This window comes from Ochlerotatus camptorhynchus, unplaced genomic scaffold, assembly GCF_037179485.1.
Source record: "Ochlerotatus camptorhynchus isolate MF236.1 unplaced genomic scaffold, CSIRO-AGI_Acam_v1.1 ptg000150l, whole genome shotgun sequence".
NCBI lineage: Eukaryota > Metazoa > Arthropoda > Insecta > Diptera > Culicidae > Ochlerotatus > Ochlerotatus camptorhynchus.
The window spans coordinates 1227713-1371891 of NW_027040640.1; the positions used below are offsets into that span (position 1 = coordinate 1227713).

The 144179-nt window shown below is 40.5% G+C and overlaps 5 protein-coding genes across 8 annotated transcripts in view; 4 read left to right on the forward strand and 1 right to left on the reverse strand.

Annotated features, from left to right (window-relative positions):
• Positions 1-4952: 4952 nt before the first annotated feature.
• Positions 4953-43426, forward strand: Pop2. Of its 2 annotated transcripts, XM_065221946.1 has the most exons (5): positions 4954-5249; positions 5318-5394; positions 26814-27266; positions 37095-37877; positions 42071-43426. In XM_065221946.1, exons 4-5 carry the CDS (start codon positions 37098-37100, stop codon positions 42407-42409), a joined length of 1119 nt encoding a protein of 372 aa, XP_065078018.1. In that variant the 5' UTR covers positions 4954-5249; positions 5318-5394; positions 26814-27266; positions 37095-37097; the 3' UTR covers positions 42410-43426. The 2 variants fall into 2 exon arrangements, with proteins under 2 accessions (XP_065078019.1, XP_065078018.1); XM_065221947.1 differs by lacking the exon at positions 26814-27266 and having other exon boundaries at positions 4953-5249.
• Positions 43427-57081: 13655 nt separating this feature from the next.
• On the reverse strand, positions 57082-109808 carry MESR4 (misexpression suppressor of ras 4). Its single transcript, XM_065221867.1, has 4 exons — positions 109002-109808; positions 66791-68013; positions 63956-66720; positions 57082-62322 (listed from the first exon to the last, which is right to left on the reverse strand). The coding sequence occupies exons 2-4, from the start codon at positions 68001-68003 to the stop codon at positions 58372-58374; spliced, it is 7929 nt and encodes a 2642-aa protein (XP_065077939.1). The 5' UTR covers positions 68004-68013; positions 109002-109808; the 3' UTR covers positions 57082-58371.
• A 3085-nt stretch (positions 109809-112893) lies between these two features.
• LOC135701122 (zinc finger protein 277) lies at positions 112894-114456 on the forward strand. The gene has a single exon (XM_065221824.1). The coding sequence runs from the start codon at positions 112990-112992 to the stop codon at positions 114343-114345; it is 1356 nt and encodes a 451-aa protein (XP_065077896.1). The 5' UTR covers positions 112894-112989; the 3' UTR covers positions 114346-114456.
• An 11657-nt stretch (positions 114457-126113) lies between these two features.
• LOC135701169 (uncharacterized) lies at positions 126114-140456 on the forward strand. 3 transcript variants are annotated; one of them, XM_065221917.1, is made up of 5 exons: positions 126114-126424; positions 126483-127011; positions 127239-128724; positions 139802-139994; positions 140083-140456. In XM_065221917.1, coding segments are annotated over exons 1-5 (2277 nt in total). In that variant the 5' UTR covers positions 126114-126423; the 3' UTR covers positions 140151-140456. The 3 variants fall into 3 exon arrangements, with proteins under 3 accessions (XP_065077989.1, XP_065077988.1, XP_065077990.1); XM_065221916.1 differs by having other exon boundaries at positions 126114-126420; XM_065221918.1 differs by having other exon boundaries at positions 126114-126420; positions 139802-139991.
• Positions 140457-143936: 3480 nt separating this feature from the next.
• The window catches only part of LOC135701173 (uncharacterized), a 2279-nt gene continuing 2036 nt past the window's right edge, over positions 143937-144179 (forward strand). Inside the window, exons 1-2 of the mRNA XM_065221922.1 lie at positions 143937-144074; positions 144132-144179. The exon at positions 144132-144179 is cut by the window's right edge and continues 289 nt beyond it. Of these exons, the coding sequence (XP_065077994.1) occupies positions 144044-144074; positions 144132-144179 (79 nt within the window). The 5' untranslated portion in view covers positions 143937-144043. The remainder of the gene's footprint in view (positions 144075-144131) is intronic.

Below are 144179 nucleotides of genomic sequence, written 5' to 3' on the forward strand. Positions count from 1 at the left end.
TTTTTAAGCGGGACTCGAAACGAGACAAAGGCACTCGACAAGGCACACCAAGTATGTCAGCAAACTTACGGTACACCAAAGATATTTTTCACCCAATAAAGTGGATTCAAAACAAATTGTCTTGGAAACCTATGCCTATATGATTTCTAGCAACACTACCAATGCAATCAAGATACTAGATAGATGCGCTGCTCGTTAGGCTCTGGCTTTGAAAGTTCGTTTGGCTCAAAATTAACCAGTCCGCTCCTCTCTAGTTCAGACTATAGCTGATATTATGTAATATAGGCTATCTATTGATATAAATATGCATACAAATGATTTCCAGTGAAAATTTCACGTATGAGTGCTCATTGTAAGACAGCTTACGAGCTTTTCTGAAGCTACTCGGCGCCTGGGTAGATCGCACTCATTTTTGCATGCTGTATGGAGTTGTCAAAAAATGAGTGAACTGGGTTTGCTCCGAAGAGTGGAATCCACCCAGATTCTGGGTAAATGGTTCTGATATAAATTTTTCCTTAGTTCAAAATGGCGATGTAGTGGTAAGCATGATTACCTCTCACCCCAGCAGGCCTTGGTTCAATCACAGTCCGTGCCGCCGGGATGTTGTGTGGCATAACATCTCTGATCACGCCTTCCTTCGGAACGAGCTACGGAAGGGAAGTAAAGCCCCGGTTCATGAGTTGATAGGTCGATAGGTAGGGTCCAGATGTGGGAGCTGGCGGCGGTGGAAAAAAATATCGACTAGTTGGTGAGGTATACAACTCTAACAAATAGTTCGTTGGTATCAATAAATACTTTATTATCATTTCATAATGTTTTTTTTTTTAATATTCTTCCTGGACGAAATAATTTATATATAAAGCTATACCTCGATATAACGTAAGTGCAGGGGGTAAGTCACTCTGCCACATTGTGCTAACACCCACAGAAACACACTTCGACACACTTCAAGCACCCTTTCGCCGCATGACAAGCAATTTTTTAATCAATTCTGGCACCACTGCAAATAATGTTTACATTCGATTGATATTTTGTTCTGAAAAAAAAAACCTGAAAAAACGTCGAACCGTTCTGCCTTGAAAGGAAGAATTTCTTGATTTGGATTGAAAACCTCCAATCCAAAGGAAAGGAAATACTAAACCGGTTACGATCCACGAAAGCAGCGGCATCAGGATGCTAAAAAATGTAAAGTTGTCTTGCAAGAAAACCACTACAACCGCAACGAAAAAGTTTCTGATTGTAAATCCTAGGTTCTCACCAGCGGCATCCCAATCACGGCTCCTCCAATTAATTGCAAATGTACCCTTTGCTTGATCTTTCTTCTCGGGTGGCACGTACCCATTCGTCTTCCTCCTGCAGCGAGAGGACCAATGCCCGTGTCAAGAACTAATTTGTGGACAAGTAACCCTGAACGGTAGTGGCTGCTGATTAAAATTGGATCTCTACAGTTGCGAAACGCTTATGGAACTCTATTACTGATTCTGACGCAGCAAGTCAGTGGTATAGCTGACGGTCTTTTCCATGTCTTACTCTGATATCCGGTGCTCGGGGCTGAGGTCATTTTAGCTCCAAATAATCCTCCCGCCAGTTGTTCTATTTCTTTAAACAAACAACAGCAAAGGAATCGCAGGGAGTCTGTCATTTTCAGCGTTATGTTATGATCGAGGATATGGTTGCCAGTAAATTTATTTTTTCTGTTGAAGTTTTGACAAATCCGTAAATACGATGAAGCACCCAGAAACACCTTCCGACACCCAAAAACACACATGAAACACAATAAGCACAAACACAAGGTGGCAGAGTGACTTACCCCCTGGCACAAACACAAGGTGGCAGAGTGACTTACCCCCTGCGTAAGTGTCACTTTTGCCTTCCATCGCTGATTTTTCAAACAAGCAAAGTAATAACACCATCGGACCGATGGGATAATCCCCCATTTACTGGTAATATTAATTTGTATGATTCAATTGTTATTAGCGAGATATTGACGATGGAACTCAAAAGTGACAGTTACGTTATATCGAGGTATACCTGTAAAGCATTCATGGGACATTCCTCGGGCATTCATTCGTTTCTATCGAAATTTGTAATGTTCACTCAGTTGACAAATGTCATCTTCTGAGTAACCGTTACCCAATTTCTTTCATAGGCACGTTTACTCAAATTTGAGTAAAAGCATGTTTACTCATTTTTGCGAAAAATGTTTTCAACAATAAAAAAAAACTTCATAGCGGAAAAATTTCCGGCAATCACACTTTATACCCCGTTTACATTACAGCGTATATCACGTGATATACGGTGTCTTGCAATGAGCACTCATTCATCTAATTTTCACTGGAAATCCTATGTATGAGTGCTCATTGCAAGACAGCCTATATTACATGATAGGCAAATCTACAAAATTATTAAAAGCCTCTCGGACTGCTGGGATCTCCAGAATATGTTAGGTATTTTTGCTGACTGGTGCTCAAGAAATTTGATGAGTCTAAGCATAGAAAAATGTAACATTATTTCCTATCAACGAAAAATCGAACCAATCATGTTTGACTACGGACGCTGTCTTGCTCGTGTAGAGCACATAAAGGAATCGGCAATTGGGCTATGCCTCAGGTCACTTTACTGCTCGCTTGTGCGATCCTTATTGGAGTCAAGTTCAGTTGTTTGGTGCCCTTTTCATGCTAGCTGGATCACTAGAATTGAATCCGTTCAACGCAAGTTTGTGAGATATGCTCTTCGTTTCCTCAACTGACGTGACCCAACGAACTTGCCACCGTACGAGGAGCGTTGTCGTCTCCTGGGAATCGAGTCATTAGAGGTGAGACGGACGGTCGCTCAAGCTATGTTCGCTGGAAAGCTGCTTACAGGTGACATTGACTGTCCAACACTGCTGTCACGGCTAAACTGCCGGTAATCGGAAGTCAGTCCCATCTGCATTTTTATCAATTTTGAGTTAGCATCATTATTCAGTTTATCTTTCTATGTTTTTTGAGATGTGCTATTGAAAAAAGGTGGTTTGTTCAAGAAAAATGAAAAACAATACCAAGCTAGATACCAAGTCAAATTGTCCCACAGCGAAAAGTAATCGCAAGTCAGTCACATTAGAAAAAATATGTTAGAAATGCTAGACAACACATCGCATTATGAGATTTGTGTCAAGACAGATTTTGCCCACTTCCCCTATGGTATCTGGAACACGTCCGGATGTGGCCAATATAGTTGTTACGATACTCAGTTTGACCGTCATTCGATATGGCTTTGAATTATCATGTGATTTGATGTATCGCTTGATGGATTTTGATTTAAAACGGATTTCCCTAATAAAAAATAACCATAAACGAACGATAACGCAAATCATTGAACTATTCCACAAATGGTTTGGATGATACCCAGAACACGTCGTTAAGCAAATTAACCATACAATTTTTATTAGGGTTACCACTCCCCCTAGGATACCCGGAACATGTCCGGGTGTGGACAACATGGTGCTGGTCACTCATCATTACGCTTATTGATCTTATTTTTGAATTCTCATGTAAATTGATTTATCGCATGGTGGGTTTGGCACGTTTCTGAAAAGCTCTGGTCTGATGAAGACCCATACTCACCGGAGTATGTTTCGGCCATTGCTCTGGAACCAGCGCAACAAATCCAGAAACATTCAATAACGTTCTATGGGACCATGGTATCTTGCTACTGTTCAATACTGTGCTAAACTAATGCAGCATCGTCATGGAATTGTGACTGACTTGTGGTTATTTTTCTCATTCACGTTAAATGTAATCGCAAGTCAGTCCCACTCAGATTTTGGCCATAAAATAAAAATTTTACGATATTTTTCCAATATTTTTGGGTAAACATAGATGCATTCTATCACAATGTACGTGTATTTTAAAATTTATCCCTCCAACATAATTGTCAAATCAAAAAACTTGAAAAATCTTTGAACGCCGTTTTCTCATTTCCAGGTTTTTTACAGATGGGACTGACTTGCGATTATGGGCAGTTAAATATGTATTCCCCTGAGAGGTCTCTTCGTCAACGCGACTTTCTGTTTTTGGAACCACGGAGCCGGAATTGTCAAGCAGTTTTGGCGTGACTTTCTATCAGCGATTCCACAAAACTGGACCAACTATTTAATTTCTATTATTTTATGAAACGCACAAACAATGGTTACTTTTCTCGTGGTTCTAGAAGAAAAAATCTCAAAGTTCGAGTGGTAGTGAACGTCATTTTAACTGCTCGAATGAAGTGGTTAATTATACACAACACGAGCCAATTCGAGCAATCTGCCGGCAATTCAACAACTGTTTTTATATGTTCGACTTCAATGTATCTGCTGACGTGTTTCGTTATCGGCTACTTGGCCTTTTCCGTACCGTTGACCGTAACTATTTAGTTTAAGTTTTATTCATTTAGACAATAATTGTCAGTTGAATTTTTCAATAGACAATAAACAACAATATACCCCGTACAGACTATGGTATTAGCAATCTCTATAACATGGAAGTCGTCACACCAAAACTGCTTGACAAAGTGGTCCATTTCAGTGCTAACATTTGAAAACGGCGCAAAAGCCATTTGTAAACAAATGGTTTGTGGGCCCTTTACTCGCTACCCGAAGAACGCCCACGCAAACCAACAGCATCGTCAGGAAGGGGAAAATTTCCCCTACCCGATGTTGCTGTTGTGTCGCGTGGGTGTACTTCAAGTAGTGAGTAAAGGGCCCACAAACCATTTGTTTACAAATGGCTTTTGTGCCGTTTTCAAATATTAGCACTGATTTGATCATTCTGCTCGACAACATATTTGTATTCCTACGATTCCTATCCCTTGCTCTGGTTGCACCTTTCTATAGCAAACTTTGTTCCCGTTTTGACAGCCAGAGTTTCTGCTTCTCTTTTGCCCGCTGGTTCACACAGATTTCACACACACTGTAGCAAAACGCGCATCAATCAGTCTCCAAGAAAGACACAAACGAGACGGACGAACGCAAACGCGAATCATTTTTCTCGCAGTACTGGTGGCTGCAGCCGAAGCAGGAGAGAAAAAAGCAACGAAGAAAAAATATCTTGCGGAAAAACAGCCCCCGCGGTAGCAGCATTCCTTGGAACCTATTGGCGCTGGCAAAAATTAACCTTGGGAGAAGGCAGTGCGCTTCCGGAGAGGACCATCAGTGCGTTTTTTGTGTGTGTCGTAACCCGTTGTAAATACGCTTGCAGACGGGAGTATTGTGAAGCGGATTCCACACGGTAAATTTTTTCTTCTGATTTATGACGGCCTTCCCCCGCCCTAATCCATCACTTACTTTCGGTTCAAGGTAACAAAAAGGAAAGCACACAACTGGCGCCTGTGTCGAAATACTACTACAGCCCCTCGCTCCGCTTCCGCGATTGGGTAAGTTCCTTTTTCATCTTTTTTTTTTTTTGTCTCCTTGGAGGGTTAGGGCTGCTCACCAACTCCACCATCATTGTTTTCATTTTGGAGCCCGTCCAATATCCATCATTAATCTATTCGTATCGTACTTACCTATCGTGTCTCATCTCATCATCGTCACAATTTCGTCAGCTATTGTTCTGTGTTCAATACCTCTATCAATCCAAGCACAGTAGTTACAGTATAGTAGTTCGCAATGGAGTCAAGTGGCTTCGGTGGTGCATATTACAACATAATCTCTACGGAGCATTTCGCAACATATCTGGCGAGTGCAATGATGGTAAACATACGGCTGTAGATTAGTGTTTTGTGATTTATCACTCGGTTTGAAGGATGCTTTTGAAACCTATTCTGGTGGAACAAGTTGACGCTGGTCTGTATACTTACCTACTGCACAGCTGCCAAGAACCCAAATGGGCAATTCTATTATTTTGTAACATAAGCCATAGTCACTATCCAAGATCCACTAGTTTCCCACTGGATTTAACGCAAAAGACATTTCCAGATTGGCATTAACCCGAATATGGTATATTGGAAATCTTTTGGGTTAATTCCAGAGGAATATCTAGCGTTCAGTATCATAAGGGCTACTGCAATGATCGATTCTCTGCATCGATTTTCTCTTTCTGTTAGTAAATCGGTTGGGTTTGATTTCCGTTCCGTTCTAGGATTTTTTTCGGGTTGGAAAATATCTCGTCTTCCCTGGGCATAGAGAATGATTGTACTTACCACACAATTATACTAATGCAAAAATGGTACAGGCATCGAAAGCTCTCAATTAATAACTGTGGAAGTGCATCTAGAACACTAAGTTGAGGGCACGGAATATGCGATATTATCAATAAGCTTGAAATGCGAAGAGGAAGAAGAATAAGAAAAAAGAACTAGCCCGTATGGTTCTGAACGCTCTAGATATGATAATAATATTATAATTGGAATGAAAACCATGGAGCCGAATATGTAACATTAACCTAGATAACAAACCTTCTGCTGAAACTAGATGAATAAGGTGTTGGGAGAATTGGTTTCCCATTTTACCCCAATCATCTCTCGCAAAGTCTGCACCTTTATGTAGAAGTTTCTTGAACTTTTTTAAAGTCCCGTGAATATAGCACTAGCTCCTTTCCAGTAAATACTTTACTTTATTATCTACCATTCTTTTCAACATAAGCTGGATACAGAGAGTGTCCAAATAACACCAAGAACTAGCCCACACAGTATGATAAGCAAGTCTAGTGGAACATGTGAGCAAACCCGATAGAGACCCCCAAAGAACAAGTCCGGAATATGCACAAAATAAACTTGAACCCAAGTACAAAGGGCCAGTTCAAAATACCAGTAAGGCACATACGTAGGAATGTTAGGCCAGATGATTCTAAGGCCTAGTCAAACCAATTGAATGTTCAGATAATCAGTGTCTACTCCACATTATTTCTCTGAACTTGCTCAACAACAAAATTTGGGCATGCCTCTGAAGACCCTTTTCATACTTTCACTCAGACGTGGACATACTCATTATAGCTAAAATACTACTTTTAAATTATGAAACTATTAGATATAATAATAATAATTTTTACATGTAAGATGCATCAAGAGGAGGTAACGTTTGTGTAAGATACATAAAACCAGTAAATTTTTCTTTCAGAGGATCACAATTAGCTATTTTAGCTGTTATGAGTAATCGTCATGAGTGAGTGCTATTCGTTATAGCTAATCGCTAATTGTGACACTCTGAAAGCGAAATTGACAGTTTTTATGTGTCATACACAAACTTTACCTCCTCTATTTGCATCTTATATGTACAAATTATTATTATAATATCTCATAGTTTCATAATTTCGAAAAGTAGTATTTTAGTTGTAATGAGTATGTTCAGGCCTGTTTTACTGGACATGCTTCGAAGATAGTTAGTTATCTTTATTAAGGAGACTTTCAGCCGAACGCTGGTTCGTCTCCGGGGCTTCGAAGATCTGCGAAATTGCCACATCGGTTAATCCACTCCCAAATATCCCATTATAGTCCTCTAGGTTCGCATAATAAATTCCCAGAACCCGCACTTCAATCAGTGCCGGCATGTCATTTAACTATCCGCACTGACTTCTGGATTGGATTTGTAATCGGTATACCTACTATGCATTGACTCTTTCTGTTCTCTAAACATACCATTAATCCTCTCCTTCCCAGCACAGGTGATCTACAACTTTTAGGTCTGTCTCATGTGTGTCAATCTACATTAAATAATCAGTACTCATTTAAGCATCTCCGTGTGTTCATTAGTCTTGTCCATATGAAAGGGTGACCAGTGAACCAGGAAATCAGGAAAACCGGGAAAAAAGCCGTAAATTCGAAGTGATCGGGAAAAACCCTTGAATTTCGATGAAACATCGGGAAAAAGTATACGTCGTTCTCTATTCGAAAAAAAAATAGTCCTTGACAACATTTCAAACCCCACGGACAGGACTATATTTTCAGGATAAAGTCACTAGAAGAAGCAATTTTTAGGAGATTTTAGAATGAACACCAAACTATTTCCGAGAAAATTTCCATTTCAATTTTAGAGTTTTTGAAAGAATACTACGAAAGATCTGACTAGAACTTCAAGTCGATTGTCAGGGTTCAGAGTAAAATTTTTAAGAAGCACTGTGGACAATTCAATGTTTATTGTGCAGAGAATTCCAGGATTCGTGAAAAATTCCAAGGAAATCTAATTTTTAGTGTAAACAGTTTTAAGGCAATTGTATGGAATCGATGAGAGTTTCTACAGAATTTTAAGAAGAATTTAGAGGAGAACTCTATGATTATGTTGAACAAAATTTCAATTCTGAGGTGAATCGCTTGGAAATTCTAAGGAGAATTCAAGTGAATTTAAAAAAAAATGGAAAGAAGCTTCAGTGAATTTTCTTAAATAAAACAGAGAGATTGTGGAGTGTTCTGTACTGTTATATTAGTTTTTTCCCCCAAGGGATTCCCAGATTGCCCCGTAACGTTGGTAGATCACCTTTTCGTGGTACGTTACGGGATGTAAGATCTACCACCGATTCCTAATCTTGACTACTTCAGGATTGTTCAATAATCAAAGGAACACATCTTAGTCCTTGTTACTTTTTATGCCTTGTTGATAGTGATAAGTCCTCGGGTTGCCTGGACCCAGGATGATCTTGGAAGAAGGAAAAGATGAGTTAGTTAATCTTCATCTATGTGATTCCTAATCTTCTATTCGTTGTTCCCTAGTTTGAAGTGGTTAAGACTAGGGTTCTGATGCATGGTCACTATCGGTGTCATTCTTTAATTTTGTTGCTAAGGAATCCAATTTTAACTGACAAAGGGGCGTGCCTTTGGAGGGTGTTCCAACACTCCGAAGGGTACAAATAGCGGAACCTTTCAATTAGAATCGATTCCTTACGATGAAGGCAAGAATGACAACTGTATCAAAACCGAATACTTCATCATTTCTCAATAGTGATGAAGTAATACGACATGCACTACACTAAGGACACGGGATATACTACAATAGATCAAATTACTGGTCGTAGTAGTTTTATGTCCAGAACAGAGGAGAAAAAAAGGGATTCCCAGATAGAATCTCAAATTTATGTTATTCTGAATTCTGAAGAGAAGAACTCTGTGACGGGTAATGATTCTAAAGGAAATGCTTGAGAACAATTCAATAAAATCATGTACAGAGTTTTGAGTTAATTTTCATGGTAGTTAAAACATTGACAAATTTTGAAGACCCTACAACGCAATAACAAATTCAAGATCGAGGAAGAATAGTAATGACCCATTTAAACTAGTGATCTATTCAGTTCAATCGCATTTGGTTTATACTACATTTAAGTCACCATGATATGAGTACTTGAGAATTAGTCAAATTGTTGAGCAGTTTTCAGACAACCTTCTACCAACGATTTTAAGAAAATGAAGAAATAATTTCCAGATTTTTAATTTTATTTGGCAAATCATAGGGTTTTTGATCTAATTTCCGTCGTACTAAGCACAACCCGCGTTTTACCTATCGTTTTTGACCGGGTTTGAACAAAAAATGGAATATTTCTTTCAGAGAGGACTTCTAAATTTATTCACCTTTCCATACATACCGTTGGATTTGATAAAGAGTCACAAATTGTTGAGATATTGTTTAAAATCTAATACTGCTTCTTGATTCTAAATCCGTCCTACGAGTTTCAATTCCGTCCAAACGCATTGAAACGCCATTAGATTTCCTTCGTCCTACGGATAAAAGTAGAAAAAGGGGATTCGCTAGGAACGCTTCTTTTGTTTTGAGAACAATGAGCGTAAATATTCATACAATGCGCTCTAACAGGATTTATGTTGTAGCTAATAAACTAACGCATCTGAACAAATCTATTATTGATTTGTGCACGGTGAAATCATTGATATTATTGATCTTTTCTGATCGATAGGACGGAAATGGGCGATTACGACGAAGTAGCGCTCTACCCTATTTGTATTTGTATTTCAAATGATATTTTACTCTCGTTTAATCAACATATTTAATCATAGCCAAGACTTCTAACTTTTCCTCGAACATGACCCATTAGCTTCTGCACAGTGGTACTTCCCACCATTTTGACCACTTTTGGCCAATCTTTTTTGAATTTTTGGATGTCGTCCGCTGGTTTTATTAATTTTCGAAGCTTTGCTTTGGTTAAAGCCCAAAAAGTCTCGATTGGCCGTGCTTCCGGGCAGTTCGGCGGATTCATGTCTTTCGGCACGAAACATACATTTTGACTTTTGTACCATTCTAAAGTGTCCTTTGCGTAATGACATGACGCCAAATCAGGCCAAAATACTACTTGACCTTCGTGCTGCCTGATCATCGGCAACAATCGCTTCTGGAGACATTCCTTAACGTATTTCTGAGTGTTCATCGTCTCTGTTGTGATGTACGGACTAGATGTTTTACCACACTCGCATATTGCCTGCCAAACTATAACCTTCTTACCGAATTTTTCGGTAAAAATTGCCCTCTCCGTTTCGGGGATGTCCTTGTCTTCGCTTACAGTATAGAATTGTGGTCCGGGAAGCGTTTTGTAATCTAGTTTCACGTACGTTTCGTCGTCCATTATTATACACCCAGAATTTCGACACAATAACGAATCGTAGAGTTTGTGGGCCCGTGGTTTCACGGACGCGGTCTGTTTTTGGTTCCTTTTGGGTTTTTTCTGCTTCCGGTAGCCCAAGTCTTTCTTTGGCACGCATGACGTTCCTCGACGAGGTCCCTAGTTTTTTCGCAACATCCCGAACGGAAGTCGCTGGTTTTCGTTTGTAGGCATCCCTGATCTTTTTATCGATATCCGGACTTACAGGACCGGATTACCGGCCACTCTTCGGCGCATCTTCAAACGTACACTGTTCTCTATATTTTTAATCGCAGTTCGTACCGCTCCGACGCTTACTCCCTCTTCCTTGGCCAATTTTCTCAAGGAGAGTCCGCTCACAGTGCACCATTTGTGCACGATACTTTTTCGTTGTTCCGGAGTAAGACCACGCATTTTGACAGGAAACACAAAACTGAGCACTTTTTTGATACTATGTCATTCAGAAATGAGCAAACAAAAGGACGCAGCCAAAACATGTTGAAATATTTTATTATATTCAAAGTGACCGTTAAAATAAGGTGTTCCTCTACTGTCTGGAACAGTCTATAGCATAAATAAGACCCTATTTTGTCGAGATTATAGAAGACTTGTTTTTTTTTTAAATATTGGTCCACGTAAAAGTTCGTGTGGCAGAAATTGTCATTTTAAACTGCTGGAATGATGTGATCCATTCAACTGAGCACCTATTGATAAACAATTAAAATGCTATTGATTTAAAAAAAGCTTTTTTACGAGTTCGATAATTTTTGGCTGTTTGGAACATCTTTCGTTCTAACTTTTTCTCAAAAATATATATTTGCATACACAATAACGAAAAACCTTCTGGGTTAAAGGGTTAAAGAAAACATACGAAGCGATCCACAAAGTACGTTACGTTGTTTATGGGATATTGGAGATTGTTCATATACTACGTAGATAATCTAACAGTGGGTGAGGTCAGCGAATATATACGATAACAAAGCAACACATAAATTGTATAACAGTTTATAAAACCTTATAGCGATTTTTTTTATTATTAAATTCCAACCTGGATCGGGTATCAAGATTGGGTCTGCTTGTTTTCTGACCTAGCTCAGGTTGAGGTTCGCACTGTTCCAACCCCGATAATAAACGAAATCGCTATTAGTATGACTGGTTTTGGTTATATAGACGTTTACTAAACATAATTCCATGAATATGTGTTTCTTAGGTCATTCCATCTCAAGTGACCGAACAAATTGCTTCGACCATCTACGATTTATAATGTTCTACACAACTACTACAGAGAAGAACTCGACAGTGAGCATGCATAAGGGCCTATACGCGATGATCGATTCTCTTCGTCGATTTTCTCTTTTGTTAATAACTCGCTAGATTTAACGTTTCTCGGTGCCTTTGCTGTTGCTTTTGATAGCCAATACAACCTTTTACTACTCTGCATTGAACAAATTCTAGAAAATTATTTCGCTTAGCTGTAGCAATGCAAAGAGAAAATCGATGAAGAGAATCGATTATCGCGTATTCGCCCTTATGCATGCTCACTGTCGAACTGTTCATTTGAAGCAACTTTGCTGAATATTTCAATTTTCTATCTCTAAAGGTTCATGTTTTATCCGAGGGGGACGAAAGTAATCTGTTCTACATTTCTTTTTGAAAATTTGCTTAATTTTCTCGAATTTGTTTTGGATGAATTCGATTCGTTATGAATTAACGCGCATCTTTCGATATTATCCGATTTCATCCACTATTCATCGCTAATCTTGAATGTGTTAGAATTATCGAGCATTATGCTGATATTATTTTTAGTGTGTAGCGTGATGTGAACTGTCACTTCCTGAGTACCTGCTTTTGTGATTGTTTCAAACCCTTCAAGTCTTCAAGCTTCAAGTTCCAACTCTGGAAGCAACGACAATATCTGCACGGAGGGTTGGTGACGTAATTGACTACCGGCATTGATGGCCAAACGTGACCAAACCATAGATGCCGTCGATGCCGGATGCCAGGGTTGTCCAAATCGTAGTCCGTGATCTCGAAGCGACTATACCCAAGGCAAAGATGAATGCAGTTTCTCTTTTTTTTATATTTATAGAATACTTCCTTTACATGATGGTTATGTTGGTTTGTGTGGGCGTGATTTGATTTATTAGTAATCATCGAGAGAAGTCATTGTTTACAAAACCTGTTACGCACTTTTTTTTTTTTTTCCTCTGTTCGGGACCTAACACTACTGCGACCAGTAAATTGATCTATTGTAGTATATCCCGTGTCTTTAGTTTAGTGCATGTCGTATTACTCCATCACTATTGAGAAATGATGAAGTATTCGATTTTTTTTACAGTTGTCACTCTTGCATTTATCGCAAGGATCCGACTCTAATTGAAAGGTCCCGCTATTTATACCCTTCGGAGTGTTGAAACACCCTCCAAAGGCGCGCCCCTTTGTCAATCAAAATTGGATTCCTTAGCAACAAAATTAAGGTATGACACCGATAATGACCATGCATCAGAACTCTAGTCTTAACCACTTCAAACTAGGGAACAACGAATAGAAGATTAGGAATCACATAGATGAAGACAACTAACTCATTTTTTTTCCTTCTTTCAAGATCATCCTCGGTAGACAAAGCCGAGTCTTGTCACTATCAACAAGGCATAAAAAGTAACAAGGACTAAGATGTGTTCCTTGGATTAAAGGGTGATACGGTCAAAATTTGGTCAATATCAACTTGACGTATTTCTTTCAATTTTGCATTTAAAAAACCTGAACACCCCTCATTTTGAAGGTGTGTGTGTGTAGAATGTTGCTCCTATTTTGATTTTGGAATTCACTCTTCAGTTGTCAAAATGCCGTCCAAGCAAGAAGAGCAGCGTATCAAAATTTTGCTCGCGCATCGTGAAAATCCGAGCTACTCGCACGCAAAGTTGGCAAAATCGCTAAAAGTTGCCAAATCAACCGTTACAAATGTAATTAAAGTGTTTGGGGAACGTTTGTCGACAGCCAGGAAGTCTGGATCGGGGAGAAATCGAAAACCGGAAGCCGCTGAGACGACAAAGAGAGTTGCCGGTAGTTTCAAGCGAAACCCTAACCTCTCTCTCCGAGATGCCGCAAATAAGCTGGGTGTATCGTCTACAACCGTGCATCGAGCCAAAAAACGAGCCGGACTATCGACTTACAAGAAGGTAGTGACTCCAAATCGCGATGATAAACAAAATACGACGGCCAAAGCGCGATCCCGGAGGCTGTACACGACGATGCTGACGAAGTTTGACTGCGTGGTAATGGACGACGAAACCTACGTCAAAGCCGACTACAAGCAGCTTCCGGGACAGGAGTTTTATACGGCAAAAGGAAGGGGAAAGGTAGCAGATGTTTTCAAGCACATGAAACTGTCAAAGTTCGCAAAGAAATATCTGGTTTGGCAAGCCATCTGTACCTGTGGCTTGAAAAGCAGCATTTTCATAGCTTCCGGGACTGTCAACCAAGAAATTTACGTGAAAGAGTGTTTGAATAAACGTCTGCTGCCTTTCCTGAAGAAACACGGTTGTTCCGTACTGTTTTGGCCGGATTTGGCATCTTGCCATTACGGTAAAAAGGCCATGGAGTGGTACGCCGCCAACAACGTGCAGGTGGTTCCCAAGGACAAGAACCCTCCCAACACGCCAGAGCTCCGCCCAATTGAGAAATACTGGGCTATTGTCAAGCGGAACCTAAAGAAGACCAAAAAAACTGCTAAGGGCGAGCAGCAGTTCAAGGCAAACTGGCTTTCTGCGGCGAAGAAGGTGGACAAGGTGGCTGTACAAAATCTGATGGCAGGGGTCAAGCGTAAGGCCTGGCAATTCGGATTTGGAAAAGCGGAAGCCTAACTGAATATTTTTCCTGAATTTTATACTAATTGAACTTGAAAAAGAAATTTAATTTGATTTTTTAAATAAACGATTTCACCGATTTACACGCGTTTTCCCTTGACCAAATTTTGACCGTATCACCCTTTACTGAAAAATCCTGTTCCCCTAGTCAGGAACTAGGGAACAACGAATAGAAGATTAGGAATCACATAGATGAAGACAACTAACTCATTTTTTTCCTTGTTTAAAGATCATCCTCGGTAGACAAAGCCGAGTCTTGTCACTATCAACTAGGCATAAAGGTAACAAGGACTAAGATGTGTTCCTTGGATTACTGAAAAATCCTATTCCTCTAGTTTGAAGTAGTCAGGACTAGGAATCGGTGGTAGATCTTACATCCCGTAACGTACCACGAAAAGGTGATCTACCCACATTACGGGGCTGTTACGCACTACTTCCAGCTCTATCTATAGATTTGTTTTAGAATAAAGATTTTCGAGCTCGACAATACAGAAGGGTGGATCAAACAAATTGTTATGCCCTTATCTCGCAAACCGAAGCTCACCTATCCAATCGAACACCACTACCGAATAGCAGATGATTTTCCCTACCTGATGGTGTTGTTGGTATGGCAAGGCAAGCTTAGGTTCACGAGGAAAGAGCATTAAACGTTTGATTACAAAAGCTAATTCGCCTTATTGTATTGTTGGTCGCGATTTACGCGATGTTCCTTTCTTATAAACAAACGGCTGTCACCGTTACTTGTCATGATAATTATAGAGATGTGATCGGATAACAGAGATGTGAACGATACAAACAGATATTATCCGTTTTTAGATATTTAAGCTCGATTATATCGGATATAATCGATAGAATGGATTTGCCCGACTATGAATTGATTCATTGAACTTTAGAGTTAGTTTTGACAACATTTAAATAAATCTGGAACTATCGTTCCCCCTCGGTTTTATCTTATTTCTTATTCGTATGTCACGCTAGTAGGGTATTTGATTCTGGTTGGACCTATCCAAAAACTGATGATGGTTGGACCTATTTTTTCAATCGCTAGTTTAGTCAATCCTCGCTAATTTTTTATTTTCAAAGATCACTTTACTTTCATAAAAAACTCTTTTTCTTCAATTTGCATGGGTGTTTTATTGAAAAAACTTCGAAACAATTGAGTTTCAATGTGTTATCAAAACAGTTCACTTTCCACGCATTAGCTCGTCATCATGCCTTACTTTCAAACATACAAAAAAGAAATATTTTTAACATTTATTATTATTTTTATGCAGTAAAATACTGCTTTAAGGTGTAAACAACACGTTAGTAAGCCATTTATCCATTGGTTTCACTAAAATGTTTGAATAATTGACGAAATTCGAATAGCTAAATATGATCATGGTTGGACCTACGCATGATGATGGTTGGACCTATATGTTTCCTAAGACGGCCGCTAGGTGCGCTTCAGTTTGTTTATATCCTTCATGCGCAGCTGATTTGAAACTCGATTTCGTTTTGGCCGAGTGATCAGTTTCTTCGATTGAAAAATGGCTAAAGAAAAGAGTTATACTATCGAAAATCTCCAAAAGGCTGTTCTTTTAGTAAGAAATAAATCTAAATAAAGACAAAATAAAGACACTTCACGCAATAATTAGGGGAAGCCACGGCAAGAAATATGGAAGGGAAATAGTGTTGAGTGTTGATTTGGAGAACCAGCTAGGGGATTGGGTTTGTATGTGCGCTGCTTCTGGCAGCCCCAAGACGCCCAAAAAGATCTTGGAAGCTGCTAAAGACCTTGCGTCACTAGTTGGGCGTAAATTTAAAGGAGGAATTCCATCGTCAGGTTGGCTGAAAGGGTAACCACCGATTTCCGAACTACCACAAAAGCGCCGAAAGAATCTGTTACTATGAATTTACATTAAGCACTTCTCATACACTTTCTGTGTGTGAATTAACTTGAAATAAGAAGTTAACAAACTAAAAATTGCTAACTGAAACTTATTTCCGAAAAAAAAACTCCGAAGAGAAAAAAAAATATAAAACCGGAATTAAGTTCTGATATTCTGTCATTTTAAGCCCTTAAATTCCCGGGGGCACCCAGAACATGCGCGGAAGTGGCCAATGTCATCCAAGGCACTCAATTTTGTTATACCCTTAATGTTATCGAATTTGGAAGTAATGTGAAGTGTCGCATGATAGGTTTTAGTCCTTACATGTCAAAATTAGCTCCATGTTCCATATACCCTGGAACTTGTTCCGGCCATATCTCCGGAACCAGTTGACCGATTCCAAAAATATTCAATGACTTTCAATGGGACCACAATACCTATAGTTTGACGTTAAATTTTTTCCAAATCTGGTCAATGATTTCCGAGAAAATGAGCCATGATGAATAGCTAATGCGTGGAAAGTGAACTATTTTAAAAACGAAGTTAAACTCAAATTTATTGATTTTTTTAAATAGCAAATTTATAAAAATTGTATGTTTTTTCATGATACCAATAAGCTCTAAACAAAGTTTTTGAACATATATGGGCTAAATTAGCATTTGCAAAAATAGGTCCAACCATCATGATATTTTAGGTCCAACCAAGATCAGTATAGGTCCAATCAACATCATAATTCTTTGCTGAATAAAAACGTTTTATAAAATCATTTGTTCATAATATTTAACTTTTCATGTTATTATTAGAAACAAGAAAGGTAGATCTTTCCCCTAAGCACGCATTTTTCATGATTTTACGTTGAATTCATAAAAAAAAATACGACATGAATGTTGACGTCGTGTGAAACCGGCCTAAATAGGTCCAACCATCATCAGTTACCCTACTAAGAGTTTTCTGAGGAATGGACCAAAAAGCAACCTTATACTTGTACTTCGGTTCACCGGACAATATTGGAACATATTTTCGGAACGGAAACGACTGGTAGAAGCCGGAAATCGTTGATTCATGCCATTTGGAATCCCAGATGGTGGCTTTCTGTTTGTGAAAAACTGTCAAAATACTCTACAATATGAATATTTTCGAAACGAGGATGACGTGTAGAGGACGGAAATCCATGATGGACACCATTTTAGAATCAACTTCCAGTTTGGGAAAAATTATCAAATAACTTACAATATATGTATTTTAGATACGGGGACAACGTGTAGACGCCGAAAGTAGATTATTGCCGCCATTTTGGAATCCAATATGGCGATTTCCGGTTTTGAAAGTGTTAAATCAATGTTATGCAACAAGTTTGAAAATACCGTTTATTTTCGATAATCTTTCTAATCAAGTCTAAATCATGAGGGCAGTGGCGTCGCGTTCACATGTGCAACCTGTGCACGACACAGGTGTAAATAATTTAAAAAAATGTGTATATTTTTATAGATTTTATGGCCACATTATAGCTGTACTTCTTTACTCCAGACCACAAGTGACCATAAATACACTTTTTTTTAGTGTGGCTCAATTGAATCTTCGAACTTGGTTTGCTTCAAAAAGGATTAAATTCAGTTCGGATGCTCTGCTTAATCCCTAATAAAATAATTTCTAAGCATGTCGATATCGCTACCATGACAAAACTCGTTAAATAGTGCAGCTAAAGCGAGCTTTTTTGGGTGGCGGGTGGCAAGTTTGTGAATGGTCAAATGCCTGATGTATGTCAAGCAAACCTTCTATCACCTCTTGAAACATACCACAAATTTTCCACAATACATGGCGGTTTGCACCACTAGTTGTAATTGAAACTTTCAGCAGTCACGCGACAAACGGAAACAACACGGAAACTGCAGTCTGGTACGCTTTGGACGTGTATCATACTAGCAGACCGGTATGAATGTGTGAGTTTAAATTAGAAGATCATTTATGATGTATGGGTGCCTAAAGCGTGCATTTCTCGCTGTGCACTTGGATATCTGATTGCAGGCAAAGAGAGTAATTGAGGAAGAGAGCGGAAAAGCTCGTTCTCACTCTCTTGTCAGTTGTAAATCTCTCAATCAGATCTCTCCCATGGTTGCGCCGGTGCGCCTGTCAAAACTTATGACCTTCCCTGGTTCATTCTGATAGTGTTGTTCGGATGAATAAAGAGTTGATTAATTCAAGTTTGCTACCCAGGGGACTTCATGAATTTTCTCTCGATTTTGAAATTGTTTTGTATCAAAAAATGTTTTTGGAAGTGTTTGACGGATATTCTTCATTACGCTTCAGTCGAAAGGAAACTCTTCGACTTCCTTGTGATAAAAAGTAGAAGGGTCTGTGCCTAGGGGCACGAACGGAAGCTTGACGTAGGACCGCTAGTAGACGGAATAAATGTGAAGAGCATTAAGTTCAGAGCTTTTTCAAAGAGATAGTTGATTACGAGAATCAATCAAAATCACTTGCACCCCTGCTTCCAAGTTTGTGTGGTCGTTGGGGGCTTGTGGTTCTGAATATGGACAAAAAAGCATAGATAAATTCTATTCCAACTCTTTACTGATGTAAGCTTGATGGCCCTGAAAAGGGCCGTTTTATTGAAGAGGACATCCATGGCCACTTACGCTTGGCGTGTTTAGTGTAGGTGACAGCATCACGGACCTCATTTTCCACGAACACCTTCAGCACACCTCGTAGATCAGACCGGAGATACGTCAGACACTGCCACGGCGAGCCAGACGACGTGGTTATCTCAAAGAATTTGCGATGACGATTGGCACCTCCTTTGTCACGACCAGTCAATTGTTGCTTGTTGGTTATAGAAAAGTGGACTAGCCACTTTCCTACTGCTGCTATTGCTGACCACGCCGTCCGAAGCGAAAATGAGCTGATACCAGACAGCAGCGCTGCTTTATATCTTTTTAGGTTAAAGCAGAATGATGTGCAACCAAGTGGTATAAAAGCTACAAAGACTCCTCCCATTATGAGTAGTTTGCTATCAAGTAGCGACAATGGCTATTTTATTTTTGCGTACACGGCGAATGAGAACGACCCAAATTTGAGTTTAGTTCACTCATAATCGCCAAAAGTGTAGGAACTCAACGATGAGTAAATTTGTCTCATGATTTCCTGTGGAAATCCTTAAATAGTCTGCCAGAAAATAAGGAAATTGACGAAAATTTTATTCAGTCTCGGAGTAGTACCAATAGACTGAGTGAATCCAACCTTTACTTTTCTCAAATTCGGGAATTTTTCCCTGGAAAATCCTGGAAAAACCTGGGAAAACATGAGGCAAATTTATTCATCGCTGAGCTCCTGCACTTTATTTCTTATTTCTGAGATAACTAAACTCAAATTTGGGTCCTTCTCATTCGCCGTGATAGATATCGGCGCCGGTGGTTAGCATGATTACCTCTCACCCCAGCAGGCCTGGGTCCAATCTCAGTCGGCGCCACCGGCATGTTCTAAGGCATAACATCTCTGGGAGCTGCCTCCCTGGCGTCGGTAGCATTGGAGCTCAGTACGGAAAACAAATCTCGCGTCACTTTTCAATAGGTCCTATCTACATTGATCGATTCTCTTCATCGACACTCGTAAATAACTCGGCTTCACAAATCTGGATCAACAATAGAAAAGAGCCCATGAGCATTTGTAAACAAACCGTTCCAAAGCCCTTTACTCACAAAGCGAAGGCCACCCACACAAACCAACACCATCATTGGATAGGGGAAACTTCTACCTACAAGATGTTGGTGTTGGTTTGTGTGAGCGGCCTTCGATTTGTGAGACTTTGGAACGGTTTGTTTACAAATGCTGATGGGCCCTATTCTATTGTTGATCCAGAAATGTTTCCTGCCGTCTTCGTCGAATTAGATGCTAGATTGTTGCTCCTTCCATCTAAAATATCCGGCCGTGGCGATTCAAAGTTGATCAAGGTTGATCAAAATAATTTGTATCCCTGCTTCCAGTTTGATTACATGAGCATTTTGTGTGGTCAGTGATTCTGAATATAAACAAACAGGCAGATAAATTCTATTCCTACTCTTTACTGTAATAAGCTTGGTGGCCCTGAAAAGAACCGTTTTGTTTCCAATGTTGGTGATGATTTAACCTCCGAAACCAAACAGAGTGCGTCTCTGTCACTTCAAAAACGTAGATGACATCCATGGCCGCTTACGCTTGGCGTGTTTAGTGTAGGTGACAGCATCACGGATCTCATTTTTCAGGAACACCTTCAGCACACCTCGTAAATCAAACCGGAGATACGTCAGATACCGCCACGGCGAGCCAGACAACGGATGGTGGTTATCTTGAAGAATTTTCGTTTGGTTCTGAATATGGCGATGAGTGGGCAAAATATTACGCAATTCCATCCTCCCTATTCGCACGCGCCCGAGGATCTAAGGCGAATGCCACTTCGACTTGTTTCGTCTACTTACTTCTCTCTGACGACTGTGCTGGGGAAGCAGCATATGCATGTAGGTAATTGGTGGATTTGTTAGTTAATTCGACGCTTTTGGACAATGCTGAACATTTACCAGTTTTCCAATAGTTTCTTGTTGAAAATCAACATTCGAAAGCTTTGTTATCGATGCGTAGCCATATTTCTGATCGATTGGTGATAAAATTATTGAAATTGAACCACGGGCAGCTGAGTTATTAACGTTCAAAATCTTTCTTAATTTGTTACATGTTCCATTTTCGGTTTTCACAAAGTGTACCCCCATATAGAAATCAAAGACGTAGTCCTACGTCAAAATGAGAATTAGTTAAGTTTTTCAATTCCTCCTACTTCGGTTAACGCGAAAAGGGCCATACAAGTTTTGTTTACACAAGATGATAGGCCCTTCAAATGTTACGTTAGGTAGTGATTAATATAGCAATAGAGAATATGTCCCTCGAATTCATGGAGCATTGAAAAATAAAACAAAGACTAATATGTAGTGGTCAACTATAACGAACAAAGTTTAGTGCACAGGTAAACAAATGAGGCACGCGATGCCTCATGATGAGGGGTATTCACGCGCATCATATACGATGCACCCTCGTAAATGCGTAAACTTCCATTACACTCCAATAGACCCTGGTATTTGTACGACAGTGTATGTATATGTTTACGATTACTTACTTATCCTGGTCCGACATCCCTCAGGATTGCACCTACATCACAATGTTACGCCAATTCAATCGGACCGTGGCTGCTTGTCTCCACTTTCTTGACCGTCCCACACTTCAAATCGGTAAGAATGCGGGTACTTCCCAAGAAATTGAGAGACTTGCAGTTCCATGTTCCGAGTTTCCAATCGTTAGTCCGTTTCCGTTGCTTGGGTCTAGGCCGATTGTTCCGGTCCGTATTTACCTTGCTTGCCTGTACCTTTGTTTTTTTACGGCTGGCTTGTAGGGTCTGCACCAACCCCCATTGTCTCGCCGGGGGACCATCGTGCACAGCACTGTTTAGAGTCCCACGCTGGCACCAGGACGTTGATCAGCCGTTCCTAACATGGAGAACAGACGCCGTTTGAGCCGCACCTCCATGGTGAACAGACGCTCGAAGACTGCAGACTCCGCAGATACGCGAAGAATCAATGGTACGCATTGTCCAGCCGTTTACCAACCAATATATTTACGATGCACATAGTGAATACCCCTATGGTGTACAGAAACCTCATAAAACCCAAATTGTTACTTTGGGTATCACAGAAAAGGGTGTCCCAGAAAGTATAAGCACAGTCTATTATTGGAATAAAGCAACGTTATGTTAATGAACTCAAATTTTTATTTCATATATATGTTCTCTATAGTATTCTCTTTCAATTGGATGGAAATAATCCGCAGTTCCTTTAATCGTATGTCAAGGAGCAAACTTTTTATCTGACACTGCCCATGAGCTTCAGCGCAGATTCCTTTGCGATAATTTTGGCTACTTATGTCTAGTCTTTTTCAAATTCTTCGATTAAATTCGCTGCCTGGGCCTGTGTTTCCCTTGGAAAGGGCTTAAAAAGTTTCGATTTACCGGGCCTCCGTATAATTCGGAAGATTCATCTCTTTTGGGCACGTATTGTCCATTGTTTGCTTTGTACCAAGCTACCGTGTTTTTCGAGTAGTGCTGTCGCGGCCAAAAGCTACTTTCTTCTCCGGTTAGGGAGAGTCTTTCGCTTACTAGGTCAGACACTGTTTTTTGATAGGAGTTACTTTTTTCTCCGGTTAAGGAGAGAAGTTTTCACTTCTAGGTCGAAAGTTCTTTCGGATTAAAAAAAAGAGAAGAATCTGGAGTAACCTACGAACTTAATTTTATTCCAAGATTTTGTACAAAGTGATCTTACGTCTACGTGTTGCATTAGCAACTTATAATTATGTAAAACTTTTACTTGGTTCATCCAAATTTGCCTATTCTATTAGCTAGGATTCCAATCGCCCTTGAAAGGGCAAATTTGCGTTGTTTAGATCTTATATACTATGCCAACTCAGATCGGGGATATCTCGGTTATCTTGTAAATTTCTTTCGTATTGTAACTCAGATCTGATTCTTATTGTAACTAACTGATATCACTGATGAGGATCAACAGAGAGAGAAAGCTCAATTTATCCTAGATGCGCAAACATGCCGTGCGTGGGCGTGTTTATCCTACTTGAACGCATAAACATTCCTACACGCAGAGAAATGATTTTTAAATTCAAATGGATATACTTTTGACTCAGGGCCTAATATGTTTTTGGTATTGATTCAAATACATTATTCGATTAATTCAACGAAAAATACGTTTGAATCAACAAACCGGTTGTAGAGTCGATAATCCGTTTGTTGATTCTAAAAACCATTTTGTTGATTCAAAAATGTGTTTTGTTGGAATAGTGATACAATATTTTTGAATCAATAACAAAATACATTAGGCCCTGAACAGTGTTCGGAAAAACTCAAAAACTCAAATCTCATCCATGAGTTTATGGGCCTATGAGTTTATGACTTGCAAAATTCAACGTCACAAAAATCACCGATGAGTTTTCGGGTTCAAAAATTCATTGCTTGAGTGGTTTTTATGAGCTTAAAACTGGAATGATTTTTCGGCGTTGTGAGTGTGAGTGCGTGAATATGCATGAGAATCTCAAGCGTGAATTTTGTTTTCCGCATTCGCACGCGAGTTTATTCTCGTAGGGAGACTTAATGAATGAGATTTGAGAATGATTTTCCGAACACTGGCCCTGAAACAAAGATTATGTAAAACGAGCTCTCGTTCCTTTTGCCCTACTTTTCATTTCATTTTCTTGGCCTTGGTTCGACGTTAGCTAGGGCTATGCAAACGAGATGCAACTATGTGGTTATCTGTTTTAAATTAATTGCCTCGCGGTAACAAGTACATTGGCATCAAATCGTACCAAAATAGTAGTGAGCCATCATGTTGACAGATCATGGGCCGCTGACGCCGATTCAAACACTCCCGAACGTAAATTTCAGTATTCATCGTCTCCTTTGTCACAAATGGCTTTGACAGCTTGCCACACTCACATATCGCTTTGCCAAACCATGGCCCTCCTACCAAATTTTTCGGTAAAAAAAATGACCTATCGGTGTCGTCAACTTCCTGACCATCACGGACTGTGTAGTATTGGTCTCCCGGAAGCGTCTTGTAGTTAAATTTGACGTATGTTACACGTTAATTTTCCACACATCAGGCTATCGTATAGCTTCCGAGCACTCGGTTTGACGGATGCGGCTTGTTTCTGACTCAATTTCAGCTTCTTCTGCTTCTTGAACATTCTTAGCCCGTTTCTTGCCTTGGCACGTTGGACGTTACTCTTCGATGTTCTCAGTTTTTTGGCCAAATCTCGAACATAGGTACTTTTCTTATTGACGAAAGCTTCTGGTCCATCGGTCCTGGTTTGCCCCCGGATGGCGGTTTAGACCACGGGGGCAACAATCACGAATTTCGGCGGAGCTCACATCAATGTGATGAATATAGTGGGTGTGGATGACTGCAACAGACTACTCTTTCTAGCATTCAACACTGCGATGCAAGTGTGAAAGAGTAAGCTTTCTTGTTCTGTCTTACCAGTGAGGTACAGAGAGAGGTGAAACAGATCGTGAAATATTGTATTAGTAAACCAAAAAATCAACGTAAACGCAAGTAGTGACGTCACTAATTGCTTGTATCGTACAGGAGTTTTACTCACACAACTTAACCGATTGCTTCACCTCGGTAATCCAGCTCATTGCTGTCGTACCTCCGTCAGTTTTACCGTTGTCAGTATGTCCAAAAGTGTCAGATTGTTCAAAAATGTCAAAATCGTGTGAGCTATGGTGCATCCATATGTGGTTGACAGAGATAGGGTCCCCCTGGTTTGGACTGCTCAGATACCTACTTCCTTCATTTTCGCCAACTTCCTTACTGATAGGTTGGAAATAGTGCACCATTTGTGCACGATCTGTTTGCGCTTTTCCGGGGAAATGCCTCGCCTTTTTTTATTTCGTAAAAAAAAAAACACACAATTTGCGCACATAAACTTTTTTTTTAATTATAATCACTTTAACGCTCTTAGGTCATTCGTGACTTGTCCGGGGTGAGATTTGAACTCGTGACTTTGGCGTGAGTGGTATGGATGCTAACCACTACGCCGGGGACACACACACACAAACTTGTTGAGCAATAAGTAAACAACAACACAGATCGATGAACAGCTGATAAACTTCATCGGGGTAGAAATGGTGGCGAGTTGAAAGTGTGCTTATACTTTCTGGGACACCCTATATGTATATTCGTTAATGGCATCCTGGCAGTATTTTGACCCGGGATATGCGGCGTACTGCCTAAACTCTGTCGTTAGTTTAGGGCCTAGGTGTAATCAGGGCTTAGAAGTACAGACAACATTTTCATGCACACTGCTGAGTTGTTTATAACGACAAATTTAGAAATGGCGCGGTTTTTCACTCGTTTTTTGGTCTGGAGTTTTTGGTCCACAACTTGCACTGCCACTTCGAGTTTTCTATGGAGTTAATCTCGGGAACTATTGTGATTTCAGGCATTAAATTTGCATCACCATATGGTGATGCAAATTTAATGCCTGAAATCACAATAGTTCCCGAGATTAACTCCATAGAAAACTCGAAGTGGCAGTGCAAGTTGTGGACCAAAAACTCCAGACCAAAAAACGAGTGAAAAACCGCGCCATTTCTAAATTTGTCGTTATAAACAACTCAGCAGTGTGCATGAAAATGTTGTCTGTACTTCTAAGCCCTGATTACACCTAGGCCCTAAACTAACGACAGAGTTTAGGCTGTGTCGCAGCAAACATGGGGAAGCAGTTTTGTTATTGTATGTTTTCCGGTAGCAGATAATTGACCCCTGGATAATTCAAGCGTATCTATTCAAATCGACGTATCTGATTTTGTAAACAATCACTTCAATCGACGATTTGTGGCAACTGCTAGCTCACTCACAGAAACTAACACCAGCTAGAAGGGGAAAGATTCCCCTACCTGAAGATGGCGTTTGTTTGCGTGAGTGAGTTAGCAGTTAAGACAAATCGTCGGTTGAAGCGATTGTTTACAAAAGCAGATACGTCGATTTGAATAGTTACGCTTGAATGGGTTGAGTAATTTCATTTTTATTCCGCTATAAAATTGCCTATCTTTTTACAGACTTCCTCCTGACACTGCTCAAGCACAACTTCTTAGATTCTAAGTCTGAAGGCCCAAGCGCAATGACAGCGGAAAAGCCCGATCTGAGTAAGCCTACTTGTCGGATTGAAAACAAGTTTGATCCAAATCGACTTCGGTTAGGCATCTTGATGTCATTTTTGACAACTGTCAAACTTGCCGTTTCCGTTCCACTTCCGCCCATATTGCGTTTGGGCTGTTAGTTAGAGGTTCGATTTAATAATGTTTTTTGGCTGTTTTAATAATTGTGTCTTCCAATTTTTCTGTGGGTACCTAATACGCAATCATACATGTATTTTTGTTCGTATCTCGAGCTTAGCGAAATATTTTCAAAAAGTTTGTTGAACTGTTTTCCAAAGAAGCACGGGAAATGATGTTTGTAGTAGCTACATTTAAAAAATATTGATGGGAAAATTCGAAAGTGATTGGGGGCACATAATTAGGCGTGGTCACGGTATTATTAAGTTGTACATTTATGTCGTGGATTTTGCGGATTCAAAATTGGGATTTCTGTAACAACCCTGTATTCATTTCAAAATGCCCTATCTGATCCCAGCTTAAATTCGCTGTAATCATCGTTCATATTTCATCTGCTTTCGATAAACACGGCGGAATAGTGAGCATCTCTATGGAGTACATATAAAACTGTCCAACGCTAGTTCCTATTTTCGATCCCAAAACTAACAGAACGAATGGCAACCAAATTGCTTGTCTTAAATTGTCGGTAGGAAAAATACTTCAAAACACTTTCATTTTTGTCTCTCTTCTTCTACCTATCTATATGTGTTTTGTACCCGTCCTGTGTACGTCTCGTGGAATTCGGTGCAACTGGTTAACGGTGGTGGTTTTGATATGCGAATGCGACGCGCTTCTACAGAATTAGAAAGAAACACGGTCATCTCTCTCTTGGACGCCAGCAGTCCCGCAGTGTGAACGTTTTGTGGCTCCAACCGGGCGCACAACCGTCATCTGCTAGCCCTGCAGACCCTTTCGTGGCTGTGTGAAAATTGTGGCTGACGACACGGCGGCCGCCGAAGCAGATCATCATCAGCCGAACGCTGGAGCAGAAGACATCGAAGAGGACAACGACAACGACGACAACCAGGAGCGACAATCGCAGACGGATGAAAACCAGAAAGAACCTGGTGGTAGTCCAACGTTAAGTGGCAGCGAGAAGCAAGATCCGAAAGAGGACTTTCAGGAAGAAGGAAGGGAAGAGCAACGAGAAGGACAGGAGCAGGAGCAGGCAGAACAAGAGAAACTACTACAACAACAACAACAACAACCGGAACAACTGCAAAGAAAGCAAACGCTCCAAACTGAGGCACAGGTAAATTAGATAGTGATTATGCCTTGCTATCGAAAACGGCAAATTACTAGATAATCTGGTTGTATGCCGTCTTCGTTATACCCTCTACCAAACACACGTGTGGAAGAAGGTGATGCATGAATGAATGAATGAATGAGCGACTGTGCGACGCATCAAGTACGTACTCCGTTCTGCATTCGAATTAGCTGTGGCATTGATTTTTCCTTCATTCAATGTGCCACAATAACGACGACGATGACGACGTATCTGTGTATGGAGTACTACAAACACTGTATGGATTGGGATGCACTATCTATTGTACCTACTATCCTCTGCTTAGTTCGTTCCTTTCCTACTATATTATGCGCCTTACTGAGATCTGGCTTGGTTTCGGTTAACATGCTATGATGGAGCCTGCCAGAGGTTGCATTTCGCACTAACAACAATACTTTTTACATATATACTTGTAGAATAAAAATCGATTTATATTTCTTTCTTGCATTAGAATTCCCGAGTGAACGTTGTCATTGATAAAAAATGATCTGATGAAATTAGTACGAGTTTTAATTGTATTGAATTGCTAAACTTATGTTTTCATGCTTTTACCACGATTCATTACAAAATCTGGTCGTTAATTTTTTTATTATTATAGGGAGAAAAGAGGCATAGTGAGCATCCCGCAGTTTGGCCCTGGATCTCTAACTGCATGAAACAAATCAACTGGTAGTAGGTTCAATATCATTATGATATTTGATCCTACCACCAACCAATTTGTTCCTAACGGCCAAAAGTCCAAGCTGATGCACGGGATGCTCACTATGTCCCACCTGTTCACTATGCACCTCTTACCCCTAGTCTCTTTGACGCTCTTGGGTCATTCGTGACTTGTCCGGGGGTGAGATTTGAACTCGTGACTTTGGCGTGAGAGGTTAATTAATTAATTAATCCAGTTGATGAACATTTACAAAGTTCCTATCTGATTTGATCGATTCTCTTTATCGACTTTCTTTTTCGTCGATAACATAGCTACAAAAACGTGCCCTGCTGTATTTGACGTGCTGAGCGCGAAACTAAAATAGCACGAAATGTGTTTGCATAGCCGTGGTTATCAAAAGAACGATGAAGAGAATCGATCAAAGTAGATAGATAAAACAAGATAACCAGGAAAACGGGATTTCATAGGCATCGAGAAAAAAAAACTCCGTGAATTTTGATGAAAAATCGGGAAAAATTACCTATTATTTTTTTTTTTAATAATAAGATTCTGGACCTTGAAAAAATTAGGATTCTTGGACTGGACTAAATTAAAAAAGAATCTGAAAACTTATATAGATTTTGGCTGAAACACGGCCATTTTAGATACTGTAGTAATTTCAAAATGTTGTCTTTGAATTTTTTAAAAAAATTGCAAAATTGTAGGACGGAAATTACATTTCTAATTGAAATGACATGTGACAAATGAACTTTTTTTTTTCAAGTAAAAATTCAAAAACAAAAAAAATGCACTTTTTTATTTTTAAGTAAAACAAAACAAAAACAATAGTTGGAGATGCTTAACATCAAATATCAGACTTAAAGTGGTAATTTTATACGATAGATGAGGAGTTGAAAGTATAGCGTTGATACATTCAAAGTGTTTTTATGTTACTTCTTACGCGAAGTTTGCGATTTTCAGAGTTGGTTGGAAATGCTATCTAACATGAAGCTTTAGTATGATAATTTATTAGCCAGAGAATGATCTTAGAAGAGGGTAGGTAGATAGTTGCGTTAGAGTACGGCAGTATGAAAATTGAATAGAAGTTGAAAATTAGCGAAGGACCATTAATGCGACAGTGCAATTCAGTATGAAGTAACATAAAAACACTTTGAATGTAACAACTCAAGGTGGGAGTAGCCGCCATCAATGCTGATGATGGTACAGCACGCACAACCACCCTACTTCTTTCTCTACTGAGATGACAACGCTGATACAAAATCCATCCGCAAAAAAAAACTATATTGCTGGTTTAAATTAAGTACCCTCACCAATAGATCAGCAGCAAGCATAGTAGTTTTGCCAGAGTCATAGTAAACTTTACTGAAATCAAAGTAGATTGAACGGTAATAAGCGTGGTTATATTGAAAATCAGTATTTTCTTCATTCAAAGTGTTTTTATGTTACTTCATACGCGAAGTTAGCGATTTTCAGAGTTGGTTGGAAATGCTAACATGAAGCTTTAGTGTGATGATTTATTAGCTAGAGAATGATCTTTAGAAGAGGGTAGGTGGATAGTTCCGTTAGAGCACGGCAGTATGAAAATTGAATAGAAGTTGAAAATGAGCGAAGGGCCATTAATGCGACAGTTTTTTAAAGATAGACGCACATCTTTTGCCTAACCCGTACGATGTACGCGGAGACTTGAAGTATGTCTCCAAGTCTACAGGCAAAAAATGTGCGTCCCTCTTTTGCTCATAAACTGACTGCGCCTGTGGAATAGTTCTAGCGACGTTTTCATCACTACCTAAAGCCCCACGTTGCCAAAAGCATTTCCAGTCGATGGTGTGTTATAATGCAATTCTTCTTTACCCAACTATTGTGTCGCTCCTCTCGTCAGTATTTTCTGCAAAATAGTATTCTTAACTATGGTCCTTGTTTCAGTTTACGTTGGTCATGACGAGAGGAGCAACACAATAGTTGGGTAAAGAAGAATTGCATTATAACACACCATCGACTGGAAATGCTTTTGGCAACGTGGGGCTTTAGGTAGTGATGAAACGTCACTAGAACTATTCCACAGCCACACGCAGTATTTGAGCATAGGCAGACGCACACTTTTCGCCTGCATATTTGAAGACATAGGTACTTCAAATCTCCGCGTACATCGTACGGGTTAAGGCTGGCGCACAATGTATTTGTTTCCGGGCTTTTTGACAGATAATGCATGGGCTAACTGTCAAAAAACCTGAAAACTTATCCTTTGTGCACCGGCGCTTAGGCAAAGAGTGTGCGTTTGACTTGCACTGTCTTAATGGCCCTCCGCTCATTTTCAACTTCTATTCAATTTTCATACTGCCGTACTCTAACGGAACTCTCTACCTACCCTCTCCTAAAGACCATCCAAATCTAGATAGAGCTCGAATTAGGGCGTAACAGCTTTTGTAAACAATGACTTCTTTCGATGATTTCTAGAAAGTTAAGACTCGCCAACGCAAATCAATAAGACCATCGGGTAGAGGAAGACTTCCCCTATCCGACAGTTATATTGGTTTGCGTGAGCGTGTCTAGAGTTCCTAGAAATCGTCGATAGAAGTCATTGTTTACCAAAGCTGTTACGCCCTAATTCCAGCTCTATCTAGAAATTATCACACTAAAGCTTCATGTTAGATAGCATTTCCAACCAACTCTGATAGTGTTGATTGTTCCGTTGAGTACGGCAGTGTGAAAATAGTATAGAGAGAATAAAGGCTGACTAAAAAAAATTGGCACGCACAAAAAGACCCGTAACTCGTGATTCAATAAGTTTAAAAAGTCCATTAATGGTTGCTTTACAGTACTTTTATTAAAACTTCAAAGTTACAGCATTAGATGGTTACTCTTGATGGAGCCCATCAGCACCCACACAGTGGAAACGGACACGGAATCAGCGCATTTCTTCCATTTTGCCCGCATTTGCTGGATGTCCTTGACTGCCCCGTCGCTTCGTCGAAGTCGCTGCTTTGAAACTGCCCAGTATTTTTCGATTAATCGAAACTCCATTTCGAAGTGGAAGTGCATGTATAGACACTTAGAAATTATCGCCGACTTCGGTAATGCTGCTGGAACTGTTCGGTAAAATTTATGCAATTCAATTCAATTGCTTTTCAGTTACTTTGAAACTAAATCTTCACTAAAATGACAAGATTTGATCAGTTAAACAAGGTTGAACATGTTTAAAAAAAAAAATAATTCAATGGACTTAAAAATGAAGGTCAAAGTTTTACCGAAGGTTCAGCTGTTCTGAGTTTGGTAAAATTTACCGAACACGAAAACAAAATCTTAGTGTGTACCCTAAGTGGCGGCTATTTGTGGACTCTACAAGGAATCATTTTATTACACTCGGTCTTGCGTGCTTCCCAAGCGTACACATGCACATACACTTTATATAATAGGTCCAACCATGATTCAAATTCATTTCTGAATAAAAACGTTCAATTACTTCCTATTATGAAAAAAAAAATTTTTTTTAGTATTATTAGAAACTAGAAAGGTAGACTTTTTCACGTCCATATGTTGTATTCATAAAAACAAAAACACGAGGCATTCTTCTTTATATATTTGGCCGTTGATGGTGCCGGTCGTTATGTACGGCTTACTGAATTTGCCACACCCGCAGATCGCCTGCCACACAAAGTACTTCTTGGCAAATTTGTCGACCTTCTTCTTGCGGAACATTCAGGCGGGACTTGCCGACGAAAAACTCCAGGCCGGGGATCTGTACGTCTCGTCGTCCATTAAGATGCATTTCGACTGCACCAACCACTCGCGGTAAAGCTTCCTGGAGCGGGATTTGGCAACCGTATTCTGTTTATCGGTTCGGTTAGGCGCCTTCCTTACCTTGAAGACATGAAGTCCGGCCCCCTTCATTGTCTGCTGGCCGAACTAGACCATAATTTTTGTCGAAGCATATTTGCATGGCTCGACAGATTCTACAAAAAAACGTTATACACAAAAGAAAGTGTTGCATTTTTTTCGAGTACAATCTTGAGTATCTGCTTAGTATCTTATTTGTTTAAAAAATCGAGGTAGACAAAAGAGTGCAGAGTGAGAAAATGGAAGTTAGAATATGCGAATCCAATTAACCACTTCATTCGAGCAGTTAAAATGACGTTTACTACCACTCGAACTTTGAAATAAAACATTATTTTGAGATTTTTTCTTCTAGAACCACGAGAAAAGTAGCCAACATTTGTGCGTTTCATAAGAAAATTAGAAATTAGTTGGTCCATTTTTGTGAAATCGCTGGTAGAAAGTCACACCAAAACTGCTTGACAAAGTGGTCAATTGGCAAATCAAAGTTGGCACTCGTGGAGAATAGAAGAACTATGAGTGTGAAGATGTTTTCAAAATTTTCCACGGGAGGTAAACGAGTGCAATCTTTAAATGCTTTTATTTTGCGAATGAAGCATTTTATTTAAATCTGGTTAATGCTACGCTAGTAGAAAACTTAAAGACTACTCAACAGACATATAATATTGAAAAAAATAATTTCTTTTCAGATTTTATTGTGTATACATAGATTTCAGCTTTTCTATCACTGTAGCAGCAACCAGATTTAAATAAAATGCTCCATTTGCAAAATAAAAGCATTTGAAGATTACATTCGTATACCTCCCGTGGAAAATTTTGATACCATCATTACTTTCATAGTTCTTCTATTCTCCACGAGTGCCAATTTTGATCTGCCAATAGAAACCAAGCGATTGTTTCAGCCTCTGGCGGTAAATAGGGGAACCCTCAAAAGAGTGATGAGGGTGGAAATTTTCACCGTGAAGCATAGGAAGAGGAAAATATTTTCACCTTTCCTGATTAATTTATCCGCCGCAGGTGCTTGAAATCATCATCCACGTGGAATATTTTGTTTGCTGTATCGGGTTTGCAGTGATCCGGCTGGTGCTTCCATATATTTTTGATGAGAAAAATTTACTCAATTTAGATTTATAAAATTGTCCCAGCGGTTATGATCTTTCGGATTTTTAATGTGTGTTTACTTCAGCTGTAAATCAGTTCAGATCTGTAGATAAACGAAAAATAAGATGTGAATTGCTTATTCTGCAAGGTAAACATCGAAAACAAGAGTTGTGACTTCATCCTTATCAACCAGCCTCATATATCGAACGAAGACGACGGCAGCAGCACATCCCAACAATCCAGGACCAAATCCCAAATCAGACCCATTAAAAAAGGCATGTTTATGCTCTGCCCTCTGGTAGCTTTGATTATATATTTGTCGAATCAATTTTGGAATCGGTAAAGTAGAAGTTAATAAAGTAGAATATTGTAGAACATCGAACCACCGACTAACCGACATGAAACTTAAACATAACTCTTGATCGAGAATCCATAACGACCGATTCAAATGTGCAGCGATCCCATCTGTCAAAACCATAGGAATGTTTTATGTAGATAAAAATAATTTGTCCGAAATAGATTAGACACGAACCAACTCATAAATTTTGTACGCGAACGCCGTGGCAGATGTCAGTTTTGTTCTTTGATCAGAAATTTCTTTGTAATTTGTATGATAATTCATGTCGGTTTGTGGGTGATTGGACTATGATGTGCAAAGCTATTGATATCATCATGTGAGACACATGGACTCCAACCCGAGCAAAGTCCAGCATCAAAATGACAGCAAATTGAAATCAAGTTTTGATATCAACATCAAACTGAAATCATAATTTGATTTCAGTTTCGCAATTGACAAATTTGATGTCAAATTTTGTTTTCATTTTGATGTACATTTGCTCTTCAAAAATATGTTGTTGCGGGTTTGTTTTCATTGCCTTAGCATAACATCAAAGTGAATACTTGTTTTGTTATCAACAGGAAAAATTGATATCAAATTGAGTTTTCAGTTTGCTCTCACTGATAGCAGAAATAGTTTTCAATGTGATGTCACAGGAAGATATCTTTGCTCTCAATTTTGATATTTTAACCGTTAAAACGACCAAAACGACAGCAACCTGAGCAATCATTATCAGCGAAATCACAACATCAAATTCAGATTTCAATTTGATCTCAGACTTTGCTCGGGAAGTGTGTCACAATTCGAACCAATACTGTAGCATAAGCATAAGATTCACACCTGAAATGGATGTGTTTCACAATAAGTGCTCAATTAAGCGTGAGACACATGATGATGTCGTGTGGAATCGCATGATTGGCCTGGCCTCTCAGTTCTGAATACACTCACCATGCAGCACTAGTGTCAGTTGATTCAAAAGGCTTGCTGCACTGTACCAAAACATCATCATCTGTTTGAATGAAACCTCAGACCATTAAAACCGAAACATCGAAATCGCTTCTTCAAATGATAGCTGCAATCGGATGACGGTTGTTTTGTTATCAGATGATGCTCCTCTCCAGGATGAACATTGATACGAGAAGCGAACGGACCTCAGTTGAAATACATAGTCCTCTCTGTAGAATGATTGTCATCCTAAATTGAAATGCATATGGTATTGGTTCAGCCCCATAACGCAAATCATCCAAAACGATGATGTAAATAATTCAATCGAAAGTCATGTGCTGATCTGAGCGTCGCAATCAGAGGTGGTACGAATATTGGTAAAGCGTGGAAACCGAAGATTCTCTGCAAGGTGGAGGAAGTTTCCTCTACCAACAAACGATGTTTGTAGCCATGATGGCTATTTAATACGGAAATGTAAACAATTGAATTATAAATCTAATCCAAAGCCATGCTATGGATGCTCATCAGTTGATGACGAATTCAACGATAAGGCAATCATCCGAAAATCGAAAGTATATTATTAAAGGGCTGGAGTATTGCAATAATCATTCAAAGCATCGCTGATGTTTTTTGTTCAGTGTTAAGCAGTCTACATTCACCGAAAACGAATCTTATTAAGAGAGCAAGTCAGTTTTACTCATTTGTATGGATACATTTCTAAAAGCGTTTGTTACTTATGCGCTGAGACTAGATAGGAGGTTGCTGTCTTTAGTAAAGTTATTCAGATGGATAAGACCTGCTGGCGCCGGTGGTGTAGTGGTAAGCGTGACTGCTTTCTAACACCCCGATGGGTCTGGGTTCAATCCCAGCCGAGGTCGGTGGGATTTTTCTGAGGCATAAAAATCTCTGGTCACGTCTTCCTTCGGAAGGGAAGTAAAGCTGTTGGTCCCGGCCCATGTGTGTTGAGTGGGCGCGATATCCTACGCAGGTGTGGAAGCTGCCTTCCTGCACATTCGATTGCCGTCAATGGATGGCAATCGATGTCCGTCGGTGATTGGCACTAGATTGCGGAACAGAGACCGACGTTAAATAAAGGAAAGAAGAAGATAAGACCTATATTGTATACTGGACAGCTCATATCAGAATTCTCATGTCTGTCGGCGCTTATGATACCACTTGACTTGTGATTGCTTGCTATAACTTGACTGCTCTGTTATATACAAAGTGGCTGTCTTTGGAATAGTTGTTCAGATGAATACAATAAATTCCGAATTTTATTATTACGTTCTTAGTGGAATTATACGTCTGTCTTCAACTTTCATTTTATTTTTCGTTTCTTGACAAATAATTTTGTTGTTTTGTCAATCATCCATATTCTTGTCTTCGTTCAAACCATACCTTTTTCTCTATTGTTCAAACGGTTCGAACGAAAACAATATTATGGGTGAATATCTCACGATATATGCAATTTTTCTCGAAAGAAAAGAGGACAAAGAATAATGAAAGTTATGAAAACTATGACTATAAATTGAATTATATGGTGTTATATATGTATGGGGTTCAGTCCATTCTATTGGGATCAAGGAATCAAAAATATCTCCAAATGACAAAATGACAAGCGATCAACGAACCGAATGATTACGCTATGTCAGAAGTAGAAAGCAATAATGATATAATCTTCTTCCTTTTTTTCATGGTAAGCAGACCGAGCGACACAGCTCACTCGGGGCGGTAGAAGGAAGCGAGCAAATTGTTGGCAAGCTGCTTCACGAAGTTAAGCCGAAGATGATACACATGTGTTAATGGGATTTTTTTTGCTAAGCGAACCCCACACGTATCGATATATTGACGCGAAGGGGAATTATTTTCAAATGTCTTTTCTCGATTCAGATCAAGCTATGTCCTCATCAGTGTATATTGCAACAAAGCAGGCAAGCAATTTATCATTATCCTTCTACCACTCCAACCGAGCTTGTTACAGAGCGAGTTTGTCATGGTAGTCGTAGCAACCGTTTTGTCTGTATCGTTGGTTGCTTTATGTGTTTGGATTCGCTAATTGGGAGTTTAATATGCTACGATGAAATAATCAATTTGACATTCCATTTATTTAATTACGTTTGCTTTTTTATAGATTTTTAATTAGTTAGTTAAGTTAACTTAAATAAGTTTTAGTTGAAAGCCACTTCTCTGTCATAATTTTGCAACATAAAGATTTGTTATGTCAGGTGCACTTAGATTTCTAAACTTGTTTTGCCATGACTAACATTAGTAAGTTTCCAAAAGTTGGGCGAACTTGTTTGGAATCTAGTTATGAATAATAAATTTACTGATTTTCTAATTTGAAAAAAAAAAAATAATAATTAATTTAATGAGTTAATTTTTCTGAACCATTTATTGTGTTATCAATAAATTATTGAATGAAGCATCAACAATAATGCGCACAAGCCTTAAAAAAATGGTTCAATTACCAGGCCGTCACCAAACGGGGTGCATTCCGGCTGCATCAATGCCTTCATCTGTTGTCAGAGGTGTGAATGAAACTTGATGTAAACAATCACCGAACATGGACTTCCCTAATAAATATAACCATAAGAAAGAGCTTAACGACGTGTTCGGTGTATCATCCAAATCATTTGTGGGATGGTTCTACCATCCGGGTTACCGTTCCTTTATGGTTTTTTGTTTATTAGGGTTCCTGTATCCTCCTGACGATATGCAAGCATTCGCAGATTTCTCGCAAATAAAAGCTCACTTCTACAAACTAATTATACCAATTGGTAGAGGAAACATCCCGCTACCAGCTGATGTTGTTAGTTTGCATGTGCGAGCATTAATTTGCGATAAATCGATGATAAATGTTGAAGAATTTATTCTAGTTCGAAACTAACCGGCTTCCGTTTTGTGTACCCCCTCATTCCAGGCAATGCCATCGGCAGTTAGCGGTGGCGGCGGAGGCGGAGGCAACCATGCCGGCGGTGGTGGCAATCAATCGAACGAGGAATGTGGCATTCGGGACGTTTGGCGGCACAATCTGGACGAGGAATTTCGCACCATCCGACACATCGTGCAGAAGTACCATTACGTGGCGATGGACACGGAGTTCCCCGGAGTGGTAGCTCGGCCAGTCGGTGAATTCCGCTCCTCGGCCGACTACCAGTATCAGTTTCTGCGGTGTAACGTCGACTTGCTACGGATCATTCAGCTTGGATTGACCTTCATGGACGAGGAAGGCCACACTCCGCCGGGCTTTTCCACGTGGCAGTTCAACTTCAAGTTCAATCTAAATGAAGACATGTACGCGCAGGACTCGATCGATTTACTGCAGAACTCGGGCATTCAGTTCAAGAAACACGAAGAAGACGGTATTGACCCGCTGGATTTCGCCGAATTGTTGATGACATCCGGAATAGTGCTGATGGACAACATCAAATGGCTCAGCTTTCACTCCGGCTACGATTTTGGCTATCTGCTGAAGCTTCTGACAGATCAGAACCTGCCAGCGGAGGAAAGCGATTTTTTCGAGCTGCTGCGGATCTACTTTCCCACGATCTACGACGTTAAATATTTGATGAAGAGCTGCAAGAATCTGAAGGGTGGCCTGCAAGAGGTGGCAGATCAGTTGGAACTGCGTCGTGTCGGCCCGCAGCATCAGGCCGGCTCAGATTCACTGTTGACCGGAATGGCATTCTTCAAGATGCGCGAGGTACATGGTTTTGGTTTTCTTAACACTAGCAGTAGCAGTAGGAACGAGGAGGGTAACGAGACTGATTGTTACATTGACAGTGGTGTTGGTAATAATACGGGTGAGATTATTGGTGGCGGCGGTGCTGGATGTGGTGGCAAATGTGCTAACCAAAGCAGCGGCGATTTCATGAGCTTTGAGTGCAATTGCGGCGACAGTTTCGAAAGCGTACTAAACCAGTCGCTCAATCATATTGATACGAAGTTGAAGGTGCACACTGTTAGGAAGGTTTCCACCGACTAGAGTTTTCCTTTATTTGATACATTTGCTATGATGCTTAAAATTGTTGATCCTACTGGCGTAAGTCTGAGGCAGGGAATTTGTTGAATTATCATTAATGGCTAAGGATAGAATACAGCAAATGAATTCGTTCCGGGTAGTGTAAAACGGGATTGTTACCTATTGTTATAATCTATTGAATTGTGAATTCACCTCGAAAAATAAATAAATATTTGAAATCGGCAAACGAGGAAAATTGGAAGTCGTTGTTAATTGTTCTGATAAAACGAAAGAGAATTGCGACTGAGGATCGAACGCATCCGATGCCAGGAATCTTCTTCATTTGCTGTATGCTATCGGCAACGGTTGTTCAACTAAGTTTTAGAAACAATTTGGCATGGGGAGAGTTTGTACCATTCAACCATATGCTGGTTTACTAAAAACATAGAAATTCGCGCCATTTGAACGTTTCCGTCTGATGCGTTGAAAACAATGCACAGTGGGCCAGGAATTAAATATAGCAGGAATAAAATAATAACAGTATGGGGTTGCATCCAATTGAATTGACGTCTGCAGTGAAGTTTCTTGAATTAATTACACTCATATAATCAACTTTCTTGTGATCCCATAATTGGAAATTGCACCACTAAATCACATGAACATTATGTGTTCAATTAAATTTATATGATTACTCACATATAATTTCTTATGTTATGTGATATTCAGATAAAAATCATTATTTTTGTTATTGAAAAAATCTGTGCGTTCCTAATAGAAACTAAGTGAACACTTTTGTTAGTGTATGACTACACTGCCTATAATCGCACATCCGTTCCATATGAATTTTCGTAAACTTTGAGCTAACAACGCTATCCAATATCAATTGGCATCTACTTTCATACTTGTGATAAAACAACATGTGGAAACAACACCAAGTTAGTTTGGACCATCAAGCAAAGTAATCGCATATCAGTCCCACTCTGAAATTCAATCGTAAAGAGGTCAACTTACAGCACCGACTCAGAGCTGGTAAATATCACGGCCGTCATGAGACAATGAGAAAACAGGTCCTCTCACTATCATGAGACGATTCGACTGATCATTAGCTTTCTTGTCATTTTTCAATGATCAAGTACTCATGAGAATAATTCTTATGCGGTTTTGACATCAACATTTCTAGCTGATGAATTTTAGCAAGTAACCGTATGTAATCGGTAAAGCGAATATATTTTTAAGATTTCCTCGGTACAATACAGGACCAATCACGATGATCACAATACTGTCACGTTCTGTCATGACAACAATATCGATGAGATTTTGAAGAAAATCTCTGTCATCGTTTTCTCATCCGATGATAGCAACAGAAGTATCTCTGTAAATATCGCGTGAGATCTTTCATAGAAAATAACATTTGCCAGCCCACCGACACTTAACTCTTGACCGAAAATCCATAACGCCCGATTCAAATGTGCAGTGATCCCATCTGTCAAAACCATAGAAATGTTTCATCTAGAAAAAAATAATTTGTTCGAAATAGATTGAACACGAACCAACTCCTAAATTGTGTGCGCGTGTTCGTGGCTAAACATAAATGTTTTCCGCGAACACGGCGGCAGATGTCAGTTTTGTGCTTTGATCAGAAATTTCTTTGTAATTTGTATGATCAATCATGTCGGTTTGTCGGTGGTTACAGTTCTGCTTTTTGAATTGCCATATTTTCACATTTATAACAAAACATATCAGCTTCATTGCACTCATTTTAACTTGAAAAAAATATCAATAAATTAACTATGATTTTTTAAATATTTGCACGGCAATTGCAGTTCATAACTTCGACTGTCATTTTCTCAAGGCCTACTTTTTCCAATGGGACTGATAGCGATTATAGGCAGTACAGTTTAGTGGATAAAAATAGTTCAAGTTTTGGACACAAAGATGGCGCAGCGATACAAACTTTTTTTTATTTCACGAGATGGAGGTTTGCTGTCTTTGACAAAGTTGTATAGCATACAATTTTATGGAAAAAAATCCGAAGACATAAAACCTTTACATCTTCAAATAACTGAGATATACCAAGTTTTATAAAATTTGTCTGAATATCACTTTTTGGTAGTATATTTTTGAACGATTGGTTAAGATTACTTTTATCATTTTTCCTCGATCGGTATTTACTGATCAATACAATCTTTTCCATATCGATGTTATTATTTTTAGAGTACTGTCACATGAAATTTGAAAAAATGCACGATTTTCTGAATGAATTTTCTAAAAACTGTTCAAGCGAACGCAAAATGTTATCAACTTTTCAAAATATACATCAAATGGATTTTAATTCCTCAAAACATCTCAGAGGTATATTGAGATATATTCGAGATAGCTAGATTTGAGTGAAAGCCATGCAAAGTTTCATGGAATAAGGAGAGAGTAATACTAGAGTAATACTACCGACAAACCGACATTACACTTAATTCTGACTTATACCCGAGCATCGTAAACGGCCGATTTAAATGTGCAGTGATCTGAACTGTCAAAATCATAGGATTTTTTTTTTATCTAGATAAAAATAATTTGTCCAGAATAGATCAGACACGAACCAATTCATAACTTTTGCATGCGGGTTCATGGCTTAGCTAAATATTTCCCGCGAACACGGAGCCAGATGTCAGTAGTGTGCTTTTATCGAAAATTTTATTGTTTCTGCTATGGTCATTCATGTCGGTTTGTCGGTGGTTATACTGCCGCTCTTCGCATGTCCGTCCCAAAGCGAAAATCGGCAAGCCGAATAAATCCCGAAAGACTGTCTTTCCAAACTTTTTCGGAACAATGTGATGAGTTCATCCAGTATTATGAAAATATGGGTAGTTAGCTATCATTTGCATTGAAAAAATCAGTTTTGACAAAAACAACTATGGGACCGACATGCGAAGAGCGGCACACAGATAAACAGGCATAACACATTGAATATTTCTCACTGTAAAACATCGTCGTTAAAACATAACCGCCATCTGTTGAGTACACTGTGGTGGGTAGTACGCTGAACAGATGGCGGTAGTGTGTAAACGTCAAACTCAAGGGAAATGCCTTTGTGCGCCACCGCATCGCGGTACTACCAACTACGATACTTTTAAATTGACCGTTAAATGCTTGTTCGATGAACAACTTGCGAGGGATATGTTTGTTTGTCTGTGGTTTAGAGTGAGATGCCCCTAGGCGGAAATTTTTAAAATTATTTAAGTAAGATAATTATATCTATCACAGGGGCTCGCGCACGCCAAGTGAACCGTAGCGACCAGGCATGGAAAATCATTTGCATTCATTTCGTGCATTCATTTACATTCATTTGCCTCTAACTTTTTTCTTCAACAGCATTCCGCAAAATGATGTATAGAGCTTTTGTAGGTTTTGTTATTAGCTTGTTGTCAACAAGACAAATCCGTATCTCTTATGCATGACGAATCAGAGCGAACAGAAGCTACTACTGTTTTTCAGTGAATGTATTTTACATTCACTGAAAAACAGTAACAAGTTCTGCCCGCTCTAGTTCGTGATGCATAAGAGATACAGATTTGAGTTATGAGCCAAGCTTGTAGCTTATAATAAAACCTACAAAAGCTCTATACATCATTTTGCGGAATGATGTTGAAGAAAAAAGTTAGAGGCAAATGTATGAAATTAATGCAAATGATTTTCCATGCCTGGTAGCGACTGAAGGTACATTTGACCCACGCGTGCCCTTTAAGGCTTTTTCGGAATTTGGCCGTTCTTCTGCCTTTTTATGTTCCGCCTTCTGATTTTTGAAATTCGGACTTTCTATAGTTCTGCCTTTCGACGCAAGATCACAGACCTAGACTCAATATGGTGACTGGGAAGGAATAGGACATATTCAATGTTTTTTTTTTAAATTATTACATAACTAACTTTTGCTCGTTACGCAGATGTTCTTCGAGGACAACATTGACAACGCCAAGTACTGTGGCCACCTGTACGGACTCGGAACGTCGTTCATCGTGAACGGTAGCAGCAACACGATCAGCAGCAGCACCAACAACAGCTCGAACGCTACGATCGGTGGATCCAACGCAAACTCAAACACCGGCGGTGGAACCGGTTCCGGCGGCAGTGGCAACAGTGGTACCACGGGCTCTTCATCCAACAACAACAACAATAACAACAACAACAACAATAATAACAACAACAACAACAACAATAACAACACAAACAGCAGTAGTGGAAACAACTATCACGACAACGGTGAGACGAATGCGACATCATGATTTCGTCTGTTGATTCGCTAGAAAATCGACGCACCTTTAAACTCTGAATGCACACGACACCCTTGGCAAGCAAAGGCAAAACTTTTCAGCTAACTCATCCGGCATAATAACACAGCAAGTAATATTCTCTTTAAAGGACACACAGCCAATATTTATTACAGCTTTATCACTATCCTTATCTATCGTAATTAGAAAGCATTTGGATATGTAGATGAAGAACTCGAACGAAGACATTCATTTTATTTTAAGCGAAGTGAGGAATAAAACCGATCCAATCGATTTGTGTCCTCGCTTTCGAATTTGTGAATGCCTCATTTTTTATCATCTTTGACGATTGATACGAGCCACTACTGAATACCTTTTTTTTTTAATGACGAACGACATGAGAAACGATTGAGTAATTTATAATTTTCGCATTTGCTCTAAAGTAAAGCAGCGACAAAAGCGTAGGTAGAAGACACTTTGAACAGGTAGAACAGTTGTCACGTAGGGTGAGAAAATGTAGATGTATTTATGTTCATTACTAGTTCTCCTCTCTTCTTTTTTATTTTTTTTTTGACTACCAACTGGAACCTATAGAAGGAACTTTAGAGGACGAATGCAAAAGAAAACAAGTTGAAATGTCATGTATTTAAACGGATCTTAAAAGGTTATCAAGCATCTTTTCATATTCAAGCATTAAAAGTTATGAAAAATGCACTCTGTAAACACTGTTATTTAAAACAAATCAAATAAAGGCAAACGGGACAGTTTTCTCAGAAATAAATTAAAAGCAAATAACAAAAAAAAAACATCTTTCTGTTGCAACATAAGATTAAGATCAAGGACGCAGAAAAACAGGATCACACAATTTACAGTCTAGTTCAGGTACTTTGTATGAGCCACAAACAAAAATAGGAATGAATAATGGATAGTTTTTTTTTTGAAAAGTTAATATTCAACCAACATTACGAAGCATAGTGAAACAACTGATAAAACACTTATATATGGAAATACAAATGTTTTATTGATTCAAAACTTATATAAAATGGTATTTTATTTGTTTACTTATAAGCGTAACTGCGAATTTCATTATTCCGAAAATCTCAAATTTTACTGGAGCTTCTTGTTCCTTTTGACTACTACGTCCCAGCTGAGGATCTTTTTTCCACTGTTCGGGACCTAACACCATTGCAACCAGTAATTTGATCTATTGTAGGATATCCCGGGTCCTTAGTTTACTACATGTCGTATTAGTCCATCAGTATTGAGAAATGATGAACCCTGCGCTTTGGTCAGATAGCGTATAGGGCATCGTTGTGCCAATTTGGTCGTGGCACATTTCGAGTATGAGAGAGTGATTGCAGTTTGCTCAAAAGTGCCCGAGTAAAATGCAAGTACTTTCGATGATTACCCGTAGTTGTTACAGTGAAGATATACACCCATATTCTCGTTTATGTCTGGACGTGTTTGCCATACAGAATTTTTTTATTTGATTTTGTGTGGTGTATGGGTTTTGGGCGTGGACGGGCATATGGGTTAGAATATTAAGTTTTCGTTAGGATAACGTTGAAAAATTGAGAAATGTTTCGCTTCAGTTTGAGAAGCTCTTCACTTCGCAACCGATGAACCATTCTGACGGCCCACATTACTGTGCAGGCGCCGTGTGTTGGCAGGGACAGTTTTATGTTTATAAAGTACCATCAGTTAAAACTGTATTTTTCAGCTTTATCTCTATACCTTCTTAGGTGTTTCTTAGAAGATTATCATGTTGATGTACGCTGATTCAAAGAGTAAATGGTATTAACATTGAGCTGTCCATAGTTGGGCGTTGTTGAACTTGTGGTACTTGCACAACATTTCGTGTGAGTACCAAAGTAACCATATAATCACAAAATAACTTTTAATGTAGGTTCAGAGTGAGACAATGAGATATGGTTAGCTGGGTATTCAGATGACTATTAGTTTAAAAAACTAATCCTGGTTGTATCTCTTTTTCGTTTGCATGAAACACTGTTTGATATTACTAACCGCGCCGAGCCTTCGTTCCGGGTGGTGAGCGAACCTGAAGAAGAAGAGGATTACCATGCACACTAAGATTTTGTTTTCGTGTTCGGTAAATTTTACCGAAATCAGAACAGCTGAACGTTCGGTAAAACTTTGGCCTTCATTTCAAAGGCTATTAAACATTAAAATAAAGCAAGTGAATTGAATTGCGGTGTGAGCCCCTTCTCGGAACGGGTGTGTTGTTGATGGACCTGGTCTACGATTAAAGGTTGGATTATGTGGTGATGAGTATCACAAAAAAGGTAAAATAAGTAGCACGATCTTCATCGAATATTCAACCAACATGACAATAATCATAACAATCAACTCGTATATACATTGAAATACATATATAAAAGGGAAGGGACGGTCCAACAGGGCACCCGATTGAAGCGATTTGGACGGAGATAGAGGGAATGCCAACTCCCTGTTGATAACATTTCGTGCATAAAGGGCGGCTCTTCTCTCCACTCATTGGGGCGGGCATCTTCCTGTTTGGGGGCTTGTCTTTTTGGCCAAGTTGCTGGAAGGAGATTCTTTATTGTTCCGTAGATGCGTATAGGCGACTTTGCCTTTCGATCTACCCAATCCGTTTTTGACCCTTCATACAGCGACATGTTGAGGACAATCAGAGGTTATTAAGCTTGATCAAGACAAACAGAGAAGAGAGCCCACTGCTGTTGGACTTAATTTCCGAGCTACAATGGGTGGTAAACCACCTATTGAGAAGTATTCGATTTTACAGTTGTCATTCTTGCATTTATCGCAAGAATCCGACTCTGAATGAAAGGTTCCGCTATGTATACTCTTCGGAGTGTTGAAACACCCTCTAAAGGCGCGCCCCTTTGTCAGACAAAATTGGATTGCTTAGCAATAAAATTAAGAAATGACACCGATAATGATGTTGCGGTACTCTGGTTAGAGATTGAATTAATGTAGCATGAAGCATAGAATCAAAGTTGCCATTCGAAACGACACGCATTATCCCAGTTCACTAGTATGCAACTGGTGAACTCATATCGATGTAGGAAATTATTCCTACATGAAAGTTCACTCTTTGAAATGTTCACTCGCTCACTGGACGCGTAAGTTGTCTGATTTTGCGAGGCATGTTATTTGATCCGTTGGATTGAGTATAATCTCCCAGCAGGATTACTTGCCGTTATCAATTTTAATACTAAGAAAAATACTTGAACTAAAAGATTGAAAATTTCAGGGTGCCAATCCAGGGAAATGCAACGAAAATTGGTCAGACTTTAAATGCTAATAACTTGGCCAATAATCAATGGATTTTGATAATTTATGTGTCGATCGATTCGGCAGTTTTATAAAATTTGTATGTGGTATGTCGCATGTTAAACATTTAAAAAGCTGAAAATTAAGAAATATGGAAACATTCAAATTTCTCATACATTTTCTTCGACCGCAAGGTGCTCACCCCTAACACAGCCATCAGAAAATTGGTCCCTAACAACACAAGCCGCAGCCGCATAATAATCTTTCAACGTTGCACGCTGGACGACCTCAAACTTGTTCGCTGTAGACATCGTAGCATTTTTTTTCTATTAATTCAGCTACATCAGCTAATTACAGAAAGAAGGGAGGGGCATAGAATGATAATACACATGCTTAAGTAAGTGAAACGTAGAAAGTTTGAATGCAGTCAGCGTTTGGCCTTGTGATAAACAGGGGTGATCGTTGTATTGCACACTGAAAACGAAACTAACTCAGAGAGTGAATAACTTTTACTCAGTTGTGAGTCACTTTTACCCATTCGTATGATTTTTTTTTAATTCGCATGAGTAACATGCGATTTAAAAAAATCTCTTTACGAATCAGTAAAGGTGGTGTAGTGGTAAGCGTGATTACCTCTCACCCCAGCAGGCCTGGGTTCAATCCCAGTCGGCGCCGCCGGGATGTTCTGAGGCATAACATCTCTGATCACGCCTTCCTTCGGATGGGAAGTAAAGCCGTTGGTCCCCGGTTCATGAGTTGATGATGGGTCGATAGGTAGGGTGCAGGTGTGGGAGCTGCCTTCCTGGCACGTCGGTAGCATTGGTGCTCAGCACGGAAAACAAGATCGACGGAAAAAAAACAAACCAAAGGAATCAGTAAAAGAGACTCATTCTCTGAGTAATATTCGTTTTCAATGTATTTAGCTTGCCATCTCGGCTAGAAATTGGATATTGGATAGTCAAGCTCAGTGTGCAATTTGCATCGAATTCCATGTTTTGACTTGACAGCACGGCCAGAAAGCAGGTTTCTGTATTCAGTGAAGTTATTCGGATGGACGAGTGAGATACTTTTACGTAGGTTACTCATGCGCTGAGTGACCAACGCTTTTAGAAATGCATCCTTAAGCCTGGTACGCAGCTGAAAAGTAATAACGTTTTTACGTGCTACGGGATAGGACACGGAATGCTAAAGAAATTTCTTTTAATTAGCATTTCTTGACCCAGTACGCAGTTCAAAAGAAATCGGTAAAGGAAAGATCGATTACATTAGTATCGTGATCGATATGAAGGTGGCGCATTCTGAATGCAATTTCATTTTCCTTGCGGAATAATGGTCTGACCAATTATTCCGTTAGGTAAGCTTAACGTTTGTTGTAAAAATGATGTTTTGGATGCATTGTAACAACATAAAAACTGATAATTGTTGATTTTAAAATTTGACGACAACTACCTATGAACTCAAAATTTAGCAAAAGACACCTCCCTATAGCTGTCAAATTTACTTTTGGGAATATTCCTCAAAAATTACTTTTCCGTTTTCTTTTCAGCTGCGTACCAGGCTTTACGAATGAGCAAAAGTTACTCACTCTCTGAGTTAGTTTCGGTTTCTGTGTTTCGACTAGATAGGAGATTGTTATCTCTTGTAATGTTATTCAGATGGATAAGACCTATTGTATACTGGACACAGGGTGATTAGTGAACCGGGAAATCGGGAAAAATCCGGAAATTCTAAATCGTCGAGAGAAGTCCGTGAATTTCAATGATGAACCGGGAAAAAATATAATTCGTCCTCTTTTTGAAAAATAATAATCTTCTCAACTACTAGATTTTCCGGATACAATCACTCTGAAGAACTTATTCGATAATTTTGAAGAAAATTCCAAAGGAATTCATATGGAATTTTAAACTGAATTCTTGAGATAATAAGGAATGCAAGATACAAATTGCAATGGAGTTTTTGGAAGTATTTTCAAAGAGTTTTGACTACAACGCCAAGTCAATTGTTTAAGTTCAAAGTAGAATTATTATGTGGTTTTATGTGAAATTACAAGACAATTGTAAAGAGGATTACAGGTTAATTTCTAATGAATATTCTAAATAAATTCCGAGAAGAATGTAAAGAGAGTTTTTATGAGAACTTCAAAGAAATCCTGAGAGTATTGAATTCGGAGGGAATTAGAAAGATAATTTCAAGTGAATTCTAATGAAAGTTCCAAGGAAAATCCGTGAAAATATCAAGGGTTTTGAATTTTCAATTAAATTTCTAAACCATTTATTTTGTCATATATATATTATTGAATGGAACAGCAAAATAATCCCGTAGTTCTACGTCAGCAATTCGGTCGTGCTTTGGACGCAACCCTCATCTTCTTTTTTAATCGTGGGTAAATTTTAATATTTTTTATTATAAGCTCACGTAGAACATCAATATCAAAAACTCTAGGATGATTTGGTGATCTCGATATATTTTATCACTTTAACAATATACAGTGCTATCCCGATTTTGGCAGCCTGAAGATTTTGCTGAACTTTTTGGTTTTTAGGTACAACGCGCCTCCTCGTATTGTTACTAGGGCGACGTGACGAGGGTGAGGAGTAGCCGTCGGTAAAACAGATTCCGTGAGTACAAAACCGATCAAATGTCCGCATGCATACGTTAGGATTTATGGGTGAAGCGCAAACTAAAAATAGCCAGAAACCACTACAAAATCCGCACAGATAGGTAGGAAAGTAGATAATGAGGGTACCCTAATAAAAGGTTTGTCAAATAAAAAATCTCATTCCGTTAGTTTCCGTAATAAATGTTTTGAATTCTTCAAAATAATTGTGTTGATTGGTAGGTAGATCGATGAGTGCACTGGTCTAAAGAGGTTTCTCACGTTTCGTTCTTTTGTTGTATGGTTGTATACTCCAATTCGGACTGTTTGGGAATCTCAGTCCTCCATTTCTGTCCTGAAGCGTGTAAATTCTTGTGTTTGGGAAGAGTTGACCGTTGATGAGAACAGGTCGCGACCCTCTTTCTACCGGATTGAATGCACTGTAGCCGGCTACAGTGCATTCAGTACGGTAGAAAGAGGGTTTCTGATTAGTTTTCATTCGGTTGGATTTAGTCTTTCTTTGGAATTTCAAGCACTTAATGTCTACTAACTAGTTCTAATCATTTGTGGTAGACTGAACTCATCCTGGGGTTTAAGTTTGCTGGGCATCCAAAACGACAAGTGGTCCTCTGTTGAGGTGGCGTTTAAGCCATTTGTTTAAAAGCCAAGCTACGGAAAGCCCTTGTAGCGTAGAGATAAATCTAAGACCAATAGGTCCCGAAGAAACCTGCTCAACTTTTTGGCACAGCTCTGGTACTATCTTCGGTCCCAAGCTAATCGATGCACCCCTCGAAACATAGGAAAATCCACGAATCCCTCATTTTATCTGTCAAACTTTCATAGCGAATCAAAACAAACATAATGTAGTACTGAAATTCCGTCCATTAATTATGTCACACATTTAGGGGGGAGGGGGGGTTTTGAAAACTGTAACGAGCCACACAAAAAAAATTAAGGTCCATACAAAAAATGTGACAAAGGGGGGATGGGGGGGGGGGGTTGAAAATGGGCCAAATTTGCGTGACATAATTAATCGACCATCCCTATTTAACGTCGGTCTCTGTTCCGCAATCTAGTGCCAATCACCGACGGACATCGATTGCCATCCATTGACGGCAATCGAATGTGCAGGAAGGCAGCTTCCACACCTGCGTAGGATATCGCGCCCATTCAACACACATGGGCCGGGACCAACGGCTTTACTGTCCTTCCGAAGGAAGACGTGACCAGAGATTTTTATGCCTCAGAAAAATCCCACTGGGATTAAACCCAGACCCATTGGGGTGTTAGAAAGCGGTCACGCTTACCACGACACCACCGGCGCCGGCAGTTAGAGGTATTATGGAAAGGTTCATTTTTTTTCTTTATTAAAGAGACTTTCAGCCATGGCCTGGTTCATCTCTCGGAATCCCAGATGGGGATTCCCCTATTTGAGGGGGGTGGGAATTCCAGAGGGGAAATTACCCTAACAACATAGTTTGGATCTCAGATGGGATACCCGAAAAGGGCGTGGGCCCCAGAAATAGTTTATAGCTACGGAGTTTTTAATTTGGTGGCCCTGGAAGGGAACCTCCGAAAAGCGGGTGGGGCTACAAAAGGGGGTCCCTTAGTTGCTTAGTGACTGTCTTAATACTGTCATTTTGTTGGAGCATTCCGTTTTCGTTGCGTTGGTCTGTATATTTGCTGATGTGGGTGGTTAGTTGTGAGATTCAGGTTCCGAGTGTGATCTGGTATGGTGGTGATGGTGAGTTAGGTGATCAGATTAGATCGAACAGCCCAGCTTCATGCAGGAAAGCTAGAAAGGCTGTAATTCTAGAAGGATCGTTACCGAGAGCATCGCGGATGCTTCCCGGAATGTCGTAGCGGGTTCTAGGTGCTTCGTATTTCGGACAGTGGCAGATAATGTGATTCACCGTTTGTGGAATTCGGCATAGATCACAGATCCTATGGTCTAGTCCGTCTCCCTTGTAGTTGTGGGAGATGTTTGTATGATGTGTCCAAAGTCGGGATACTATGACCTGCTCTCGATGTAACGGTGGGTCCGCCCACCTGGAAATGTCTCTTTTAATTTTTCTGATGGCAGGGGTTTTACTGGCCGCCCAATTGTGAGTCGTTGGTAATTTTTGAAACCCATTTTTTGAGGTCCTGACCAAGTACAATTCGCGTGTACTTGGCCATGCAACGACCTGAGTTGGCTAGTTGGTCCGCTTTTACGTTACCATGAACCCCGTAGTGTCCAGGTATCCACACAAAGACTGTGTTGTTTGGCGTTCCTGTATCGCATGGATCCAAGGGTGTTTGCTCGTATCGGATTCGTATCGCTACCACACTAGCGGAGTCGGTGAAGATGGCTATTGGTCGGTCGTCGGGAATGGTGGCTGCAATGAAGGCGGCAATGGCTTCCGCAGAGAAAATGGAGCACTGATCCGGGAGCCTATGGCATTCCGCAAGGTTTGGGTCGAAAATCCCGATTCCTACCTTTCCCTGGGCTACCAAACCGTCCGAGTACCGAATGGTTTATCCTCCGTATTTCCGGTTCTTGAGTTCGAGTGCTTGTGCCACCGCTGAAGGATTGGCACTAGCTCTGAATTGGTGTTTGATTGTGTGGTCGGTCAGAATCTTCGGCTTGTTCCAACCCCTCGCTCCGACCCAGTAAACCTTGGATATTGGGGGGAGAGTCGGGTTGGATACTTCCCTGAGTGAATTGTTCGCCTTCGTGAGGAGGATATCTTCCTTGTCGTCTCCTGATGTCTGCTGGTATAGTCCGATGGCTCGTTGGCAGATAGCTTTGGAGATGAAACGATCAAAGGGGAGCAGTCCTCCTTCGATGCAAGCAGCTATTCCGGGGGTACCTGACATGAAAGGCTCACTAATATTGATCATCTGAACAATATTGCACAGGTAAATGAACATTCGATCAATATGATCGCAAAAAGGAACGACTGGGCGTTTTTTGGTACAGGAAAATGATTTGCTGCCTATCGCATGGCAACGCCAATGCAGAGAGAGGTTGTTCGGTAAATGTAGAATATCTTTTTGAAAACATAAGGAAAGAATCAGTCGTAGCGCAAAGTCAGATCTACGATGGTGTTACTCATGCAGACGTGTTGGAAAACTTACAAATTTTGAATGAACTTATTCAGCGATTTCGAAATTCGCATTTGCTTTCCATCCCAAGTAACATTGTAAGTTTTATCGAGGTTTTAAAGCATGCTACAAGTCTAAATCATGGTCTCCAGAACCCTCATAAAACCAAAATTGTTACTTGGGATGTATACAAGGATCGTCGTATGAAAGAAGCTCTCGATTTTGAAATTGTTGAAACGCCAGAGAGAAGCAGAAGCGAAACATCTCGAGAATAAGCGAAGAAATTTATTGGAAGATGCTCAAAAAGAAGCCGAGAGTTTGCAGGAGAAAATTGTTCTGTTCAAATTATAAACATTTTTAAAAGTAATCCGAACATAAACACATATTCAACTTGTAATTTCTCGTTGTAATGTGAACTCATTGAAAGAATGAAATTTTAATGATTATTAAACTTAAATTATTTTGCCATGTCTGCGGTTGTCATATGGAGGTCCAGAGAGTACGAAAACTTACTGACTTTTGCATGAGCAGCGCATCATCAGGTTCGGTGTTCAGAGCAAGAATAATCACTGCTCTGTAATTTTACAATAATTTATATGTAAAGAGTCTACGGGTTGATTTTTATTTGGCTGTGAAATTATGAACACAAATTGAGAGCTTGGTGACATTGATTAAATATTCCTATTACAGTGGTGACCCGATTTTGTCAGCCCCCGATTTTGTCTACCCCCGATTTTGTCAGCTTTTTGACCCGATTTTGTCAGCCTATATGATTCAATTAGTTTTGGTTGAGGTACAGTCGTATTCGTATTTTATTGATTGTCGAGCTCAATAATGACATTTTTCGAGAATTAAATGTGCGGTGGTGATAAGATCGAAGCAGGGGGAAGGAGGGTTGAGGGGCTAGTTGAAAATTATGTATGTGTGTCTGTGTGTGTGTGTGTGTGTGTGGTGTGTGTGTTTTTTTATAGTAAGGAAAGCTTCAAAAGCCCGGCCTGTCACTGTGTTGCGTGTTTGTTCTCCTTCTGGCACAGTGTGGGACTCTTAACCACTAAAACCTTACTCGCCTCTAGCCACTATCCCCCCGGAACTCCCCTAGAGTATTTCGTCGGGGGGGCTGTGCTTAAGCACTTCTCTTTAGCTTAGCTAGCCGTCTAGCTCCGACAAAGTTTGCGTCACTGCCCTGCTGACGACGCTCCACGTCCTCTCATCCCGGCACATTTCACTGACGACATTTCTCGCGCTAAGGGCCGGCATTTCCACTCGCACTACCTCAAATCTTGGGCAGTCGAAAACCACGTGCTCTGGCCACTCCGGACAGAGGGGCGACGTTGTGTGTCCAAAGCGATGCAGGTACTTCCTGAAGCAACCATGACCAGACAGGAACTGCGTCAAGTGGAAGTTGACTTCGTCGTTATTGAAGCTTAGCTTGTCATCGAGTATCACTCCAAGATACTTCAGCACGCGCTTTGATGCTATGGCGTTCTCCCCGACGGTAATGTCTGCTCGCTGAACAGCTTTACAGTTATTGACCAATAGCACTTCCGTTTTGTGGTGGGCTATCTGCAGCTTCGCTCCTTGCATCCAGTTGGAAACCGTGTCGATCGCCTCGGTTGCCAGCATTTCTACCTCTTCCAACGTCTCGCCTACTACCGCCAACACGACGTCGTCCGCAAATCCTACGATCTCGACTCCTTTGGGCAGCTTCAGCAGTTAGCACGCCGTTGTACATCGCGTTCCAGAGCGTTGGGCCAAGGATGGGGCCTTGTGGCACACCCGCCGTGGTCCAGATTGATTTCTCTCCCATGTTCGTCTCGTAGACTAGAACCCGGTTCTGGAAGTAACTCCTCATAATGCTACACAGGTAATCAGGAACCCTCATTCCATGCAGTGCTTCGGCGATGGCCTCCCAGCTGGCGCTGTTGAATGCGTTCTTCACGTCGATCGTTATCACGGCGCAATATCGATCTCCTCTCCGCTTCTGTTTAGACGCTTTCTCGGCACTCTCGACCACTGTCCGAATTGCATCAACCGTTGATCTCCCTTTACGGAATCCGAACTGCCTCACCGACAATCCATGCTCACTCTCCGTGCATTTCGTTAGCCTGTTTGGGATGATCTTCTCCAATAGCTCTCCGACTGTATCCAGCAAGCATATAGGCCTATACGATGCTGGATCCCCCGGTGGTTTTCCGGGTTTCGGCAGCAGCACTAGCTTCTGTATCTTCCATCGGTCCGGGAAGTGACCTTCATCCAGACACTTCTGCAGCACTATCCTGAACATGTCCGGGAACGCCTGGATCGCCGCCTTCAACGCTACGTTGGGGATTCCATCCGGACCGGGAGCTTTCTTCGTCTTTAGCCCTTTCACCACTGCTACGAGTTCCTCGTTGAAGACTTGTCTACCTCGGCATGGTTGTGTCGCATGCCCTCGCTAACGATTCGGTCAACTCGTCCGCGCTTTGGTCTGGGACGCTGCTGTCTACCCGGAGAGCTTCTACAAAGAGATCCTTGTCGAATGCCTTCGTCTTCCACCTCCGCTTGCATACTTTCGTTTTCCACATTGCCGTAGGTATCCGTTGGCCAAATCGCCTGATGGTCACTATGAGTGTACCACACACTCTCCAGTTCATACTTGCCACTAACGACGGACTGCAGAAAGTGACGTCGATAATAGATTCCCTACCATCTTTGCGGAAGGTGCTGATGGTTCCTTCGTTGGCCAGACTGACGTCCAACTTTACCAGAGCTTCCAGCAGGCTATACCCTCTTGCGTTGGTACATCTGCTTCCCCAGTCCACTGCCCAAGAATTGAAATCTTCTTCAATGACGATTGGTCTCCGTCCGGTGAGCTCCCCGATGAGTCGATCTAGCATCTGGTGAAAACTGCTCCATTGTCCATCTCGGGGATGCATAGCAACTACATACGAAGGTTCCATTAATTTTGGCGATCACAAAACCTTCGTAAGACCTCGTCACCACTTCTTGTATGGGATACCTGCCCATAACTTGTATTGCCGCCATCCCTGCTCTATCGGCCACCCAGTTATCGTTATCGGGAGGGACTCGATACGGCTCCGCAATCATTGCAACGTCGCACTTTGTTTCCGTTGTCGACTGCCACAACAGTTGCTGTGCTGTGTCACAATGATTGAGATTTATTTGGGTTATCTCCATTACTATTGGCCCGCTATCGCCTTTTTGTAAGCTATGCACTATGCACTATGCACTATGTATTAGTATTGTTGTTCTTGTTCTTACAGAAAATGCTTAACCACATATGCATTGAGTGGCCATTAAATTCTTACCTAAGTCCATTTAGCCCCCCCCCCCCCCTCTACACCATCAATGTAAGAATGTCTTTCCTTATATGACACTTACAAAAAGTTTGAAATTCCAGCTCCCCCCGCCTCCTTGAATGGCCTCGTATATATTGAATGATTCCTAAAACATAAATCTTGCATTATCAAACAGCATTTAAAGATATTATGTTAAAAAAATTAAGCGAAAAAAAAATGTCCCGATTTTGTCAGTGTCCCGTTTTTGTCAGCCCTAAATTCATCAGGGGGCTGACAAAAACGGGGCATTACTGTATTACTTAGTTGAATAGTGAGCCTAATTGTGAGCAGAACACGAAACGAAAATCAATTATTTTATTCATGTGTTTCACTTATACATTTTTGCCAAACATCAGTCTTATACATTCCATAAGACAAACCACCAAGGTCCTATAAGAATGCATAAAAGGTATGTGTGACCGCTGATACATTTCATTTGACACATGATCTTCATTAAATTTTTGCAAGGCGTCTGCTTATTAGTTGACTTATACATTTTATGAATAATCTGTAATAGAAATTTGCCAAAAGGTATAAGGAGATTTCTATACGTGTAGTTATTCATTATTATATTATAATATGAAATTATAGCCCTACGCCTATTCACATCCTTCGTAGGTAATCGGTCATATGTTCTGTAAAAATTGTATTAGTATCAAGTTAAGTTGTGCGTGCCATGAGTAAAGGGTGTCCACGATGAAATTGCCACACACAAAATTGATTCGCAAAATTCGAGTTTTCATCCGATTGCCATCAAATTTTCAGGGATTGAGAAATAACTATTAAACTTCATTTTACCATTTTACTCGTATTTTATTTACAGTCCATACGCAAATGCCCGCACCTTGGCCTTAACCCCGGCCATAAGATTCTGCACAACCTGTGAATCAACCGTTTTTTGCATGTAAACCCATACTTTCTTCAGTTCCTCGACTGTCTTCACTACCTTAGGTCGTTTAAGAAGGTGCTGCTTCATAATCGCCCAGTACTTCTCGATGGGGCGGAGCTCCGGAGTGTTGGGAGGGTTGAACATTTTCGGCACGAAATTGACCTTATTGTCCGCATACCAGTTCAGCACGTCCTTGGAGTAGTGGCATGAGGCCAAATCCGGCCAGAATATTGTTGGGACGTTGTGGGCCTTCAGGAGAGGAAGCAGCCGCTTCTGGAGGCACTCTTTTATGTACACCTGTCCGTTCATCGTGTCCTGGGTCACGAAAGGTGCACTCCGCTTCCCGCACGTGCAGATGGCTTGCCAAACCAGGAATTTCTTCGCAAATTTTGACATCTTCTGAGTGCGGACATGCTCCGGAACGCTGAACTTATCCTTGGCCGTGAAAAACAGGTTGCCGGGGATCTGTTTGAAGTCGGCCTTCACATATGTTTCGTTGTCCATGATGCAGCATTCAACTTTCGTCAGCATGTTGAGGTACAACTTCCTGGCACGGGTTTTGGCGGACTTGTTCTGCTTCTCGTCGCGATTAGGGGCCTTTTGTACCTTGAACGTTCGAAGCCCAGCCTTAGTTTTGGCCTTCTGGACAAAACTTCGGCTTAGGTGCAGCTTCTTAGCCACATCCCTAACGGAGGCGTTCGGATTTCGGTTGAAGGCCCCAACTACGCGGTTGTGATTTTTGGTGTTGTACGGAATACTTTTTCCTTCACTTCTGGGCTTCCAATCGGTGGTCAACCGTTCCTCGAACCGCTTAATCACTCGCGACACCGTGGAATTCGCGATTCCCAACGTTTTAGCGATGGAACGATGCGAGAGATCCTTGTTCTTGTGATGAATGCGCAAGATTTTATCACACACGAGCTGTTCTTTCGACTCCAATTCCGCGAGTTTTGATCACAGGACTTTAAAACTTGCAGGATGTAAATAATGCACTATGAACTAAATCCACCCAAATTTTCATTAAATTCTACCCAACGGTTAAAAAGTTAGAGCAATTTCATAGTGTGGCAATTTCATCGTGGACACCCTTTATGCTATTCTTGATATTTTCGAAAGTGCTGCTCATTTTAAACTAACCATAATTTGCACTACGGTATAATAAAGCACATCACGTTGTAGCTTCTTACGTTAAAATAACGGAGTTTTGTGGACTGGAAACTGTGCTAAAACCATAGCAGTGAAGTTGTTTTGTAGTTTATTTGATGAAATCATGACTTGCGGTTACTTTTCGCTGTGGGATAATTTGACTTGGTATTGTTTTTCCCTTTTCCTTAACAAACCACCTGTTTTGAATAACACATTTATGTTTTTTAAAAAGTAAAACTGAATAATGATCAAAATTGATAAAAATGTAGATTGGACTGACTTTCGGTTACCGGCAGTGAGAGCGAACGCAGAGAGGGTTTTTTTTTCTCAATACAACAAAAAAACAGTGCCGAGCTTACTTTTCCATTAGCGTCAACATTAGTCTGACTATGTGTTGTTGGTAGGTATATTTTTGCAGAAATTTTTCGTTAAACGTTACACTTTACCAGTAAATTCTGTTGTTCCACAGTCATCTTTCGGTGAAGGGTTTATTTACGTTTTATTCAATATGCCATATTTTACCACATTATTTAATATTTCCGTTAAATTTTCACACATCACCTGCCTCCAATAATGCTTGATAGATTAGTTTAGGAAAACTTTAAATCATAAGGTCAGATTTGTTTCTTCTCTCACTACTACAATATGATGACCGTGGCGCGGCTCTTCCGGGGCTCGACTCCAACCATCATCACACATACGAACGATGCTGAAAGCCGTAAATCTACTGTTTACCTTTTTTTGTATTCTTAACAACACTTTGCGCATGCAGGATTTCCTAAACACAACTGTACTATTTGTGTGTATGTGTGAACGTCGATAAATGTTTAAATGTTGCATAGATGCAAAAGATGGAGACAAGTTTTTCAAACTGTATTTCTCAAGCGTGTTCGTTTTAAGGTATATGTGTGTGTGTATGTGTGGTTTATACTCATTGGTTTGCGTAAATGTAATGTGGGTAGTTAAAAAAACAAAACACTACACGCGTGTCGCTTTTCTTCAAACAAACACATCCATCAAAGAGGAAATCATAAAAAAAATAATCGTACTCGCGATACAAAAAAAAAATAGAAAAACCTATACAAAAATACAACTCTACTGGCACACACTACTACTATTGTTCTGTACTCCGGGTAAGTCCTACGATTTTTTATGTTTGTGTTTGCTTACTGCGCAGCTAAATCTATTATTTTACATAACTAGTTGTATAGCGTAAAACTAAGGATGAAATAACTATCTAAACAAATGATTCTCTCCTTTCTATGTGTGTTTGATGTATTTTTCACAAAAATAAGCGTTTCAAAATTAGATTATTCCATTATGTTTCTACATCTAGATATTTCTCTTTCTGGAGAATTCTGAATCATAATCGTTAGACTACTGTAAATGTTCTTGTGTGTTTAATTTTCATAAGTTTACAGTATTTTTGTATGTATCTATATTTACTTGCAAGTAGCACTAGGAAACTATTCTATGCTATACAGATACGCCATTATTTCTCTCAAACTAAACCATACGAGCTCGGAACTAACATTATTTCTGCCGGTCACCATCGCTTGTCGCCATTTAAGTAACTTGTGTACTATTTGCAACACCCATCGGTTGAACTGTTTTGCCAAACATGAATAAGTCAACAAACGCCAATCTAGTTCGAATCCAGCAAATCGTCCTGTAGTTCCACATTAGTAGCGATCGGTGCTCCACCGCCCGCCGACGACTGCTGTTTCAACTTGCACTCCGGACAGAACCATTTGCCCTTGGGTGGCATGATGATGCCCACGCACTCAAAGTGGAACCACTCGATCCGACAGTTGTCTCCGTCGCAAGCAATCATTTCCGATACCTCGTCGTACGGGCAGCGGCAGTAGCAGTAAACGGATTCGCCCTCGCGCGGTGGGCGCCATCCGGCCGGAATGCGGATCTGGTTGGCGGGGAAGAACTCCGACTGTATGCTGGGGAAGGAACCGAGTGGCGGAACTTTCGGGATTGCTGGAGCGACGATGGGCGGCTGGAACGGAGCAGCGGAAGCTGGAGCTGGAGGGAAGTTGGGGGGGATTTGAGCACGAACTGCGGTAGACGGAATCGGAGGAGCGGACTTTGGAGTTTTGGGCTTGGGGGGTGCTCGTTTTCGGGAACCGGGAGTTTTCGGTGTACCCCGAGAACCGCCAGGGGTCTTTTTCGGTACGGAAAGCTTGAGCTTCGGGAGCGGTGGTAGTGGACGATGAGGAGTTGTTTTGGTGGGTTTTTGACTGATTTGAAGGGTGCCTTCCTGGCTTGAATCGCTGTCGGCGTCGTTGTGCAGCGGGGTGCTCAGAGGGCTAGGAATTAGATGGTGCACTGGAACGGTAGGGATCCGCGATGGATCCACTCGTGGCGGATGGTGCGGTGATGGTTGCTGCTGGAGTAGAGCGATCGCTGGAGGTCCTCGCGAGGTAACTGGTGTACTGGGATCGGGTTGTTTCACTTTAGAGGATTTTATTTTTAAACTTGGAGGCGAAGGTAGATCCTCTTTGCTCCACACTAAATTGGGCGGTGGAGTAGGTTTCATGACGGAGAGAATCGATTTCTCCGGGTTCTTCGACACCAGCGGGGTCATCATAGGGGGTCCTTCGTCGTCGCTAGTGTAACCGTAGAATTTGTTCGGTTTTCGGCTGCGCTGAGAACGCTTGAGTGGCGCATCAGATTCGGAACTGTTCCCGGTGCTGAGCCGTGGCGTGAGAGCTTTGGAAGCTGACCCTGGAGTTGGTGAATGATCGGGGACACCGGAAGTTAGTGGGCTTTCTACTGAATGCAATATTGGTGGCGCCGTCAGCGGAGTTGCCAGAGGAACTAGGGCAGGTGAGAACTGATCCACATGGTTCAGATTCAATGCAGGAGGAATGTTGTAAATTGGTTCCAAAGGTGGAGGAGGAGTTTTCTTAGTCAGCTTACGCTCTCGTTTCCTCTTCTTCAACTTGACTTTCTTTTTGGCGACCATTTCTTCCGGCAAGGAAGGAGTTGACGGACGACTATTCTCGACAATACCAAAGCTATTCATCGGACTCATACAGGTTTGCTGCATAAGCTGACGCCGTTTCTCCGCCAGCATCTGATTGGCCAACTTTTGAGGATGTTCGTCATAAAACTCCTCGTCCGTTTCCGATTCGTCCGTTTCCAGGTCTGATTCGTGAATTATAGTGTCCGGGTCGATGGGCTCCGGTGGCTCCACAAGTATTTCCTCTTCCACAGGTACCACCGGTTCCTCTGCCATCGTTTGCTTCAGATGACTATCTTTCTCCTTCTTCTCCGCTGCCTTTTTCTTCTTCTTTGTAGTATTCTCATCCGAGCTATCCGAATCGTCCGAACTGGAACTGCTGCTTCCGGAACTGCTAGAGCTACAACTACAGTTTGATCCACATTCGCAGCTCGAGTCCGAATCGCTTCCACTGCCGCTGGATGATGAGTCCGATCCACTCTTGGAAGCTTTCCGCTTCCTCGGAGATTTCTGTTTCTTCGAAGGGCTTCCCACTCGAGCACCAGACTTCAGCAACGATGCTTGCTGCTTACCTTTCTCCAGATTGCCATCATCATCGATTACAATCGTCTCCCCGATTTCGCTGGCCTTCACCTCCGGATAGATCTTCTTGTACATCAGGCAGTAGTCATGATCCGATTGGGACACATGTAGTATCTTACTTTTCAGCATCTTCTCCACAAACTGTTCCTCGGTCATCACTTCGTCCGACAGCGAAGGTCGTCGACTGTTTGTTCGGCTGGCCTGATAGTTTTTGAAGTTGTTCCAAATATTCACAATCTCCTCAGATCCAACCTTCTCCGCTTCACCGTCCTCTTCCTCCAATTTGACTTCCTCCTTCTTCAGGTCGGACAGCGCTTCGTCACCGGAGTTTTCATCTTTGCATGTCCCTGGAGCAGATGGGAATTTACGACTGCTGGCATTCGAATGATCTGCATCCGAATCGTCACTGCTATCGCTCTCGGACAAATTCAACGCCGGCAAATTCATCAGATCTACCAAGGACTTCTCCTGGTCCTCCTTTGAACGCTTCTTCTTCTTCTTTCTAGGAGTTTCCGTACTTCCCTTAGCCTCCTCGGCGTTCTCCACTTTCACCTCTGCCTTAATTTTACTTTCCTCTCCTTCGTCCTTCACCTCCTCTTTGATCTTTTCACTTTCTTCCTCCTTCGGTTTGGCCGCAGGTAGTACCGGCTCTGGCGTAGGTTCCTTCGGTTTTGGGGGAGACGGTGGTGGTGGTGGAGGCTCATAGTGCCTTTGCACGTGCTTCAGCAGCAACTTTTTCGATATGAACTTCTTCTCGCAACCATCCTCAGTGCAAGGATACTTATCCTCTCCGTTGTGCAACCGCTGGTGAACCTTCAATGCCAACGACTTCCGGAAGCCCGTTTGACAAACCTCGCAAATAAACTGCGCAGGAGGAACGCAGAAATGATACACATGTGGCCACTTCTTCTGCAGACATCGTTTGCAAACCACCCCCTCAGTACCGTGTTTCCAGAACAGATGCTTCAAAATATCCGCCTTGTTTCGGTACGCAATTCCACACCGATAGCACAGATGGTGCAGTTTGTGCTTCCACACGTGATTCGACAGCGCACCCTGTTCGACGCACTGCTCCAAGCACACGTCGCAAGCAAAGTGACGCTTCCTCAAGTGAACCATCAATCGGAACGCCGACGGGATCCCATCAATGTTGCACGAACAACACCGGAAACTATAATCCAAGATACTCTGTCGATTCGGTGCCCCCGGGCACATGTGGCAAAGCAGTTCGCTGTAGCTGAAAAAGTTTGTCCGACACATCAAACATATCAGCACCGACTTTTGATGCATCTTGCGGTTATGCAGGTACAGTTCCTTATGTATCTTCGTTATGAACCTACACTGGAAGCACTCAAACTGCTTCGGATAGGTAACGGCCTTCTCCTCCAGTGTCCAACTCGAATCGAACGTCTCCAGATTGAAGTGCAGCGGTTCCAGTTCGTCCAAGTTGGACTTAAACCTCTGGACGATCGTGGCCGGTAGAAGTTCCTCCGCCGTGATGCTGTTAACCGTCGCCTGGAAGCGATGCGTCGCAACCAAATGTAGTGCCAAGTATTTCCCATTCACCGCGATTCGCCTCGCGTGGTTACAGTACAAACAGAACGGAACCGTCGCTCGCAGACAAATTTTGATAAACTCGCGTATGTGGATCTTATCCAGCGGTTCATCCAGTGTCAGTTCAAAGAGCTGGGCATCCTCGTCCGCTATCACGATGCCATCCGATGGCGGAGGCGTTGGTGGCGACGGTGATGGCGCCAGTTGCTGTTGTTGTGCTGCTTCTGGGGGTGAGATTTCAGATTCTGGCGAAAGTGTGGCTGCTTGTGGCGGCGGTTCATCATCCACCGCCATCGCCTCCGGTGGTTGCCGATGATGTTCCGGCATCGGAGCGGGACCCATTTCCGGCGGCAAACTGACCGGCTGACGATCGCCTTCCTCTTCGATGTCCATTTCGACCGGATCGAGCTTGACGTCATCTTCGATTCGTGCGGTTGGGAAGGGGGCGGCTTCCTGCTGCTGGGTTTCCGAAACTGGGGGATGCACCTGGAAAAAAACATAGAATTAGTTTGTGTTTATGATTGCAGTGGGACTATGTGGCTTAAGGGTGGTGCTGACTTCGGAGCTAAAAAATACAAACTCATTCAAATAGGAGCTTACATTACGATTACATTAAAAAATAACAATTCATTCTCACGTTAGCGCTATGTGAACTTTCAATCACCAGCAGGGCGTCACAATATCAGCTTCAATCGACCAAATCGATGCGACGAAGAGACTGCTGGCTTTCTTTTTCTGTTAAAGTCGAACAGCTTCGCAGCATTCTAGAACCTCAGTCGGCGTGCACAAACAAATGTTCAATCGCTTGTCTCTCTTTCTCCCGTCGCTCCATTGGTCTTCCTTTCAAGCTTCGTCGAAATGGATGAGCGAAAGAGCGCTCGACTTTGATAGTTTTCTCTTTCATGAAACACATCAACAGAGGTTTCATGACGTATATGACGGAAAATGAAATAACACATTTAAAGCATTTCTCACGTCAAAACACTTGAAGATTACACGTCATATTTCTAATTTATCTTCCATCCATATATTTATCTAAAAAAAATGATCGAAAACGGGACATAACGCATTTTAAACAAATTGAAAGAGCGGCGATAGAGTGTTCGTGAAAGGGGATTGAAAGCCATAATGAAGTTCGTTTAACTAGAAAATCGACGTTATTTACATTGAAAGCGATGAGCAAAGCAACGACGAGAAGTTCCACAGCCAGCCTTTCCTTCCAAGCGTCCTTCTTTTTTATTTTCGTTTCTTGCTGATAGTCTAGCTAGGCGTTATAGAAATGAAGCGTCGAACACGTATGTATGAGAGAAACAAAACACGAGTTCATTTTAGAGCTTCGAAATTGTAGAGCCCTGATCACCAGTTTGCAGTCTGTCAAAGTGAAAAGTTAGATTTGGGCGCCACCTATGGCGATGATTTGAAAACTACTTATTTTGTGTGTCAGTAGATTGTTCCATTTATAACGGGATCAAACACAAAGTGTTTCTTGTGCAAGATGGTAGTCTGTCCCAAGCGCAAGTCCTAGAAACAACCATAAAGGCAACGACAAGACGAATAACATAGCGGTAGCAGTAGATACACTTGAAAGGGGAATATATTCTATGGCGGGATTAAAAACGAGTGCTTCTTATGCAAGAATGGCATCATTGTCATGCGTAGCTCCTTGGACTCTTGTACTATAACTCCTATCTCTACCTCCCTGTGGTACCGGCTAGGACGAATAACTAACCCCGGTGGAACTTTGATCGTATCCTTCCCTCTTTGGAGAAAATCAATTAATATAACCTGAACTTCTGTTATCCCTGCGTATTTTCCGTGTTAGGAGCAGCTGATCACCGTCCTCGCGCTGGGATTCTGAACAGAGCTGTGCAATCTACTGAAAACTTCGTTATTTTTTAAGTGTTGGTACCATATTACATCCATTGATGTAGGTAGATCGCACAACAGAATATTGCACAACCGATGGAATCTCCCATGTGGATCTGTTCGATGTAATATTCAACAGCTTTTTTATGCTGTGTAACCACCCACAATTTGAATAAACTTTTCATACGGAAGTCAACACACTGCCACGTTTAATCATCTTTAAGTAGCAAAAAACAAACACAAACCAACTCACCTGTACCTCATTGGTCTTCAATTTGTCATCTTTCCCGTGTTGTTGCTGTTCCTCTTCTTCCTCGTCATCATCCTCCTCCTCCTCTTCCTCAGCTTCCTCGTCTTCGTAGTCACTTTCCGTGGAGGATTCTTCGCTCTCAATCGGTGTGCAGTACTGTTTCGGAATCTTCACCTTCAATTTTGGCACCAGCGGCGGCCGATGCTGCTGCTCGTCTGCTTTCTGTTCTTGTTGCTGTTGCTGTTGCTGCTGCTGCTGCTGCTGTGCTAGCATCACCGACGGGGGCAACTCTGTTGGCACCGGCGGAAGCTCCGTGGGAGGTTCCTGGACGTTTAGCAAACTGGCCGGTATGGTCGACAGAGTAGTGGTGGTGTTTTGATTGAAGTTGAGTTGAGAAGGTGGGTGCTGCAGCACGTAGCTTGGTTGCTGATGCTGCAGTACCTCGGCTGGATAGGAAACTGGAGCGGGTAGCTGCACGGGAGCTTCCAGCGGCTTCATGAGCTGGGATTGTAGGATTGGACTGTTGAAACGTTGGAACTGCTCTTGCTGTTGCGGTTGGGACAGTTTCAACTTTTTGTTCTGCGACTTTCGATTCTGAGGGGCCGGCGGACCTGCTCCAGCCAGACTATTCGCTTGATACAGTTTGTCGAGAGTACCATTTCCGTTAGTCGTAGGATTATCATAATTAAACATCACAGCCGTTGAATTACTACTAGCACTACTGCCGTCGTAGTTGTGGTTAAGATTAAATTTAACGCTACTATGTATATTGTTACCTGAACTAAAACTGTTGTTGCTGAATAGTCTGGCTGGGTCGAGCGGGATCTCCGCTTTCTTCTCGCATTTATGCTTGGACTGTTTAAGGTCGCCACAATTTCCGCATCGCTCCAGGTAATCAGCACAGTCGTGCTGTACGATTGCATCCCCATTGTTGGAAGGCGACTTTTCGAAAATATGCTCACAGCGAGCACACATTAGGTACAGCGGTTTGCTGATGTCCATGTTTTGCTGCTGCTGTTGTTGTTGATACTCGTCAATGCTGGCCACGTGCTTTTTTCGCACCTGATGTTTGGCTTCCAGATGATTCACCAACTTATCGGCACTCTGGAAGATGCCCAAGCAATACAAGCAAATGTACTTCTTGTGCACTTCTCGCATATGCTTGAAGAGATTCCAGTTCTCGTAGTGGGTTCCACAAGGAGAACAGAGGAACACCTTCTTTTTGTCCTTTTTCTTCTCTGCTTGCTGTGGAGGAAATTGCTGTTGGGGCAGTTGCTGAGAAGGCAACTGGGGCTGTAGCTGTGGCTGATGATGCAATAGCAACGACTGCTGAGCTGATTGAGGAGGTATTTGAGGTGGGATTGGGGGAGGGACAGGAAGATGCATTTGAGGTAGCTTACTGCTGGCCAACATCGACTTCATAAGCGACTGCTGCAACCGTTGCTGCTGTTGAGGTCGTTTGGCATTCGATTTAGGTGCCATCACATTGCGATTTGGAATTCCCAGTTGATGGGGTCCTCCGTACAGAGCATGTTGTTGCTGCCAAGTTTGCTGTAGGTGCAGCTGCTGTTGTTTCACTGGGGAACTGTCCTTCTTTCTACCTCTTCGCTGTTTTTCTGCTATCACTAACCGATTTTCTTCATCCAATGTGTCGGATGATTCGTCCATTAGAAAATCTGTTGAATCAACTCCCACGTAGTTAGTCTTCAATTGATTGTTTAGTAAACTGAAGCCTCCTGTTGGTATAGGTTTTGCTGGAAGCGAACTGCTTTCCATTTCTTGCTGCACCTGATCGCTGATGTTGTGCACTTCCGGCTTGCTGTTGTAGTCGATCTTAATCAGTTCCGGTCGATCGACTAAAAGCTTTTCTTGGTTAAAGAAGTTACTAAAATCTACAGGCTGCGGTTGGGCCTGAGGAATTACCGGTTGAATTACCGGAGGAAGCTGTTCTTCCTGTTCCTCTCTAGGCTTTTCATCAGCGGGTGGTCGCTTCAGAGAGATGGACAACTTCAGTCCTTCACTTCTGGTAATTTTGGCCTCTTCCTCATCCTCTTCCTCTTCGTCATCTTCCTCTTCTTCCGAAGGTGAATCGATTTCCAGCCGAGGTGGGCTATCGTTTTCCTCCTGCTCAACGGCCTTCTTCTCGTCGGGTTGCTTCGCCTGTTCTACATCTAGCTGATCCTGTTGCTCAGATTCTCGCTTATTGTTCTCATCCTCTTTGGGATCATCTTCCTGCTCATCATCCGAACTGTCCGAATCGGAACTAGAGCTCGACGAACTGGACGAACTTGAGCTACTCGATTTGTCGTCATCCACATCGTCGTCTTCTACGTTGTCTGCTCCAACTGACTGTGGATCTGCTTGAACTGTTTCCTCCGGTGGTATCAGTCCAGCAGCGATTACGGCAGCATCCTCTTCCGGTTCGTTACTATCACCCAGGGAGGATTTTCCCGAATCGATTGATTGATCCAGTTTGCCACTTTCCAGAAGCAATTCAGTTTCGTAACCACCTTTGTGAGTGACGACATTTACTGCTGTAGAAACCGGAGCCGAATGCTCTTTCTCCGGATCCGGCGGTTTTGCCTCTTCCTGACAACTTTCGCTTAACCTCAACTGTTTACTGAAGGGTTCTTGTACTTCTCCGTTGCTCACCGCTGGACTCACCGATCGTGGCCGCTTAAGACCGGACGATTCTGGCTCTTCAAAGTCTTCTATCTCGTGGCCCTCTTCGTCTTCGTCGTGAGATACGTTGCCGTTAACTCGGGGCTCTGTGAATATGGAAAAAATGGTTTGTTCTAAAATTCCTAACACTACATTGATGCGTTTCATAATACTCACCTAACGAACTACTTTCATCATCTTGGGTATGACTGTCCAAAGGCGTTTCGGTTACTACTCCTTTACTCTCCACTTGTTCTTCTTCTTCATCGGTTCCTAACAGTTGTTGATCTTCGCTATCTTCAGGACTTGACACATCGTCTCTCTGGTATTCTAGTTGACGTTCCTCTTCGCCTTCCTCTAATCGTCGTTCCAACGGCTGTGGTGATTGAACTTCTCTTTCTCCTTGACTTGACTCATCGTTACATTCTGTTTGATCACTTTTCATGTTCACTGGTGAATTGTCATCATCTACTGCCTCATCGCATTCCATGTCCTCTCCCTGCTCATCGTCAATATCGGTACTGTCTTTCGCAATTTCACGTTCTACATTTTCTTCTCGAGCTTCCTCATCGCTTGTTGCTTCATCCATTCTCTGTTCGGTCGCTTCGTCACGCAAACTCTCTTGACTCTCGTCGATTTCTTCACTCTGTACTTTAGTCGTTCCTCCACCGTCTTCCTTTTGTTCATCGTTAGGAGCCAGCGTCAACGATTCATTCGTCAAAATTCCATTCACTTTATGTTTTATAAAGCTTGTTGTGGCAACCTCTTCTGGCTCTTTGTTGCACTCCTTCTCTTTAGTTTGTTCGTCGTCTTCGTCGATCAGAGTTCCTGTGTCCTGCACTGGTGTCTCCTGTTTCTCCTCATTCTCCTCCTCTTCTTCCATAAGTTCAGGTTCGTCTGTGTACGATTCCTGTTCGTTGGGTTGATCCTCTTCAGATTGAGATGGCAGTTGTTCTCGTTTTTCTTCGTCCTCCTGTTCTTGCTCCACGGTGCCGTTTTCCTCGATAGAGGCAGCCTCATCTTGCACTGTCGTCGCTTCAAATGCGTTAGAATCAAGTGATTCTGCTGATGGACTGCCAACAGCGGATTCCTCGCCCAACTGTTTTGGACTTTCTTCTGGTTCGTTATCGCTTTCAGCGGCACTCGTTTCCGCGCGTGGTTCACGTGATTCTTCTGGTTCGTCTTTCTCTTCTTGAGTAACTGGGATACTGGATGGTTCAGATGATGGTGGATCACTGTCGGTTGCCTCCGCAGAGGCTTCCACTGTTTGTGGGGTGGCTGCATCCTTCGAGGGTGCATCAGCATTATTCACTTCATCTTCCTGGGACTGGTTGGCAGCTTTGTGGGTGTCGTCTACTGGAGCCACTGCGGTTTCATCTTCATCGTCCATAATTAAGGGTCTGGAAAAGGGGGAGAAGGAAGGGAAATACGTTATAAAATGAGCTGGCATATAATTACGGCAAAGGCGATGAGCTGGAATTGGTGTTCAATGAGAAAGTTAATATTACATTAATTGCGTACAAATCTGTAAAACTAGAAGACCCTATGCGTTTTGGGACCGATGTAAAGTTTGAAACCCCTCAAACCTGGAGGTTTTAAAATACTCTTGTCATGCGAGTTTAGGCAGTCCTCGCCGTGAGTGAATGGCGGCAGGAATATGGAAGAAGTAAACACAAACTTTGGATGAATTTTTTTGTTCAAGGCAAGAAGCTCACCAGTTCACCCAGGGTGAGAGTAAGAGCGTGTGAAAGAGAACATGAAAATGAGTAGCAGCAAACCTCACTTTCGTTTTATTCCCCTTCGTGTACAAGCTGTGAGGCTCGGTGTGAGTAGGAATTCTACTCCTCAGAAAAATAGTACTCTCGGTTCATTTCAGACTCGTTAGTGAGGCTCCATCAAGTCTGATTTTAAGGATAGTTCCAAGAAAATTTAACGAGAATTATAAAAAAGAATTCAAAGGGTGTTCTGATTATAATTTCAAAATAAATAGACTCAGGAGGATTTATTCGGAGAGTGTTAAGTCTATTCTACATATACTAGGATTCCTGAATAGGAGAGTTTTGATTAAAATTTTGAGAATATTTCCAAAGGAATTGATTTCTTAGGATAATATTAAAGGAACTCCATGGAAGATTCCAAGAAATTCTCAGGAGAGTTTCAAGGGAAATCTGAAGAGAATGCCGGTTCAGGATATTCCGAATTGTTCTTCCATATGGTCAAATTTGATATTTATCATAACAATATCAAGCGGCATATTAAATCATATCTACTCGTTGAAATATGACCATTTATACTCAAAAGAACAACCACGGAGCCTTATGGTCACCGTCGAATCAGTTCTAGATATCCCGGATCATGGTTGCACATGGTCAAATTTGATATCTCTCATAACCATATCAAGCGACATATCAAATCACATCTACTCGACGAAATAAGATAAATGGAATGCAAAGCGACAAGCATATGGTCATAGTAGAACCGATTCTGGATGTTCCGAATTATGGCTTCATATAGTCAAATTTGATAGTTCTGATAACCGTATCAAGCGACATATCAAATCACATATATTCGACGAAATATGACCAACGGCTCTGAAAATGAAAAGGATAGACCCACCGAAACCAAGGACACCGTAGAAGGGGTTTTGGATATTCCGGATGGTAAATTTTGTTATCTTTAGTAATCATATCAAGTGACATATCAAATCACATCAACTCGACATAGAGCCATATGACCACCGTAGAACAGGTTCCAGATATTCAGGATTATGATTCTAAAAGGGTAAATTTGTTATTTATCTTAACCATATCAAGGACATATCAAATCACACCTACTCGACAAAATATGACTAATAGCTCTAATAATTAGTAAAAGAGCTTTATGGCCACCGTAGAACCGGCTCAGGATATTCCGAATTATGGCTTCACATGGTCAAATTCGTTATCTATTATCTATCATGTCAAGTCAAATCACATTTACTCGACGAAAATGGCCAATGGAACTCAAAACAACAATGACACAGCCACCTAACATTCGATTTAAGATGTACCGAATATATATGGCATAATATAGCTGAACTAAATCAGACAGATCCGAAATCGATATCAAAAGAATTTCAGAAACATAAGTGAAGGTGAATCGACGATACACTATGGAGGGGCGGAAACGAAAGCAAGTACTGGATTAGAACCAGGCAGCAATAATTCATGGTAGTGGAGCTGAGAGAAAAGCCTCAACAAGAACATCAAGCTAGTCGATAGGAATTGAACCATCAAAGGCCGTGAAGTCCAACTTAATTACTAATTCTTAAAAAATTATCACGGAATCTCTGACGCAGCGTCTCGCGTGCAAATAAGGAAGCAACACGCTTGAAAACCCTTTGTAGCCCATTGATAGCACCATACGAGCTATAGTTTGTACGACGAAAAGGTATCCTCAGCATTGCATTGTTACGGAGTGCTCGTGGTTGAACGTTAACGTCGATTTGTTGTAGAATATAGAAGGACAATCGATTCTGCCCTGTAGAATGTCTGCCACAAACAGGGCCCTTGTCGTATCTCTTCGAATCCACAAAGGATCCAGGTGAATTAACTGGCACCGACTTTCGTAGCTTGGAAGGCGATGAATCGTCGTTGAATAGACTCTACTTTTTGTACACTGTTTTGGTAATTTGGATTCCATGTATGGGCAGCAGTATTCTAACACCGACCGGACGAGGGAGCAGTAAACCGACTTCAAACAGTAGATGTCAGTGAAACTTTTAGCTATCCTGAACATGAAGCCGACCGTTCTGGATGCCTTGTTGATCACGTACGAGATATGCTGGCTGTATGTGAGTTGACAATCTAAGATGACTCCCACATCCTTTATGTGATTCATAAGATGTACGTCAACGCCTTCTAGGATATAACTGAATGTAATTGGATGTTTATTCCGTGAGAACGTGATTACTGAACATTTTGTTGGATTTACAACCATGCGGTTCAGTTGGCACCAATTAGCAAAAGCGTTGAGTTGGAGTTGGAGAAGGTGGCAGCCAGCGGTGGCTCGGATTCGGAGATAGATTTTCATGTCGTCTGCGAACGACAGTCGTGGACCGTCGAGGACGAAATTGACGTCGTTGAAATACACAAAAAATATCAACGGGCCGAGGTGGCTACCTTGCGGAATACCCGAAGTGGCAGGGAACGAAGGAAATCGGCAGTCGTCGATTGCAACTACACAGATAAAAAATTTGAATTTTAGTTCAGATGTAAACATTCATTCACGTAGACTTGTATTTCATTTCACGCAATCGAGCAACTTGCAAACAATTTTGTTTACAAAGATGAGCTTTTGTATACAGTATTTGCTACATTGCATGAAATGTGTCAGAACTTTACATGATATATAATGTAAACGTATATGATATGTGACGCTCCATTTATGTGCAACATATTGCACAGAAATTTACACTACTTGTTTGAACTGTGTAGGATAGGATAGAACCATCGTAGGAGACTGCCGTTTATACCGAGCCTATCCAGTTTGGCGATCGCTATAGGATGGTTCAACTTGTCGGAGGCGGCTGATAGGTCAGTTTAGATGACATCTGTTTGCATATGGTCTGTCATACTCTCCGTAATATACGAGGTGAGACACTAAAGGTTGGAAGTAGTCGACCGCCCTGCCATGAAACCATGATGGTCTTCGCTCAAGTGCTGCTTGAAGTGAGAGACTAATGGTTCCATAACGACCAACTCGAACAGCTTAGATATGGCACACAACGATGTGATGCCGCGATAGTTGTCGATGTTTCTTTTGCATCCCTTCTTATGCACTGGAAACATCTCAGCTGATTTCCAGCAGGAAGGCAACACCCCACTGGAGAGGGACATTTCTAACAGAAGGCAGAGAGGAGCCACCAGGCTATCGATGTGTTGCTTGAGAAAGACGGAAGGAACTCCGTCAGGTCCAGGATTAAATGAAGACTTCAGTTGCGAAGCCGCCCTAGTTATCATAGCGAGGTCGATGTTTATTTTTCTTTGATTTGTTTTCCGTCAATCTTGTTTTCCGTGCTGACCACCAATGCTACCGATGCCAGGGAGGCAGCTCCCACACCTGGACCCTACCTATCGACCCATCAACTCATGAACCGGCGACCAACGGCTTTACTTCCCTGATCAGAGATGTTATGCCTCAGAACATCCCGGCGGCGCCGACTGGGATTGAACCCAGGCTTACCACTACCCCACCGGCGCCGCTGTGCGAGGTCGTTGTTGATAGCTGCCAAAGATTGACCAGACATTGGAACATTACTGGCTGCTAGAGAAACGTGCTCGTCAGGTAGGTTCTCATCCGAGAATACACTCGCAAACTTGGTTAAGCACAGACGGCAAATACCCTGAGGGGATGAAGCTTTTTCGCCGTTCAGTACCATAGTCGATGGAAGACCAGACTCCTTTCGTTACTCATTCACATAATTCCAAAAAGTGTTCGGGTGAGATCTAAGCTTCCGTTGAACATCTAGTTGATAACGCCGATAACATTGGCGACTGGTTCGTTGATACGCATGATTGATCCTCGCATAATGGTCTTTGAGTTGTAGGGTGTGGTACTTGGTGTATTTTCTTAGCACGACTCTTTTAGAAGACTTTAACATACGGAGTTCACTTGTTTGCCAAGCAGGGTTACTTCCACTCACTTGCTATAAAAAAATGTTTTTCAGAATTATGAAATCATGAGAAGGTATTGTGATAATTAGTACTTGTAAGTTACAAGATGAGGACGTGAAGTATGTGTTTGACACATAACATCTGTCAATATTGCTTTCAGTGCGTCACAATCAGCGATTTTACGACTCGAGAGTGCTCACTCTGAGTGAACGCTCACGAATCATAAGATCGCTTATTGTGACGCTCTGAAAGCGATATTGACAGGTTTTATGAGTCAAACACATACTTTACACCCTCTTCTCGTTACCTACAAGTACAACAAATCATTATATCATCTAATGATTGCATAATTCCGAAAAATATAATTTTATAGCAAGTGAGTGGAAGCAACCCTGTTGCCAAGGATGATGATTACCTTGTTTAGGAACTTTTCTCGGAACGTGTCGCTCAATGACGTAAGCGAAAATATGCGAGAGCGTTTGGGCAGCTGCATTGACAACAGCAGGGACGAGTATCGCCAATGATTATCATCTCGTCAGCAGCTGTAGCGATCTCCATTATAACTCGAATAGACTGACTGTGGGATAACATCTATTATAATCATATCAAACGACATATTAAATCACATCTATTCAATGGCACTCAAAATGACAACCAAAGAGCCATATGGCCACCATAGAACCGGTTCTGAATATTCCGGATAATGGTTCCACATGGTCAAATTTGACATCTCTCATAACCATATCAAGCGGCATATCAAATCACAAACTACAACATACCCCTACCAGATACAGGCAATTGCATAACAATCCGAACTCCCACTACATACAATCAACATGTTCCTGATCAGGCTAATCTTATCCTATCATTTCTCTATGAATTTTGCTTAACTTTTTCTTCCCTAAAATTAACTTGTTAGCAAACATATGATCGGAGATCTGGTTACTATTTGTATTGGTTAAAATAACAACTTCCAATATTCCCAATACTGCCGGTGGACGCAGGGAGTTTCATATACACATGGGACAACTATGCTTCCAGCGGCAGTATAACTTAAAATTAACTGAATGGGACGATTTATTCTACATATTTGGGACCTAGGAAGGCAACCTAATAGGTGGCGTCGCCTTAACCTCAATCTACCTGTGCACCAACTTTCAAAACATACACAATTATCAAAATATTGCTTGAAATGGATAGATATCGTGTAAACTAGAAGATTAAGTGTATTTTTCAACCGATTCGAGTATGAATATGGCAATAAATCTGGTTATGAAAGTTGGTGCACAGGTAAAAAGTGAGGTTACGCGTCGCCGCTATCCTTGTGATAAGGACAACAGTAAAATGTCGCTCTATCTCCTTACATTTCTACATTGACCTGCAACATTAATCTTGTCTTTGTCCGTCTTAAGTAATACTTTTCTGTGAAAAAATGCTTCATACGACGATTATTTTCCTATCTAAAGTATATTGCCTGACCTGATTGCCGCACCTGCATCGCTGTTACCTGTTGATAGCCATCACATACCAGTCATCATACTACTTGACGAGAGTGTTGTACCATACGTACTTGACGATCAGGAAAAGGACATTTTAAATTTGACTATTTGGCATGTAACTTTGACTTGTTGAATTCTATTTTTATGAATATTGAGTAGGAACGATTATCAAGCTATGCTTCAGTAGACCAGATGTTATCAGCTTTCTACGAATCTCTCTCTCATAAGTTATAAATCATCATGTACCTCGAAAGAGACAAACACCGATTTCTGATTTCAACAAACCGTGGTGGACTGCAGAAACAATCTACGTAAGCTGCGCAACAGGTTTTTCCATCAAAAAAAGGTATACGATAAAGCTAGACTCCGTGAGCTTGAGTTGGAGTACAAAGCTGCCCTTTCTGCAACACACGAAAACTATTTGTGTAGGATACAGACAACCGTCAAAGAAAATCCTCCGCGCTTCTGGGATTTCATCAAGAAACGCAAAGCTGACTACGGCATCCCTGGCTCGGTCAACTTCGATGGAACCACTTCTCGTTCAAGCTCGGAGAAAGCAAATCTCTTTGCTAATTTCTTTGAGAACGTATTTAGTAAAGCATCACCCGTTCAACGCCAAGCAGGCTTCGACACAGATTGCGTCTTATAACATTAATCTACCATGCATACAGTTTTCTCCAGACGAAGTTCAGAAAGCCCTCGAAGATCTCGATTCAACGAAAGGACCCGGAACGGACAGCCTGCCATCTGTGTTGCTGAAAAACTGTACCGCTACGCTTGCGTCGCTCATCGCTGCTATTTTCAACCGCTCGCTCCAAGACAGAACGTTCCCAAATGCATGGAAAACGGGGTCCATAGTACCGATCCATAAGTCTGGAAATGAAAAATGTGTCACCAACTATCGTGGTATATCCATACTTTGCACTATCAGTAAGATGTTGGAGAAACTGATCCACACAGCTCTGTACAGAGTTGCTGCCCCGATCATCAGCAACAGCCAGCACGGTTTTATGAACGACCGCTCAACGAGATCAAACCTAATGTGTTATGTGTCAGCGATATCACGTGATATAGCATCAAAAAAGCAAGTGGATTCGGTTTACGTCGATTTTGCGAAAGCTTTCGATACAGTACCGCACAACCTCATCATTAACAAAATGAATTACATAAGATTTCCAACCTGGATCACGGAATGGCTCAACTCGTACCTTTCTGACCGAAATGCTTTCGTCGTGGTGAATTCCATACGTTCCAGGACCTTTGACACTCTATCTGGCGTAGCAGAAGGCAGTGTTCTCGGTCCTCTTATTTTTAGTATTTATGAGAATGACTTGTGTGAGCTACTCTCATCGTCCAAACTGTCTTATGCTGATGATCTAAAATTGTTTTCGTGTGATTATTTCTCCTGCCGGCTGTGTTGCAGTACAAAAAGATATGAATCGTTTGCTAGTCTGGTGCGGCGAAAACGGCATGCGAATCAACAGCAGAAAATGCAAAGTAATATCCTTCACCCGCAGCAATAGCGATACTCTTCATCCATACTGCATGGGACCGGATTCCCTAGAACGCATTAACTCAATCTGCGATCTAGGCGTTACGATCGATTCCAGGTTAACGTTTTGTGAACACACAAGCATCGTAGATGCAAAAGCATATATGGTTTCATTCGTCGTCATGCTTTTGGTTTTACCGATGTGTATTGCCTCAAGATACTATTCTGCTCGCTGGTTCATAGTATCTTAGAATATGCTTCCCCAGTATGGTCTCCATTTTACACTACGCATACTCTCACGATTGAACGGATTCTGAAAAGTTTCATGAGGTTTGCTCTACGTCAGCTCCCATGGAATGATCCAGTCATTCTTCCTAGCTATCCAGACCGATGCATGCTAATTGATTTGGAACAGCGGCCCCGGTGGTGTAGTGGTAAGCGTGATTGCATCTCACCCCAGCAGGCCTGGGTTCCATCCCAGTCGGCACCGCCGGGATGTTCTGAGGCATAACATCTCTGATCACGCCTTCCTTCGGAAGGGTAGTAAACCCGTTGGTCCCCGGTTCATGAGTTCATGGGTCGATAGGTAGGGTCCAGGTGTGGGAGCTGCCTCCCTGGCGTCGGTAGCATAGGTGCTCAGCACGGAAAACAAGATCGATGGAAAACAAATCAAGGAAAAAAAATTGATTTGGAATCTTTCTCAGCAAGGCGTATAAAATGGCAACGACTGTTTATCTTCGACCTAATTACCGGCAATGTGGACTGTCCCGAACCTCAGGAACGGATTCCATGGAACATTCCTCCTCGCAGATTTCGTAGCTCCCCGTTACTGTCAATTCCATTCCACAGAACTAATTTCGGATTCAATAACTGTTTTAATTCCTGTTTGCGTTCCTTTAATGATGTTTGGAACTAATGTCCAAAAATGTGTTTAGTAATAGAATAAGAGATTTAGATTAAACAAGTTTTAGTTTTATGTAATCAGTCGGTACGACGTAGTCGAAGACGGTGTGCAATAATAATAATAATAATAATAATGAACCTTTGTTTAGGTTGGCTACTTCCGTCACGGTTACCTGCCTCCATCCCAACTCACCACATCATGGTAAATGGTATTCCCAAATGCCACTACCGAACACACAGCCATAACGGAAGCATTCAAACTTTTCGAAAATGAAGCAATACATAAATTATGTATGATACCAACTGCAATGTAGGTATTTTTGGTTAATCATTCAATGATAATTAATGAATGAAAAGCAATGAAAGTACGTCACGCAATAGAAAAGTGCACTTTTCAGTCGTTTTCCCTAAAGTATTTGGAATAGAGATAGAATGTACATAATTTAATCTAACTACAGTGTTTTCCCGATTTTGTCAGCCCCTTCTCAAATTTTAGGCTGACAAAAACGGGAAACCGACAAAATCGGGAAAAAAATTTAGGGTTAAATACCCCATTTCCGGCCTATTAAGCACAACCCGCACTTAGTCTTTCTTAATCTAAATCAGTTTAGCACCAAACAGAATGTTATTATCACTGATGGCTTCCAAATTTATTTACCTTTCCGTACGTACCATAAGATTTGAAAACGAGAAACCAATCGTTGAGATATTTTCAAAGTCCAACACTGCTTCTTGACGCCAAACTCGGCCTACGGATTTTAAACTCGGCCTAACGCATTGAAACGCAATTGAAACGCCAATGAAATCACTTCGGCCTATCGGATGAAGATAAAAATGGATTCGGTCAGAGCGCTTCTTTTGTTTTTGGGAATAATGGGTGCAAACTTTCATACCACGCGTTCTCATTGACTTCGTTCGGTAGCTTATTAACTAAAGTATCGTACCAAACGCATAATTGACTTGTTCACTCTGAAATCATGGAGTTATTTGAAGTTTTCTGCTCGATAGGCCCAAAATGGCCGATTAGGCCGAAGTAGTTCTCTACCCTACCATTATTATTTTTTGATCAAAACTATTACAGAATAATGAAATCCTTATGGGGTACGGGATGCCATGCGACAATATGACCAACAGCGCTTATTTACGTGTTTTGCAAAACAAATTTAATGGAGTTTCACCCATAATCATTAGAAGAGCTGCAGAACAGTCCGGAGTGCCCAGTGAATTTTCATTTTGAAATTCCCGGTTTTCTCCCGGTCCAAATCTTTAAAAATTCCCGGTTGTTAATATTCAAAAAAAAAAAAAACGAAATTGAACGCATTTTTAAGAACGTGCTGAAAGGATGAAAAAAAAAATGGTTTAAGAGGATTCCCAAGATTCTAGGGCTTTAAAATTTGTGTAAATTTTGAAACTAGAACTTTTTTTTTTCAAAATTTGTGATTACAATAACAATCTTTGTGATGCAAGATTTGGAAAAAAAATAATTAAAATGTGAAATTTCGAAAAAACTTCAAGATCAAAGATTTGAAAAGAAAAATCTTACTTATGAGTTGTGGAGTCATTATTGTCACGCTCTGAGACTTGGAAGCATTTTAAGAGTTATAACGAATTACAGAACAATCTATAGAATCTAGCGGACAAACCCTGGAATTTTTAATAAAACTAAAAAGAATTCAAAGTGTTGATGTCAAACAAATATTGAGAAGAATTCTCATACAGTTTTCGAAGGAGAAGTTCTGAGCAGAATTCAAGAATTATTCTGACATGAAATCCTTAGAAATTGTTAGATGAATTTGGAGGGATTTCTGTGGAGAAGAATGCATGTTCTTAATTAAATTATTAGATAATTTTAGAAGATTTAAAAAATAATTGTGAAAAACAAAACTTTGCGGATAGTTCCTACGTTATGCTGAGGAGATTTGTTTGGCGATCGTGAGGAAAATGACAAATGACGTTTAAGAAGAATTCCGAAAGAATTATGATCAGAATTCAACAAGAAACAGAGTTCTAAGAGTGTTTTGGCAATAATTTCAACCCTAGTGCGAAAGATTCATCACAGAACTCCAACAAAATTGAAAGCAAAAAATTTGGTGATAATTAGAAAGAAATTCTTTAAGGGGTTTCTACATAAAATTTCGAAAGATTTCTACTGTTTTGAATAGAGTTAAAATAAATTTTTGAAAACATTTTCAAAGGAATCAAAGTCTCCGGATAGGCTCAAGGGAATTCTAAGCAGGATTCCAATTAAATTCTTAGAAGGGGTTGCAAGGAAATTCCAAGAAGGATTCCACGGAATTATTACGCGGAGTGTTTTTTGGTTTATTTCAAAACAATTTCAAAATAATTCAGAGCAGAATTCCAAGTTGATTATGAAATTTATATCATGAGAATTTGAAAGGAATAATTCAGTTTCGGTTTTACAAATATTTGTTTCTCAAGTCTAGCATCTTCAATATTTTCTTTTAAGGACCATGCACTTTACATCTGAAATTGAAACGACAAAAATCAATTTGCAATATTGCTGAGTCATTGAATTGTAAAAACAATAAGACGGAAAACTGAAGAAAATTATGCTGCAAATAGAGCAAAACATTCATTTGGTAAAGGATCACTCTGTTTTAATGGTTTATTCTGAAATTCTGATGTTAACTTTGTTCCTATGGTATCGTTAATTTATTTTTCCCGGTTTTCTCGCCGAATTCCCGGGTTTTTCCCGGTTACTTTTCAAATTCCCGGATATTTCCCGGTTTTCCCGGTATGCTGGCCACCCTGACTGTCATCTGGGAAATTGTTAAATATCAATTAGTCATTTATTAGTACGAGAAAAAACGCTGTTGATCATATAACGCCAGGGTGCGTTTTACCCCACCTTGTCATACAATGGCTATTATTTGTAAAAACTCATCTAAACCATCAAATAATTACAATTATTGAATCAATTTTCGTTTGACGATAATGAAATATGTATCAACTTTCAAAGCAGAGAAAATGGAGGGTGACCCCCAAAGCCAGACCTGTATTGAAGTTGGCACGGGGTGGTATCCACTAGTTGCCTAGTGAAGCTTACTCTCTCCTCTGCCTGGACCCTTCCGGGACTACGCTGAAGCGACTACTTCGAGGGAGCTGGCACTTCTCATACTCTCAGTGCTAGCTGGCGTTGCTAGATCGCTGCTCCTCTCTCCATTCCAAGTGCCTTCCTCTGGACACATTCCATCGACGACATTCTCCACGTTAAGGACAGGCATCTCACTTCGCACTGTCTCACACCTTGGACAGTCGAAGACCACATGCTCCGGCGTTTCATCCACATTGCCACCCTCCCGATAGAGGGGTGACGCTGCGTGTCCGAACCGATGCAGGTATTTCCTGAGGCAGCCGTGGCCAGATAGGAACTGCGTCCGGTGGTGGTTGACTTTTCCGTGTTTTCTGTTCACGTAGGTCGAAAGAATCGGTAATAACCGATGTGTCCATCTACCGTTATCCACCGTGTTCCACTCCTATTGTAACTTTGCCAAATACTCCGCTTTCACCACTTTCACCAGGGATCATTCCGGCGATAGCGCATACTGCTTCCGATGAGATGGTTCAGTACGCACTCATGACTCGCATGGCCATGAGCCGGAACTTACTGCTCAGTATCCTTTGGTTCTGCTTCGTTTCCAGTGCTGGAAACCAGGCTGGACCTCCATACCTCAGTATCTAGCCAGAAGACGCCCCTTAATATTGCTAGGAATAGAATTGTTCAGCATGATTCTAGTTATTGTGTTGATGACCTTCCAAGCATTCTCACAGACATATGCGACGTGGCTGTTGAAGTATTTAACCACGCACTTCGAGGCGTGCGTTGGACCAATGATGGCGCCTTGTGATCCTAATCGATCCTAATCAGGCTCTGGAAGTAACTCCTCAGGTATAGTAGTCAGAGACCCTCATTCTATGCAGCGCTTTGGCAATGGCTTTTCAGTTGCGCTGTTAAACGCATTCTTGACGTCGATCGTTATCATGGTGCAATATTGATCTCCTCTTCACTTCTGGTTGGACACCTTCTCGGTTCTCACGACCATTGCCCGAATTGCATCCACCGCTGATCTCCCTTTCCGGAATCCAAACTGCCTCTCCGACAATCTAAAACAAAAGCTGATAGGACTGATTAGGTTGAAGCATTGTCCCTTTCAATTGACGATGCTATTTATTTGGGATTTAGGAGTATCATATGCTCAGCGTTGGTAAAGTTTGAGATATTTCACGAGGATAACCAAGTCCGCGAGTCATAGTGAGTTTTCTGAATTTACCAGCACAGTTTTGGCAAATGGATTGCAACAAAAATAATGTACCTGAATAAAATCTAAATTTAATGAAAAATTACTAGAACATTATTACATTGTTTGTGAGAAGTTTTTTATAAACCCTCCCAGTTTCTCTGATGACAGAACAAATCTGATACTATGATCAGAATTGCTCAATTTGCATAAAGCAGCCGATTTCATCAAGGTAGCTCAAATTTTAACAACCAAGAAATAGACGTTTGCGGCATACTGATGCATTATGAAGGTTATATGTTCCACAATTGTATGTTAGGTGTTTCTTTCCATACGTTGAAGGCGTTCGAACATCTACCGAGTATGTTTATTATCTAGAATTTTAAACCAACATTTAAATGAACACATAGGACACACAAAAACACATTTTGTTCGTAGCAGAACGACCTTTACTGATCCAAAATGAGAATTACCATCCACGCGAGAAATGCGTAGAGCTTCAATGGTACTGCACTCCTTACACCCTCATTCTCTGGCATGAAATTTGACGGAATATCGAAAGAATGGAACCCCATACCAATGGACTTATTGTTGAGGTGGTATTTGACTCCGGTAACCATTCGGCGGCAATCAAGCGCATCACGATGGTAACAGGGACGATCCACATCTAACGAAGCCGAAAAATAGCCTTCATTCCAGCAGATAATAATTTGCGGTTCTCCCTGGATTTGCAGCAAAACTCGAGAGCTTTGTTCGTACATTCTTTCGTATAAGTAGCTGAAATCGCTCTCGTTACAAGGGTCCTGTAACTTACTGCAACAATCAAACGCCACTTCAGTCATCGACGAATTACGAACTACATTCACATTTATGCAACCGTCAACCAGCCGGTTCATCAATGTTCTATCGATATCAAGCCTGTATGTCAGCACGGATGCTTTGAAGCTCAAATTTTTCTGAGGACTATCGGAAATGTTTGGACAACAGAGTGATGATCTAGGTGACAGAATCACCAGTACTACTACTATTACCGGGGGTGCCTTTAACTGAAACATTTTGGAATCGATTCAGCATGGATGGCAGTATTTTCGAGCTTATATAGACGCGTACACTCGTTTACTCTAATCGACGATTAATGATAGGTATGGTCCTCTGGGAGAAGTATAATTGTGATTGTTGTCGTTTTCGAAACATATGTCCTGGAATAGCCACCATGCACTGCGATGAGGTTAATCTCCGCCAGATTGTAGCCAATTTATTATGACTGATTAATTCGAAGTACCGTAAAACGGGGTATCTTTAATAATGCGGGTGGCTTTGATAGTATAATATCATTTTCATTTTCATTTTGCAGCGTTTGGTGGGGCCAAGTGCAAGCCAATCCCGCCTGTAGCGCACCCAACGTCAGTGCCTATACGTAAGCGTACTACAACGCGGCTTTCAAATAAAGGAGTAACAAGTGTGATACTATCACTTCAGGAACTTTGGTTCTCTTATGCAATGGTTCATCAGAGAGGGGAAGCTCAGTAATCCTCATCGCATGCTCATGACGCTATTCTGTCACGGCATGAGCCAACGATGCCGGACCTAAACCAACCGTCTCCAACGCTCCACTATGAAGCATAAGATTAGGCCCGCCCACCAACGTCTAGGTTAAAAAAAACTAGCCAAGGGGAGGCGGGTAGCTTTGATAGTATAATATAAAGATTAAATTTACTCGCTGCGCTTTTTCAAAATTAGAAACATTGGTTCCATATTGTAGCTTAGGGTATTTCCGTTGATATCGTATATAGTTTTTATATAGTATGTGTAACATATTTTACAAACATATTAAAAAACAATTTTCGTGTTTTTCGCCTGTTTGAAAAAAGCACTCAAACCATCACTTATGAAATGTATTTCCGATATATCCATAACAAATTCAATATTGTATTCTTATTACTTATGATGTTTTCTGATTATGTACTCATTCAAAGTTTAGTATTTTCAGAACTAAATTGTTTTTGTTTCACACGTTCGGTCACAAATGCTTTAATTTCCGTTAAACATATTACTAACGAATTAACTCTTGGACCTTCAGTGCTTGTTTTAAAAATATGAAATTTGAAAACATTTATTGCTGTATAAAATATTTAGAATGTACTTTAAAAAACAATCAATGTTACCCCGTTTTACGGTACTTCAGCCGCTTATTTAAGCATAACTGTCCCATTGGGGAGTGGCTTATTTTTAATAATCGTTCGGGGACATGTTTACCCATGTGGAAAATGATTATTGGGACTAATTGTGAAACACATAAAAAATTGAGCTTTTTCGGTTGACATTTAGAGGTGGCGCAAAGGCTCTAAGTCCAAAATGTCGAACGATGCGCTTTTTCAAATCTATATATCTATATATATAAAAATGAATTTCTGTCTGTCTGTCTGTCTGTCTGACCCTTATAGACTCGGAAACTACTGAACCGATTGGCGTGAAAATTTGTATACAGGGGTTTTTGTGGCCGTGGAAGGTTCCTAAGATGGTTCGAGACCCTGCCCCTTCTGTAGGGGGGGGGGAGCTCCCATACAAATGAAACAGAAATTTCTGCATAACTCGAGAACTAATCAAGCAAATGGAACCAAATTAGGCATGTGGGGGCGAGTGTGGGGGTATAAGGAGATAATCATAAGGGGTAGCTCCTTAGATAATAGGGGGGGGGGGGGGGCTACATACAATATAGCATGCTTTTTTTTTAAATCGGCGCATAAACTCAAGCTAATATTGAATCCCGAGCAAGACCGGGCACACTCAGCTAGTATATATATATAAATTAATTTCTGTCTGTCTGTCTGTCTGACCCTTATAGGCACGGAAAATACTGAACCGATCGGCGTGAAAATTTGTATGCAGAGGTTTTTGGGGCAGGGAACGGTTCTTATGATGGTTCGAGGCCCCTCCCTTCTGTAAGGAGGGGGCTCCCATACAAACGAAACAGAAATTTCTGCGAGAACTAATCAAGCAAATGGAGCCAAATTTGGCATGTGAAGGTATAAGGATATGGTAATAGGGGGTAGCCCCTTAGATAAGAGGGGGGGGGGGGCTACGTACAATATAGTATGTTTTTTTTTTATATTGAATCGCGAGCAAGGCCGGGCACACTCAGCTAGTATAACATATTCTTCTATGAGTAAACACGTGCTTTTGTGACTATTAAGAGCGAAAATTTGGTCTGTTTTACGATATCTTCACTTGTTCTCGAGATATATAGCAAAACGAGGTTCCCGCACATGGACTTACGCTTACATATTGATTTATCACAATCAGCATCCTTGCATTGCTATATGCAGTGTGAGTAAATATGATAATGAGAAAAAAAAGAGAATGGTAGAGAAAACGGAGGTGAAAAGGTAAACTCTCTCTCTAAATAGATATTCAAGCGAACAACGAATTAGAAAAGGATTTCGAACTACGGTAGTAAATGTGCATGGGAAATATGGTCGAAGTAGCCTAGACACCCACCGAGGAAGAAGGAATACTTATCAACAATTCAGTGCCAACATTTCAAAGGGGAGTAATTGCATTACTAAACAATGGCTTTAGTCGTCGATTTCTCGTGAATGAAAAATCACTCATGAAAATGAATGACACCAGCATGTAGAGGTATGTTTCCTGTATCAACTAGCATTTGTAATTTGGAGAAGTGGGTTTAAATTTGCGAGAAATCGACGTCTAAAGCCATTGTTTACAAAAGCAATTACGCCCCTTTGAAATGTTGGAACTGAATTCTTCTTTTTCTCATATAGATTTTGAAGATTTACATTTACAACTAGGTTTTGGAAAATATCCAATTGCCATTTTCAATCATTATGATGTCTCTTGCACCGTGACCGTTTACGACATCCTAATTAATTATTTACTATTTGCTTCCGATCAAACAAAATCCCAGACAGAATATCAGAACTTAGAAGGGTCAGACACCACAGGAATTAGTTGCTATTAACTGATTCTTTCGGCGCTTTCGTGGTGGTTCAGGAGGGATAAGTTGCTTGCACTGCATCTTCTTCCACTTCTAGATTCTTCAGTTGGTTTTTTGTGGATTTTAGGGCTTCGGTTTCAGCAAGCATTTTTTCTTTCATTTCGCTAAACTTTTTGTTCCATTCTAGCTTAGCATTTTCATCCTTCTTACAATCTTCTGAAATTTTCAGTTCTTCTAATTCTCGGTTTTCGATTTCAAAGATTATTTTCAAATCGGACATGACTCCAAAGGATACATTCAGACCTTTTCTTGGGCGATGTTGCTTATGAGCAGTTGTTGTTGTTGGTATCTTCAGAATGTCAGATGCTGTTTGGCATGAAGTATAGATGGCATTTTGTGGTTGATAGTAACGATGACATTGAGCTGCTGCTCCATTATAAGTATGTTCACCAACTTTGAAGTGTCGTTTTCTTTCAAATGTGTCCGAAGCTTACCGACTGCACCACGAGCATGTGATACCAGCTGTCCTAAAACATTGGAGACTCAATGTTTGCACTACAGTTAAGCCCAAAGGAACTCATGTAAAGCTGATCAATATGTCACGACTATCGTTATTAACAATCCGGTAACTTACAGACTCCTCAATTGACTTTTCCATCGGTATCATTACAAATGATGATGATTCATTATTGGACGTTAACGAATCATAGGCAAAATTATTATTTATTTATTTACTCGTCTTCGTATAAAAAACGCACAGACAGCTTAATTCTTTAATCTAGAGCTAATCATATTTAAAACAAAAACGTTTTTAGATACATTAAAATCGTAGTTGCCACGAGACTCGTTAAATCGCTGGCAACAATCATCAAGCGGATTATTTTGCCCGTAGTGTTCGATGTTGAGGAATGCGGAGAAGGCGTGTCTGTCTAACCGGAGCATTGAAATTAAGTTTGCCAAGAAGTTCAGCACAATCAATATTGTTGTTCAGAATGTCAAATATGAATAGCCGTTGCAGAAGTATCCTCCTATCCGCCAATGTGCAAAGGTCAATCAAAACACAGTGGTTCTCGTATGGGGGAAGAACTACCGGGATATTCCAGGGTAACAGTCGTAGAGCGTATCTAACCAAGTTCCACTGAATCTTTTCAATGCGAAAGCAAAGCGTGACATGATAAGGTGCCCATACTAGAACGTCATATTCCAGTATGCTTCGCACCGGAGATCAATACAATGATTTAAGGCAATAGACATCCTCGAACTGTTGCGTGTTGCGTTTGATAAATCAAAGTATCGCGTATGTTGTTGCTGCTATGTGATCGGTAAAAGTCAGCTTGCTGTCTAGAATTACACCCAGAAGATCCTTGATGGATGACACTCGGTTAGCATTTTAAGAAAACATCTTGTACTCGAAAATTGCAGTTGTCCTCGATCGGTTGAATGAAATAACGTTACATTTGCGAATGTTCACTTCCATTCCGTCTTATGAGCACCATCCACGAAGAGAGTCGATGTTCAATTGCAGAGCACAGCAAACCACCATAGAGATGATTATACGAAAGAATTTCAGGTCATCAGCGAACATATACTTCGGTGATTTCATAAGTACGCAAAGATCGTTCACAAACAGTACGAAAAGTAGTAGTCTGAGTGACTTGAGGCACCCCGGAAGTAATAGAGAACATTTCAGAGCAGGATCCACCAAGGCGCACAAAAGCACTGCGGTCAGATAAGTATGATTCAATTCACCGAGTAAGCCACTCCGGGAATCCCATACGTTTGAGTTTTTCCACAGCTAATGCGTGTGGAGCTTTGTCGAATGCTTTGCAGAAGTCAACATATACTGCATCGACCTGTTTACGCTTTTCCAGACTATTCACGAGCGAATTGACGTAGCATATCAAGTTGGTTGTTGTGGACCGCTTCCTTACGAGTCCGTGTTGACTTTCTGATATCACATTATGTACGTTACGGTACAGCGAATCATGGATAAGACTTTCCAATACTTTGGGAAAGCAACTTAAAATGGAAATTGCACGGTAATTTTCAATATTGTTAACACTGGGAAAAATGCCCTCCGATAACGATCTATTGAACAGCATGCTTGCAGGTAAGGCAACTGACTCCGCACATCGTTTAATAAAGATTGGAGGTAAACGATCAGGACCTGCTCCCTTCGAAGTGTCTATGAACTCATGTTTAGTGCGAACATCATGAGGAGAGAAGTTCTGTAAACTGTCACGTTCAAGTCGTAATGCGGCAAACTGGTCAAGTACGGTTCAGTCGAAGGTGGTCGAAGGTTTGCAGACTCTGATGGTGATTCAGCTGTTTCTCCCTGGTAACGTAAATGATGAGGACATAAGCCCAAAACAGTTTCGGGTCCTGTTTCAGACTTGCTTCAGTGCGATGGATGGAGCTGCGAAAGCATTGCGCATGCATAGAGTTATGTTCGCTCTCTAAAGCACGCAGCTCAGCCTTGTGTTGTTCATTTCTCGACCAAAAGTAACATTTCCTTGCACTGCGTAGGCGATTACGGAGCCTTTGGAGCTCATTGTTTCACCAAGGTTGCCGTTTTCTGTGGACGTCGAACCACTGCTTCAAAGGCACGACTTCACAGATGAACCCATACAGCTTGTTGTAGAAGATCGAGACGGCTTAATCAATACTGTAATCAACGAGAAGGTTCTCCCAGCAGCTTCGCGTGATTGATGTTACTCGGGTATTACTGCGATATGAGATGTTCTAGATCGCATGACCAAACGATCAGTTTTTAAATTGTTGAAGTTGAAGGGCTGTAGTTCGGTCGATCTCCAGCCATTGATGATCGTGCTTTTGTTTATCACGTCATCATTTGTTTGTTTCAACAGTTTAACGAATTCAATCTCATTATGAATGTCCTGTCAGGGTTGTTCATCTTCCATTTTTGATAGCTTTCCGTGTACTTGGCCTTGAATGGAGCAAAAACAGGTACATCCAGAACTTGGAGTATATGGGTAGAGTTGGAACAACCAACTAGACATTGTTTTCAGAATACCATTTGTACAGCTTTATAGAATGATGACCTCAATAACCATCTACAACCAGGACAATCGGACGAGGAATTTCCATTTCAAGCCACCATTCAAGTGCTGCGTGACAAAATTAAAAAAAATGCATCCCCCTTCATCTAACCTGATTTGGTCTAGTCTGTTTATCCATATAAACTGCAACTACAATTTTATTACTAAATACGTGCTAGTATCAAAGAAGTATTTTTGGTTCTGGAAGTGTGATCTGTGAATGTGTTCATGCGGGGCTTATAGTATATGAAGATGACCTCAGAATGAACGTGGAATTCTTTAAATGGGTCATAGGATTTACAATAGAGCTATCACCTGTCATTTCCAGGGCTCAAAATGTTTGCATCTATCGGTAAAAACAGTTTTATCAACAAATAGGTGCAGGCAGGTTTCTTCCATAAAACCACTGCCGGTCAGTAGGAGATGGATTGTATCCACTTACCATACCTTACCAATCAGGCTAAGGCCTTGTTGTCCTCTGCTGTCCGAAGAAGTCGTCTCCACTCTACTCGATCCATGGCCACAGTTCGCCAGCTTCGTAGTCTGCGAAGGGTCTGCAGGTCACCTTCTACTTGGTCGATCCACCTTGCCCGCTGCGCGCCTCTTCTTCTTGTTCCTGTTGGGTCGCTTTCTAGAACCATTTTCACTGGGTCGTCGTGCGGCATTCTTACGACGTGCCCAGCCCACCGTAGTCGCCCAATTTTTGCAATGTGAACGATGGATGGTTCTCCCAGCAGCTGGTGCAATTCGTGGTTCATTCGCCTCCTCCACGTTCCGTCATCCATCTGCACTCCACTGTACGTGTCACGTAACACCTTCCGTTCGAAAACACCAATAGCATAGTCCAGGTCTCGTGGCCGTAGAGGACCACCGGTCTAATCAGCGTCTTGTAGACAGTCAACTTCGTGCGGCGGCGAATTTTATTCGACCTAAGCGTCCTCCGGAGTCCAAAGAAGGCACGATTCTCAGCCATAATGCGTCTTTGAATTTCTCTGCTGGTATCATTTTCGGCGGTCACCAGTGTGCCCAAATACACGAACTCATCGACCACCTCGATTTTGTCACCGTCAATCTGAACTCGGGGTGGGAGGGTAGCATTGTCTTCCCTAGAACCTCTTCCTTTCATGTATTTTGTCTTTGATGCGTTGATGGCAAGTCCAATCCGCCTAGCTTCAGCCTTCAGTCTGATGTACGTTTCCGCCATCATCTCAAAGTTCCGTGCCATAATGTCAATGTCATCGGCGAAGCCAAGGAGCTGGATGGACTTCCTGAATATCGTGCCACTCGTGTCTATCCCAGCTCTTCTGATCACACCTACTAACGCGATGTTGAATAGCAGAAACGAAAGTCCCAGTCCTTGCCGTAACCCCCTTCGAGATTCAAAGGGACTCGAGAGTGTCCCTCCCCGATACTCTAACAACGCACATCACTCGATCCATCGTCGCCTTGACCAATCGCGTCAGTTTATCCGGAAATCCGTACTCGTGCATAATCTGCCATAGCTGATCTCGATCGATTGTTTCGTATGCGGATTTGAAATCGATGAACAAATGAAGTGTGGGCACGTTGTTTCCCGGCATTTCTGCAGAACCAGCCGAATCGCGAAAATTTGGTCCGTGGTAGCGCGGGCACCCATGAATCCCGCCTGGTATTGCCCCACGAACTCTCTTGCAAATGATGACAGGATTGTATCCACACATATCTGAATTCAAGGTGTCCATCCAAAAACAATTCGACAGTGAGCATGCATAAGGGCGTATACGCGATGATCGATTCTCTTCATCGTTTTTCTCTTTGCATTGCTACAGCTAAGCGAAACAATTTTGTAGAATTTGTTCAATGTAGAGTTGTAATAGGTTGTATTGGCTTTCAAAAACAACAACAAACGCACCGACAAACGTTAAATCTAGCGAGTTATTAAGAAAAGAGAAAATCGATTAAGAAAATCGATCATCGCGTATACGCCCTTATGAATGCTCACTGTCGAATTTTTCAATTCCCGGTAATTTAAAAAGAAAAACCAACCCAAACGTCACCCTTGTTTTAAACAAAAAAGGCGTTACAAATAACCGTTTATAGATGATCATATATTTGCAGAATTGTTGTTACAATACGTTTGCTTTGTAGAAAAAAAAATAAAGATGAGATTTGCATTAACATATTGATCATCTAGATCTCCAAAACCCCATGGAATCATGTATTCGTATAAAATAACCTCCTGCTAAAAAATAGCCTAAATGTTGTTGTGGTACGTCAGAAAAAGCACATATCAGTACAAGGCACCTAAGCACGAGAAACGCAGTATTAAACAATTTTCGAACCTTCCAGGAGTTAAGATCTGAAAGTTCTATATCATTTCGTGTGTTACCAAAGTATGTATCAAAATTGTCCTGGAGATATTTTACAGGTAGATTGAAATCTTGTTGGATATCCCGGATATCTGATCTTGAAGTTCTGCATATTCAACAAGGTAGACGATGATTCGACGTAATGATAAAATATTCATGAAGCCTTATCAAATAATTTGCTTGGTTTATTAGGTTTTCTAAAATGCCTGGAGTTTAGGTCTTATTTTTGTTATTATACTCACTTTAACACTCTTGGCTCATTCGTGACTTATCCGGGTAAGATTTGAACTCGTGACTTTGGCGTGAGAAGTATGGATTCAGATATTTATGTTTTACCGACTAACCAAGGTATTCTACTATGCTCTGACTAATCTTATGGTTAGCACAAAATGCAGAAATTATTTTGAATTTATCTCTGGATCAATCATCTCATGATTTGTTTTAGGCGTGGAAAGAGTTTGTTTTTATTGGCATAAATCTGCTTCTCTATCTTAAAATCGAGTATCAAGTAGCTTCGTAACAGGATATGTCTCGCTCAGGTTTTATACTAGAACTGATACACTCCTTTTTTTCTTTATTATAGAGATTTTTAGCCATATGGCTAGTTCATATCTTACTACAACACTCTGAAAACTGTAGCAAAATACTTCAAACACGTTTCTTCCAAACGTAATTCTAAAAATTTACTCTGTAAGCTATCGTGGTAGGAAAAATTGCCGTTTTCATGGTGTCCCAACAGATAACGAGATGAAATGAATAGAGAGTCTGTAATTTTGAGGATTTATGAAAGTTGTAAACAGATGTGTAAACAAGAGAATATAATTAAAGGGCGAACACGAAATTATTGCGACACCGAAAATGTCATGCCAATTTTCTTATAATGTTTAGAATCAAACCAAAATTTTAGGGTAGTTTTATACATATATTTACATAATCAAAAGAAAAGTTAATCGATGGAGCCTTGAGTGTAAAATTGAACGAATTTTCGCTTGATGCCCTCCATCAAAGTCTTTACAGTGTCATCCAGTACCAGTTTCTCAGTTTTGTTTTCCATTTTCTTAACATGTCCTTCTCGTCTTTGACTGTCTTCTTGCTCTTCCGAAGTTCCCGCTTCATTATTGCCCAGTACTGCTCCACCGGGCGCAGCTCCGGACAGTTTGGCGGATTCATGTCCTTTGGAACAAAATGGACAGAATTGGCCTCATACCACTCCAGGACACTATTAGAATAGTGGCATGATGCCAAATCTGGCCAAAATAGCGGAGCTTCGTCGTGCTGCTGCAAGAACGGCAAAAGGCGCTTCTCGAGGCACTCAGATTTGTAGATCTCGCCATTTACTGTGCCCTTTGTCACGAAAGGCTCACTCCTCAGTCCGCAAGAGCAAATGGCCTGCCAAATGAGATATTTGGAGGCGAACTTCGACATTTTTTTCTTCTTAAATTTGTCGTCCACATCGAACTTGCTCTTGCCGGTGAAAAACTCCAACCCCGGAATTTGCTTAAAATCGGCTTTTATATACGTTTCGTCGTCCATCACACAGCAGCCATATTTTGTCAGCATCTTCTCGTAGAGCTTTCGAGCCCGAGTTTTAGCCGTCGATTGTTGCCGCTCATCGCGGTTTGGGAAGTTCTGTACCTTGTATGTATGTAGTCCAGCTCTCTTCTTTGCATTCTGGACGTAGCTCTGCGACATGCCGATCTTTTTAGCCAAATCACGGCTTGAGACGTTGGGATTTGCTTTAATCATCCGCTTCACCTTTCCCTTCGTCTTTTTGTTCTCCGGTCCCGGTTTTCTTCCAGCTCCTTTGCCGTGGTCCAACGTCAACCGCTCCTGGAACCGCTTCAACACTCTGGAGACGGTTGAATGGTGAATGTTCAACATTTTTCCCAACTGTCGCACCAGGTCAGGAAATTCCAGGTGTTTGGAAAGAATTTGTTCTCGTTGGTTCACCTCCATTTTCGTTGAATCGAAAAACACGACTTCGAGTTTGACAGCATGTACACAATACACATCAATGAGAAAGTGTGCAAAATTTGGTTGATTTTTACCCAATGGTAAAAAAGTTATGCCCTGTTGAATGTGTCGCAATAATTTCGTGTTCGCCCTTTATGTGTATGATATAATATTGATTGATTCCAAATTCCAAATATAATTGAAAGTGTTATAAAGGTTTAAATGATTCTTCAAGACCAAATTATGGCCTACAAGAGTGTTATGTGTTATATAGTTATGTGAAATTCATATGAATATTTTCCATCATACAATCATACTTTTAGTGGTACTTTTAAGAAACTTATCAAATTACACAATATCATCCGGACGTCACAATCCATTCCCAAAGGATTGATTAGGAAATCAAATCTAGAACAGTGACGGAAAATATGTCTGTGCCACACCCTCTGGGGTCAGTTGGCTCATCATATATTAGTACAGAACCGCTTAAGTGTAATAACTACTGATAGTAATAACCTCGTCAGACTCTCCGGGGATTAACTGTTGTCGTCAACCATCGATGAGAACGACTGTTTCTACGGACCTATATAAGTTCGCAAACTCTATCATTTACCGATTGAATCGCTGGTGGAAAAGTGTTTCGATTTTAAGTACCAACGACGACGGTTCTACTAGCACTTCTCATTACCGGATCACACAATGCCACAGGTGCCTTGCAATAAAAGCCATTTCACCCATGTGATCGATCGGCTGAAGAAACCGAAACTGTTGGAATTGGTTATCTGTTGGGTAGGAGCTTATTTCCTCACTGTGCTGGACGTCAACAACACTTGTGGCGACAGAAAGGAAGCTGCTTGTCGCAGAATGTTTGTCGGTAGAATTACAATTAATACTCGGCTAGTTCCTGGATATTACGACACGTCATCAAATATTCAGAAAAATGATTGAGTTGGAGGGTTAGAAATGTCAATGTCAATTACATTTTGCAGCAACACAACACATACCAACTGCTAACAACTAATAACTTCTCACTCACTTCTTTTACAATCTACAGCCAGCTTAAACTTTGTTCTATCGATTACTTCAAGAAAAGTTATGTTTCGTCAACTGAGTGCAAAAAATATGAGCAGTTCGTGACCAAAACTGTGTATGTTAAGCATGTTTGGATGTAACAAAAACGCTTACCCATTTCAATTTTAATTTGCAGCGCACGGTGGGGCAGTAAAAGTGCAAGTCAATTGAAGACCGATAGTGAAGGAGGGATATTGGTCACATGCAGACTACATGATCGCCATGGGAAGCGATAAGGAAGAGATGAATGTAGGCGGTTAGATTTTTTTTATTGTGTTGGACACGATGCTACAAAATGATAGGAAATGTTTTCATTGAACTAGAGGCGTCGCGTGCTTTTATTCGTTACAATTTACCACCAAATACTTGTTTTTGTTTTATTTTCAAATGCTCCATGAATTCAGTGGCGTCGCCCTAACATCAATCTACCTGTTCAACAACTTTTAAAAACAACATTGGTTCAAATAGATGGCAGCAATGGAACACACTGCTCCATTGTTTTGGCTTTTTAATATGTCACTGGAATCCGGAACCTTCTAAAAAATATGGAAAAGCTAATTTTTAGTAACTATTTTTAAATATAGCCGGAAACCAGACGTACGTAATAATCGTGGAATAACCATTACAGGGCTGATAGCAATCACTACTGTTAAAAATAGTGATAGTGGTCACTAACATGTTGATGAAATAAGTGACCAAATAGTGACTTATAGTTGTAAAAATAGTGACTAAAAAGTGAAGTTATTCTTAGGAGATTTTGAATGTGAGTAGAATTTCAAGGGAAGGATTGAGATGAATTCAATGAATAGTCGGAGAATCTTTCCAAAACGTTTCTTATTCTGGAGCATTCAAGGTAATTCCAAGGAAAACTAAAATAAAATTGAATTCGGAGGATAGCTTTATCGAAATTTTAAGGAATATTTTAATGGAAATCTCCATTGAATATGGAATGGACTATTCTGAGGTCTTCAGAACTAGTTCAAAGTTCCCAATTTTTTCCTGAAGTTAATGAAACTGCGTTGAAGTTCTTTTGTAGTTTGAGAAACTAGCCTGATGCTCATAATACTTCTCATCCAATTCTTAAACTTCCCTGAATTTTGTAGGGTTTATCAAATTTTCTCAATTTCACAAAACGAACATGGATCTCCTCTAAAGGTTTAATAATTCGCTGAAGTTCTCTAATTTTCTTTAAAATGTATGTGACTTCTCTAATGTTAACGGAACTGCTCTGAGGTTCTTTATTCTTTTCTGAAATTCTTAAAATTTCTCTAAAGAAGCTTGTTGTACTGTGCTGAAATTAATTGAACCGTCCTAAAAATGTTCAAGCTTCAGTGAAATTGCTCCAATTTTCGGAGCTTTTCTAAATTCTTTTGTGCTCCCGCAGATTTCATGGAATTAGAACGAAATAATTAATATAGTTCTATGATTTTCACTGAAGTTCTCAATATTGTTCTGAAACTTCCCTTAAATTATCGACACATATTTAAAACTTCTTCAATAGTCTAGACTTTCCTGGTGTTATTAAAACTGCCTGAATGACTACTAGTTTTCCATAAAGTTCTCTAGACTGTTCTGAATTTATCAGTATTTTTTAAGATCCCGCAACTTTACTGTAATTGATTGATTTGCCTTGAAGCTTCGACAATTTTTCAATTGTGAGTCACTTCAAGTTTGCTTATATTAATGGGATTATTCTGAAGCTATCTGATCGTCCTCGAAGAAGTCGGAACTTCGTTGAATATCATGAAACTATCTACAAATATCTAAATTTATTAGAAGTTCTCTGGAATTTCTTGAAGATATCGCGGCTATCAACTTAGCTAAATTTTCGCATTTTTTAAGATCTTGAAATCTCCATGATATAACACCCTTAAAATACTCTCACGTTTTCCGGATGTTCATATAATTTTTATCACGTTCCAGAAATTCTCTCGGCACTTTGCTGAAGTTACCCGAAAGTCTCTGAGTTTCTCGAAACTTCTTTAAGGTTTCAACAATTTTCTTGAAATTATTTGAACTGCCCTTTGATTCTCTGATCGATCTTGATGTTCTCGAAGCTTCCCCAAAGCTCTCAATTGAAGATCTCGGTCTCTGAACTTCTGTGAAGTTGCTTAAATATTTCTGAAGTTTTCATTAATTCACTAAAGGTCTCTGTACTTCCCTGAAATTCTCGCAACAGGGGTTCTCGTTTTTTTAGCGCATCATGGAACTATCCTGAATTTTTCTAAATTTACGATTATAGACCTTCAAACTTCTCCAAAAGTCTGGACTAAAGTAACGGGAACTGCTCTTAAGATCTGAAATTCCCCAAAGATCTCTAAATTTAGCTTTTCTGAGGCGCTTAGAACTTCTTAAAAATTTGCATAATACCTCTCAAGATTTCTATACTTTTCAAGTTCACATGACACCTGTGAAATTCTCTGAAATTCTAGAAACTTCATAAAAGTTCCTGAATTTTTTTGGATGCTAACCGCTTTGAGATTCTTAAAGCTTCAAGTAAAATCCCCATATTTTCAGCGTGTTAACTTACCGTATGTTCCCGCAGTTTGTTTATAGAGCTTCACTGACATTTTCAGCATTTCCTTCAATTCCTCAGAAATTCTCTAATTGTTGTGAAGTTAACACTCCGAACACGATGCCTCCGGTTAAATGTGTAACGGCAAATTGGCAATGTTTGAAAAATCAGTGCTCAGCAATTTAACGATAGATTTTAAATCTATTGATACTGAATAAATCTTTAAAGTACAAAGTTTCAAATGGCGCCAATAGATTTGAATGTAGTCTGTAGCTAGCATTTTTCAAACATTGCAAGTTCGGTGTGTTAATGGGACTGCAATGGAGATCTCTAATCTTTCATAAAGTTAATTACGAACTTTTTTCCCTTAATTCAGTCACCTTGAACATTTTCAATATATTGAACTTGTACATGGAATACGATACTTCAACACATTGCGTATTATTAGATCTTGGACTTACTCAAATAAGGTAAGTTTCTGTTTAACTTTAATAAAGTGAGAAATTAAGTAAGTGATAAACTTCAACATTCAGTGGATTTGATTGTAAAGCTGTTTCTTTAAAACTGATTGCCATGTCTTAAAAACGCTTGGTCTAATTGCTGTTGTTTTTGATCTACAAAAAAAAACATATGTTTAACGCATTTAAAAAATAGCTTTCTTTTTACAAGCCTGGAATTTATCTGTTAAAATTCTGGAAAAACCTGAAAAACTAAGGTAATTTATTTTGAAAAATGAGTAGATAAAGACGATTAAACGGCACAAAGCAACGAATGATAAATCTTGAAATAAATTAACACTGAAAAAGTTTAAAATAGTGACTGATTACAAGAAAAAGTGACTCAATTGACTTGGCCTTAAAAAATGAGTTTTGAAAAAGGTGACTCGCTACCAGCCCTGCATGCACAGTTTTAAAGCTTGTGAAATTTTATTATAATTTCTAAGGACAGCATTCCAAGGGAATTCTGTGTAAAAATTTTGGACAAAAACATCAAGTGCAATCTGCTTTCAAGCTAGTTCTAAGGAATTTTAGATTTCAAGCCTGACAGTTTTGAGTAGAATTTTAAGAAACCCTGAATTGAATAAGTAAGGAATTTCTGAAGAGCACAATTCCTGTGAGTTTCAGAGGAAAATCTTCTGATCGTCCTCGAAGTACTCGGAACTTCTCTGAATATCATGAAACTATCTAAATTTATTAGAAGTTCTCTGGAATTTCTTGACGATATCGCTGCTATTATTGGATACATGTTTAGACTGCACTGCACTCTGTTAAAACTTAACGGAACTAAGTGTATACGTAATTTCTGATAGATGTCACCATAAGGAACAGCAATGACATCTGAAGGAAAATTAACGCAGAAACATGGTAACATGATTAATTCTGCGCTACGAACTTTCAATTTACAAATATAATAGGTTTAAATTAAAACTTTAAACAGAAACAATATGTTCAAAAGATGGTTGGGACAATGTGCTTAAAATGTGTTTAAAACTTTTTAGGTTGATGGTTGGATCTTGAAGGTGTAAATGGACAAATTGAAGGGAATTGAATACACTTGTTAAAACTTTTATGAATGTGATGATCCAGTACAACATACATATGAAAAAGGCTTAAGCAAAAGTCACAGTTTATTTTTTATATTTAGAAAATGCCTCACCCTAAGTATTTTCGTTTAAAATATGGCTGTTTCTCGATGGCTAGCTGTAATGAACTAGAACAAATCGCAATTTGCATAAAGTCACAACTTCGTTCGCTTTGCGTAGTTGCTATCTATCTCCCACCTAATTCGAGTACCGAGTTATTGCCCGTTCAGAGAAAAATAAGTATTTGGCGCAGTAGCATCTGCCTAACCTCAATCTACCTGTGCACCATCTTTCAAAACATAAACAATTATCAAAATATTGCTTGCAATGGATAGATATCGAGTAAACTAGAAGATTAAGTGTATTGTACCGATTCGAGTATGAATATGGCATTAAATCTGGTTTTGAAAGTTGGTGCACAGGTAAAAAGTGCGGTTACGGGACGCCACTGATTTGGCGTCAAATTTGACAACCGAAATTGACAATCGTCACTGACAGCTGCTTTTGAGATTTTCGAACACTGAACCAAAATCTTTCCTTGAAGACCGAGTTGAAGACCTTGTTCGCATGACAACACATAAAGATTTTTTTGTTTGTTTATTAATTTATTTGATAAGGCTCAACCGAATTAACTTTACAGAGCCGAGGATTCTTGGTCACTATACAATACATCTTAAAACTATAGTCAAAAGGTACAACACAATAAACACTTTATCTTCCTCTATCCAAAAAGCCTCCTCCATCAGAACTGGAGCCGCTTCCAGTAGTTTCATTGTATGGCAAATTGTTGTACGCCAACGAGGGTCAGAGCGCGTCCATTGCAGCAATTGACGCAAAACGTGGTCAGCACTCACACACTCATCACGAAACGGTTGCTTTCCAAAGTCGACGACGCATCGACCGAAAGAACTGCTGATGAAGAACAATGAGGAGGACCACACAATGGTTGCTGCCGATAAAACAGACGATCGCGTAGCACACATCGAGAGTGGCTTTTGTCGACAGCCGAGTGAACACTCCACATAAAGATAAAATATGAAAGGAAACATTCAAAACACAAATTCAGGTGGAAGTTCGCAAGATAAATTGAAGAAATTTTGAAATATTTGAATAGAAAAATAAATTAAAACTGCTTTTCAGCTCATTGGCAACAGAAGATCCTAAAAACCAACCAATGCACTACTACACTATTTCATTTTATGAGGACACCGTCTCCACAATTACTTAGTAGATTCTAGGGTTACATGTGGTTTCAGTATAGCCTGATTTATACAATTGATAATCCAGCGGATCGGGTCGATTGCATCAAGATGGATCGATCTGTCTTCAACCGAGGCCTCGGAGAATGATAGTTATTATCTGGTTGTGTTTATGTTTGACAGCTGCGGATGTTGCTTCTTCTTATTTGTGAAATGTCGATGCATGCTAAGATATATGTGAATCAGCAATATATACTGCAAATGCTAATGCAGTTCAACTTGTTGCAGATCGTCTATCGGAGTCTGACATAATCTTGTCGGTTGCCGATTACAATCTTCCCAATTTACGATGGCATCTTGACGAGGACATTAATGGATTCATTCCTTCGAATGTCTTTACTGATACTGAGATGAACTTTACAGAAGCAATGTTTGCCAACGGCTTGAGGCAGATTAATAGTTTCGTCAACACAAATGGCTGGCGACGTCCATCGCTGCTGTTTTCAAACGTTCGCTCCAAGACAGAACGTTCCCAAATGCATGGAAAACAGCGTCCATAGTACCGATCCATAAATTCGGAAGCGACAAGTGTGTCACCATTTATCGAGGTGTATCCATACTTTGTAGTCTCAGTAAGGTATTTGAGAAACTGATCCACACAGTTTTGCACAGAGCTGCTGCACCGATCGATCATCTCCAACAGTCAGCACGACTTTATGAAGCATCGTTCAACAACATCGAACTTAATGTGTTATGTATCAGTGATATCACGTAACTTAGAATCGAAACAACAAGTGGATTCGGTTTATGTTGATTTTGCGAGAGCTTTTGATACAGTATCGCACAATCTCATCGCTGACAAAATGAACCACATTGGATTTCCGACATGAATCACTGAATGGCTCTATTCATACCTGTCTAATCGCAATGCTTTCGTGATGGTGAACTCCGTGCGATCCAGGACTTTCAACATACCATCTGGCGTGCCACAAGGCAGGTTCTCGGTCCTCTTATTTTTATAATTTATGTTAATTCACTCGCTGCAACAACGTTATTCACCATCAATATTACATGGGGCCTCTAGAACGTGCAAATTCAATCTGTGATCTAGGTATTACGGTCGATTCGAAGCTAAGGTTTAACGAACACATAAACATCGTAACTTCAAAAGCATATACTGTGCTTGGTTTTATTCGTCGTCATGTTTCTGGTTTCACCGATGTTTATTGTCTCGAGACGCTATTCTACTTGCTGGTTCACAGAATTTTAGAATATGCTTCCCCGGTTTGTTCTCCAGTTTACGTTACGCATATCCTTGCGGTTGAAAGGATTCAGAAAAGCTTCATAAGGTTTGCCTTGCGTCAGCTCCCCTGGAATGATCCAGTCAATCTTGCAAGTTATCCCGACCGATGCAAGCTGATTGATTTGGGATTTCTGCCAGGCGTCTTAAATGGCAACGACTGTTTATCTTTGACCTCATAACGGGCAACGTGGACTGTCCCGAACTCCTGGAACTGATTCCGTAGTATACTCCTCCTCGACGATTCCGTAATTCCCCGTGGCTTGCAATTCCATTTCACAGAACGAATTTTGGATTCAATAGTTGTTTTAATTCTTGTTTGCGTTCCTTTAATGATGTTTGTAGCGAGTTTGATTTTATTTTGATCAAACATGTGTTTAGTGCTAGAATGAGGCGTTTAGATTAAATTAGGTTTAAAGTAATCAGTCTGTACGACATAGTCGAAAATGGTGAGCATATAAATGAATAAATAAAATGACATCAGAAATCAGAAGCCGTTTACCCGGATCGGCTTTTCGCGTTCACTCTGCCAGTGGCCTAATTCCTCTCTGATGGCGGTTAACAGTAGATAAAAATTGCTTTAATAAGCAAAAATATTGGCATATCTAAAGGTCAAATGTCTACTGACCACTAAATGACATATTGGGCGAACTTCTCCCAAAGCTTCCATCGTCAGATTTGAAAACCGTAACGACCATATTCAAGGACTAGTTAGAAAAATAACACCGACAGGCAATGCCTACTTGTGATTGTTAACCTCCAGACTAAACTAAATAACTCTAACTAATTTGTCAGGCAAAGCGACACAGAGAGAGCGAGGGCGCGGGGTCTTTAATTCTCTACGGAACGCATTTTTGTACATTCAATTCACGAAAGGAGCGATTGAAACCGATCCAAAGGTAGATGCAAAAAATAGTATTTTGTCTCAACAAACCGGCTGCCGGGTACATTGGTAATAGTGTGCTGGTTGGAAGCAGCAGTCAGTGAATCAAAAACCACATGGTCGATCATCGTACCGGACCGCACCGCATCACTTGCTGCAGCCAAGAAACCTGTTTTCCAAGATCCAGGGTGTTGAGGCAGAAAAAGAGAGAGGAATACCACGCTGCTCTGCTGCCAAAACCGCATTGTCGAACAAAGCACATGCTCGTAGCTGGCTGCCTGCTGTTACCTCTCCAAAGTAGCTACTTATGATATTATGATGCTAATTCATGTGTATGTAAGTGTAAATGCGGATCATGATGCGACAGACACGAGAGAGGGATGGGAGCAAACAAAAAAACGAAACTAGCTGTCGATTTCAAGGTCATTGCTGTCTTTGCGGTCGCCACCGGATTGAGGCTTGATTTTGACTCATTTTGATGCGATCATCTTCATCTGCCGAAGAGGAATGCCGGTGGATATAGTTAGTATGGGTTTAAGAGTATATTGAAAATCCATGCTAGGTCATTTTGGTACGATACACCGCAGCTCAGTTATAAATTTTTATGATATTTTAGCATTGCAACGAAACGGGACAGAGAAGCTTCTTCTTTTCCGTCAATACACACTCAGAAATCACGTTGTGTTTGGTAAATGTTTACCGAAATTTCAACAGCTGAACGTTCGGGACCTGAGATTTCGATAAATTACCGAAGTCGTCGATAATTTTTAAGTGTGCAGGTAAACTCTTCAGCGAACAATTCTCAGCAATTTTTACAGACGAGTCGCTCGACCCACATCAGGTGACCCATGCTGCTGCTAATGTACCTCTGCGCTCTGCCATTGGTCCTCATCCACGAATAGCACCCCTTTTAAAAGGAAACTACAATCGAACGATGGCCCGAATGCTAAAATTATTCCACAAATAATCAAGATGTTAATCCAACCACCTCCCTAATCCATACATAATACTGTTGAATCAGCTTGCACTCGGCAGTGCTGCAAAATCTCGACCGTTCACGACAATAATGACAAACCAGGGGCCTCATTGAGGATATCGAAACAAAGCGTTTTTCATATGAACGCATGTAACAGTCGTTTCGACGTCAAATCTGTCAGTGACAATGACAAAACAGCAGCCGTGGCGCTCGGTACTGTAGCGTGTAGATGGTCCTCATTATAATAAGAAATTTTGCTGAAGACACAGAGTCTCGGAAATGCTTCATAACATATGTGGAACTCCGAACTAGATGTCTTCCGAAAAGTGAAGTCATTATGCCGCGAATACACTTGTATGACCAATTATGAACATGAGCATTATTTGTATAGTAAATTATGAGGAAATTCAAAAACTATACAAGTGTGACCATGGATGTGCCCATTAATTTATTATACAAATAATGCTCACACTCATAGTTGGTCATACAAGTGTATCCGCGGCATTACTTTGTTATAACTGGCATAACTGCACAACGAAATGTCAAAATTGAAAAAAAAAGAGTTGAGCTAAAATTAAATTCATCCAACTGAAATTTGAAAACAGTTTGGATGTCCGCGAAAAGTGCTGTCAGGTTAGCGAATTTTAATAATTTTCCAATAGCTTAATCTCACAGACGAACATGAAATTATTTGATTGTGGACGGATTGCTTCATTTTATATAAGAATGATATGACTCGTCAATCCTATTGGTTATCTCCGTGCATCAATGTGTCCCTCAAACACAATAGTGTATAGTGACATTATATTATGTTTGAAAAAAATGGATGTCTCCCGTAAACACACAGCTCCTATAAGAGAGAGAAAGAGTATTTTTTATTTTTCTTGAAAGTTATCTCGATATATCTAGATAGAGCTGGAATTAGGGCATAACAGCTTTTGTAAACAATGGCTTCTTTCGATGATTTCTAGAAAGTTAAGACTCGCCAACGCAAATCAACAATACCATCTGGTAGAGGAAGACTTCCCCTACCTGACGGTTGTGTTGGTTTGCGTGGGCGTGCCTTGAGTTCCTAGAAATCATCGATAGAAGCCATTGTTTACAAAGGCTGTTACGCTTTAATTCCTGCTCTATCTAGATATTATATTTTTGTTTAAAGAAGTAACGATATCATACCTCTGTTTTATTTTAAACAAACAGAGAGAAGATTTTGACCTAAACTTGCGTACACACCAGACTACGATACGAATAATTCTCGTTCTTGGTTTATCAAATCATCAAATGCGTTGTAGAATTTGGCAGAAATACTTTAAAATTTCTTTTGGAACTGCCTATCACAGTAGCAGACCATTTTTGATTATTTAAAATTATTCAGAAAATCTCTTAAAAACATTTGCTAATTATTAATGATAAATGAAATATTGCAAAATCCTTCGTACCATGCGCAAGTGGCATAATTTACGACACACGATAAGATTTGGTTTTCAGTGTACCATGATTTTTCTTAACCATGAACGCCATATGTCAACAATCAAAAATATTGGTATTTGAATAAGGCTTGTACTCGAAAAAATGCACCATTTTTATCCGTGTGTAACTTTTTTTATCTGGGTATAACTAGTTTGGAATGAATTGTTTACATGTGCAAAATTTCATAACATTCGGTTCAGTGATTATTGAGATGTTATCGAAACAAGAAGAAAATCGCCGGAGAATTTTGCACGCCGTCATGGAAAATCCGACTGCGACTATGAGATGGGTCGGAAGACAACTGGGAATCACCCATACAACTGTGTCTCTGGTGGTAAAATTGTTTAAGGAGTCCCAGACGACTGAGCGGCGGGCTGGAAGTGGAAGAAAATCGAAGACAGCTGACCCTGTGAAGACCCGGAAGGTGTTGGATTATTTCAAGCGTAATCCAAACCTTTCGATTCGCGACGCGGCTCTGAAGGCAAAGTGTTCCGCCTGGTTCGTTCAGCAAACCATGGATCAAGCTGGGCTTGGTGTATTCAAGGTCCGGAAGGCACCGAACCGGCGTGATCAACAAAACACGGCGGCCAAATCCCGCGCAAGGAAGCTGTATCGAGAGTGGTTAATGGTTATGGATGACGAAACCTACATCAAGGCAAACGCAAAGCAGATACCGGGGCTGAAGTTCTACGTTGCCAAATCACGGTTTGATGTTCCGGAAGACATAAGGAAGAAGAAAGTGGACAAATTCGCCAAAAAATATTGGCTCTGGCAGGCCATATGCCAATGCGGTATACTGAGTAAACCGTACATCACAATGGGTACCATCAACAGCGAAATTTACCGCACCGAGTGCCTCCAGAAGCGTCTGTTGCCCTTCCTGCGGTCCCACCACATTATTTTGGCCGGACCTGGCATCGTGCCATTACGCGCGATCGACGTTGGATTGGTACAGAGACAATAACATTGTTTTTGTACCAAAAACCGCCAACCGCCCAAGTTCACCAGAGATTTGTCCGGTGGAAAGATTTTGGGCTATAATGAAGGCCAAAGTTCGAAAATCGTCCAAGGTGTTTAAGAACGAGCTGGAGTTGAAGAAAGAATGGATGAATGTGATCAAAAAGGTCGGCTCCACCATTGCACAAAATGTAATGAGGGGTCTTAAGGGAAAGGTGCGGGCTTTCAGCGATGGAAAGGAAATTGAATAAAGTAATTATGACGAAACATAATCCATTTGTATTAGTTCATTCCCTGAAAGTTCCAAGAAAATCCGACTTAAAATAAATTTTTGGCGAACACTTTTGTCTGGTGCATTTTTTTTTCGAGTACAGGCCTTACAATGGTCATTTCGTAGTTTTCGGAGTCCATGAGCCTGCCGTACTGGAAGCAATGTCTAGAGTCGCTGACACCCCCGTAGTAATGCATGATCATAGTAGAATATCGGCTGATGAGGTGTTAGCAACTATTAGAAGCACTAAAAACATTAAGGCCGCAGGTATGGATGATGTAGTCAACCTCGAGTAGAAAAACTTGCGTATTGGCTTCTTCAACCATCTTATCGTTATCTGCAACAAATATTTGGAGCTTGGCTACTTCCCTGTGTGCTGGAAGTTAGCCAAAGTGATTCCAATACACAAGCCCGACAAAGATCCTACCAGTGCCCCATCAGGCTCTTGTCCTCCATCTCGAAGGTGTTTTCAAATGAAAATAACATCTTTCTCAAAGAGCAATTCGGGTTTAGCAGAGGCCACTCTACCATCCACCAACTCACCCGGGTTACTTATTTCGCTTGATGATGAAATACCGTATGCGTGATAATGTTTGCACCATCGTACAAATAAGGTTCTCCTTTCACCTGTGCATACAATGCCTTGGTTTTCTTTGCATGTACGTAACCTATAGCTCATACCGTAGTAGGCTGTGTATAAAAGAAAATGATTTATTTAGTTTGACAGTTGCACCATGACGAAGTGGCAGCGTATTCGTGATTTCTCGCGTAACATTTGAATAGGGCCTATGATCAAAATGTAAACAAACCGATTTTTGATACCATTCTGTAGCACTAGTAATTAGCTACCAGTCGTATAGGAATGTTCCGCATTATCGATAAAAATCATTAAAAATAACTTGATTTTAAAAACGGCCGCTAAACGAAATTTTTCCAATCATTCATGCTAAAACGGCCTAACCTCGGGCCTAACATATATTTTTTTTCGTTCGATGAGGTTCCATTCATAAGCCTAGCGACGTAGAAGGGCCGATGATTGAAACATTTCAAATCAAAGCTAGGCCCTACTGCTTGAGGCAGGGCCGATGATTTATTTGACGTTAAGAAAAGGCTTAGCAAAGGGCCTACAATTTATGATGACAAGCACAACGGCTTAACAAAAAGGGCCTAACCATTTAAAGATTCACAAAAAGGCTTATTACTGTGATATTAAATTTTTATCGATTTTCATGTATTTTTGAAAACGTTTCGCATGTTTTGGATGTTGTGTACTGAGATATAGTTACTATTGTTATTGTGAACAATATAAATGCCTAAAATACTTCAATTTATTTATATAGGAATTAAATACTGGCGGAAAAATTTACAATTCATTTTCTGGATTGTTTACATTTTGGACATAGGCCCTTTTCAAATGTTACGCGAGATTTGTCCCACGCGCAAATGTCGCAAAAAGACATTTCAATCGCCGTGGGAGTGTCCCGGTTTAAGGGTTTTAGACCGAGAAAAGAAAGGACAACAACTATCCGCGAAGGTGGCCACAGGTCATCCGAGGTCAGCTCGCGTTCCGAGGGTTATCGCTGCTATCAAAAGGAAGATTCGGGTGAATCCAGTGCGTTCAATAAGGAAAATGGCAAAGGAACCTGGCTTCAGACCTGGCTGAACTACGTGTGTTCGGAGCGAAAGTGATATGGCAAGTGTCCAAGGTAAAGCGATAAAAGTGGGATCCGATTTCTGAACCTGGCGTTTTCTTTGGATATTCCGATCGTTCGAAGGGACTTCGGATCTTCAATCAAGGAAGTGACAAAGCCTTTGTGTCACGTTATGGCGTTTTTCTGACCGAAGGTAGCGGAAATACTGAACAGGGGTCGGAAGTTGATCCTGTTAATAAAATAATGATGGAGTTATTGAATGATGACATCGTAGAGGGTAGTGAAGTTACCGGCTCAACAGCAGTTTTTGCCGAACTCAATGAAAGAGATCAAGAAAACCTTTTGGAAGAATACGATTTTGAAGGCGAAACGGATTACGACAGTGTAAACGATACCACGATTGAGACGATTCTGGTAACCTCGTCTGCACTCCTCTCGCAACAAGAAGGGCCTGCAAAATGTTGTCAAGCGCAGCGAGCGGGAGTGCCGAACCCCAGGCAAGTATCAACATTTTGATATGACATAGAGTGTACTTTCTGAAAAGTTTGTTAAACCCAGGTAACCGACGAGCATGAGAGGGTAATCGAGCCGCAGTCAGTCGGTGAGGCAATGGGGGTCGACGATCGTGAGCAGTGGCGTGAGGCTATGGAAGCTGAGCTGCATTCGTTGACCATCAACAAGAGACATGGAAGCTCACCGAGCTACTGGTAGGCAGGAAGCCTTTGAAGTCTAAATAGATCTTCAAGCTAAAGTTGAATCCGGACGGATGCGTGGAAAGATACAAGGCAAGAATTGTTATCAAAGGATTCTCGCAGGTGAAGGGAGTTGATTTTAAAGAGACCTACTCGTCGGTGGTAAGATACGCAAGCATCCGATTCTTGTTGGCTCTGGCGGCGCAGCAAGTAATGCGTATACACCAAAATGGATTCCGTAACGGCTTTTCTCCAGGGAGAGCAATCCGGCGAAGAAATATACATAAAGCAACCGGAAGGATTCGTCGACAGGAAGGCACCCAAGAAAGTTTTTCGTTTGTTGAAGGCAAGCAAGCCGAGTCTGGACTTTTATGTTGGACGTGGAGCTGAAACGCATGGGCTTGAAGCGATCTAGCTATAATCCGTGCGTGTATTTCAAAATAGAAGCCAGCACAATACTTGTAATCGCCGTCTACGTGGATGACTTCTTGCTGTTTTCGACGCATCAAACTTTAATCGATACCGTGAAGAAGCAGTTAATGGCGAAGTTTCATATGACAATTCTGGGAGAGGCCAAGCAGGTACTCGGTATGCGAATCACCAGCTGTGACGACGCAGTAATGCTGGATCAAGAAAAGTATGTGGATGAAATACTGGAGCGGTTCAATATGATCAACTCTAGACTAACATTTGAAAAGGGCGGAATTCCAAAATCACCATATCGAGAAAATCGCTTCCGAATTTTGATGACCTAAAATTAATCCCATTTCACGACTTCCCATTATTTGGATGATTTTATTAGCTTGACATAGAATTAATAGTGTAATCTAACATTATGCATCACTAAAAACGTAAAAACAAAACAAAAAAGTGTTTTTTAGCGTGAAATTGAGAAGAAAACATAGACCCTCGGGATTTTGTGTGTGTTCCGCCTTGGTTCTTACTTCGCAAATTTTGTAAAGGCCCACGCACATTAGATCCGGATCGGACGCGTTGCGGCAAAGTGACAGCTAAATCTATTGTCTAACTGTCAAATTTACGTCAACGCAACGCAAATGGATCTAATGTGGGTGGCCCTTAAAAGTGGAATTACGCCCGGAGATTTTTAGGTCTTCTTTTTGTTTGTTGTTTACACGTAAAATATCAATCGGATGCATTACAAATTAATCGGGCGTGACTAGATACTACTGAATCAGTACGTGCATATTAAAACAATATAATTCGTAGTTTGTGAACTGTTCTCTCTATATATCCGGAGTGTTTTGAGAAACAAGCTAGTCAATCACTTATTTCTCGTAAATTAAAAGCTCAATCTCGTAAACAAACTATACCAAATGATAGAGGAATCATTCCTCTACTTAACAGCACAACAGTTATTAGGTTACAAGATTAAGCTTTAACTCACGAAAAATCGACGATTGACGTGTTTGTTTACACATGCAATTACGCCCAAATCTCAAATCACTCCAGCTATGACAAAATAGGGTTTTTTTTTACATTTTGACTCTTCCGCCCCTTTCAAATGTTAGTCTAGAACTGCAATACAGTATCGGCGCCCATGGACCCACGGCGGATTAGTGACATGGAGTTGTAGGCGACATTAAACTGTGGCATTGTCGACTTCTGAAGTGGAATATATGACTCTGTCAGGTGCGACACAGGAAGATGTTTGGTGGCGTGGCTTCCTTGGCGAGATGTTCCAGACAGATATTACAGTCCCAATCTTCTGTGGCAACCAAAGTGCGATATGTTTGGCGTAGAAAGAGAATGGCTATTCGCCACGAAGCAAACACATCGACATGAGGCGCCACTTCGTACGAGATCAACTTGAGAGGAAGGCGATCTCGTTACATCATGTCAAATCCGAGCTTCAGAAGGCGGACATTTTCGCCAAGCCCATTCCGGGTGACCGTTTCACTGAAGCTGTTAAGGATCTAGGAATAAATCAAATTCGCGATTAAGGAGGGGATGTTGTAGTAAGCCTTGAATTTGATATTGAATAAAAAAAATATATTGTCTGTATTACATACTACTTAGACGTGTTTCAATTACGATCTAGAAACCTTTATAAATCGTAGGCTTACTGGAATCTTCCAAGGATGTCCCGATCAATGGAAAACTGAGAACTATTATCTGAAGTAATATATATCGGTCGTTTTCTGAGCATAACGATATTTTTTTTTTTCGATCTCATAAACTTTCATCTCGATTTTAAGCTTTTCGACACTAAACTAACAAATTGACAGCGCACTTTTAAATGGAATTTTGGATTTCGGTTTCATTTTTAATGTAGATTACGAATATGCATTTACCTAAATAACGTTAAAAAAAAACCCAGCTCTCAACGCATGGCTATTTTTCAATGAACTATTGCCTGAACTACTGAAACAGTTCTGAGAATTTTCGATGACTGACAGTTATTCCTCAATGCATACTAAAATTCCATCCGTATGTAAGTTCAAAATTACAAGAGATCTTCATATTTTATTGAGAATAAATTGTAATGGAATGTAAATGAAAATTTTCATTTGTTTTTGTAAGAAAACGGTAACGGGTTGGTGTTTTGTTTTAGTGTCCGCAAAAACCTCCGTCTAATCTTCCGAAATTATTAAATATGTTAAAAATCAACTCTCCCATAATTTAATAGAAACTTGCATTAGTACCTAAAAGTTAAATAACTAACATACTTTTTGCTCACCTTTGTTATCAGTTTGCCGTTAGCTTCTCAGCGTATATCTAATCGATGTAAGACGATCGATTTATGTATGCCGACGTGTTCCGTACGCTGTCTGCGCTCTTCCCAGCCGTTTCCCGGCTATTAATCCAAACAAATTGCAAACCGCAACAGCACACATTTGCCAATCTTGATGATGATGCACTTTCAATTCGAACTCACTTGTTAATAATATTTCTGCAAGTGGAAAATTTCTTCTCCACGGATCACTACTTTCTTCCCGTCTTCCTGCTGCTGCTGATCACTACTTCTATTATTTTTATGCTTCTTCAAATTAAATTTTGTTTACATTGTATTCGTACAAAGAGCATGAATGATTCATCCGCGTTTAGAATTCACTCCCACTACTTTTCGTTTGCTCCAATATTATTCCAGCTACAAAAGGAACCCAGAAAAGAAACATTATCAGATTGGAAAAAAATGACGAAATCCAGAATGATTCTGCAGAAACAACGCAATCCCGTCCCGTTCCCAAGCCACGTAGAAAGCGAGGAGCAACCACGTATAATTTCTCCCGTAGCGCTAGTGCTCCCGATTCTTCTCTTGCGTTATTCTGCGAGAACACACACACACAAACAAAAACACAACAGCTTGCAGTATTCCAATTTTCTGTAGCCGCTGCCGTTTCCGACTAATTTTCCAACCGTTGTGTTCTGCAGCGAAAAGTGCGATTCTCGTTTTCGTCAGCAGCTCGAGCCACTTCCGCACAAGCAGAATCCAAGCTGCTTCTCTCGTTCGTCTTCTCCGATACCAAAAGCAGAAACGAAAAGAAAAAAAATCACACCGTCGTACGTAACATCTCCTGCGTCGCAGCAGCGCACTTTCAGACCCGCCGTACGTCGTCCAACCGCAACCGTGTCGTGTTCTCGAGCGACCACCGCACCACAACACAACCCGCGCGCTCCACAAACCGAAGGGTAGAGCAGGAAAAAAAAAAGACTAAAAACCGCACCGACGACGACGACGGCTAAGAAAATTCCAACACCTTTGATGAAATCCGCTTTTAACCCACCAAAAGCCGACTGCCTCCAAGAAACTCGTTGCTCACCGGATATCGGAGATGTTCCGTAAACGATTGGAACCACTTTCGATCGGTTCCAGGATGGGCGCGGACCGAAATTTTTGATTTTTCTTCGCACTACCAAACACACGTTTTGCTGGGATCCGGAGTTACAAACGCGAAAACGTAATGGCGATCCGACCGAGCGAGGCCCTCGCTTCAGTACCGGTGGAGGGAGGGAGATGGGTAGATGTGTGCATCGCGCTTGTACTCGCTAATCAACGACGAGGTGATGGGTTGTTCGATTGGCAGCTAGGTTGCCTGCTGTGAAGGTTGATGTGAAGGAAGTTGGTTAGAATTTCCTTTGTTGGAGGTTTTGCTGCATAGTCAAATTGCGTCGCACAGTGGTCGAAAATGACAATAGGGGACTTTCATGAACCAATTTTCTGTCAAACACGAACCAACGCCTGATTGGTCGGGCGAACGTATAGAAACGCGAGAATTTTTACAACAGGGAGCCAATTTTCTAGTATTTTTACAGTCGACTGCGTCGCCTATAATGAAATAGTTTTTGCACGGTCCTTTCCGCGAGAGAAGAAGAACACGTAACAAACAAAAATAAGCCAGTTGTCTCCTCTTACTCTTAGATTTCCACCGGTTGCTATAACCGCCGTGGTAAAAACTCATGTGCACACTAAGTACACTATAATTTTTTACGCATAAGAAAAAATGGAGAACTTGATTTTTGTCTTTTAAATTTTCTTGTTTCAATTTATTGTATTCAAATCAAAATAAAAGCGTCTGATCAAGAATAATTTGTTCATAGCAAAATAGCTGATACTTCAACTAAATTTACTAGCCACTAGAACTATGCTACCTACAAACTAGCAGCACAAGATAAAGAAAGATCAGCTACAGAGCAACAGAAGCAAGGTGAGGTTTTCGGTGAAGAAACCTGACCGATTTACGACCAGGCCAATCCAGGTGCAAGCGATCGACTCTTGGAACGATAACAGGTTACCGTGGAATTGCAGAAGTCGGTGGTACTCTTACAGAGGTCCATTTTGCAGTATAAATTTTAATTCATCTGAAAACTTACGCCCATATAATTCCTCCTGGGGCAGATCCTATGGCAGTTGAGATACCGTTTTTAGATTCTTTGATGACCTTCACCGTGTTGATCCGCACGACTTACGAGGGAAGCTCATCGGATATCTGTGGTGACATCTAATTGTACAGGACATTCGGTCCCGGTTCTTCTTCTTCTTTTTCGCATTCCAATCTTATTGCATATCGCATATTAGCTTATTGCGTGCTCTCAACTTAGTGTTCTATCTAGATGCATTTCCACAGTTATTAATTGAGAGCTTCCCGCATAAACGCGAACCATAAATTGACCTTACCAAAAATGGTTAAAAATTGTTTATAATCCCTGCTAAACTTCAACTGAAATGGTTATGGAACTTTACAAGAACGTTTAATGATAATGTTTTAACCTTATGTATTATGGTTTTTTTGGAAGCGGACCTTACAAATAATGAGTTGTTAAGAACCATTACCGTTCCAAATTCTTGTTTTCTCCATACATTTTCGGAAAGAGAACTATATTAGAACCTTTTAACTTATGGTTTGAGAACTTTAATGGTAATGGTTATAGTAGTCAGTAAGGTCCACGAATGGTTTTGTAACATCGATCAACTTTATGTGGAATATATCGCGAATTGGTTGCCTGTAATTTACTGATTACCAATTCACGATATATTCCACGTAAAGTTGAGCGATAATGCAAAACCATTAATGGACCTTACTGACTACCATAACCATTACCATTAATGTTCTCAAATAATAAATAAAAACGTTCTTATATAGTTCTCTTTCTGAAAATGTATGGAGAAAACAAGAATTTGGAATGGTAATGGTTCTTAACAACCCATTATTTGTAAGGTCCAGTTTCAAAAAACCATAATACATAAGGTTGAAACTTTATCATTAAACGTTTTAAAATTTATGGTTCGCGTTTATGCGGGTTTCGATGCCTGTACCATTTTTGCATTCGTATAATTGTGTGGCAAGTACAATCATACTCTATGCCCAGGGAAGTCCAGACATTTTCCAACACGAAAAATTCCTAGACCGGACCGGGAATCGAAATCAGCCACCTCCAGCATGGTCTTGCTTTGTAGCTGCGCCTTTACCGACTGAGCTAAGGGAAGCCCGGTCCCGGTTACATGGGTTAATTTTTCATTTCGGGAGATTCAATCTGCTCGATGGTGGCTGAACTCATTATTTGTGAAAAGGGAGTAACTCGAAACCTGAATTCTTCCTGAAAATAAAGGTAACACAATGTATTTTATAAAAACTGAGGTTTATGAAAAATATACCCTTAACTGTTGAACTTTCAGCTTTCTTTTTAATATTATTATAAATTACTAATCCTTTTCCACCCAAAAACTAATTTGATCGACTACATGTGCCATTGCGATTGAATTGTAAATTTTGTAATGACATTTATTTATCCTTGGTATACATTGTACGAATCTCACGGTGTTATTCTGACTTAGTATAATTTTGAAGAGAATTTTAATCGGATCAATGCATAAAATTTGCCTATCCCAAAAATGATTCAATTTAAATCTATCTTTGCTTAGTAATATTTTTGAGTGTAGCCAGCACTCTACACGTTACGTAATGTTTAAACGGGCAGTCGTTGTTTCTGTGTAATCCCTGAAAACTGAAACCTTGCTTCTCGTGATGTTAAATAAATTCTGCTGCATGGGCTATAATGCTTCGAATTTGCTTCGAAATGTCAGACATGTGTTTATTTTACAAAACGCGTGAGTGTTTTTATTGTGGTTTCAGCTTTTCTTTATTCCCTCGCGAGAGTGAACATAATCGATTTTCCTCAACGATGAAACATTCGCACTTTTCCATAAATCGCTAACAAATGCAACGATGACATCTGAAAGTTGTGCCCTGGATGTCGCTAGCAATAGCACCGGTCAAGGAGTATCATCGATAATCGGTCCGCTAAACTTTACCAAGGATGAGAGCTGTAATCCTCCACCGTCTCGTTTGGCGGACGACACATCCGTCGACTGTATGTTCTGCGACAATGTGTACAACTTTAGGCAGGGAGATGCCAGAGATCAGTATCTGGCCCATCTGTACATGATCCATCGGTTGGTAATTGCGGATATCGGTCAAGTGGAATGTTTGGCCAGCTACAGTCGCTTCTGGAAGGAGCAGTTCCGGGATCATCCAGTTGAAAAATACTGCTCTGCTTTACTGTTGAATCATCTTCCGGACGGGACACCAGCTAGCAATGAAAAGTACTTTATGCTAAGTGATATTGAACCGCTGGATTATGAACTGAGACAACGTTTAAAGCGAGAGATGATGGAGTTGGTTCTGGCGAGACATCAGTTTGAAAGAACAGATGGCAATTTTAATCGAGGCTGTTTGTATTGCCGTGATTTGCATGCGGAAACGAGGGCAGAATTCCTGGAACATCTTTACACGAAACATTTCCTTTTGCTGGGTAAAGCGGAGAACCTAGTATTTGTAGATGAGCTGATCGATACAGTACAAGAAAAAATGGAAAACATGATTTGCCTGTTCTGTGAAAAGGTCTTCAAGGATCGACCGACGCTCAAAGAGCACATGAGAAAGAAAGGTCACAAAAGGATAAATCCGGATAATAAGTTCTACGACCGGTTCTTTTTAGTCAACTACAAAAACGATCGCCTAAACAAGCCTACAAAAACGATCGCCAAGCAACCGGTTCCGGTAGAAGCTCGCGCTAGAGAAAGTTCCCCGTTTCATTCTGAGGATTCGAATTCGGACTGGTCCGACTGGTATGGAGAGGAGCAGCCAACGACGTGCCTCTTTTGCTCGATTGCGAAACCAAAAATAGACGATTTGAAGCAGCACATGAAAACGGAACATAGCTTTGATTTCGATGCGCAGGTTATCGGTCTGACGTTTTACCAACGTGTGAAAATTGTGAACTATATTCGCCGCCAAATACATGTCTTGAAATGTGTCCTTTGCCGCGAGGAGTTCACATCGAAGGAAAAACTGCAGTCTCATTTGCAGGACGCTGGACATTACTCCATCGGAGAGCAACAGTTTTGGGATCAACCAGAATTTTTCTTTCCTACGTACGAAGATGACCAATTTCTTTGCCATCTGGAGGACGACAGTCCGGATCAGTCGGACGACAGCTCGGTGGTCATTTCGGAGAGGGTCAAAGCGAACGTCTGCACCGAAGCCGAGTCGTTATCACTTGAAAATTTTAGGCTAGAATAATGTTAAGCTTTGTGATTGAAATCATAAATTGGATATATGAGAAGCTTTATTCACGAAAATTGTCTTGAAAAAATAGTAGGTATCTAATTAAAAAAATAAATATTCAAATTACCACTAATCTGGTCCATTCACATCTTCCTGTTCACCGTTTCCAACCAGCTGCCTTTGAATCTGTTTACTCAGTGCATCCGCCAGACAGTTACCAAATGATTCCACGTATGCCGGACTCAAGTGAGACAGTAGCGAATACGGCGTCTCGTATCGTTCGTTATCCAGCTCGCCATCCCGGTCGGTACAATCGAATCCGTCGCCGACAATCTGTAGGCCTTCTCCATTCAATTTAACACACGCTTCCGTCCCTTCCAGCGTACGAAGGTTGATGTAGGCTTCTGAGTTGTTTGGCTTGAAGCGATCGGATATTCTTGCTTCCTGTACGTGCCGGATTATGTCCTGAATGACACCGTTGGCTTCTTTGGTCCAGTCTAGGACGTCATCCTGGCCGGAGTAAAAATTTTCGTAGGCGTTTTCCATTTAGCCTTTTCGGCTTCAAATTTTGGTAAAGCTTATTTACTTATAGTTATAGTATACACGCTATTTCAAAACTACCCTAATTTGGGTACAATCCACCCAGATCGGTCAAAACTGAACCTACCCAAAAATGGGTAAACTGTGTTGGGAGTGACAAGTTGACAAATGAACAACATCGACATGAATCCGATCGACGTTGTTCATTTGTCAACTTGTCACTCCCAACACAGTTTACCCATTTTGGGTAGGCTCAGTTTTGACCGATATGGGTGGATTGTACCCAAATTTGGGTAGTTTTGAAATAGCGTGTACATACTTATGATTCATGCACGGCGAATGAGAATGACCAAAATTTGAGTTTAGTTCACTCATAATCGCCAAAAGTGCACACGGCGAATGAGAACGACCCAAATTTGAGTTTAGTTCACTCATAATCGCCAAAAGTGCAGGAACTCAGCGATGAGTAAATTTGCCTCATGTTTTCCCAGGTTTTCCAGGATTTTCCCGAATTTTAGAATAGTAAAGATTGGATTCACTCAGTCTATTGGTAATACCCCGAGACAGAATAAAGTTTTCGTCAATTTCCTCATTTTCCGGCAGATTTTTTAGGTTTTCCACACGAAATCATGACACAAATTTTACTCATTGCTGAGTTCCTGCACTTTTGGCGATTATGAGTGAACTAAACTCAAATTTGGGTCGTTCTCATTCGCCGTGCAGGAACTCAGTGATGAGTAAATTTGGCTCATGATTTCCTGTGGAAAACCTAAAAAATCTGCCGGAAAATGAGGAAATTGGCAAAAAATTTATTCAGTTTCGGAGTAGGTTAACTATCCCATTTCCGGCCTATTAAGCACAACCCGCACTTAGTCTTTCTTAATCTAGCGCAGTTTAGCTCCAAACGGAATGTTATTATCACTGATGGCTTCCAAATTTATTTTTCTTTCCGTAAGTACCGTAAGATTTGATAAAAAATCAACCAATCGTTGAGATATTGTCAAAAGTCTAACACTGCTTCTTGACGCCAAACTCGGCTTACGGATTCTAAACTCGGCCTAACACATTCAAACGCCATTGAAATGCCAATGAATTAACTTCGGCCTATCGGATGAAGATAAAAATTAATTCGGTCGTAACGCTTCTTTTGTTTTGCAAACCTTCATATCACACGTTCTCATCGACTTCGTTCGGTAGCTTATTAATTAAAGTATCGTACCAAACGCATAATTGACTTGTTACAAGTCAATTTTGTTAACTCTGAAATCATGGATTTATTTGAAGTTTTCTGCTCGATATGCCCAAAATAGGTGATTAGGTCGAAGTAGTTCTCTACCCTAGTACCACACGGATAGAAATCTCGTTACCTTTTGTCAAATTTCTATTGATAATTATTCATAAAATGTATAAGTCAACCTCGAAGTCAACACTGTCAAACACAAACGAAGTGGCAGAAGATTAACTGGCGAAGAAATCAATTGAATTAATGTGGTTCGCTGTCATAGAATTTTCTTAGAAACTTGTGCCATCAGCCACCAGATGGGCTAGTATTTTTGTTTTGATTTGAACATAGTTGATTTTGTGTGCAATATGATCTTTGACAGTGCCCGAAAAAAAAAATACAGTGAAATTTTCAGTGGAAACAATGCTCTAACATTAATATTTATTGTCGACAATAAAAATGATTGTTATAATCAAAGATGAATACTAAGATGAAACTGTCGGAAGAAAAACTTTCTATTTTAGTGTCTTCTTTCACGGTCCCTTTCATCCAATGAGAACCCCCCGTATTCAAGGTAATTTTGTGGTTTTGCTGCCCCCTCGGAATAGATGAAATTTTGCGCTCATTTTTATCAAAACAATCACACCAAAATCAGAGATGTCCCATTTTTTAATTACTCGATTAACAACTAATCGATTATTTTTTGTTCGCTGTGCTGCCATTTTTCCACCAATGAGAGTGCAGCACATGTTTGAAACGATCGGTGATGATCCTGTGGAGATGTTAATGCTTATATCGGCATGATCTAACCGATTATAAATAGTTTACTTTTCGGTTCGTTAATCGATTAAACGATTATTCGAATGAAAATCGAACATCACTAGATGAATGTGAAACGTCATTTCAAATATAAGGCCGTTCATAAATAATGATACAATTTGAAAGGGACCGGGGCTAATCACAAATTACGTCTCCATGGTAACTGAAATAAACACGAGTGTTCACCGGTTGTTATAATGTTGTACTCTTCCGAAAACGGCAAAACTGCTACCTAGCTGTACAATGAATGTACATAATAAAATGTTGTTACAATGTTTTTTATCGTATTTTTCATTTATTTTATTGTTAACATGATTCGATCATGAACAATAACGAACAACTCTATTACAATCGAGATTACCATTCCTAGTTGAACACTCAGTCGGTTAACAACGTCCCGGTCTCAGTCGCGCGGCATCTAGTTTTTTTCGGTGTTTTTTCCGCCCGAGCGGTTTTTTCACCCTCCATTGGGTGCCCCAAGTGACCAGTGTGCAACAGAGGAAGTGGAATTCCATGGGCCGAGCCCCTTGGAGTTGCCATCCAGCTTTAATCCACCCCGGTAATCCATCCGGTCGTCAAGCCATTTTTTTCCATCATCGTGCCGACCCACCAACACCAATCATCACCACCAGCAGCAGCAAACGGACCATCTAGCTGCAACGGCTGATAGGTTGTTTACAACCGGCATAAGTATTAGACAATACATTTTGCAAGTCCATTGCCTCCCTATTGTAGTTTAATTTTGCCTCGTGGCGCGTGACTCTGTCTCTCACCCCTGGTAGGGGAGTATGGGTCACAGTGAGACAACTTTTTGCAAGTAGATATAAGTTTTTTTTTTTTTTTTTTCGATTTTTTTTTCTTTTTGATTTGTTCGTACGTCGGGCAAAAAATTTAATTACTAGTAATTAAAATTAATTAATTAGTGAAGGTTTTATTTTTTTTTTCCTTCTTAAGTGGTTGCGCACCGCTTTTGCGCAACACTTATGGCATCTTCCGATGCCTACGTTACGCGAACCAGATACTATGAACCGTCTTCGAAAGGACCATGGGTTGTTTTTTTTCGGCCCAAAAATAAACCTTTGAAAACTCTCGACATAACGAGAGATTTGCTGCGTAAGTATCCGGGAATCTTGGTACACAAAGAAAGATTCAACAAACTGCGTGTAGAAGCACCGACTTATGATGTGGCAAATAAAATTGCTGATCACGAGCTTTTTAGTGTTGAGTATAACATCTACATCCCTTCTCGAGATGTGGAGATAGAAGGCGTGGTCTCCGACGCGAGTCTGACTGTCGAGGACTTGAAACATGCCTCGGGAACTTTTAAAAACTCGACATTCGCTACCGCGCTAGTGAAGATACTGGATGTAAGGCAACTGCATTCAGCATCTTTGCTAGACGGTAAAAAAGTTTATAAACATTCAGACTCGTTCCGGGTGACTTTCGCAGGTTCAGTTCTCCCAAACTTTGTTAAAATTGATGGTGCTTTTTTTCCGGTGCGACTGTTTGTACAGAGGGTATATAATTGTACCAACTGCAAAAGGCTGGGACACTCGGCCAGCCATTGCGGCAACAAAACTCGTTGTGGCAAATGTGGTGAAAACCACAAAGAGGATTCTTGCCACAAAGAATCAGTAAAATGCGCTTACTGTGGCGAGAATCCTCACCCCTTGCAGGAGTGCCCGATGTACAAACAGCACTCCGATAAAGTGCAGCGTTCAATCTCTGGACGCTCCAAGCAGACATATGCTCAAATGTTGAAGGCTGCATCAGCCGTCCAAGATGCAAACCAATTTTCGGTTTTGTCAGTTGAAGAATCGGACTCTGACTCATCCGATGAAGGTGATTCTACGGTGGTACACGCACCTTCAAAAATAGACGGTTCCTCAAAAAGAAAATGCCCCTCCCCGAAAGTGCGCCGTAAGAAAACTAAAGTCACCTCCAGACGATTGCCAAATTCCCAGGGTAATGGGGATGAAAAAACAAAACCGAAGGCTCCTGTTGATCCAATCCCTGGATGCAGCAAGAATTTTCCGCCATTGCCCAACAAAGATAAAAAAAATAAAAAAGCTGCTCCTCAAACTTCTCAAAAGAAATCCAAGTCCGAACGAGGTTTGCTAGCTTTTTCGGACATTGTGGAATTCATATTAAACATGTTCAACATACAAGACCCTCTAAGAAGCTTAGTTTCTGCCTTGCTTCCAACGTTAGAATCATATCTTAAGCAATTGACTGTTTCATGGCCCCTCCTTGCATCAATCATATCTTTCGATGGATAATTCGTCGAACGAGGTTGAAGATATGATCACTGTGCTACAGTGGAACTGCCGTAGTCTAGTGCCTAAACTAGACTCGTTCAAATTTTTACTTCACAATTCTGATTGTGATATATTTGCTCTCTGTGAAACATGGCTTTCTTCCGATAAAGAACTCAACTTCCACGATTTTAACATTATTCGCCTGGATAGAGACGATTCTTATGGAGGAGTACTTTTAGGGATCAAAAAGTGCTACCCTTTCTACAAAATTTCCCTTCCTGCTCTATCAGGCGTCGAAATCGTCGCTTGCCAAATAAATGTGAAGAACAAAGATCTTTGCATAGCTTCAGTATACGTTCCACCAAGAACCTCCATTAGCCGTAGTCAACTCTGGAATCTAGTTTCGATTCTTCCATCCCCAGTATTAATTCTGGGTGATATGAACTCCCATGGTACTGGGTGGGGCGATCTATATGACGACAATAGAGCGGCTATTTTTTACGATTTATGTGACGATTTCAATTTGACTATTTTGAACACTGGTGAAGCGACACGTATAGCAAAACCTCCGGCTCGAGAAAGCCGACTCGACCTATCTTTGTGTTCAAGATCGCTATCATTGGATTGTCAGTGGAAGGTTATCAATGATCCCCATGGTAGCGATCATTTGCCAATCATCATTTCAATAAAGTGTGGCCCTCACTCTGCAGAACCATCTCGGGTTCCATTTGATCTTACAAGGAACATCGACTGGCAGAAATATGCAACGGCGGTGACAATCGGTGTCGAATCAATAGATGCGCTTCCACCATTGGAAGAATATCGATTCCTAGCCGATTTGATTTACAAAAGCTCACTGGAAGCACAAAAAAGAAAAGTTCCAAGTGCACCCTTTAAAAGGAAACCAGCCACACCTGGTTGGGACGAAGAATGCACAAAATTGTATGTAGAAAAATCTGATGCTTTCAAAGCTTTTCGTAGACACAAAACCTCCACTTACTTCGAGGAATATTCAAAGCTTGAGACAAAGCTGAAACAATTAATCAAAGCAAAAAAACGCGGTTATTGGCGCAATTTCGTCGAGGGACTCTCACGAGAAACCTCAATGAACACCTTGTGGAGGGTGGCTCGCAACATGCGTAACCGCTCATCTTTCAATGAGAGTGAAGAATACTCCAACCGATGGATATTCGATTTCGCTAAAAAGGTCTGTCCGGACTCAGTTCCAGCACAAAATATTCTTCGAGAAACGTCTCCTAGCGGCGGCTCTCTGGATAGACCATTCTCAATGCTGGATTTCTCTATGGCTCTTCTTTCATCGAACAACTCCTCACCGGGAAGCGATATGATTAAATTCAATCTTCTGAAAAATCTCCCAGATATCGCTAAAAGACGCTTGCTAGATTTATTCAATTCCTTGCTAGAAAACAACATTGTACCGCCTGAATGGAGACAGGTCAAAGTAATAGCCATTAAAAAACCTGGCAAATCAGCGTCTGACCATAACTCATACCGTCCGATTGCTATGCTTTCGTGCATTAGAAAATTGTTGGAGAAAATGATCCTTCGGAGACTCGATCACTGGGTCGAATCAAATAACTTGCTATCAAATACACAGTTTGGGTTCCGCAAGAGCAAAGGAACAAACGATTGTCTAGCGCTGCTTTCCACAGATATTCAACTGGCCTTTGCACACAAGGAGCAATTGGCTTCAGTATTCTTGGACATTAAGGGGGCTTTTGATTCAGTTTCCATTGAAATTCTCTCAGACAATCTGCACAGATGTGGACTTTCTGGAATTTTAAATAATTTCTTGTACAATTTGTTGTCAGAAAAGCAAATGAAATTTTCTCTTGGAAAACTGACAACTTCCAGAATTAGTTACATGGGCCTGCCCCAAGGCTCATGTCTCAGCCCTCTTCTTTATAACTTTTATGTCAAAGATATCGACAACTGTTTGGCAGAACAATGCACGCTAAGACAACTTGCAGATGACGGTGTGGTTTCCGTAAGAGGTCCACATGCCGTGGACTTGCAAGGACCATTGCAAAATTCCTTAGATAACTTGTCTTCTTGGGCTATGAATCTAGGGATCGAATTCTCGCCGCAGAAAACTGAACTGGTAGTGTTTACTCGAAAGCGGTACCCAGCCCAAATGCATCTTAATCTTTTGGGCAGAAACATTACTCAATCATTGTCTTTCAAGTACCTTGGGGTCTGGTTTGATTCAAAGTGCACTTGGAATGCCCATATTACGTATTTGAAGCAAAAATGTCAGCAGAGGATCAACTTTCTCCGTTCAATTTGCGGCACATGGTGGGGTGCTCATCCGGGAGACCTCATAACGCTTTATAAAACAACTATTCTCTCTGTTCTAGAGTACGGCTCTTTCTGCTTTCTCTCGGCAAGAAAAAGTCACCTAATAAAATTGGAACGAATTCAATATCGTTGTCTGCGTATTGCTCTAGGCTGTATGCACTCAACGCATAACATGAGTCTCGAGGTTCTGGCAGGAGTAACACCCCTCCAGAACCGTTTCTGGGAGCTCTCTCTCAGAATACTAATCAAATGCGGAGTGACGAACACACTTATAATTGCTAATTTTGAAGAAATTCTTGGGTTGAACACACAATCTCGATTTATGAGAATCTACCACCACTACATATCATCAGATATGTGTCTTCCTTGTTATACTCCAGACCGTGTTCACTTCACCAATCGCAGTTCCTCAATTGAATATGATCTGACCATGAAACAAGCAACTCATGGGATTCCCGATCAACTTCGACCTATTATTATTCCGCGTATTTTTACTGAAAAGTACCAACAAGTCAATTGCATGAAAAGATATTTTACAGACGGGTCCCGTCTCAATGGATCCACTGGCTTCGGTGTCTTCAATGAAAACTCTAGCGCCTTCCACAAACTTCAGGAACCTTGTTCCGTTTTTATTGCTGAGCTGGCAGCAATCAACTTCGCATTGGGGATGATTTCCAATATGCCCACAGACCATTACTTCATCTTCTCGGATAGTCTCAGTTCGATTGAGGCTATTCGGTCGATGAAACAAGGTAGGCACTCATCTTATTTCCTTTCAAAGGTAAGGGAGCAGATGTGTGTGCTGGTCGAAAGATCATATATGATTACCTTTGTATGGGTCCCCTCACATTGCTCTATCCCAGGCAATGAGAAGGCGGACTCTCTCGCAAAGGTGGGCGCGCAGGAAGGCGAATTGTATGACAGGCAAATTTCACACGATGAATTTTACCATTTAGTGCGTCAGAGTACCTTTTCGAGTTGGCAAACCGATTGGGACACTGGAAATCTTGGACGGTGGTTACATTCAATTATTCCTAATGTTTCTTCGAGAGCGTGGTTTAAAGGCTTGGGCTTAAGTCGTGACTTCATTCGCGTGATGAGTAGACTTATGTCCAACCACTACTCGCTAGATGCTCATCTCAATAGAATAAACCTCGTGGACAGCAACATCTGTCGGTGTGGAAACGGTTACGATGACATCGAACACGCAGTTTGGCAATGTACGGATAATGACGCCGCCAGAGAGCGACTTTTGAATACCCTCGAGGCCCAAGGAAGACAACCCTATGTTCCTATCAGAGACGTGTTGGCAACCCGTGATCTCTGCTATATGCAGTCCGTTTATGTTTTTCTTCAAATGTCTAGTATAAGAATTTAATTCCTTTTGTCTTTTGTCTCTCTTTATTAGTTTTTGTTTGTCTTGTCCCCCCGTCTCGATGAGTCTCATCGTCGCCCACTGGTCACCCACCATAGCCGGTCGAACTCCGGACGAAGCTAGAACAGCACTACCGTTCATACTGGCGACAACGCTCTGATGAGACAACGAAACCCTACCCCAAGCTCCTCCCCTGATCCTATCCTTCGAAAATGTACCCTTCTAACCTCGAGTAAGCCGCGAGTAATCGGCCCAACTCCTACTAGACATAGAATTAAGTGAATTTTGTTACACACAGTGAACAATGAATTATCGGCTCCGTAAAGCTAACGCGATTGAGCCTTCCAAATAAACGAACTAGATAAAAAAAAAAAATCGAGATTACAATAAAAATTGTTGTTACATTAAATATTGGTGTATTTTCATTGTGGGTTACTTCACGAACAATAAAAATAAATCTGATTGAAGCATGCAGACTATGAGAGGGTCAGCAACACTGCCAATGTAATTAAGATAGGCGCTGCTCGTATGGCTCTGGCTTTGACAGTTCGTTTGGCTCAAAACCGCTCATATCTTATCCTAGACCCTCTCTAAAGCTTAATGGAGACCTTTTCCGTGCAGTCAATAATCATACAATAATAATAAAAAATTCCACCACTTGAAGATGTCAGGAAAGAACTCTCAGGTGGAAGCATATTTCATGGGCGATTCTCTCCAGTCGAATGCATTAACTTATCAACGACGCTCAACCACCAAGGAGACGTGACCTACACTAATAGAATTCCACACATTTTTATTGACGAATTTTCATGTAAAATTCCACATGATTTTCATGTGACCACACATAAACAGAATCCACCCAGAAGCACACATGAAAGTTATGAGTCAAATGAATAGTATGTGTGGTTACACATGGCTTTTATGTGTACACATATTAAGTATGTGTCCGACACATAGATATCATTTGTTGATCACATTGCAAAAAATCATGTGTGGGACACATAAAAACAATCTTTGAAATTTTATCAGTGTAGGGATATCGAGCGCAGGGGAGTTGGCCTGCATTTCTCACAAGTTCCGGATCGAATCTCGATCCATAACCAGTAAAAAAAGGACCACCCGTAACAGACATACCACCCCCTTCCCTTCCCGGGGCAATGTTTTATTTTTTCGATTTATTTTTAAAGTCGATAAAGTAGATCTGTCAAGCCAACACATACACTCTAAAGTACACTGTTATTTTTTTTAATCAATAAATTCGCCAACCAACAGTAAAATAACAATAATATATAATGTTATTGAAAAAAAAATATATGGGAAAATCACGAAAATTTCATTGTTAAGATACTTAACAACCCCCCTTTTTTATTGTAAATTTTCCATTTACCATGAAATTTATTGTTTTGTACAACATAAATCAAGGTAAATTTATTGTAGACGTAACAATATAAATCATTGTTAAGACAATAATTTTCGTCTTATTGTTACATTGTTTTTTAATGTATTTTTGTTGTTATTTTTTTTCGGGTGTGCAAAGAGTGTATCATTTTGTCATTTTTTTATGCATTTCAGTTTAGATTAGAGTGAAAGAGATAGAACCAAAACATTCTAGTACATTTAGTGTTGCCATGTGGTACAATCCATTAGTAGTGTTGCCATGTGGTACAATCCAGTAGTAGTGGTGTTGCCATGTGGTACACTGAAAAATTGCAATAGCAGGTGCGTCACCAAAGTTTTCGAGCCGCTCCGTCTGTCACTTCGTTTGTGCTGTCAAAGATCATATTGCACACAAAATCAACTATGTTCAAATCAAAACAAAAATACTAGCCCATCTGGTGGCTGATGGCACAAGCTTCTAAGAAAATTCTATTACAGCGAACCACATTAATTTAATTGATTTCTTCGCCAGTTAGTCGTCTGTCACTTCGTTTGTGGTATTAGGGTAGTCCTTTCTATATGCGCGTATATTGCTGGCCCAAAAGTGAGGATAAAGGCCCCAGCACAATGACAGTGGAAGCGGAACGGCAGCGGACAAGCCCGATCTGAGTAAGCCGACTTGTCGGATTGAAAACTAGTTAGAACCAAATCGACTTCGGTTAGGCATCTTGATGTAATTTGTGACAACTGTCAAACTTGCTGTTTCCGTTCCGCTTTCGCCCACATTGCGTTCGAGTCTTAACAATAACCCATTTTTTTTAGCTGGACCGAAAGTGAGGATAACAAACCTCGCTCTTGAAAATGGGATCACCCAAGTGTGCGTGTTATAAACGTCAGAAAGGCCAATTGTCCAACTGTCAACTCAACGTAAACGGATCTAATGCGCGTGTCCCTTTAAAGCCTTTGTTTACAAAAGCAATTTTGCCCTTTTGAAATGTTGGCACTGAATTTAGTTTTGCTATAGTGGTGCAAATGTTTTTTGAGTAGATCTGAACGTTTTAAATAGCTAATTTACTTTTTAAATTGTTAATTTTTTTTTCTTAAGCTACAACAATTTTAGGCATAACATTTGATAACGGCACAAAAGCATTTGTAAACAAACTTTCTAAGGCCCTTTACACGTGAACCAAAGTACGCCCACGCAAACCAATACCACTTTCGGAAAGGTGATAGTTGCCCCTATCCGATGATGTTGTTGGTTTGCGTGGGCGTACTTTGGTTCACGTGTAAAGGGCCTTAGAATGTTTGTTTACAAATGCTTTTGTGCCGTTATCAAATGTTATGCCTGATTTGTTAAAGTTCGTAACTAACAATTTGTAACAAAATTTCAGCAACCCCTCCCCCCTTCCGTGTTACTTAATATTTGATCGGACCCTTTGACACATTCGCAAACGCTTGATTCTTTATTTCTGTTTCTTGTGTACACGCTATTTCAAAACTACCCAAATTTGGGTAGAATCCACCAAGATCGGTCAAAACTGAACCTACCCAAAAATTGGGTAAACTATGTTGGGAGTGACAAGTTGACAAATGGACAACATCGACATGAATCCGATCGACTTTGTTCATTTGTCATCTTGTCACTTCCGACATAGTTTACCCATTTTTGGGTAGGTTCAGTTTTGACCAATCTGGGTGGATTCTACCCAAATTTGGGTTGTTTTGAAATAGCGTGTATGATTGACATCGCTTCTTGCTGCCGTTTCTGTTTGCAGTCGAGAGCGACTGAGCAGAAAGATATTGGAAACAAATGGTGAAAGTGAGATGGTGCTATTGTGGACCCGAGGAGAAAACAAAAGCCAAACTACAAAAATCGACCTCCATTCGTAGGAAAATCGCCAGCTGCGAAAGTACACAAATTTTTAGTAGACGGGAAAATTTGCTGATTTGCGTTTCCTGTGGAGCTTTGCTAATTCATCTGTCGTATCCTGGTACCTGCATCCGAACGAAGGGTCGCAGGTAAAAAAAAAAGTGTGCAAACTTGCGATTTACGTTGTTAGGTGTGCAACAAATTTGTTTCGTAAAAGAACACGTTTTTTTGGAGTGAAATCCAAATTGGAGACGGCTGTCTGTCTGGTGTTTCGGAAAATTTTGTTTTGATTAGTTTCGGAGTGAAAAAAGTAAGTAGCAGTATCTCTGGTAATTGTTTGATTTTATGTAATTGGGTAAATTTCGTCGGCAGTGAGTCGAAACAATGGACGCCGCGGACGTGGGAGAGGAGGTGCCAACCGAGGCCGCAACCGTCAGAATGTAGTAGCGCCACCGGAGGTGCTTGACTTCGGAATGTCCGATCCATCGAGTGACAGTGAAGATGACATCGATCTTTTTACCGGCTTAGCACTGATTGAAGCGTTGAACAAAATGCGAGGCCGTCCGGGGCGATCTTCCCGCTTTGGTGTGGGCCCTGATCCGGGAAGTGGATCTGACGAAAGAATTGTCTACACCGAGGATGACATTCCGATTAACACGATTTATGCTAGTTTCTCGATGTGCCCGGAATCGGCCACAGAAGCCACCGTCCGAACGCTGTTTGAACAGTTAGGACCGATCAAAAGTGTCCGGATTCACACCAATCAGAACAATAACATGTACGATGATGGGGAAGTGGCTAGCGGTGGCGGTGGAAGACGAGGTAGAAGCCGATACAATCGGAACGAAAGAGTCAACCGCTATGGGTTTATTTCGTACGAACGCTGCGAGGATGCTGCCAAGTGAGTTTTCAGAATATCTAATACTTAGATTCGTGATTAAGATGAAAAGGGGGTAAACAATTCTCAACCTACTTTTTGGGCAGAGGTGTTTGAACTGTTTTTCTTGTAAAGTTTATTACGAAGTATTGATTAAACAATGTTGTTACTGCATAGAAAGTTTGACTGAAACTATGTCAGGGTTCTTGACACTGGATAAAAACTTAGAATTACTTTTTTTCTATTTCCAGATGCTTACAAAAGAAATTTTTGTTCAAGAATAAATGCTACGTGGCTCCCGCGGACAGTTGGCACCAGGAGGCATACCACAACAAATTAAAGGAGGCAGAAGAAGGGGCAAGAGAAGGTGTCGATTCATCGAAGAATTCTGACGCCGCCGCTAGTTCTGCGTCGGGATGTGCCGAAGGTGCATCGGTAGCACCAAAAGCTTCCAAGGCAGATCCCAACACCAGCGCAATCAGTAAAACGAAAATCAGTGACGTCAACGGATCGGAACCAGGCAGTATGAACATCCTGCAGTTGAACGACGATTGTTTGATGTTGATTTGTGATTATCTGGAGCTGATGGATCTGCTAGCTTTGAAGAAAACCTGTTCAAGGTTCGAAACTATTTCATGCGAAGTGTTCAAGCGGTACAAGATGTTGGACTTCGATATAGATCCTTGCGAAAAGAAGTACCTAACAATGATGGATGCCAAAAATATCTTAATGGAGATCGGTTCCTACATCGAGTTCCTGTTGATTTCCAGGGACCGTTTCCTGAGGCCCGGGGTGAGGATTCTTAACCTGATTCCGCGATATTGTCCGAACCTGAAAGACCTGAATATCAATGACTTCATGCTGAAGGCCAAGACTCTGAAGGGTTTTGATGAGGTATTCAAATCGTTGGAAGGGCTGACGCTGACGGCTTGCGGTATCGATGATACCATCTTGAAAAGCTTGAAACTTGCAACCAAGCTACAGCGATTGAATCTGTCGATGAACAGCGAAATCACCGGTAAATGTTTGGCCTCCGTGAAGAACTTGAAGTATTTGAACCTAGAAAGCTGCCAGAACATACAGGGAAAACCATTTTCTACCTTTGCCGCGCAAAATAAAACATTGGAATACCTGAACATCACCTGTTGCGGCCGACTGACAACGGAAGCAATCAAGTCCATCGTGAACAACATGACTGAACTGAGGCACCTGGTGTGCAACAACAACTATGATAACGTGGACGCCGCTAGCATGGCGCTCCTTGGCAAGCTGCCCAATTTGAAGAAGCTCCAATTCAAGATCAACGGCTACTCACCGATCGATCAGATTTTGCAGGGTCTCACAGAGGTGAACAAGCTGGAACATCTGGACCTGTCGGAAGGAGTCTTCACCGCAGTCGATTACACTCTGCTCAGTGACCTCACACATCTGAAAGAACTGAAACTAAACTACAAACTTGACTTGGGTGACGACCAATTGGCGAAACTGTGCAGCAAGGGGAATTTTGTCGAACTGCACATTGCCGGTTGTACGAAGCTCACCGACAAGCAGCTGATCGAGTTCATTCGGAAAAACCCACAGCTGAAGCTGCTGGACATTTCCTACTGCCAGATAACGGAGGGACTGATCTTCTCGGCGATCGATATCCTGAGAGAGCAGGCCGTCGGGTGTCGGGAAGGAAGTCGCCAACTCAAGATGATGGTCGGACAAACCAGCATCTGCCCGGTGATATTGAATGTGAGTATTGACTAGTGCTTGCGGATCCTTATTGAAGATCGTTTCCTGTTTCTGTGGTGAAGTTAGAACATTTTTGTTTCCTTGATTTGTTTTCCGTACTGAGTACCAATGCTACCGTCGACGCCAGGTACATGAGAGGAAGAAAGAAATAGAACAAGTTAAGTGTGAGCCACATGCGTTGTTGGTTAATCGTTTGGGTCGTGGTGTTGTGTTCCCTATTTTATTTTCCTCTATTTCGCTCTCAGATCGCAATACTTTTCCCCTCCCCTGAAAAAGAGAACCCATATTTGGTAACCTCTCGTGAGCGCAATTCAAAAGATACTAATAATTCTAGAACTGGGCTCAAACATATCACATTTTCTAAGACTGATCATGATTAATATAGTTCGAATAATGAGAATTGTATTAAGAAAAGACGATCCCAAAGAAAGTTCCCTAGCAATAAAACTATTAATCTGTGCTAATCTGAGCTATTTCAAAATGGGAATCCATACGCTGGAACTATTCCCGGTCTCAACAAACTGTACCGAAATCAGAACAGCTAAACTACTCTGTAAGATTTTGGCATTTCTATTTAATTAGCTACTTTATATCGAGCTCTTTTCAATAATTGCAACATGTGAATAATGCAGAACCAGTTTAAAATTGTTCTACTGTCTTACCTGACTTATAACGACTATACGTTGTATCCGCGGGAGCACCAAATCGATAAAAAAAACGGAAAATTAGGTGTTTTACCTCGCATAGTTGAATAGTAGATAACAAATTTCTATGGTTTTGACAGATGCGATCGCTGCACATTTGAATCCGCCGTTATGGATTCTCGATCAAGAGTTAAGTTTTAGTTTCATGTCGGTTTGTCGGTGGTGTTCTCTCTACTATAAATCCTTCCAAGCTACACTCAATCAACATTATCTTGACACTGAGAAGCTCAGCAGTTGCAGCAATTTCAGTCCCAGATTTCATTTTTCCACTTAGCAACTCAGATTTGTCTGACTTGTCCGTGACCAGAAATAGCCATTGGTTTTGAACATAATCACAAACCTTGGGGATACAATCTTTGCTCCATTGATCAAATGATCTATGTTCCTTTGTACGCATTCGTAAAATCCCGTTTCAACCTTCAAAGGGAAAAAGTTAGGAATACAATCTGGCTCCTCACCCGACTGGTGCATCAGTTTGGAATAGCGATCAAGCCATTTCTTTTGATCGAACTTATCAGACATCAATGCTTTCAACGGTGGATGCAAAAGCTGTTTGTCAAGCTTGCCTGAATAAATTGCACAGATTTCAAACGACTTCTTAATCAAATCTTTGTGATCCTGTTTCGCCCAGTTCCAAACCCATTTAGTGGCCATCAAATGCGATGGAACCTTGATATTGCCACGGTTCGTGTGATACTTGGTACGATCCGAAAGAGCGGTTTTAATGTACTCTCCGTACGATTCAGAATAGGCTGTTTGAAAACTTTTGTTGATGGACACATCCAGTGGCTGAAGGAGCGGAGTCATCCCTGGTGGAACAATAACGATAAAAACGTTCTTGCGTTCGTATTTGGCTTTCATCTCCTGCGCGAGGTTGATATGAGGTCAGTTATGGCCCACAATCAGCAGTGTAGGCTGTCTCAAAACTGTGGTTTGGTGACGGTTCAGTACAATCTTCTCCATGTACTCTTTGAAAATTTGTACCGACCACACACCAGTTTGATTCACGGCAACCATAACATGCTCATCATGAAGCGGAAGTTTCTTCAGATCAGGAAACAGGCAATGTGGCGTCAGCATCTCTCCAGCAGCGTTTACAGTGAACGTAGCCGTGAACTTCTTGTGAGTTGAAGCAGCTTGTGCTCCCTTTAGTTGTAATGGTGGAACTTTGCTCAGATTGGTAGTACCGGGGAACCTGGTCCATGTTCAGAATATTCTGAGGCTTGACTCCCTTATCGTTGATGATGGCATGGATCTCGTCGAAAAACTTGTTCGTTTTTTTCCAGGGCGTTCTCCGGAAGAACGCTTGTAGTTGTTTCACAGCGACTTACAAAATGTTGCCGCCGCTTGAATCTGTCAAGTCAGCCGTGACTAATATTAAATCCTTGAACGTTGAGATCTGTGGCCAAGTTTGATGCACCTGTAAAATATAAAAGGAGAAAAATATTCATCAGAAGTATTGAAACGTTGTTAACAACAAAAGTAATTAAACAGAAACTTACCAAAATAAAGCGGTCTGTAACACGAATACCACTTTTGTTACACTGTTTGATCCAGGTTATTAGGCGATCGTCGAGAACAGGGAACAAAGCTTTTTGTCCTCCACCGGGTAGACGACGACGTCTTTTTGACGATCGCGATCTGTCGTTCACTACAGCCTCCATCTGATTTTTCCGTTTGATCCATCCTTGTAGCGTTGATGCCGAAATATCGTATTTCAGAGCGAGAGATTTAATACCTTTGCCATTGAGGCCCCTCTCGTATTCTGAAAGTATTTGCAGCTTCTTCTGAATCGTAAAACACTTTCGTTTCTTTTGGGTTTCTATTCCGATGGCCAGCTCATCCGAATGAAATCTGCAATCTGCATCGACAAAATCCTCAACTTCCCCAGCATAGAGAGGGTCCGGAAATAGCTCCTCCTCCTCGTCCTCCTCGAATAAAGAGGTATAGTATACGTTCTATACCATTAATACGTATATTCGTTATGAGTCAGGTAAGACAGTAGAGCCAAATTGGTTTTGAAGCAAGGTCAAACCACAGAATAGATAGGTAACATGGGAATCAGAAACGGAGCCATTTAAATTTCAATTGGTAGTGACACCTAGCGGTGGAGAGAACGCTTTTTACACTCAAAATTTATTTACACTTATACCACCTTTTACCATTTATACCAGCTTTACTGGTATGTACAATTCAAACATACCCAAGATTTATATATTGAAAGGTGTGTACACTTCTGTTGGTGCTTATGTATAGAGTGTCTGTAGGCAACATCTTATTCACAGATTTCATCAATGCTTCCTGCAAAATCAAAGGGTGAGTAAAATGCTAATTGTGGAGTGAGACGATCACATCAAACAAAAACTGTATTTATGTTTTTTTCTGCTAATTCTAGTACGATTATCATAATTCCATACTCTTGGATATTCAAAAACACATTTGGAATAAAACATATTCATAGATTAACGATAGAAAATAGGGGAAATGTCGGATTCAGCACTTCTTTACCTATTACCATTAGCGGGTATTTATTTGCATCATGTTCCAATGCATTGTTCTGCAAAAAATTAACACTCTAAGTCTATGCTCTAAGACTTCATTTACTCCCCTGGCGATAAAAAGGAAAGAAGTGCCGAGGCCGATATACCCCCTAATTAAATCCAATGTTTCATTCATTATGAATTCTCAAAACTATATTCAATCTACATACAGATCGCTTTACCTGTAGGATTTGAACATATCTTGGGATGTCAGATGATATTTCGAAGGAATGGCAGGGAAACTCTCTTTACTCCAATCGCATTTCTCATGGCCGTGTGCGTTTGTGTTAAAAAGCAAAACATCTTCCTTCTTTCACTTTTCATGCGTAAAAACCGTCGTCCAGAAAAAGCGAAATGATAATGCATTTCGTCGTAGAAAAAAATCGTTCCATTCACGACGAATGACCCCATTGTTTACGATTTATGAGAGGGAAAGCGAATACGAGCTTATCTGTCATGTAGCATATACTTGCCGTCTCTTTTGTTCTTTCAGTCCTCCTGGTAGCAGTTAGTGGGACACCACACTCGACATAGGAATTGGCGTTGACGAGAGCTCTGTAACTCTTTACTCCTATCATGAAAAGCAAATCAAATCTTTCTTGCCAGTTTTCCCAGATTTTTCGATACGTTGCGTGTGTGATAATATTTTTTGCATTTCTTTGCTTAATGCCTTTGATGTTTTGATCGAATAATTCAATGAAACAATTAAATAAATGTTGTCATGTTACTTTGACATGTAACATTTGTATGCTCATCAGTACATAGTGGCTTTAGCAGTTTTAATCCAAGGTTAGTTATGTACTAGAGTTTAATATATTTTTTTTTCAATCTGGCATTGCTGGTACTGGTATAATTGACAAGAGTCGTACAGTACTATCCTAATATTTTGATCATGTGAATCAAATGAAAACTTTACCGTTTTATTAAAGTACGTTAAATTTATTTTACTAAAGATTGCTAGTATTGAAAAACTAAACGCAACAGATTATAATTATGTTATGCATGTACAACTTATTTGACACATGATCTTTATTAGCATATTTGTATAGCTTTAGCTTATTAGTGAATTTATGAATTTAAGGAATAAACATCAGTAGAAATTCATCAAAAAAATATTTGAAATTATATATTGCACACAAGAGGGTGTCAATGCAGTCAGATTTTAGTTTTGTTTTAATAGTTAATATTTTTGGGCTATTTAACATGACGTTAATTACAAATAATACACGCAGTCGTGACCCGCAAATTATTAAACTTCCAACAGACGCGCTGGTGCACTTGATGAACGCGCAAAAAAGTAGATAGTACCGTAAGTTGGAGGGTAAATTGGGCCAAAAACACACAATTTTAAGTTCCGTTCCTTATCAAAATCACATTTTAGCGAGGAAATTAGTTTTAAGCATGTATTCATCAATAATATATTTACAACTGTTTAAGAGATGGTTGATTTAAATCGAAATCTCATTTTACTAAAAATCTATAAAAACTGGACCATTGAAATTCCTTATGGGCCAAAAAAATACATTTGTCCATAAATCTCAAAATAAGTAAATGCAATGTAACTATTAGGAGTTCATTTGGAAATGATCATAATGTCAATCGTATACATGAATAAGGATCACGTTTAATCCATGTCTATCCACATAAAAGTGTGTTAAAATATGTGATTACCAATGGACAATTTTAAACAACGCTTTTTTTTAAAGTAGTTATGGCACTTAACTTTTGAACACTATTTAAACAAAACTTTACCCCAGGAGTGCAAGCAACATGATTTAGTCATCCATTTTCCCAAAGCATCTGTGGTTTAGGGTTACTAAGCCTCTCATCTCGGTTGTTCGGGGTTCAATCCCAATGTATTCGGTTACTTTTGGTTTGATTAAAGTTAGTAATGCATCCGGTTTTGTCACATATCAAGTTTCTATTATATCACTGGAACCAAATGAAGTTTTTGGATTGTTTTATAGTGGCACCGTGATTTCCTCTCACCTCAAAAAGCCTGGGTTCAATCTCAGTTGAAAGGAAGTAAAGCCGTTGGTCCCCGGTCCATGAGTTGGTGGGTCGGAATTAACGGAAAACAAATCAATGGAAAAAAAGTGTCTTATAATGAAGTGAAATTATCTCATAAATTCATAAAAATATAATTTGAAAAATGTTTTCCATGAAAATTTTCACGATGGAGAAAGCTTGCAAAGAAAAACTGAAATAACCATTTTCTAAGTAATCACATTTTTTCAATATTTTTTTCGAAGGATAAGTGTGCCAGGTTTTAACCCTAAAGGGTGTCCACGATGAAATTGCCACACACAAAATTGATTCGCAAAATTCGAGTTTTCATCCGATTGCCATCAAATTTTCAGGGATTGAGAAATAACTATTAAGCTTCATTTTACCATTTTACTCGTATTTTATTTACAGTCCATACGCAAATGCCCGCACCTTGGCCTTAACCCCGGCCATAAGATTCTGCACAACCTGTGAATCAACCGTTTTTTGCATGTAAACCCATACTTTCTTCAGTTCCTCGACTGTCTTCACTACCTTAGGTCGTTTAAGAAGGTGCTGCTTCATAATCGCCCAGTACTTCTCGATGGGGCGGAGCTCCGGAGTGTTGGGAGGGTTGAACATTTTCGGCACGAAATTGACCTTATTGTCCGCATACCAGTTCAGCACGTCCTTGGAGTAGTGGCATGAGGCCAAATCCGGCCAGAATATTGTTGGGACGTTGTGGGCCTTCAGGAGAGGAAGCAGCCGCTTCTGGAGGCACTCTTTTATGTACACCTGTCCGTTCATCGTGTCCTGGGTCACGAAAGGTGCACTCCGCTTCCCGCACGTGCAGATGGCTTGCCAAACCAGGAATTTCTTCGCAAATTTGGACATCTTCTGAGTGCGGACATGCTCCGGAACACTGAACTTATCCTTGGCCGTGAAAAACAGGTTGCCGGGGATCTGTTTGAAGTCGGCCTTCACATATGTTTCGTCGTCCATGATGCAGCATTCAACTTTCGTCAGCATGTTGAGGTACAACTTCCTGGCACGGGTTTTGGCGGACTTGTTCTGCTTCTCGTCGCGATTAGGGGCCTTTTGTACCTTGAACGTTCGAAGCCCAGCCTTAGTTTTGGCCTTCTGGACAAAACTTCGGCTTAGGTGCAGCCAGGCTTCCAAAAAGTACAGCCTCCTCGCGACAGTTGGTTTATACCTGAATTGACTGTTGCTTTGTGTGCTTTACTACCGCTTTCTACCGTACGTTCAGATCTGAATTCGAAGTGTATTGGCAACAGCGCACGCACCAACGAATGAAAGCTGTATTAGAACAGTCGCATCTATACCCGCTTTGCTAAAATCATCGTGCTTGGAACGTAGTGAACCGAATGGGCTGTATTTATACATTTCTTTATGACCAGGTTCTCAATGTTTCTGTCGTCATAACAGCCTTCACAAACCGACGACATCCCTCAGCTTACCCAAGTGGCTGTCACGAGACATTATATACAATTAATATACGGCAGTAGAGTATGGAAGAAACCCAGAAGAATGATCCCGAACAGATATGTCGGCCCGATGTCGGATCAATGTAAGGTCAATTTACGGTCGACGTCGGCCAAATGTCGGGTCGATGTCGGGTCAATTATGTGTTTATGTCGGGTCAATGTCGGGCCAACATCGGGTTGGGGTTCGGTAGAAGTCAGGTTGGTGTCGGGTAGGCTTATATTTTTCGCCGGAGACCGTGCGTTTTAAAAAAAATATCGGATGAAAATTTTGCAATGGGCAGCACGAACGTGATATCAACCGAACGAGCTCCGGCGCAACACTGGTAGTGTAGTAGCAGTCTTACGACATACAAACAAAATTTCAAAGCCAGCAGCAACGAATCGGCAGTTTGACGGACTGCTTGTTGTATGTACGAGGAACGTTACGAATGACCATCCGAGGCTGTCATAGCCGAACGAACAAAATACATGACTAAGAACGAGCTGTCGTGTACTGCACAAGACGGCAACGTTGCATGTCGTATAACAGCCTCACTGTGGGCTGTCGCTTATAGCTCAATCTCAAGGCTGTCGTAGGAAAAAGAAAGCGACAGCCGTTGGAATACTGTCATGAGGCGGTACTTTTGGTATGCCTGGGTGCAGCTTCTTAGCCACATCCCTAACGGAGGCGTTCGGATTTCGGTTGAAGGCCCCAACTACGCGGTTGTGATTTTTGGTGTTGTACGGAATACTTTTTCCTTCACTTCTGGGCTTCCGATCGGTGGTCAACCGTTCCTCGAACCGCTTAATCACTCGCGACACCGTGGAATTCGCGATTCCCAACGTTTTAGCGATGGAACGATGCGAGAGATCCTTGTTCTCGTGATGAATGCGCAAGATTTTATCACGCACGAGCTGTTCTTTCGACTCCATTTCCGCGAGTTTTGATCACAGGACTTTAAAACTTGCAGGATGTAAATAATGCACTATGAACTAAATCCACCCAAATTTTCATTAAATTCTACCCAACGGTTAAAAAGTTAGAGCAATTTCATAGTGTGGCAATTTCATCGTGGACACCCTTTAGTTGTCATCTCATTGCGCTATCCTGAATTTCAGATTTTTTCATTCATTATATTATTTATTTCATTACAATATTAGAGCACAAAACTGGAGCATTAGTTTTAAAACTGGCACACTTACCCTACTTGAAGATTTCTTATCGTTCACTGGTGAAAACTTCAGAATGGATTCCCTTACCTTTTTTGTGTTAAGATCAAAAATCTAACTGATTGAAAATTTGAATATAAAACATTATTTTTGCAATGCTTGAGGGTGGCAAAATTGCAAAGCAAGTGATGAATGTAAAAATCAGTAAAATTGTGGGCAAAGTTTCTAAAAAAAATCTGAGACTCCTCTTTGGCACAAACCTGCAGAACTTCAAACTTTTACGTTGCGTTTTCGTTGTTGTGTAGTTGAATTGAACAAAAAAAAAATACACCAATTGCTTGACCATGAATGGTTAAATGGCGGAGGCATCGAACCTTATTATTATCATACAGAGTCAGAACAGCAAGTAGCATAGTTGTACATACATGCATAGTTGTTACACAAACAAATTTGCAATCACCATATTTAAAAACGAGACATTTCACCAACATCCCATCAAATATGTTTATAATTGGTTCAAACAAATTGTAATACTAATAGTGATTTTATGCAAAGCAATGTAATACCCCATTCACGTATTCAAACGAAACCGCTAGAATTACATCAATAATGATTGGCCAAGCATTCAACAAAAAGAAAATTTAATTTTTGCATGTTTAAACAATTAGGAGCGTACTGTAGGCAAAATGTTTTAACGGTTATTATACCAATTTATACAAGATTTAAAATCATCGTGTGCACTGCGAAATGAAAATAGAAAGGAATAGCAAAAATTACAAGAAAAGCATGAACTCAGTTTCAGATGAAACCGTTTGCTCTGAGTTACCTATCTGTTCTGTGATATTAGTTTATACGTGTAACCAATCAACACATCTAGGGTGTTTTTTCATTTGCATTTTTCCATAAAACAACAATATCACCTCTGAAAAAAATCCTCTAATGTGAACGCAACGTACATAAGGGGAATTTATATTTTTTTTCCAGAGGCTGAAAGGAAGTCCAAGGCTGTTACAACAGGCGCGGATTTCGCAAATTTCGCGGATTTCGCGATTTTCGCGGATTTGTCGCTGATGTGAACTTTCAGTCGCGAAAATCGCGGAAATATTAAATGATGTCGCGAAAATCGCGAAAGGACTGATGTGCTGTCACAAAAATTATGGAATTCGTTTTAACCTTTCCGTCCCGGATTATTTTGCTCTCATCAATGTTGTTGATCATTTGGCTCTCAATTTTTTACGTATATTTTACGTTTACGTATCAAACCAAACACCCTGCTAATAATCGAGAAATGATCTCAATTCCATAAGTCACACCGGATTTACACGGAAATTCCCTGGGGTCTGTCCGATTTGAGACATTTTAATGGTTTGTTTTTATTTCTAATATGAACATAACATTTTTCGTTATCAAATCGATTCGTATCGAGTAATTGCCATGTATACCTGATAATCTAGGTTCTCCAAATCGTCCTGGAGTTCGGTTGATTTGTTCTACTATATCAATCAAGGATGCAATAATGTCTGTAGTATCGAAATATGTCCAAACAGATTCAAAGTGTCTATGTGGATCGTGCCCGACATATTGCTAGGTATACAAGATGTTATAGGTTCTGAAATCATTCAATTATCTGAACTCCAGGACGATTTGAAGAACCTTGAACATCTGGATTACTCGGAAATAGATCATGCATGATCCACTTAGACAATTTGAATCTGATTGGACATTTTTCGATGCTACAGACATTATTACAGTCCAAAACAACTGATGTCCTGGACGATTTGGAAAACCTATAATTTCCGGTATACATAGTAATAGGTCACATATGTACGATTCGATTATGATTTGACAACGAAAAAGTGCTAGGTTCATATTAGAAAAAAAAATATCATGAAACTGTCTTACCATTGGATAGACTCCAAGGAATATCCGTGTAAATACAGAACCGCGACGTGACCAACAAGTGTAACTTATGAATCTCTGGTAATTTCTCAATTATGTACAGGGTGTTTGGTTTGAATCGGTAAAAAATTGAGAAAATTAGAGCCAAATTAACTACAACCACTACAACATTTAGGACAGCAAAGTACGTCAGAAACGCAAAGGTTAATTTTCAAGAAAATTTGCATTTCTAATGAAAATGCATTTTGTTTTTAAATTATGTTTCATCAAATCTAGGCCGATATTATTCAATAGAATCTCATAATGTAAGGGTGTTTTATTATGTTCACTAATTACTCAGAATTTATACTATACATATATAACTGAAGATGATGCATTGAAATTTTTAATTTTTTTCAAAGGTTACAAACGATACTCCTTTAGCTCAGTCGGTAAAGGCTCAGCTACAAAGCAAGTCCATGCTGGAGGCGACTGAGTTCGTTTCCCGTCCGGTCTATTAATTTTTCGGGTTGGAAAATTTCTCTACTTCCTTGGGCATAGGATGGTACAGGCATAGAAAGCTCTCAATTAAAATGTGAAAGTTCTTCAAAGAACACTAAGCTTAGAGCATGCAGAAATCTAATATGCTATAAACAATAAGCTTGAAATGCCATGCAGTAGTATACAAATGGTATTTTTAGGTAATGAAAACAGTTTTTTTTTTCTGTGTCGCGGATTATTATTTGAAGTCGCGGATTTATTTTGAGAAATCGCGGATTTCGCGCATCAAATTTAGAAAATCTCGTAACAGCCATGGCCCATACATAAATTCAAACATCGACTAAATTTTCAATAGCGACCAAAAATATCCATTAGTACCGTCCCAATGACGCGTTCGTCTAGATAAAATTGATAAATAGCAGATTTTTAGCGATGGGCCCAATCTTAGATCCATAGGCCATCCTTAGAGCCATTTCCCCAATATAATTTGTAATATGATAAAAAATCAGTAAGAAAAAGGGTCTAACCGCTTTTGTAATCATTAGCGGCAATCTTTGAATAAATAGTGAGGCCTATTCTGCGCCGCGAGTGTGATGACTCGCCTTCACTAGTGAGCTGAATCGCGGTGCAGAATAGTCCTCAATATTACATCCGGTACATCACACCGAAACCACCAGGTAGGGGCGAGGGTAGGGGCATAGGCAGTATGGATCTTCTGCCACCTCCTCCGCGTGCATTGTAGTAGATTATAATCTTTCCTGTTTGCTTTTGTTCGAGAATCATCCATCCCAACTTTTTCGTTCTCCCTTCTCAGAATACCCTGGTCAAGGCCAACCGGCACCTTTTAGATGTATCGTTCGACCATACGGAGGGCTTCTACGGCGGCATGGACTCCGACGATATGTACGATGACGTCATGGACGATGATGATGAAGACTTCATGGGCTATGATTACGGAGATGACGATTCCCTGCTGTGGGGTCTGGATTACGATTCGGATCTGGGTAGTAATTATTATCCCAATTATGTCCCGTAAATCTCCCAATTCCCAAGTTGAGAATTAACACATGTCCCTCTGCGTGTTTGTCTTTCTAGATTTTGCAGAAATGTGCCAGTACTTTTACGACAGCGACGATGACGACCGGTATATGTACTATATGTAAGCGGCTAGAAGCACAAAGGCGTTCCTATCTGCTGTGCGAAAAGGGAACAACTCGTTGCGAAGCATAAAGATGCACTCTACGAACTGAGAGAGAGAGATAGAAAGATTACAATCATTCTAACCAATCGAAATCCTGGAGTCTTCTAAAAAAATAGTAGTAGTTGAAAACTGAAATCAATCGTTGTAGGAAACGGGTTGTTTTCGATAGGTTATTAGCTGCAGCTTAAGAATGTTCCCTGCTATCTGGAAAGGTACCCTCCGTAATGTGTGAATCCCGAATAAATTTGTATGTTACTCGCAAAACTTATCAGCAGGAGGGAAGGTCACTTACGATCTATACAATTTCAGTAGTAAAGACATCCACGTCAGACGATATTCCCGTGGCGCTCTGTGCCACACTATTGTTCGTTTAATTTTATTTTTTTACGTGGTTTTACATTAGCATACTGAAGATTCGAGCAGACGCGTACAGTTGGTGAATCGTTTTTGTTTTAAGTTATGTTGATTTGTTTCTGCAAAATATTAAGTTACATCCTTTTGTAGTCTGCTCGCCTCCAGAAGTACTGCAAATAATTAAATTTTTCTATACTTCATGTGTGAGAACGTTCATCTCAAACATTGGAAAGATAAATAAAATGAATTAGAATCGAATTTAAGTAAGTATGATAGCTGTACCGGTGTTATTTCTTTGAAAAGTCCAGGTTGATCATTTTCTTTCAAGGTAGGGGAAACAGTCCTATTGACTTCTCTGACGTTTGTAAAATGCACAAGTATTAGTGCAGAACTCGAAGCTTTGAATAAACCCAAAGTTCTGTACTAATACTTGTGCAATTCACAAACGTTAGAGAAGTCTATTGTTGCGGTACGTTAGAAGTTAAGAGGAAGACGTGACAATATTGGCTTCTTACTCTTTAATTTCTATTTCTATCTTTATCTATGTTTATCTCTATCTTACGCACATCAAATCAGCCAATCACGAGCTGGTTCACGTTTGACAGAAAAGTGGTTCATTTTTGCCCCCGTATTGTCACCTCTTCTCTTAGGTTAGAAGTAGAAATACTCAGAGGGAGAGATAGGCAGAGAAAACAAAATACAATTCAGCAGCAGGGATTTGTTCCTAAATTATCTTGCAACCCTTGCTAGAAGCTAGCATTTCAAATGACTTTTATTTTTGATTCGATTTACGTGCCAAATAATAACACTAGTTTACAAAACAACATAAAAAGTGTGAACTTTAGTGGTTGCCCAACGTTTTTAATGCAAAATCCTACGCTGAATTCAATGCCGTGGTCAGAAAAAATTAAAGTAGAGCCATTTTTGAGATATACAAAAGTTTTGATTTTTTGAATTTTGGACAAAAGTACGATTACTAAAATGTCAATATCTTTGGAACTAGTGCACCAATTTTAAATCTTTTTTTATGAAAATGAAGCTTAATAAATTTGCTATCGTTCACTAGAATATTATGTCTTAATTAAAAATTTAATTTTGAAGTCATTTAAAAATTTACAGCATTTTTTTAATTTTTCCTGCGAATTTTCCATAAAAATCTTGTTTTAATCAACATTTTTAATGGGATAAAAAGATTCAAAAAATCATTCCATAATTTATTCTTAAAGTCTATTAAAAACTGGAGAAAATGAGCCTTTAATGGATGAAATCGGTTGGAAATTGTCGAAGTTATGAAATTTTTTGTAAAATCATGGAAATTGAATGTTCCAAGATTGGCCGTTGTCCCGCTCCTAGGTTCATGCACCACTTCCAGTAAGCCTTTCTGCGGACGTGTACGCATACGGTGCATTTCACTAACACTACCAGCTGTCACGCAAAATTAAATGGGATATTTTCAACAATATAATTTACGCTAGTGTTTGTGAGACCGCTCGGCGAGAACCTAACGCAACCAACTCAATTTGACAGCTTTCTTTCTTTAACATTGCTTAACGATGTATACGACAAAACGTGAATTCAAGTGTAAAAATGATCCTCAAAAGTTTTGTTACGCGTGTGGCAACTATATATTTACAAAATCGGTCAATTTCACTGCTTCGTTGCAAACTGCATACAGGCTTTATTTTAAAATTGATCCTGGAGACTTTGACGAACCGTGAATTCCAAAAGTATTATGTAGTTCGTGCAAAACGTGCTTGGCTAGGTGGATGTCAGGCGCAAGGTAAATTGATTTTTTGAATAACTTTCATATAAACAATTTATGTACAGCATGGTAGTGCTTTGTTCTTTCCTGATCGACATTATCTTACACTCCAAAAAATCTTCACGTTGATGCTACGTGAAAAATCACGTAACCCCTTAAACACCCCACTTCAATCATTTTCACGTGCCGCAGATCAATGTCAAATGGAATTTTGATAAAATTTACGTGATTTTCATGTCGATTGATACTACGGGCATTTCACGTAAAAAGAATGTGATAAGCATGTACACTCTACAAAGTATACATGTTCAACCTACGTGATAAATCAAGTAGCCATTTCGATTACTTCAACTTCCATTTTTACATGATGGTAGTGAAATTGACAAACATACCATGTAATGTTCACTGGAGCTGATGATGAAAGTGCTTACGTGAAATGGGTTTACGTGATTTACATGTATGAAAAAGTAATTCAATATGGCGTCGACTTCATTAGAGTAAGACTTGCTCTCAGTTTTGGATTTCCTAACACTAACACTGCATAAACTAGAAGTTTTTTATACTATTTTACATCATTCGAAGACCGCGCAAATAATTGTATTTATTTAGATTTCAGAGGCTGGAATCAATATCATAACTCTGAATAAGACAGCGCAAACAGATATTGCATCAGAATGGTCCTGATCAAAGATTTGAGGCAACGAAATGTTCATTATTAATTTTTGAATAGCAATAGAGAAATGCTTGACGTTTAATTAAAAAAATCTAAAAATGTTTAAATATTATTTTCTTGGTATTTTTAAATCCTGTAAACGTTGCTTCAAGATCACGTAAACATTCCGTAAAAATCCATTTCAATATTAGTAAAAATCACGGAACGTAAACGTAATATAAACAATAAATGTCAGTAAATATCATTTAAAAACCACGTAAACATTGCGTGAAAATCTATTCCAAGTTAAGTGGAAATCACGTAAAATTTACCTTACTGTTCACGTTGACCACTAAATGGGAATATTTTTGGCTACATGACATTAACGTAAATGTTACGTGAAAAGTAGTATGGACGAAAGCTACCTATGTTTTCACGTAGATCGGACGTGCATATTTTTTGGAGTGTACTTCATCTATTTTTGATAAGTGTTAATGTCTTACTTACTAACTCACTTATTTGTTATCTGTCAGTCGCTATTTGCGCCGTTACGTGGTGTTAGCATCTACTGATTTTCTCTACAAATTTTCCACTTTCGACCAATTTGGCGCTAGTATCGATAAATTTTCTGTTGAAAATTGCCACTTGGCGCTACTAGCACTTAGTGTCTAGTGTAATTTGTGCAACGCCAGCGCCATCATGTTGTCAAAGAGGGTTTTTAAGTGGGGAAGTCGCCGTTAGTGGTGCTTAAGTCAAATAGGAATCTTTACACAAGTTTTCAGAGAAATTTAGTTCGAGCCTCCATGTTTGTTCTCTGTGTTAAAAAGGCGTTTTGGTTGACGATTCTTCTCGAACTCGCGTGGCGCACTCTACGTTGGTGGTGCCCCTCGCATTACCACTGAACTGTCATCAGATTGAGGTTAACCCCGACGGTGCAAAACCTAAATAAACTGCCAGTTCTACGGTTCTTTCTACTGTGATCTGTCAAAAAATCTTGATAAACGAAAAAGTCAGCTGATCGCAACTGTCTCGTTAACAGCCTTATTGTAACGATTCAAACAAATTAAACAGTGAAACGCTATCAAAGATGGGAAAATCAAAGAAGAGAAACAAGAAAGGTTGGTGGATTCGCGTTTTGATTATGTTGGATACATTTATTTACAATAATTTCTAAGTTTCTAAGTTCCTGAATGATATGCGCATAGCAGAACAGCAACGGCATG

What these genes read in the sequence shown, in the direction of transcription:
- Pop2 (XM_065221947.1), top strand. Translation starts at nt 37,098, where the DNA reads ATGCCATCGGCAGTTAGCGGTGGCGGCGGAGGCGGAGGCAACCATGCC. An exon ending in CATTCTTCAAGATGCGCGAG is followed by an intron (nt 37,878 to 42,070) that starts GTACATGGTTTT and finishes CTCGTTACGCAG; the next exon opens with ATGTTCTTCGAGGACAACAT.
- MESR4 (XM_065221867.1), bottom strand. Translation starts at nt 68,003, where the DNA reads ATGGACGATGAAGATGAAACCGCAGTGGCTCCAGTAGACGACACCCAC. An exon ending in TGATGAAAGTAGTTCGTTAG is followed by an intron (nt 66,721 to 66,790) that starts GTGAGTATTATG and finishes CCATATTCACAG; the next exon opens with AGCCCCGAGTTAACGGCAAC. An exon ending in TGAAGACCAATGAGGTACAG is followed by an intron (nt 62,323 to 63,955) that starts GTGAGTTGGTTT and finishes GTTTTTTTCCAG; the next exon opens with GTGCATCCCCCAGTTTCGGA.
- LOC135701122 (XM_065221824.1), top strand. Translation starts at nt 112,990, where the DNA reads ATGACATCTGAAAGTTGTGCCCTGGATGTCGCTAGCAATAGCACCGGT.
- LOC135701169 (XM_065221917.1), top strand. An exon ending in CGCTGCGAGGATGCTGCCAA is followed by an intron (nt 127,012 to 127,238) that starts GTGAGTTTTCAG and finishes TTCTATTTCCAG; the next exon opens with ATGCTTACAAAAGAAATTTT. An exon ending in TCTGCCCGGTGATATTGAAT is followed by an intron (nt 128,725 to 139,801) that starts GTGAGTATTGAC and finishes CTCCCTTCTCAG; the next exon opens with AATACCCTGGTCAAGGCCAA.